Below are 144,179 nucleotides of genomic sequence, written 5' to 3'. Positions count from 1 at the left end.
CCGGATTACTTCTGTTAATGTCGGCCCACGCGAGCCTGTTACTGACAAACGCCGCAACACCGCTGCAGGATTTTGTCGTTGGAACGGCAATTTCTTCATATCCCGGAAGTGTGGGTGTGTCGGTGTTGGTCTCTTGAATGAGTGTGATGTCCGGCTTGTCTGTAGTGTGTCTGATGTGTTGTTTCAGGACCGATTTGTTGTTGTCGAACCCGCGACAATTCCACTGCCAGATTATTAGCTTCCCTTGATTGCTAATTTGCGCTTGGTGCCTTTCGGCTGGTTCTCGCTTATTTTCCTTCACCATTTTTGCTTTCTACTTTGGTTGCGGACTTTACCGCCGTTTTGGGTGTAACAATATCGCTTGTTGCCATGGGGTAGGCGGGGGGGGGGGGGTTGACCGGTGCCGTGGAGTGAGTAAAGACAGTTCTCTCGAGAGCCCTGATCCTGGCGCCGAAGCACTTCTACATCACTTCTACCCTGGTCGTTAGGCCGTCAAGCGCCTCTACTAGTCTGTCGTGTCCCTTCTTGAGCGACTCGACATTGAATTGGAGTTGACCTAGGGTACTAAGGATCTTGTCCAATTTACCGTCTATGTCCTTGGCAGGCGTGTCGCCTTCTGTGGTCTTGGCCTTGCGTTTCTTGGCGGCTGGTGTGTCGACGGGTGGGGTTTGACTAGCCGTTTCCGATTCCGCTACGCTGGGGGGAGTCGGACTAGGTGAAGTGTCCATGTGCATGTCCTGTGTCTGTGCGCTGGGTTTGCTGGTTTGCGTTTTAAGCAATCTATTCTCGTTAGCCAGTTGTGTCATTGTGCGTCTGAGTTGAGCGTTCTCGTGCTCGAGTGCTTTGATTCTTTGTAAGATGTCTTTGTGTCTTTGTGTACATTATTATCTGGCGGCGCTTGCAAGCTCACCTGAGATTGGTCCCTCAGCGGCTCGCAGTTTGTGGGCAGCGTCCCCGCCGTTGCGGAGGCCTGGCATCCCGTTGTCGCCTTGACTCGCTGGGCCCAGCTGTTGGCTCAGGCCGGGTGTGCGAAGCGCACTCCAGAGGTAGAGCGGCCTCGGCTCCCGGGTGTGCGGGAGCGGCTCCTGCGACCACTGCTGGCCGATCGGGATCCCGAGCTCCCTCTGCATCGGGAGCGTCCTCTGTGCTCGCGCTGTCCGTCTGGCAACTGCACCGCATCTGCGCTGTTGTGCCTTAAGAGACTCGTCCTTTTATATAGAATTTTCTTGGCCGCAATGACTGCCTGCTTGTTCTCGATTCTTCGCTTGCGTATCACGTACGGAACCTGGTATCTGTTCTTGCATTCCTTGCTGGCCGTGGGGTGTTTCTCGCCGCACAACGCGCGAGACCTCTTCGCAAACGTGATCTGCTCCGGAGTCTGCAATGCCGCAGCCCCTGCAAGTCTGCTTCTCAGGTGTGGGGCATACGTCTGCTCAGTGCCCCAGTTTTCCACAAGCCTGACATATGGCGATCTGCTTCCTGTAGAGCGAGCCCTCTACCCATGCACATCCGTATGTCACGTGGTTGGGAACTTTGTGTCCTTCGAAGACCACGATCACCGTCCCGGTTTCCTTTATGCGCTTCGCCGCCAGTGCGAGTGGGTTTCTCGGGTTGACGACAGACCTGGTTATCGTTTCTTGCGTGTGGTGGAGCGGAATGTTGCGAATGACTGCCTTGCACGTGTCGTCCGGTGCAGTCTGGTAGGAGGATGCCTCGTACGTCTGTCCGGCGATGGTGACGCTCTGAATTTTCAAATATCCGTGGACATTTTCGGGTAGCGGGGAACTCACGACCATGATGTTCTGTTTGAGGTTGGGGCAAATCGTGTCCCTATCGCACTGCGTCCTTTTGAGTCCGGCTGCTTTGAATGGCCTGCAAAATTTCCACGTGTCCGGTTTTGGCGATGTTCAGTCCACCGCTAATGAGAATTACTACTTTGGTCTCGTTTTGTGGGAGTAAGGGCATTCTACTTGCCTTGATGATTTCTTTACGGGCCGACACGGGCTTGGATGCTTTCGTTCTGGCGTAGGCTGCCACGTTGGCGGCGACGTTGAGGTTAGGCTTGGTGGTTCTTCGTGGGGCGATGTCGCACCGCCCGTTGCTGACGGAAACCTCTGATGGGACGATTTCTCAGCCGGTGAGTTCGCAAGGCATAGCAGTGCGGTTGGCAAGACTTGTATAGATGTCTCTGGGCTGGCGGGAGCCCCGCCGCCCGTCCAAGCGGCGAACTCGTCGGCGGGTATGGCGTTAGGGTTAGCGGGGCCCTACTCGACGTTAGGGTTAGCCAACGTGACGCCCGCCTCAGGCACAAAAGTTCTCGCGGAAGTGCACAAAATGAACTCACCAGGTCGAAAATGGTCTTGAAATAAAGCATATATCTTCATAAACGTGATGCCGCGGTGCGGTGGCACTGGTTTCGCAAAAGTCGCACTATATTTGAGCAAAAAGCGGGAACTCGACATGACGCGTCCGACCAGCTTAGCGCCATCCGCGGAGCAATGGCGTCACCTCACGTTGCCTAGTAACCGCCGTCGCAGGTGTGCGCTCGCTTCGCCCACCACAGACACGGCTCCGCCGAGCTCTCGCCAGCTGCGCGCTACTGCGCATGCGCCGCGAGTCAGACGTGACGTGACGGCAAACTGTGCATGCGCTCCTTCGTTCGTGTGCGGAAGCGGCGCGCCAGGCATAGACATGGGGAGACCAAGAAAGGTTCGCACTGCCTAGGAAGAAGCCGCTTAACAAGAATCGCGGCGCGCTGCAAAGCGAGACTGCCAGCGTCGACGCCAATTGAACCCACCACGGTTAGACGAAGAAGCCGCTGCAAAACGACTACGGCGAGCTACCGAGCCACGCCTTGTCTGGATAATTTGCAGGTACCGCCTCGCCAGGCCTGTGAGCGGTCCGAAGAGCTGGTCGAAGTCTACAATAGCGAGTAGGGCTTTCCGAAGACTTGCCTGCCCCGCGTGGCGGGTACAACGAGGATGATGAGAGAGACGACTGTGGAGACGATTCCTACTATTAGCTTGTACATATGTGGCGGTGGCATCGACACGACTGTGTGATTGCTGTGGCATCAGACTTTGCAGGTGCCCAGCATCGCTTTGAATCACTACGTAAAACTTGCCATTATGTCTTATAACTTAGCATCACTTTGTAAATCTTACCATAACTTGGCATTACTTCGTATAACTTAGCGTCACTTCGCATTATTTTGTATAACTTAGCATCACTTCATATAGCACAATTCTCTCGGACGTCCTCGGCTGAGGCACGGAATGGTCTTTGCACGGCGATGTAGTGGCTGTATTTGGAAGACACATCTACTGATGCACAACTCGACGGCCTTGAGCTTCTTCGAAACGCCGGTATTATGATATATTCGATGCTGGTGAAGTTCCTGTAAACGAGAAGGTTAAAGGTGTCGTCTGCTATGCCCTTCAGCACATGGTTCACATTTTCTTCTTCCGGCATTCGCTCGTCCACCTTGCGGAAAAAGGCAAGGACGTCATGAATATACGTCACGTGTAATTTGCGTGACGTCGAATGCGAGTCGCAAGTTCCTTCTTTGCGGCTCGTTGTCGTCCAACTATGTCTGTACACAATCCCGCCTTTCAAGAAGGTCACGTTGGCTGGTCTGATCCTACCTGTTGTTTTCGCTGACGCGCTCGTAGATTAGCAGACAATAATCTTCGACGTCAAAGTCGCCGGTACCCGTACACGTGCCAGGATCACGGGGCTGAGACAAGGTGAAGATTGGCATGGTGGTCACCGTCATAGTCGCCGTTTCTGCGACCTCTTCGTCAGTCGACATGGTGGTAGCGGCCCGGCTACTTTCGCTTCGGGGCTGTCGTGCATTAGATGTACTCAGCAGCTCCACCGAGATGTGGCACAAGGATAAAAAAAAACAGGGAAATCTATTAGAAGGTTGTGCACGAAATACTGAAAGAGCCGGCAAATTCTTAACGTTGTTTTCAGCCCCAAGCTCGAGCTCTCCTTCTTCAGTCTTGCGTTCAGCGTTGTAACAATAGCTTCCTCCTCACCATCGGGAGTAGGGCCATGTACTGCAATTCGGGACCTTCGCAGGTTTAATTAAATTTAACTTTATTTCAGGCTGGAGATTCCTGACGGCGTCTTTAGCCCGCCTCCGCCTCCGTTCGAAACAAACGCAATTAAAGAACCCACAAAAATAATGTTAAAACAGTCTCACATTATGAAATATGAGAAGTGATATCACCATATATATCTTCCCAATTTAAAAGGGGCTCACTTGTTATCAACTAACAGAAATAAGCAACATTTTTCGAAAAATTTCGAAATGGATGTGCAACCAACACAATATATACCATTCTCATCATTGCAGCAAATGAAATCATATTAATTTGTTTCAAATACAACATATTCAAAAACAAATGAAAGCAAGAAAAGCAAAAGATAGGTGACATATTTATAATAATATCAGAATACAGCAGTATTTCACACAATCTTCTAAAAATGACTCGAAACAATACAGAGATGGTCATAGTCCAATGTCGGATGTTATAAGATACATCCTGAACATAATGTATAATTTTACTGCTGACAAACACCAGCTCACTATTCTTCGGAATAATTCAAAATATGTGTGATTTGATATTCTAAAGCGAGTTTTCTTTTTTGTCCTTATAACTACAGCCACGACAGCGCTCGTTAATCGACATTATGATGTGAAACTTGTTCAGTTCAGTTGGCATAGGGGCCCGCGAGAGGGCCGTCAGGTTTGACCTGATGGCCGTCTGCAGCAACTGTAGCAACTGCCAGAGGACGTCGACCTAGCACGCCTCCACCTACCTTCCTCCTGCGCGACGCTTCGCCTCGTTTCTCCTTCCTCCCCCTCGCTCATCGCCACCTACTCTAGGTGGCGATGTTTTCGCGCGCGCTTGAGTGAAGTCGAAGGGAACGGACGTGCTGAGTGGAGTCGCCTTCTCAGCAGTGTTGCCAGGTCCGACGAGGCGGCGTAGCCAAAAGCCAGAGAAGTTGTAGCCCAAATGTAGCCAAACAGAAAAAAAGAGTGCAAAATATTTCGTAGCCAAATATAGCCATTGTTATTAGCAATTTTATTTGTGTATACCTTTTCACATTCGACTACGGCAGTCCTTTTTCGCACAACCCATCGTAACAAAATGTCGGTGCCGCCGTAACGGTCGGCTCTTTACATCAACAAGAGCGACATCATTCTCGCACAGAACACTTTTTGGTTGGCCCTGCTAGCTCTTAAGTTCCAGTGAATCACTGCAGAGGGCGAAATCAGTCCTCTTATTTTATGACACTGCACATAGTACTAAGTTATTATTTTTAGTTATTTACAGTAATATTAACTACGAACTCTGCATTTTAGCTGTCGTGAACACAAAATAATGCTCAGCGTCATCGATCTCTCACGTTATCTCTGCCTACGGCGTAGAAGTTCAACTGTCCAGCGATCTGCGACGGCGACGTGCTCACGGCTTCTTTTTTGATGAGCTAAAACAACCCAGCTAGCACAAAAGCGATAGAAAACTGCTTTCACCCAGCTAGCACAAAAGAGATATAATCGTTCTTATTCATGGATATATCGCTTTGACCGTCAAAAATCTAGACTGAAGAAGGCAACATCGAGAAGGATTCAATTGGGATGGAAAAATCTTGCTATAAGGCGGATTTTAGAAGACGTTTGAAATCGCTTGTTCTAGCAGCCTGCAATTTTGATTTTTTTGTTGTTGTTTTCTTTGTGCTGCTTTTTGGCGGAAAAAAACGGACGTTGTTTTTTGTTTGTGCTTCGCCCTGTTAGAAGAGAGTGCAATCAACCCAGGCGCGGGTGTTTGCATTGTGCTGAGGGAGCACTGAAGGGGCAGCCGCTTGCTCTTTATGCTCATAATGAAGTCCACAATAAAGAAGAAAAGTTACGCTGACCTTTCAGACCGTCAGAAGAGGCGGAGAGTTAAGGACGAACTGATATCTGCCAGTCCTGTTGCCACGAGTACCGTCCAATAAGTATCATGGTAGGTTAATGAAAGTAGTAATCATGCTTCTAGTGAAGTATCCTCGCCACATGAGCATGCTCAATCCAAGGACAGTTTTCACGAAAGTGACCTTGCCTTGAAAGGGGAAAATGTAGAAGCACATACGCAAGACATTTCTAGAGAATATTTTGTTCCACAAAACGACCCTCCTATGAGCGCGGGCATCAAAAATGGAGGTTCTTCGGACTATGCATCATCATCTGCAGAAAATCAGGCAAGTGTTTGTCCACGTAAATGTGTTGAATTTCAAGGATGGCTTGCATCATGGGTTACAAGTCACCAAATTCCGCTTGTCGCAGTTTCTGAACTTCTCCGGAAACTAAGCACCAACTTCGACGTTGATTTTGTCATCGACGCGAGGACATTGTTGAACAGTCCTCGATACACTTCAACGCGATCTGTCCCTCCTGGCGAATATTGCCATTTTTCTTTGAAGGAAAATTTAGAACGCATGATTGCTGTGTTCCTGAGTGGCTGTCGAGGGTAGATCCCTTGACAACGCTCAGAGATTTTTAAATGACAATGTCAGCCAAGTTGAACTGACGGTTCAAACTGTAAAACGTTTTGATATTGTTTGTCGCAGTTTTCGTTTTGTCTGTTTGGTTAACCTGTTTTACTTTGACCGAAAGAAAGAAAAAGACACCGTAGTCTAGTTGCTAGAGAACCGGCTGCTGTGCCCCACGGCAGAGGTTCGATTCGATTATAGGTTGCACATCACTTTTTTGTATTATAAAGCGAGTTAGGAACCTACCTACCTACCGCAAAGTGCCAAGAATGAGGCATTAAAAAGTTCGACATTTGTTATTTCAAATTATCTTTGTATTGTGGCGCTTGCATTATGGTAGCAGCCACATTTTTTTATTTTCTTAGATAAATTAGCTAGCATTTCTGTGCTTCAGGTACCGAGTACGAAGCCACACTGAGTATTTTTCTGCATTGCAGCAGTATGTGTCGCAAGAGGATGCAGCGCCGCGACGTATCATAGCGGCTACCTGACAAAGCGAGGAGTGGCGCGACGGCTCATCGGCGTCATCGATTCGCTTGCGCCGACGCAGTCTGAGCAGCCGAGCGGACTGCGCTCTCCGCACAGCTTCCCTCCAGATTGCGTAACTTTTGAACCCGCCGTTACATTCACCATTATTTTTGTCAGGACCAGCCGTTAAGATCCTGACGCGTATTCGTTCATGAACTGCGGAGCGCCAGACTGCCTTCCACATCTTCTTTGCTCACGTAAGTAGTCACTGCCACTTTGACACCTGTCGTGTTTAATTATTTACGGTTTTCAGGCGGAAGTTTTAGGTGGAAGTTTTAGGCGGTAATGAAGTTTTGCAATGAAAGCGCCTTGATTTTAACTGGAATCTCTAATGTTGTTTAAGAGGCATGTTTACGTCTGCGTACTTTTCTTTTATTGTGTGCGTATTCAGGTTTGCCAAAGCTGTCCAACATTACCTCTGTGACGTTTCGTTGACCATTGATCGTTAGGATGACGATGACATTCCCGTTTGGCGCAGAATGATGAGACGTGCTACGATCTTCGCGTAGCCACAGCATTCTTCCGTCAACGCTCTTGTGCGAGATCACTCGTGTTTTTCCGAGCGTGAAAGATGCCCGCGAATACACGCTATACTGCCGAACGACTGGCCGCTCGAGGCAGTTTGCGTATTGGCAGGCATCTTTCACACTTGGAAAAACACTTTATGTAGCTCATATTGAGAAACAGAAAGCGGTATCAAGGGTTTCTCATGTTGCCTTACAATCTTCTCATTGACACTTTTCATCTAGCTATAGTAATTGAGAAGTTAATTAATTAGAACTAATTATCTAACTAGGCGGAACGCAAAACATAATCTGAGTATCTCCAACATTACCTTGGTTCTGTCCTGGTACGTGGCACTTGCATATTTTTAAAGTTTGGCTAAAGTTAAATGAAACACCCTGCATGTAGTACACTGTTGCCTTGTTTTTTGTAACATAATTCGACAGTGTAGCTATTTACAGCATCTTTTTTTTCGGATACCTAACAATTTTTGGCTTCAGTCATGCAACAAATAAATTTTGAGGTCGCACTGGCGTTTTCTTTTTGCAAGTCTGTGCAGTAACAAAATTCTGTTAAAAAAAGAAAAATTCCAATATACAGTTGTAATAGGCACTGCTGTTACATTATAAACATAGATACTCCGAGTTTATCAGCATAACAATAAAGAGTTTTTTTGTAACTTACTATGCAGGCACTTACCTACGTGCAAGAGAGAAGGCGCGTGAGGGTGAAGACACTGATCATGTACCGTCTACAGGTGCCGAAAGGGGCAGACAAAAACGCCGCCGCCCAAAGGCCACCACGAAACTCCTGAACTCCAAGAACCCAGGTAACTGTTATTTCATATTAAAGTCCTGCAAATTAAATTTTCAGCGTGACACAGTCGTATCTCGATAATTCGAACTCGAAGGAGCCCGAAAGATTGTTCGAATTAAAGGAAGGACTTATTTCTGAAGTATTCGTGCACCACAGCACGACGTACGAATGGAGTCGTTATAATGGAGTCGGCGCGCAAGCAGATGGCGAGTAGGGGCCACGAGACTGCCTACGTCGGCCAACGCTCGCAGAAAACGATGCTGTAGGGAGCGGGCGGCGCCAGCACGGCGGCGCCGGGCGCGCGCGGACACGTCGAAGGTGAGGGAGGAGGGCGTCAGCGAAGCGGATTTGGCTTCAGCAGAGGTGACCCCGTCGCTTCGGTGGCTCCCCTCACTCTCCCTCTCAACTCCCTCGTAGCTCCCCCACCTTCGACTGTCTCCGTGCGCGCCCGCCGCCGGCCCGGCGCCAGCTTAACCCTTTCTGCCGTTGAAGCGAGCGTTGGCCGGTTGTGAGCAGTTTCGTTGGCCGGACTGGGCCTCCGTCGTTGCTTCCCTCTGCGTCGCAGCCGCAGCGTTGAGACATCGACTAGAACACGCGTGTTACGGTGCGACGACGTAACGGCGAGCTTGCCATTTGAGAGGGAGAAGTTTACGCCGCATTCTTTTTCTTTTATTGCGATAGAAATTATATGGGCACTCCAAGCGCATTTTTGCCGCCGTCGTCGTCGCCGTGATATTCCATATAAAGTGCAACGGCGATGAAATCGTCGCCGCGCGTCATGTGTAAGTTTTAGTGTGTGGGCTCATTTCGGTGTAAGCAATAAATTGCATATGCAAGCACTCTAGATCATAATTGATTTATAAACTGCACGAGCTTAACCTTTAACCCATTGCGTAACTATAAATGTCACCAAGGTCAAAGTTAGTGAAACTGGGTGGAAAATTACGGCGTATGTTCCCACCTTGTGTGTGGACGACTCACTGTTTTTGTAAAAAAATTCTTTACAAGTGCTTGGCAATGTTATTGTGTGGAGGTTTTCAAACAGGCAAGTCATAGGCGTGCAACATTTTAATGGTTTAATTACAAGCAACTGAAGTTCTTACTGTATATGCTTGAAGCAGCCGTGCTGCAAATAGTCGCTGTTACTCAAGGTTGCACTCGTCTGCTGACTTTTATTTTTTAAGGAATCGCAATATATTTGCTCAATTTGAAGTATGCGAGTTGTTTGATAGACTGGTGTTTAGGTATATGCTCAAGCCTGCGCCATTTCTGAATTGGCTATGTGATCTGTGGCAAATAAAATTGGGGTGGTGTAACAATCCTGTCACACTGAAGCTGTGCCTTTGCAGAGCCGCACTTACCTCTTTTCTCGAACAACAATATCAGGAATGCATTATCTATTCCTTTCTTTGAATGCTAATTGGCACCTACTTCGCACATGTTTAGGAGGCTGCTGTCATCTACCAGTCGCCAACTAGTCAAGACAACAGCTTCCTGAAAGCTAGCAAAATAGCCGACACTTACACTGGTTGGCGATTGTACATGCAACACCTTCAGTTAGATGTAAAGTATGCCTTCAAGGCAACAGAAGGGAATTTCTCTTGTGATCGGTTAATGTTGGAACCATGTTAATAAAGGTGGAATGCTCGAAAACTGTGTGCTTGGACCAATATATTGTTGTGCTGCCCATTGCCAAGATATATTGCAGTGCTTATTGCCAATGCATTGAAAAACTATACGTTCACTAAGAAAAGTGTGCTTCAATTAACATACGTTTTACACATGCCTAATGTTTTTGCAGTAAGAAGACCTGCTGAATTAAGGAGCTACAGCCCAGCAGCCTGTTCGAAACCAGGTTTATCAAGGTCGATACCTGTAATGGACGTTATTCGGAGGCACTCATATTTAATGTTGATTTGTTAATGCTAGCTTGTCTAGTCGTGTTTACTTTATGCAATAAAAGAATGATGTTGCTGTATGTGTTTCGTGTATTGCACAAGCGCAAACCTGAATGCCGCCGGCCGGCGAAACGCCGCAGGGGCATGGGGAGAGGGAAGGAAAGGGAGACGAGGGGGGCGCTAGAGGGGAGGGTGAAAAAAAAACGGATGTCAAAATCCTGATTGTAGCAGGATTCAATCTGTATTTTTAAATGCTTCTAATGGTCTTACAAAATCCCATTTCAAGACAGGATTTTTCCAAACTACTTTAAGCAGGATTCTAGAACTTCTTGCAATATTCGTATCCGCCGGACATTAGCAAAGATATACGACCGTTTATCACCTTCTAAACGGAGTGCACGGATTTTTTGTGCGTCTTTCAGACGTTCATTTAGTCTTGGCGAATTGGTATGGAAGCAGTTTCTATCGCTTTTGTGCTAGCTGGGTGCACACCGATTCGCCAAGACTAAATGAACGTCTGAAAGACGTTCATTTAGTCTTAAATTTTCCTTAAAAGAAAAATGGCAATATTCGCCAGGAGGGACATATCGCGTTGAAGTGTTTCGAGGACTGTTCAACAATGTCCTCGCGTCGATGACAAAATCAAAGTCGAAAGTGGTGCTTAGTTTTCGGAGAAGTTCAGAAACTGCGACAAGCGGAATTCGGTGACTTCTACCCATGATGCAAGCCATCCTTGAAATTCCACACATTTACGTGGACAAAGACTTGCCTGATTTTCTGTAGATGATGATGCATAGTCCGAAGAACCTCCATTTTCGATGCTCGCGCTCATAGGAGGGTCGTTTTGTGGAACAAAATATTCTCTAGAAATGTCTTGCGTATGTGCTTTTCTCCTTTCAAGTACATTTTCTCCTTTCAAGGCAAGGTCACTTTCGTGAAAACTGTCCTTGGATTGAGCATGCTCATGTGGCGAGGATACTTCACTAGAAGCATGATTACTACTTTCATTAACCTACCATGATACTTATTGGACGGTACTCGTGGCAACAGGACTGGCAGATATCAGTTCGTCATTAACTCTACGCCTCTTCTGACGGTCTGAAAGGTCAGCGTAACTTTTCTTTATTGTGGACTTCATTATGAGCATAAAGAGCGAGCGGCTTCCCCTTCAGTGCTCACTCACCACAATGCAAACACCCGCGCCTGGGTTGATTGCACTGTCTTCTAACAGGGCGAAGCAAAAACAAAAACCAACGTTCGTTTTTCCCGCCAAAAAGCAGAACAAAGAAAACAACAACAAAAAAATATGTAATTGTAGGCTGCTAGAACAAGCGATTTTAAACGTCTTCTAAAATCCACCTTATAGCAAGATTTTTACATCCCAATTGAATCCTTCTCGATGTTGACTTCTTCAATCTAGATTTTTGACGGTCAAAGCGAAATATCCATGAATAAGAATGATTATATCTCTTTTGTGCTAGCTGGGAAGTCTTTCGCGCTATGATATCTCGCGTTATTTGTCTCATCGTCCCATCTTGTTTTCTCATTTTCTTGTTTTCGTTTCTCAATCTGCTTGGCCCGGATTAGCTGGGACACACACTACCTATATAGTGTCAATTTACATCAACCTGGCCGCCATCTTAGGTCTGTAGCACGCCAAAAACATGCGTTAAGAAAAGGGACAGGCAACAGATGCCACTCACTGTCTGAATCGGTGTAAGCGGAGCTTTAAAAGGTTACTGCACAAACCGGCACACTAGTGTAAGAAGCGCGCAGCCGTTTTCGGCGATGAGCACGTCCCGAACTAACTCGCTCGAAATGGTAAAAGCCGCGACGGCGTACATAGAGCAATGGTAAACAACAAATTGATAGCATAGGTAATGCTGTGAAAGGCGGTTACTGTTGAAAAGCAAACCATGTTGATGGCTAATAAAATTTTAGAATAGGGACCCCTAAAGTTTGGGGCCCCAAAGAGCTTTGCCGGTGTTAGCGTTGGGGCATGCAGGAATGAAGAGTTTTGGAATAGGCGTTTTGCGTTGGCGGATAGCGTGTTGCGTTTGCAGCGCCACTACGGTGTCAAAGAAACGCTGTTATATTTAAATAAAATGTACAATTTTATGATAAGAAAAGTAATTGAAGATTTTGTGTTTTCGCCTTTAATTACAATTTAGAACTTATTCTATTAGCAACATGCAACTTGTTGCGCTTAGTCTTCAGTAACCAACTTTACGCACCTTCACCCAGCCAAGTCAATCCAGGATAGGCCTACGAGCCGTGAAATCGACAATTGAATTCGCAATCAGCGGTGTATAATGAATCAATCTTCATTACAAATGTTAGTTGAGAGAAATCGATAAACGCAATCACTTCTTCTAGCTTACGAACTTGACGCATTGCCATGAATCGAGCCCAGTTTTGTGCTAAATTAGAGCCGTCGCTTCGATGGGCGCCGAAAGCTTTTGACGAAAGCTTTTGGGGCAGCTTTTGGGGCTCCGGCTAAATCGATTGAATAGCCAATGCCTCCTTTACTCGATGCCCGTCGCGTTGCTCGCTTTCCCATTGGGAGGGCGGTTCCCTTAGTTCAGCATAAATTCCGTGAGGCGGCGCTCGTTGCCTTTTCAACTTCCGGCGGCGGCTGCAGCGGCGGTCGAAGACTTCCGCCGGCGCTTCGATAGCGCCTGCCGACTCCGAGACGGTAACAGATGCTACAGTAATCTCAGAGGCCGCAGCACGTGATCTAAGTTGCAGACGTGCGCCACAAGCGGCGCTCGTTGCCTTTTCGCGGATTAAACCAAGCAGGCAAGGTGACTATTTGTCGCCGCCCCGTTTCAAAGGGGATGCCAATAAATCATCATCATCATCATCATCGGAGAAGAGAAATGGGAGAGGGCACGGAGCCGGGGTTACCGGACCACATAGAGTTTCATATTACTATAACTAGAGGGCAATGTGGCGCTGCGATCGTTCAACTATCATGGGAATGATGGGAAGTACAGGCTACGGATTGGTATTCTGTTGACTGGCGAACTAGTCTACAGGTATTTTTTGTCAGTTTTGGTTTCGCTAGTTTTGCTCCAAGCGCAGTTGCTACAATCCGTAGAACACAAACTTACTTGTGGTAGGAAAGGTTGCTGCTTCCTGGCTGTAGTCTGCTGTCGCAAAACGGGTAAGCGCAAAGCCACGACATAACAGTTGCTGGCGCGCACTTCAGAAGAAGCGGTACGTCAACATAAAATATAGTGAAGCATGCTCGTAAGAGGCCACAAGCGTCCAAGATAGCACTGCAGCAGATGTGTTTAAAAGTACTCGAAGACGTTCATCAATCGTGACTGCCGATGCAGCCTTTCGAAAGAGCGAGAAAGTTCGCAAGTGCGTCTGGGCAGACGCAAGTGCGTCTGCGAGAAAAGTCCACTTTCCCCGCGTTCGCAGCGAGCAGGCGTCGTAGCCGACGACACTTGTAACATTTCTCTCAAAGGCGCAACACTTTTCTCATAATACAAAATTTTTATTCCCACAAATATTTGATGAGTATTTTTATATAAGCACATGCACGGTTGTTATTGCTGTTGTGAAAGTAAATAAATAATTATTCAATGGCGCTAAATCAGGCAGAATGATGCATACCCTGGTGGTAAACCATGCTTCAATCTCAAAGTCATACAAACTTTATTCAATGTAATATGCATTATATAAAACACAACATAAATAAGATTAATTTTTGCACGAAAATGTTTTAATACAGCTTCGTTTACTGCGCCGCATGCAAACGCCACCAGTTTCAAGACAGAAGTCAGTCCGAAGCCTGTACTTTCCCATCATTCCCATGTAGGTTGAGGCGACGTTCAGGAGAACCCCCGTAGACACTAGCGCCACTTTTCCCTCTAGGTTTTTTATTTAGAAACTCTATGCCGGACCACGCGACAGGCATCTAGTAAAGGAGGCATTGGAATAGCGTGCCCGACGCAAAACCCAAACACAGTTTCCGCCTTGCGCAAGCGCAGTGGCTTCGACGCTATTTCTTTGGGGCTCCAATACGTCTGAGGATTCTATTCTAAAACTCTAATAATTGCTAGGGTTTTAGGTGCCAAAACCACGATACGATTGGGAGGAATGACGCAGTGGGGGACTCCGGATTAATTTAGGCCACCTCAGGTTCTTTATCAGACACCTCAGTACACGAGTGTTCCTGCATTTCGCCTTGGTCTAAATGCGGCCGCCGTGGACGGGAATGAAACCCGCGTAGTAGAGGTTTAGGGTGGGAAAAGATGCGTATTTCTGCAGCCCTTATAGGGAGCACGGCTCAGCATCTGAGGGGAGGGGTATGGGGGGGAGAAAGAGGGAAATAGTGGGAGTAGGGGGAAGGGAAATCGAGCCAGCAGCGCGACACCTCACAAGCTAAGCTAACACGGTGGGTGAAGTTCATGTGACGTGGTGCACTGATGTCATCGCGGCAAACATGTTTCGATATTGCCAGAATGAATATCTGCATCCGTGACGTTACGGGCAAACCATCTAGAAGTAAAAGCACCACTATGCTCACTATGCTCCTCCAGGTTTGCTTACCATTTTATTGCGATAGCAATTATATGGACACTCAAAAGCAGATTTCTGCCGTCGGCGTCGCCGTCGCCGTCGCCGTGAGGTTCCGTATGACGTCAATGGAGATGAAATCGTGGCCGCGCGCCGCCGAACGCTGTATGTGCGAGTGAAAGGGCGCGAGGGACGCGCTCTTTCACGGGGAGTGAACGCACGGCGGAGAACAAACGCGCGTTCTGCGCCGTGCTTCCTTAAGGGCGGCAGAAGTAGGCGTCTCTTTCCTCCTTTACAATCACCATATATGTAGAGCAAACGCGCCTTCTTCCGATGTGCGAGAGGCCGTGGGGGAGGGGGGGAAGGGGGAGGGAAGGGAGGCGACGTTTAGCTGCGGCACCAAGTGCCTATTTATATCAGAGGCTCCGGCAACAGTCACCAACTCCGCACGCATTTTGAGCGAACGCGGGCAAAATGCCGACGGCGTCGACAACAGTTCGGCGCGTTGCCGGTGCTGCTGCATGTCCAAGTTTATACAGCTGATAAAGCTAATATCATTACTCCGTATATCTCTCTACAAATTTGCTATCGCAATTGATGCTTCACCTTTCAGGTGAAACTGCGACAACTTTTTTATTGCGATAGCAATTATATGGACACTCCAAAGCAGATTTCTGCCGTCGCCGTCGCCGTGAGGTTCCGTGTGACGTCAACGGCGATGAAATCCTCGCCGCGCTCCGGACGCCGTATGTGCGAGTGAAAAGGCGCGAGGGACGCGCGATTTCACGGGGAGCGAACGCACGTCGGAGAGCAAACGCGCGTTCTGCACCGTGCTCTCTGAAGGGCTGCAGAATTAAGCGTCTCTTTCCTCCCTTCCACATATAGAGAGCAAACGCGAAAGGCTGTGGGGGGACGGGAGGGAGGGAGGGGAGGCGACGTTTAGCTGCGGCACCAAATACGTATTTATATAAAAACGCCGCGCGCGTTTGGTGCAAACGCGGGCAAAACGCCGACGGCGTCAACAACAGTTCTGCGCGTTGCTGGTGCTGCTGCATGTCCAAGTTTATGCAGCTGATAAAACTACTATCCTTATTCCGTATAGCTCTACACTAATTAGCTATCGCAATTGATGCGTCACCTTTCGGGTGAAACTGCGACATTTTTTTCAAACTCAAAATGCTTCCCTACAATAACGTAGCTGCATTAAAAATACACCTTTGGCTCGGGGTCTTGCTCCCATTCTTTTTTATACGTTCTCGCATACTTGGCCCACTTCCCCATGTTTGGATTCTCCTCTCTGAGGAGGATCCGATCTTACGTCCAACCTATGGAAATGAATCTCGAATCTAAGCACGAAGAAAAATTCCTCTAGCAGGAAAAGGAAAATGGCAGTAAAGCTTCGTGCCAGAAGCATGGAGCAGGTCGAAAGCTGTGCCCGGCGCGATGCTTCATCCGGAAGACATGGCCATGAACACACTGGAGCGTGTCATCCACCCATGCTTCCCTTCTTTCATGTCGGCGCCATGTTCGCCCGACGGCCGCGACCCTATGTTACTGCTCTCCCTTCCTGAACACAGCCATGTTAGTAAAATATACTGTGAAAAACTCACTACTCCCAGGTTCATCCCGATGACCGGGGATCGGGCGCCGAAAGGTCAAGCAGGGTGTAAGTTTAAGTGCATCAAAGAATGAAGCCATGCTCAGACAATGGCGCAGAGATGGAAGGAAAGGCGAGAGAGGGGGGGGGGTCATTTCGCGCACGCACACACGCACAGCCACGCGGCCGGCTCAACTATACATAACAAAGCCTTCGAGATTTGCTTCTACCCGATCAGAGCCACCTGTGGAGCGTGGATTAGGGCGCCACTTATAGTCCAAACACAGCCAAGTCACAGATTTTCAGTAGCCCAAATATAGCCACATAGCCAACTCGTCCAAATCGACGCCAAAAAATATCCCCGTAGCCCAATTTGGCTATATATAGCCAAACCTGGCAACACTGCTTCTCAGCCCAGCAGGAGCAGAGTGCCAAAGCGATAAGTTTTTCAAGCGAAGCTTTATAGGCTCACCAGTTTCAGCGGTGGTGGTGGTGGCGTTGTCACACTGAAAAGTGGGCCAATCCTGGCGATAGTGAAGACAGGGTCCAAGCTCATTGGCACATACCAGGGACGAAAAGGAAAGAGAGAAAGAGAGAGACAAAGAAAGAAACAAAGAGGGAAAGAAATAAATGAAGAGAGAAAAAAAGACCGAGAGAAAGAGAGAGCCAGAAAGGAAGATAGAAAATCACCACGAAGGTCAGAGAAAGGGAGAAAGGAAGGGATATAGAAAGAGAAATAAATAAAGAGAGAGAGAAAGGAAGATAGAGAGAGATAGATAGATAGAGACAGAGAAAGAGAGAAATTCACCACGCAGGTCAAATACACACACGACAAGCTTCGCTTACACCCATTTTCACGACAGGGGAAGGGCAGATGATTTTTTATTTGATAATTCACTTATTTGTTTCTTAGGAGTGTTAGGTTAGCCGAGCAATCTTTATATAAATTATTTTTCATGCTATTCAGTCTCTTGGTCTTTCTTGCTTAGAAAAAGTAGGTTACGTATAATTGTATTTTTCTTACACAATAGGGTTACTTTGTACGACGTCCTGCTAGTACAAGATGATTGTTGCTACTGAGAGGAACCCACGAGTGGATTCCTCCGAGTGCGAGCGTTCTTACGCGTTGGAAGAAACGCCGTTTGAATCTGTACGGGAACCGAATGGTGCAGATGTTATCTGTACGATGTGTGTGCTAGGGTGATAGGCGTATCTACCGCCTGGAGTCCCGACCAAGATCACTCGAATCTAGAGAGAGCCGCTTCATGCCCCGATAATGGGGGTCTGGCCTCTCCACCAGCTGTACTAGGAGTCGCGGCCACATTGGTTCTTCAGCAGGGCGCCCATCGTCTGTATTTATATTATAGCACCCAGGGTCTACTCGGCTCCAGCTGGTTAATTTCTTCACCTCTACACTTTCAAAGCTTGATATAGGCATTGATTCGGGCGACTTGGTCTGTCATTCTAGTAACCTCAATAGTGGAATTAGGTTCCCAGTATTTTCCAGACTGTTTTCGTTTATTTGGCCGCGAAAGATGTTCCCGCGGTGAAACTTGAGGCAACACGAAGCATTCGCTTCTCGCTGCCAGCGCTCTTCATCACGCCAGTGCTGAGACAGCGAGTGCTCGAGGTCATCAAGTGAGTTGTGTGTATATTTACCTGTCCGTGCGAGACATCACACGTGTCATAGGCGCATCTACTGGTGGGCTGTAGAAGCATCCCCCCCCCCCTTTAGTCAGAAGTGAAAGATGAAAGCAGGCCGTTTGCGGCCCCTCCCCCCTTACACACACACGCGCGCGCACTTGTGAAAGCGGGCACTGTCGACCGCACAATAAACAACAGCTGATACCAAGTTTTCTCGCCAAGTTGCGCCCACACAAGCACGGTTTCTTTATTACGTATACCCTGCTTGGGCAGCTAGGATTGCCTTTCGGGCGTCGCTGCCACGTGCTGTAGCAGATGAAGCTCGGCCGGCCGAGACGCCAACGGGGTGTGCTTTGCGACCCTGCATTGCAGATAAAGATGTCGCTAGGCAGTCCAAAACAAGGTTATTCGACCATTCCTTGTATCACCCCGTGTACGAGTGTATGTTGGGGCCATCTGACCTAACCATCTTGGAAAACACCAAAGCATCAGACTTGCTGTTTATAATTTACCGGCATTGAATGAGTATTTCCATTTTATCGATTCTGACGCTAGCTATAGTGAAGTTATTATCTGTTTACGGCAAACTTTCTATTTAGCAGTCAGCGACATTGTTTTGTGACTTCAATGAACGATTGGCGATATTTTAACAACTTGTAAGTGATAAAGGTTGCTTGCAAAATTACCATCTAGAACGCAGTTTAATAATCTAAAGCTGCACTTGAGTGGACGAAACTCGCTGCACGACGTCTAGTGTCCATAGCCATGATGACTCAATGGTTTCCTTCACATTGTGGTTGTGCTTCATAGCACAGTGGTCATCACAGCCATCATAGTATTAAAGTTTCTTTTTTATAAGACCTATCTGAATGCGTTTAATTAAACGCTGCAGGTTCAGCGGTGTCACTAAATCCATTTGATTGGTAGACGTGCGCAAGCGTGTCAGAAAGCTAATTTACGAAATCCAAATGGAATAAATTTTGTGTTCATATCTAGAACACAACAGGCGAATAAGACATATTGACTGCGTAAAAAAGGCGTAAATATCGAAACTGCTGAGCTCGTTCACGCGCATCTAAACAAATCGCTTCCGTTTCACGGCTTTTGGGCCAATCGGCACTTCACAGTGGCTTTCATATAGATCCAGGGCGAAAATTGATCTTTACAAAGCTAGTGTAATTGTGATAGCCGGCTCAACAACATTCGGCGACGTGCGTCCCGCATGATCTGGTTCTGCTACCACCAACATCGGGAAGCACAAACAATTTACGGATAATACTAAGTGAATTTTTATATTAGGCACACTAAGTTGCTTGCGTTTTGTTCAATCGGGTTGTATTTATAACCTTGGAATCTGAAGGCGATTAAAATTTTAAGCTGTCATAATCCGTTATGTAAACATTAGAGGCAGGCGATTGAATATCACATTTTTCAAATACGAATCGGATATCATATCGACAAGCGCAGGCGCTCATATTTACAGCAGGAATATTTATATTAGTATAATTAGGAAAACGTTTGTACTGAATAGCCAGTCAACCATCACGGACAACTAGCATCGTTTTAAACCCAAGATCACTACAACCGTATTAAAACGAACTACACGAATACCCACCTTTAGAACCTGGTGGAAAACAATCCTTTCCAAGAATGAAAGGCAAAACGCTAAATAAATAGTTGAAAAATATCAGAAGTTATGCAAAAGAAACAGAAAAATCAGTAGCCAGGCGCAACCAAGCGCCTTTTACAAGGAAAACATCCCTGAATGTAACCTAAGAGATAAAAATGCGACGTCAATAGGCTGCAAGAAAGACTGATTGGCAGGCCAGAAGCAAAAATAGCTGGCGTTCATTTATTAGACGAAAATAAGAGGAACCGAGGGGCCCAGTTTTGTAAGGGCACCGTTTTTGTAAGAACACTAGCACATGTTTGCTAGGTAGAACCATATGAAACCAACAGACAATGTAGAGGAAAGCATTTGTGGTTTTTAATTCAAATGTAAAAATGAGAAGCTACTGGCAAATGGAGCAAAAAAGCTTGCTGACAATGAGAGCCGAACCAACAACCTCCTCATTGCGCCCGCGTTCCACCGCCAATTTTGCTACGGCAATGGCAACTCCCACGTCCATGCATTCTTGGGTATTCATGCACGTGTACCAGATCTAACCCAAGGAGTGTTAGTCAGCGCCACACTTCCACCGCAAAACCCGAAACAATGCTGCGTTACCAATCTTGTTGCTGCATTGCTTCAAAAGCTTGGTCGCTGTTTTACTTCTGACCCTTATAATAATTTGCAATTATTTGTTCGTTCAGTAGGCGGAGAACAGCAACACAATTTTAGCAGTCGGTTGGTGCGAAATACTTGGTGCTAATAAAATATTACACACCAACTATTCGTTTTCTAACCTTCGAATATTCGCCCATCGTATAGTAAATACATTTGTCAAGCTAAAGCCCTGTATGTCCTGCTGAAAAATTCACTATTTTCCTTCAGCTGCAAGGACATTAGACGAAACGAAACGCTTGGGTAATTCATTCACTTGACGTTAGTTTATATTAGACTTATATAAAGGGTGTCCCAGTTATCACGCCGCACGATTAAAAAAAAAGAGTAACGGCGTTACGCGAGGCAAACCTAGTGCGTATTGTTTCCGGTACAGTGGAGTAGCCGTCAGTAATTTTTTCGGTACTGAGATTTAATTAGGTAATTGCAATTAATTACGTAACTTGAGAAGTACGGTCCTAATTATCAAAGTGGCAATGAGAAGATTATAGAGCAACACGAAAAACTCCCGATACAGCTTTCTGTTGCTCAATACTTGCTACATAAATGTGTTTTTCCGGGCGTGAAAGAAGCGCGCGAATACACGCAGAATTGCCGCGCGACTGGCCGCTCGAGGCATTTTGCGTGTATTCGCAGGATTCTTTCACGCTCGGAACAACACATTTATGTAGCTTTTTTAGACAGGCCCCAGGCAATCAAAAGGCAAGGTTAAGTATTCGATGTAGTGACTCACCAGTAAATGGCAGAATCAGACCACAAGGAGTTAGGAAAAGACGCGCAAAGTATAAGAATATAGAAGGTAAAATTTGTTACATAAATATGCAGGGCTAGCAGGAAAAATGCTGGAAATTCAAGCGCAAGCAGGAAATATGGCTGGAAATTCAAACGCAGCTGAATGATGAAGCGATAAGCGTGTAGTACGCCTTGAGGGAAGCTCACACGAGATTTGGAGCAGCCGCCTGTTATTGACAATTTTGTATGGGAAGGGTGCAACAGAATGACCCGGTCAAGGAAAGGCGGAGGCGTACTAATTAGGCAAGGTGTGAAGTGGCAAAGGGTAGAATAGAGATGTAAGGAGCATTTACGGATTAGCGGCACATGGCAAGGCAAAAAGACGTGGCTGGGAGTAGCTTACCTATGGACAGGCAGTGATAGCAGTGAAAAAATAAGTAATTGGTTGATTGCATTAAAAGCGATATTAATGAGTTTAGTAAATTGGGCCAGGTGATATTATTGGAAGATATGAGTGCGCACATGGACGATTTAGATGGATATAGTGATTACAAAGGTTCTCTAGTGCTGGATCTGTGTGATGAACAGAACCTTATAGTAGTTAACAGGGAGAATAAGTGTCATGGAGAGGTAACGTGACAATGCGGAAACAGGCAGCTGTGTATCGACTACGCCTTAGTCTCAGAAATGGTCTACGAACAACTAGACCAAATGATAATATACGAAAATGGAAAAAATAGCCTGGGTAGTGATTAAAGACGTTTAACATTAAAGTTTGAGAGAGATGCTAACGCAAAACAATAGCATCAACATTTTTAAACATCATTGAAGAGCAGATAAGAGAGATCGCAAGAAACATAGAGAGGCAAATGGAGGCTTTTCCTACAGCAGTCTAGGAATATAAGAAACTGGTACAGGTTATGCAGCAGGAAGGCACGCGCGGCAAAAAAAAATTGTGTCACTGGAAAGAGGAAACCACGCAAGTGGTGGAACAATGAAACAAAGCAAGCTATAGAAGAGCGTAAGCAGGCGTCTAGGGATCATCGAGAAGCCAAAACGTTGGAAAAACAGGAAGAAGAGGCGCTCCTTAGACGGAACAAATATAGAAAAAATAAAAGGGTGGCGAGTGAGCTAGTTAGTGCAAAAGGAAATTAAATGCGCAAGTAATAGTTGGGTGCATAACATTCGCAAAAGTGACAAAGGCGCCCCCCCCCCCCCAATTCTGGATCCATGTAAAAGAAATCGAAGCTCCAAATAAAAACTCGCAAACGGCTATAAGGGATGAAGCTGGTAACATCTACGAAGTAAACGATGCGCTGCGGTACATCACAACAATTATTAGGGATAATTTCTGCACAAAAGAAAGAGTAGTTCAGACAACAGATCCAGCAACCACATAGAAACCTTAGACATCAAAATTTACCATAGAAAACTTTTATTAGAAAAAAGCATCAGAAAATGTCCCTAATAACATGGCAGCAGGACCCGATGAAATCACAGTGCAGCTAATCAAAAACTTAGGTTCAAAGATCAAGGCACTGCTGACTAATGTCATAGAGCAAGAGATTACAAAAAAGAAAAGTGCAGGTGAATGGCGCTAAATCAAGATGAACCTCATCTACATAGGCAAATGAGATTGGTAATCCGAGCTCGTACAGGCCAATTACAGCAACATCGGTGATATACAGAATGGCACTGCAAGCCATAAAATTAGAACTGCCGAAGTGGGTGGAAGAAAGTTATGTACTGGGGGAACTGCAGAATGAGTTTAGGCCAGGCAGACGCTTAGAGGATAATATCCTTGTACCAATTCAGTGCATAAAGATTTCAGTAGCTCACAATAGATCTTTATCGACAGCATTTCTAGATATTAAAAGAGCGTATGACAGGATAGACAGGGAATTGTTATGGCGCATTCTGAAGCACGAAGGCATAGATGACAATTTTGTGGAGCTGCTGATGGAGATATACAGAGACAACCGAGTACAAGTTGTATGGGAAGATGAAAATGGTAATGAAGTGGTGGGAATGCACCAAGGATTGAAGCAAGGATGTCATCTGTCTTGCTTTATGTTAAGGGCATAGAAAGACGACTGGATAACAGCGAATTAGGATTTCATTTACCCTACCTACGTAATTGACAAATGGTGCAGCAGAAGGTCCCTGGACTGATGTATGGGGACAACATAATGCTACTAGCGGACAATCCAAGACATTTAAAGACACTTTCGAGTATCTGTGGCAACGCAGCGACAAATCTAGGCCTTAAGTTTAGCACAAAGAAATCACGAAATATAATCTTTAATGAAGAGACGAGTAATGACGTGGTGTCAATTCAAAAACAAGTCATACCCACAGTCAAGCAATATCAGTAACTCGGCGTATACATAAACGAAGGCAATACTCAAACACCCACCCAGGTAATCTGAAAATAAAGGGGAAGCGGAATGCAGCAATAATGAAACACAGGGCATGCACTGTGGGGCCAGAATAAGTATGAGGTGGTGCGTGGAATCTGGAAAGGAGTACTGGTGCCAGCACTTACGTTCACAAATGACATTCTATGCTTAAAATCGGACATCGTGTCAAGGTTGGACATTAATCAAAATAGGTCGGTTGGCTTTGGGAGCCCACGGTAAAACCATAAATGAGGCAGTGCAAGGTGACATGGGTTGGGCCTGTTTTGAAGTCCGAGATGCATGGAGGAAAATTAGCTTTGAAGAAATCTGAAAAGCGGGGATACAGAATGAAGGAAGAGGTCAAGAAAGTTGGCAACCAAGTACAGGATATTGCGAACTGTAGGTAGACAACCAGGAGTCATCAGAAAGAAGGTGAGAGAAATTCAGCCAGTCAACTGCGTGCAAAGAATGGCAACAAAAAGGACAGTACATATTTACGATAATAAGAGGAAAAAATTAGAAGGAAAAATATGTAAGAAAACACAAAACGTAGTGTCTTGCTATTTGACGCTCGAGCCGGTTTCCTAAGGACGAAAAGATAGCGGAGCAAATATTCGCAATTAAATGAGGCATGTGTCAAATCCGGAGACCATTCAGCACATCCTAATGGAATGCGGAGGGATTCATCCTGTGCGACCCGTAAGTAAGGTACACCGTCCAGAAGCGCTTGGCTTTAAAGTGGACGGAAGCATCAACCGGTCAGCAGTCGAGTTAAGCAAGAGACATTTAGAGTATTGGAGGAAAAAAGCAGGGAAGTGATTGGTACAACCTGATTTGATCTCTTACAGTCATAGGTAGCGGTACAAGGTATACTTTCGCGCCATCCAATTGAGTAAAAAAGAGAGTAATGAAATGTATACAAAAATGTTAGATAAAGAACATGTATAGCATACCTGATTAAAGCAAGCATGCTACGTGACTATTTGTCCCAGCCCCGTTTCAAAGGGGATGCCATGAAATCATCCTCATCTTCATCATCATCTCAGCGAGCTCCTTCGTACTTTCCCCAGCGGGCGATTCTCTTCACCTCCAGGCGCCTTCCGCTTCTGTTTCCTTTGCGGCTTCGAACAGACATTAGCTGATTCCGCTACCTGGCCAGTGACGCTTGTGCGTAAAAGTCATTATTTAATAACGCATGGCTTGTGTGCACAGATGGCGCCACTGTTGCGTCACGTGTGACTCAATTTGAAGTAAATTTAACCTCTCTCTCTCGTCGTTGAGAGTGGTCTAGCTCGATAGCTCATTTGTTCGATTCGAACGGGAGTGGCCGCGTTTGCGAGAACTCATTCAGCTATAGTAAGTATATTCCGTTAAAGTCTAGCATGTTCCCATCAGAAGGTATAGGGCCTACAAGTCCAAATTTCAGGTTTGCTCGGCTATGCGCCTCCACGTTTAACAGAGAGCGTGTAGAAATGGCTAGAAGAGAATCCGGCAGCCAGACAGAGGGGTGCCAATTCGCAACCACAACATTCGACTCCGGCGGCCCTTCTACAAATAGTGAGCGAGCACGAATTCAAGAGTAGAACGTAAGACCCTCACTAGATATGTCATAAGTGAAGCATGTAAGCTATCTAATGCCTGAATAAATCTCATTTCTCTATTTGGCTACACTGCCATTTCTATATGCTAGTGTCTACACTCTCATAGCACGCAAAAGACGTTTCACGTAGCCTACCTGATTTTTATTGACTATTTGGCCGAGAACCAATTCTACGATAAGATAGCTTGCTTGCATCTACCACTGTATTTAAAACAAGCACGCTCACGACGTCCTTCCACGGGGTGGTCACCAATTGCTCGCCCTAGACTACCTGTGCCGCAAGCCATCCAGAAGCTTGTCTACACCCACCGACACTGCGAATCTGAATGTTTGAAACACACTAATTTAACACATGATTTACTGACTAAACATAGCAATCGTCCAGAGGGCTGTGAGGAGGGTGCTACTTCCGCAGAAACTTTAGAAAAAGTTGGTCGCGCTTCAGGTGCAGCACATTAGGAACGTACGGGGCCAGGAGACATGAGCCTCAAGAAGGCCCGAACTTGGACCTTACTTCCTATAGAACTAATAAGTGTTATTTGTGTCTGTCAGTCTCCCTTGAACTCTCCGCCCCGTTCACTCGTGCTCCTTTCTTCCCCTGGCTAACGTGTAGGCCATCGAAACAACTCCTCTCCCGTTACACTAGCCGATACAGTGTGTTGCGCCCGCTGACTGGCGTAACCTACGAGGTAGCCCCACTGTATTCTCCAGCACCGTCATCCGCATATTCCGGTGACGTCATTCACAGATCTCAGCTCGAAAAGTATGCCAGTGTCCCACTGACGTAAAACTTGAGCTCCACTGTGTCTTTGTTGACATGTTAGTGCTACGAGACAGCCGAAGGCAACTGCAGAAATGTGACCGTGGATTCAAGACTACGAAGGCCTTTCGGCTGAGCTACAGTCAATCTGGCTCATCCGTCCATCTCTTTGTTATATACAGTCTGTATACAGTGCGTACCAGCTGAAGCTATGGACGCCATTCAACGCGAAAAAAAAAAGATTCAAAAATTACAATGTGAGATATAACTATTATAACTACTGTGTTCGGTCGTCAGCGTTCTGACAACCGAACATTGTAGGTATTAAAATCGTATGTAGCACATCGTTTATGAATAATATTTTTTTGGGTTGAACAGCTTGGCTAAGGTTAGCTGGGTCTCGTGATATACCTCCCGGACTAGGTTTCTCCCGCGTAACATTATTACGCGCCGTTTGGAAAATACGCTTGAGATTCTTTAAACATAGACAAGACAAGCTCATCGGCGATATCCTCGATTATTTTATACACAGAGCCCTACATGTCAAACTGACTCGAGGTAGCAATTAGAACAGCACTTTGGAAAACTATAATAAATAATTTTTAAACCGTATAATTCTTATGCAGGAAATAAAGCCTAGATCCAAATGCTTCTAAACTGATCTAATATATACAAAATTGCGGACGTTTCTGATTTCTGCAGCACAAATAATTCCGGTGAATTTCATCCAGACATTGAAGCTCAGATGTCGTACAGCGCAACTTTACTCATACGCCTCTGTTAAAGCGTGACAGTTTAGCCCTTCGGTATTTAAGATTCGGGTATGCGGTTGAAATTGGCCAGAATTAATTACGCTCTCCAGAAACTGGATGCGCCACTCTTCAGATTTAGACTCTTCGCGATCATTCAATTCTTCAACGCACCACCTCATGGTCAATCGTGATTGGAAAGTGCGCCAGTGCGAATCTTTTGAGGCAGTGCGATGTAGCGCGTGGGTGAAGCGGACTCGCGCGCGTTACTGGCTAAACGCCGGAGAAGTTGAAATCGCTCGCCTCCTGCTGCGCTCACTGCTGGCGGAGACAAGAGGCGCGCGTGGGGCCACAGCAAGTGAGTCACTGCGTATCACGCCTCTTTTTTCCCGCGTGTGTCGTGCGCTTGTCCTTGCTACTTCATTATGGTGATCCTGCCTATTAGGATACCTAAAATTACCCATGAGACGATGGTTGCATCTGCTGAGTTTGGGGAGAATTGCGTGTTACGTCCAATTGCGTGTTACGTCCAAATGCTTCTAAACTGATCCATTACATACAAAAATGTCGACGTTTCTGATTGTTGTCTTTCATTACAGTATGGCCTTTAGCAAGTGAAGGGAATTACAGTGAAATTCAAATCAGTCTTTGAATATTCGAATCAGTGGATTCAACCGGACTTTTTCATTGTTGGCATGTCTATGAGCGGCTCATGGACTCCCCTAATAACAGGCTTGTTGTCTTTGATTACAATATGGCCTTTAGCCACTTCGGTTAAAAAAAGGTTAGTAGTCATTTGCACCATTGAATATTACCTCGAGTGATAGCTTTCATTTATTATCGAATCCTCCCTCTATTAAAGTAACCTTGAACGCCTTATTAGAGCATCCTGTATAAAATGAACCACCCGTTTTACGGCGCAGGGCAAATCAAATAAAAATGTAGGCATACAACATGTTGCTCCATCGGCGTATATATCTTATGTAATACGTTAAGTGCTTCTTTCCAATACTCTCAGTTTCTTTGGTCAGTGCGCATAGCTTGTTGACGCCGTCGGGATATGTCATCAAAATATATACGTATCGTGAAGACGTCATATTATTTCTTGGGATTCACAGGAGCATTCTTGCTAGCAGACGTAGAAGAATGAACCCTAAATGCCAAGAGACAAAGGCCAATTAAGTACACAAACATGACATCAAGTGCTAATTAGACGTAGATTGTCGAACTCTTTAAAAAGGTCCTTGCTGGCAGATAAAGTTCAGTTTGTGTTCGAAATGACTACTCGTCACTTGATGAAAGCTCTGTCGCCAGCGCGCAGCAAATACAGGGGGTCTTCGATTCTTTTGCTGTTGACCACCACGCTAACTTACGCACAGACAAGCCTAGGACACTTAGGGAATTATACTAATCCTGAAGAAAGAATATTTTTAGAGAAATACCAAAACGCCTGGGAGGTAAGTAGTCTTAACATCTTTTGGACATAACTCAGTATGTTTTTCTTTATTTTTTATTTACCACGCTTTGACTTTTGACAAAGGAAGGAACGCTTTTATGCGCTGCCTCAACAGAGATGGCTTTGTAGCTTCGGGACGGTTCATGCTCGTACATGTTCTCTTGTACCGAACTCATTCGTCGTGGTATATTTGAAATATTTGTTGGAAACAAACCCTAACTTTATAAGGCTGTCACAGTTTATTTTGTCTGAAGATTTACAAAATAACGTGGCGACCTACAAGTCATGTGTGCATCACGGTGCACTTGACGGCATTCCTCCTAGGTGTCTTCGAGAACCTCGATCGATACAATAAAGCTCGAACTCATTTACAGAAAATATGTTAAGGGGTGTTCAACAAAACATTTCTTGCGGTAATGGCGAAAGCTGACGAAGGTGAGCTTGTGGCGGCGTTGTAGTTATAAATTGTCAAAGAACACATAGCAACGTTGCCTGCGTGCTTGCCCCAAATTTGGTTTGGAGACTACTTGTCAGTGGTTATATTATGAAACTTACGGACCAAAAAAATCTGCTTGTATATATAACTTTCTTGTATGGTTTATTTAGAAGTAATTCATTCTGAGTTTTTCTCACGACGCGTTTCATCAGCTCAAGGTTGGCGGTAAGCTAGAAGGAGCCAAAATCGACAGAGATATTTTGTGTATCGTGTCTGGCCTCTTTCACTAGGGCAATTCACGTAACTGTGGCTGTTTGATGTTTTTTATGGCGTAAAGAATAAGCTTTCTTAAGGCGAACACTTTTTTCGAACACCCAAAATTTTCTTGCCCTCTAAGTAACGTCAATTAGAAGCCACCGTTCTTTGCGAACGCTCCCAGACTTTGCTGACCATATAAGTAACGTCTCTTAGCTTTTTGTCGAACGCTCGCGGGCTTCGCTCACCCTGTAGGTAACGTTTTTTTGTTTTTTGTTTTTTTGCGGGCCATGTTTCTTTGCGAATGCTTGTGGACTTTGCTCACTGCTTGAGTGACGTTTTTTCTGGCGCAATTTTCTTTGCGAGCGCACGCGGACTTTGCTCACCATATAAGTAACGTTTTCTGAGGTGAAGCTTACTTTGCGATCGCTGCCGTACTTCGCTGAGCTTGTAACATTTTTAAGATGAAGTTTTCTTTGCGAACGCTTCCGATTTATCTCACCGTATAAGTAACGTTTTCTAAGGTAAAGCTTACTTTGCGATCGCTCCCGTACTTCGCTGACCTTATAAGTAACATTTTAAGACGAAGTTTTCTTTGCGAACGCACCCGGACACCACTGGCCGTATAAGTAACGTTTTACTGAGAAGCTCTTAAGGCCGACCCACACGGAGTGAACTTTCGTGACGAACTTTCGGCGGCGAGCGCCGGCGCAGCGACACGGCGACGTGCCGGCGTCGTGCTGCACACACACGCAACGAAATAGCGGTTACGCGGCGGCGCGGAAGGCGGCCTCATCGCGACCCGAAACGGCTATTGGAATGAGCCCATAACAGCTTACGCTGTAAAACAGGCGGCCTCCGCCAGGCCGCAGCCGCCATGATTTCCACCTTAAGTCAGAGGCAGTCGAGCCCTGATTGCTCTGAGCTGCCCGCGTGCGTTCGCCGCTTCCGCCGGACTGCTTGGCACCGGCTGAATATCAAGCCCGGCTTGATCGGCGGCAACAGGTGCGTTTTGGCCGGCATATGGGCGTACGCCACTTTTTCGCCGGAAATTCGCCGCTTGTGGGGGAAACTTCAGCCTCTTGTTGGCCGGGATTTTTCGTGGCGTGCTCAACCAACGGCAGCAGGTAAAGTTTCCGCATAACAGCATTATGTTTTCCCATATAATGAAATTACAATTCGATGATATCGACCCGTATACATGTTTATCTTTCACCGGTGGCCGCTTTCCACCGGCTAACAAATGTTAAACGTTATCGCTCGGCGCAGGACGCGCCTGTATCGGAAGTTTCTAGAACGTTATCGATGCTTCTTTCGGTTGCCTGTTTTCACCGACGATTATGTTATCTGATTGTATGACCGGCGCGAATTATCTAGAACTTTTTGGAAGACACTGCGGGTACCAGGGATTAATCTGGAACATTCGATGACTCATGTATAAAAGCCGGCGCGTTTCACCGCACATCATATTTCGACGACCGCCGACTGTGTTCGCCGCTTTCGTTGTGCTTCGAGTGTAGCTTGCTTTTGTGGGCACAGGTTCGCCCAAGAAAGAATTAGTTTCGTCATACACAGTTTGACGACTGTTTACTTCGGCGTCACTACTACGTGACAATATCATGTCTGTAAGTTGTGTGTAAGTCGTACTTTACACGAAACTACAGACACATATTACTTTGAGAAATTCAATTAGTTCAATAATGTACATGTGCCACACGGAGGGCCGAAAAACAAACTGTAGCTGAAAAGATTTGTGTTAACCCGGATTTAGCTAACATTATGAGTAATGCTTTCTTTTTCGCGACGATCCGAAGCACGGCAGCTGACCGTAGCAGACGACAAAAGAGCACCGGCCACAGCGCTCACTGCACCTGCGGCACACTGGTTGCGGCCGCCGGCCGGCGGTGGCACCGAGCAGAAAGAGGTTCACGCTCGGGAATCCGGCGTCTGCAGCGAACGGAATTCTCGCGTCGCTGAAATTCGCGCCGTTCACACTGCTTGCCCACCGCGCCGCTGGATGGATGGATGGATGGATGGATGGATGGATGAGGCTGAACCCTTTAGACCGGGCGGTGGCATACGCCGCCTAGCCATGACTATTAACATATTTTGTACTTAATGGTGGGTGAAATTTCACCCCTGCCTTGATTTTATCCACCAATCAGATAACCTCTGTTTGGTTATTTCTACCCGTTTAAAGTCTATTTTGCCTTCACTGTCCCTAAACCCCAATGCTTTGAAAAAATCAGCCCCGTTGATTTGCACTATAACGGTTAAGCCCTTTACAGAAAAGTATGAGGTGTTCAGCCCGTTTCCTCTTCTTCTCCACACGCACAGCACAATGTGTCTATACCTTGGTACTTGACTCGGTACATCTTAGTCCGCAATACTCCCGTCCTGGCTTCAAACAACAAAGAGCTTCCCCTAGAATTATCGTAGATATTTTCTTTGGCAATTTCTTCCTTGAAAGTTCGGTATGTTCCCAGTGCTGATTTCGTCTGCATCCCTGTTTTCCACAGACCCCTCTCCGTTTCCTTAACCTTATTCTTAACCGCTGTTTCCTGGTTTGCACCCCTCCTGCAATCCAAATATTTGATTGACAGTTTTCTGGTCAGCTTCCTTCATTTTGTATCAACATTTCTCATGTACAAATAACTGAAAACTCTCCTTGCCCACCGCTTTTCTGCCGTTTCTCTCAATTGCTCCTCAAATTCTATCTTGCTGCTGGCTTCCCTGCCCTCGAATGACGTCCATCCCATGTCACCCTGTACCCCCTGATTTGGTGTATTTCCGTGTGCTCCCAGAGCCAGTCTACATACCCCTCGCTGCTTAACTTCCAAGCTTGCTCGAACCTCTGATCTCATGCACAGGACCGCATTGCCGAAGGTCAAACTAGGGACCATCGCCCCTTTCCAAATCCCTCTCACCACTTCGTACCTATTGTAATTCCACAGTGCCCTATTTTTCATCACAGCTGCATTTCTGCTTCCTTTAGCCGTCACATATTTTTCATGTTCCGTTAGGTACTCAGCCCCATTGTTTATCCACACTCCAAGATATTTGTACTTATCCACCACCTCCAGCGTAACCTCCTATATCCTATGCTCGCTGCCCTGATTATCATTAAAAGTCATGACTGCCGATTTTTCTTTACTAAACTTCAAAGCTAAGCTATCTCCCTCTTTACCAGAGATATCCATTAATCTCTGCAAGTCTTCCTTGCTGTCAGCCATAAGTACAATATCATCCGCATACATCAGTCCTGGTAATGACTGCTTAATCCATTCTCCTTGCTTGAAATAGGAAAGGTAGAAGCCAAGCCCGCTCCTCGCAAATTTTTTTCTTTAATCCTTGTAAATACAGCATGAACAACAGAGGTGACAGAGGGCACCCCTGCCTAAGCCCCTGATGTATCTCTATAGGCCCAGATACCTTGTTTTACCATTTTATAAGCACCGTGTTACTTTTATAGATATCTTTTAAAAGATTTCTTACTCCATCTTCCACATCTAGAGTGCCCAGTATGTCCCACAAATCCTTTTGGATTACATTGTCATAGGCTCCCTTCATATCCAGAAATGCAAGCCATAGGGGCCTGTGTTCCTTTTCTGCTATTTCAATACACTGTGTCAATCAGAACAGATTATCTTCTAACCTTCTTTGTTTCCGGAACCCATTTTGTAGTTCCCCCAGCACCTCCTCGCTCTCCACCCATGCCTGCAGTCTGTCCTTTATAATCTGCATCACCACCCTGTAAACCACTGACGTCACTGTTATGGAACGGTAGTTGTTTATGTCGGCTTTGTCCCCCTTTCCCTTATATATCATGCTCATCCTGCTCAGTCTCCACCCGTCGGGGGCTTTACCGTCCATTATCATTTTGCTCACTGCCTCTCCTAATGCTTTCTTAGATTTTGGGCCTAATGTCTTTATCAACATAATTGGGTGGGCATCAGGACCTGTCGATGATGATGATAAGTGGTTCTTGAGGGAAAGGGAAAGGTTGGCGCTATCTTCTGCAGCCCTTGAGGGAGCACGGCTCAGCGCCAAATTGGACCTGTCGACGTGCTACTAGGAACCCTCTTCTCTGCCCTTTCCCACTCGCTTTGTGCCAGTGGAGCCACTGCACTGACTAGTCCATCCTCACCTGATTGAGCACATGCTATGTATCGTTCTTTAAATTTTTCTGTCATCATTGTTCTTATATGTTCCATTGCCTCATCTCCCTCTAGTCGAACACCTTGAGCTGTAACTACAAACCTCTGCTCTAGGCTAGTCTTATTACTCAAGGAGTTGAGATGTTCCCAAAGTTTCTTCGCTGCTTTTCTATCCTTCTTGTTTACTTCTGACAACCATTGGCTCCCCTTTCTTCTGATCTTCTCATTGATCAAATGGGATGCTTCCCTTCTACAGTTTAAAAAGTTATTCCATTTTCTGCCTACATCAGCTTCTGGTTCACCCCTCTGCTTTGAATATCTGTGTTCCCTGGATGCTTCCTGACGTTTCTCTATGGCCTTCTTAACCTCCTCATCCCACCAGCTCTTGGGTTTACGTCTTCTGTTCCCTTTTGTCCTGACTCGTACCTTAGTAAGCTCTAGCTCAAATAGCTCTGTTAAATTTGCATATGTCCATTCTGTTTTTGTATCCTCTGAAATTACTTCCTCAATTTGCTGGGTTGCTATTTCAAGCTGCTTTTCCGAGTAAAATATCCCACCTGGTTGTTCATCTTGCCTCCTACCTACTTTCATTTCCCTTCTAAAACTCACCTTAATACGTTTGTGATCACTACCTAGACTTCTGGAGCCATATTCATCTATGCTCATTAAATTTATCCTATCGTGCATCCTGTGTGGCATTAGTGCATAATCTATCGTCGACTGCAGGCTCCCTACCTCCCATGTTATGTGCCCTTCACACTTCTCAGTACTGTTGCATACAACTAAGTCATGCATTTCACACATACCCAGCATCATGTTGCCTGTTGAGTCTGTGTACCCGTCCATGTCTTCTATGTGTGCGTTCATATCTCCCAGTATAATAATTTCGCACCCTTCTCCTAGCTCATTAATGTCACTTGATATGCATTCCAGCATTTTTTTTGTTTTCCTCTTTGGCATTTGCTCCTGTCCACAGGTATACAAAGCCAAGGAGTGTCTGCTCTCCTGCAACTTTCCCTTTTAGCAATAAATGCTCCTTGCATTCCTGTTTGACCCTTTGCCAATTCATACTTTTATGAATGAATGCACCAATTCCACCCACTTTTCTGCTGCCCTCTGTTCTATTGCAATATTCCCATGCATAGTCAGGATTACTGGGAGGTTGCTCCATGTCCCTAAGATGTGTCTCCACAAACCCGTATACCATCAGCTTTTCCTGCCTTAGTTGCTCGTCTATCTCCTCCCACTTCAGCCTATTCCTGCCACCTTGCATGTTAATGTACCCTATGTCAGAATGACCTTGCCCCTGGTGCTTACGTCTATTTCTTCTCGTACCGATTCTACGTTTCTTGAATCTTGGGGCCTCTCTGGGTCCGTCTTCGTCTACAGTGGCGGTTTTAGGGCTCTGGGTCCCCCCAAAAAAGCCGTAGATTGGCGCCCTATCCTACTCCCTACCCTCCCGCCCGTGGCACCACTGTAGTGAATGCCATCCTGTGCAAAAGGAGCCAGACTCGTACACTTCCCGGTTTACCTCCATTATGCCGTACCCAAGTGGTCGGCTCAGACCCCTAATGACCCGGTTAGCCTCAAGCACCCTCCATTCCATCCCGCTAGCCTGGCCCCGCACCTGTGGGATTGTGCATATGGTCACATGCAGATTCGCAGAGGTTTCTCTGAGTTTACGCAACCCAACCTCTAACTGCCTGTTTAGGTTCTGGCTCCTTCCCTTCAGCACATCGTTGAGACCAGCATGGATAACGACCAGATGTTCATGCTCCAGGTTGTCCGATACCACCTTCTGAGCTTTTGCCATTGCGTCAACCATGCACTTCCCTGACTGGGCCTCCACCCTCACCCGCCCGTCTGCCTTCACTGTTGTAAGGACGCCCTCCTCAACCCTAGCTACGTTGGAGTCCCCGACCACTAGGACCCTTCGCTCTACACGTTTGCCTCCCGCCTGTGATTGTCGTCCTCCAGTTCGCGCTAGCTGGTTCTCCACCCGCCGTGCGCCACTGACACGTGACGATGTGCTCCCTGCCGTTCGTCCCTTCCCACCCGAAGCCTGCCGCACTACCTCGCTGTAGAGTTGTGGAACCGCCGTGTTGCCGCCGGCTCTCGCCTGCTGTTCAACGGCCCCTAGGCGTCCCTCCCTGCTCTCATGGCACGCCTCTGCCTGAGTCTCCGCGCTGTCCCCGCCGCTCGTCTGAGCTGACCCGGGATTACGCGCCGCCTGTGCCATTAGCGCCTCCACCCGCTCTTCCAGCATGGCCCGCTTTTCCCGTTCTTCTTGTAGCTCGCCAGCTATTCATTTTACCAGGACGGCCTCGGCCCCCTCCCTGTGAAGCAACTCGCCGATCCGAGTTTCGAGCTCAATTCGCCGCTCTCGCTCCACCTTCAGCTCCCCTTTGAGTTCTTCCACGTCGCTGCCCATTCCCCTTCCATCCGCCGCACAGCCCCCTTAAATCCTTCACACGACCTGCAGGCGAAGCTAGCCTCCTCAGCGTCGGCTAAACTGGCGAAGTGCGTCTCGTCAAAATAACACCAACGTTTGCACTCCTCGCACTGCACCAGCTCGTCATCACCCCTGTCCTTCCTAGCCTACCGCACCATTGTCCACCCGACCACCTAACTAGAAAGCCCACCAAAATACCTGAACAAAGATCCACGGTAAGCCGTACGGCAAACTCGCTATCCGGCTACCTCCGCTAGCTTCCCTAATGCGGCTTAAAACTGCCACTTTACACTGCTTTCACCATGGAACACGTGCGCCACAACCCGCTTACAAAAAAAAAACAATAGAACTATTCGCTACCTACTAACGTCCTACCAAACTAACCAAGAAACTAAAAAAGCATGAAAAAGAAAAAGTTGTCGCAGTTTCACCTAAAAGGCGAAGCATCAATTGCGATAGCCAATTTATAGAGAGCTATGCAGAGTAATTATATTAGCTTTATCAGCTGTATAAACTTGGACATGCAGCAGCACCGGCAAACACGCAGAACTGCTGTCGACGTCATCGGCGTTTTGCCCGCGTTCGCTCAAAATGCGTGCGGCGTTGGTGACTGTTGCCGGAGCCTCTTATATAAATCGGCACTTGGTGCCGCAGTTAAACGTCGCCTCCCTTCCCTCCCCCTCTCCCCCACGGCCTCTCGCGCGTCGGAAGAAGGCGCGTTTGCTCTACATATATGGTGATTGTAAAGGAGGAAAGAGACGCTTAATTCTGCAGCCCTTAGGGAGCACGGTGCAGAACGCGCGTTTGTTCTCCGCCGTGCCTTCACTCCCCGTGAAAGCGCGCGCCCCTCGCGCCCTTTCACTCGCACATACAGCGTTCGGCGCCAACCTTTCCCTTTCCCTCAAGAACCACTTACCACCACCGCGGCGACGCTTTCATCTCCATTGACGTCATACGGAGCCTCACGGCGACGCCGACGGCAGAAATCTGCTTTTGAGTGTCCATATAATTGCTATCGCAATAATATATATAGATAGCTCGGGTACCCTAACACTTCTATCAACCAAATAAAAATAAACAAAAATTCAACTTATTCATTGGTATGCTGCTCCTGCTGCGCTGAGCTCCACTCGGCCACGACCGTCCTGTTCGGCTTCACTCGAGAGAGTGAGCGATTACCGTGAGTGAGTGACCGATGAGTGAGCGAGAGTGAGCGATGAGAGTGAGAGAGTGACCGCCGGAACGCGATATAGCGCCATCTGCGGTGTAAAGCGCTAACCTCCAAACAAGCGCGGGATATACCGGATGGGCCCGCAGCGTCGAAACTGCGCAGTTATCCCCGCTAGCGTTGAGTTCGCCTGGTTTTATTTTTCGCCTCATCGCTGCAAGCAACGACAATGAACACTGACCAAGAAGAGGCAGTACTGCTAGGCTTGTTGGCAAGCACTTTTCTGGCGATGCATGAAGCGGAGAAGCATTCGCAGAAGAGACGACGCCAGCGGCGGTGGTGGGTTCGTCCAGCTTTGCAAGAGCGCCAAAAGCTTGGTCACGCCACCAAACTACTACCCCTTCTGCGAGATCGCGACGTGGAGTACTACCGACAGTAAGTTGAGATGTAGTGTTATTCGTGAAAACAATAAATTACTGGAAATCGGATACCTCGATGTGGTGTTGGCTGTACGTAATGTATTTTGTATTCGTAGGTACCTAAGGATGCCTCCACGTACTTTCGACACGCTCGTGCAGCTTGTCGGACCCCACATTCGGAAGAAAGACACTAATTTCCGGAAAGCAATCAGCCCCGAGCACCAGCTTGCGCAAACTGTCAGGTAAGATGTCCAAAACATACGTGCATGTCACTGTCGAGGACGTCTCGTGTTCTCTGTGAAATGAAACATAAGAAGCGTTCGTTTCAGATTTGCCCGTGGTATCAGTGACCCTACCGCCGTGTCTTCTTGGAAATGCGTTAATTAACGAAAATTTGTCTAGCGCAGTGAACGGCTTTTAAGGGTGACAGGTAATATTATACCTGTCGTTTAAGTTGAGCAGGTAATGTTAAAAGTACGGTTCTCAGAAGCAGTGTTTCTTTAGCATAGGAACCTCTATTGTTGTTTTATAGCATCAGAGGACGAATGTTTATGTCGCTACGTTCCTATTGTTTGTAGCGTTGAGAAACTGGGCCTGTTTATCATTATACATTACATACTCATGTATGCTCCTTTGCTTTCATTGGTTTTGAGCAACATGCTACCTATGTCGGAGCCACATAATTTGCCAGACAATTTGCAATGCAACGTCCTTGTAAAGTTGTTATTGACTTCCTTTAAGCATGCATATTTTCCCATTTAGTTAATTTTGCACCCCCACGGAAATGTGTACACTCTCTGAATTTGTTTATGTATTTATTTCGTACAAGTTCTTGGCTGCAGGGGAAACTCTCCGCTCATCTTGTTTCAGTTTCCTAAATGGACGCTCGACAGCGTGTGGCATTGTGTCGTCGGTGTGCCAGGTGCTTTGGGATGTCCTTGGACCTTTATATGTTGCCTGTCCATCAAGTGCAGATGAGCGGCCACAGGTAAATACCATATAATAAACACGTTTTTGATACATATATTTTTATTGTGATTGCGCATACATTACTTACATGTCACCTCTGCAATGGTCGTTTTCATCAATGTGCCTATTGCTCACAGGACAGCGATATGCATTAATTCTCATGTCATCTATGCTCATCTTTCAGATTGCAAGCGACTTTGAGGAACGGTGGAACATGCCCCACTGTGTGGGCGCAATTGATGGAAAACATGTTGCTATCGAATGCCCCTCAAAATCAGGAAGTGAGGACTACGACTACAAAAACTGTTTCAGTAAATCACTGCTTGCTATCAGCGACGCCTGCTACAGGTACATACTCATAATCGATGCATTACTGGTGGTAACATTAATCATGGACAGCAGCATGCAGTACAGTTATGTTCAGTTTGAGGTACTAATCAACAGTGTACTGATAATTGTTCTTCAGTAAAAGGCATTTATGCTTAGATGTATGTTAAAGAGCCCCAGCTAGGTCAGCATTAATCCGGAGTTCCCCATTATGGCATACCTTGTAATCATATTGTGGTTTTGGCACGTAAAACCCCTGAAATTTTAATGAATTATTTGGGTAAAAGGTAGGTAGGGGAGGCTCTTCGCATTTCGAATTACTGCAAATGTGTAAAGCGTTTTGACAAAAAAAAGGACAGCTTACTGTAATGTAGGCTTTTAAGTTGCATCCTTGAAGCTTGTTTATATAGATTTTTTTGTAAGCCACTACTTTGGAGTCAACGTAACAGGTAGATGGATTGTTTACAGAGAAGTGTTCTTGTTATCTTCAGATTTCTGTACGTGGAAAAAGGACACCATGGGAGCGACTCAGATGGTGGAGTCTTCAGCCGAAGTAGGCTACAAGAGGCCATTCTTTGAAGCAAGCAAGGATTTCCCCCCGATGCACCGCTTGGCAACGTTGGCAATATTCCCTTCTACTTGGGGGGAGATGTAGCGTTTTCCTTAAAGGACCTGCATGATGCGGCCATATCTCCGGAAAAGCAAGTTTAACCTTTACGTTTCTTTGCCTACAGGGCTGCATTGTTTTAATGTTACTCATTTAAAGCTGTTTAATGACCGCATTCGCAGAAAAACGAACTGCTCAGAACAGATTGTTATTGGGTTAGTGCTTATTGAATGGTAATTCGTCAAAAAGGGCATTCAGTTTCAGATGATCACATAACTCTTGGAGATGCAATTTCGTCAACATATTTGTCCTGCTAGAATGACATTACCCCTTAGTGGACATGGATTACACTACCCGGGCACATATCGGTCTAGAAATTTACAACCTACTTGGCGGTTGCTAGCATAATCGTAATTTTTTCGTTATAGGCACCCGAATAACTTTGTTGACATATATGTAAAGTTTTGTTTGGAAGTGTGCTTCTTTGTTTCTTTCCTGAGAAAGCATTTTCTTGATACACTAGCAAGACAATGGTACAGAAGCTAGGCACGATGTACTATCAGCGTCAAATGAAAGCCGAACAGCGGAGCGCGTGCCACAAGCACTGTTAACATTATAGTGCGCGCCGTGCTGTCATCAACACTGAACGGCGAGCGCATCCGGTGTGGCAGCACTGCGCGATCCCCCTATAGTGCGTTATCTTCACTTCTGTTCCAGATTTCGTATGGTGGTAGCGGTGGCTGGCGTGAGCGTTCGAAGCGCTTTTCGTCGTATCGCTCGCAGTTCTTCGCTTTTACTCCAGTGCTGCATTGTAATCAGCGTCGCGGCACGATAAAAAGAAAAGATACATCTAATCGCTTTGTGGTTGTGTTTGTGATTTCAAGCTATCGTTTCTTTTTTGTTCAGCACAACCTTTTCCAACCACAAGCGATCAGCACGCCCATGCCGGCAACCGTAGCAGCTGCGAGCGATATACCGCGATGCGCAGGTTTGCCGATCGAATGCACGAATGTTGCAGAATTTTCGCTTCTGTTTTCTTTTTTTTTCTTCCTTTCAAAAATACTAGTGGGAACACAGGCAAAAAAAATCGCACTTCAGTGGGGTGGCGCTGTACAAACCGGATGTGTGGGCCTGTCTGCGCTGATGACTGGATGGCGCGCACTATGTTGTTTCTAATGCTTGTGGCACGCGCTCCGCTGTTCGGCTTTCATTTGACGCTGATAGTACATACTGCTCTTGCACATTATCTTGTCACTTGGGCATTGTCACAGCTGTTACAGGAAAAGCCTGCGGCTAAAAATGTGCATAACTTGTCGTGCCCATTTTTGGCTGCTAGCGCGGAGAAGGAGCAATTACAAGGTGACCAAGGCAATTCTGCATTGACAAGCCACTTCGCTGAGCCCCACTGCAAAAGGATATTTAACTATCGTCTGAGCAGAGCCCGTCTGGTCATAGAGACTGCCTTCGGCATAATGGCACAAAAGTGGCGCATCCTGCGCCGCCCGTTCAAAGCTAAAGATGACAAAGTGAGAAGAATTATCTCTGCTTGTGTCCTTCTGCACAACTTCCTGCTCAAGAAGTTCTCCACTTCCCAGTCTGCATACTGCCCTCATGGAACAGCTGACCACCTAGACTGGCTAGGAAACATCACTGAAGGCAGCTGGAGGGCCGAGGAGAGCAGCAACACTGCACTGCTACCACTGCGTAGCACAGGCTATCACTCAACCAGGTAATGAAGTTTTAATGTGGTAGGTTTATTAGATTAAAGTGTCCTTAGACGTATTTAACACCTGTTAGAATTTGTCAAAATTATGTAATTTGCATTCATCCTTTGTTAATGATTAGCCATACAAAGGCCAATAATAATGGCTCTTGCGACACATGTGTAAGTGGGGGTCTGTTGAAATGTTCATACAATATTTGTATAAATAGAATCTGCCTATATGAACTGTGAATTGTAAGTTTTTATGAGTGCATCAGCAGACATACGAAGTGGTAGTCTCATTCCAATCAACAATGCCACATCACACCACAACACAGTGCATCTTGTAATCACTGTAAACGTGTTGCAACTCAGTAGCAATTTTCGCTGTCTGTATTGTACTGGCTGAAAGTTCCTTGCAACGGCTATTAAGAAGACGCGCTTCACGTAGAGTTGTACAGTGTAGTGGTGGTACAATGTACGTATTCCAAGTGCACACTTAGTACTTTGCTGCAAGGCTTGATATCAATAGCATTATTTTAAAAAGGCAAACTATTGAATATTGAAAACCAAAATAGGGGATTTTACTTCGTTCTGCTTACCCTATTAGGCGAGAGAAGCAAGATAAAAAAAAAACTTGACAGAAAACATGTAAACTCATTCCTGTGCGCAGGGCACTTTCTTGATTTTACTCCTGCATATTTACAGTTGTGTGAAATCTTTTTCTAGAGCTGCCTACAGAGTGCGAGACCTCCTTGCCAAGTACTTCGTCACTGATGGCGAGATCCCTTGGCAAGAGTACATGATCAAGAACACAACACTGTGCAGTGGTGAGTAAAAGGTTTATTGTCACAGTCAGGGTGCATTTACATCTCGTAATGGTTCATGGCAGCTCAAACGTGCCGAATGTACATACAAAGCCTGTCTCTCCGAAAGGCGCTCAACCATGCTCTTAGAAAAATAGATGCTTCGTCTTTGGCGCTAACTTGAAATTGTTCCTACATGAGAAGAATCGCGCCAGCTGAGGGATATGACACCTTCAAACGAAACACATCACCTGCCCTTTTGAATATCTGTTTTCGCTAAAGTACAGTCGAACACGGATATATCCAAATTGAAGGGTATCGGGAAATATTTCGAAATATGGATAATTCAAAGTATAACATGCTTCTATCTAAAACATATTTGAAAACCCCGCATGTCTGGGACACTCTTCTGAGAGTGTGAAAAACGGCAGTTTACCGATCCTATGCTCCCTCCATGAAAATATCACGTGCCATTCATTTCTTCCAAGCACGAATGCTGAACCAGGAAGCCTATTGATATTCATGAAGCACCGATTCTCTTTCCAGCACTGAATGGCAGCTTGCTGTTTGCTTCACTGCATGCCAGTTAGTCCTTCCTGAGTATAGCACGCTTCATCACTACATTACACAAGTGTGATGTTGTGAAGGTTAATAAAGCAAGCTCACCATAAAGGAGCACAAATACGACCCTTGTACGAGCGCCCTCCAAATTTTCAGACGAGCACCTTTCTTATTACTCCTGCATGGCTTGCACAACCTGTCATATTGAATGCCTTGATAGCATCTGCTAAAATAGTGTTGTTTCATCAACACGTACATTTCTGATGACATGACAGATCAGAGTCTTGTAGGGAGCAGCATTTCATAAATAAAGCGTGTTGGCAAAAATAAATTACAGTAAGATTTTACGTACCAAGACCACTATGTCCTCCTGAGACCTGAACACAATGATAGGACTTAAACACTCTTCAAGGTGGAGTTTATTGTCTACTGTTATGTTTTAAATCTGAAAAACAATTTTGGAAAATTTGAATTTCGCGGTTTCATGCCAAACGCTACATCTCCGTTGTGCGAGAAAAAAATAACCACCTTTATCATCTCCTCATGTTTGCTATGGTAAAAATGACATTTCATAGCTTAAACGCTGAGATGAAGATGTAACTACGCATAGTATATTGCCATGTTGCTGCTGCGCCAGGTATTTTCACGCAATCTCAGTGACTTTGAAAGCCACCTTGAGGTTGCTTTCAGCCGTCTGGGACGACACAGAAGTCTAGACAAATTAATTGTCAAATTTCTCGAAAGCGGATGACAAAAACATAAGCGAAGTGCTTCTTTATAGCTACATATGCTCCGTACTTTATACCCAGAGTGAATATTTTCCCAGTGAATTGCGAATTCCCAGTGAATTGCGAAAAAAAGTAGAATGCAATGTATTGTACAAGGGGTCTTAGGAGGATATGATAATGAGGCGTATCGTAATGGTGGACTCCAGATTAATTTTGACCACCTGGGGTTCTTTAACATGCACCTGAATTTGAATACATGGTTGTTTTTGTTGCAGCCACCATGATAAACATTCGAACTCACGCCCTAGTGCTTAACAGCGCAATGCCATAGCCGCTATGCTGCCACCGAGTGTGACAGTGTATGGGTGCTTGATATGCGTATGCGTATGCGATATGCCATACTTTTGCAATGGTTTCCCAAGGGGATGTTACAAATGGTCGACACCAACAATTGGGTATAATCAGGTTCGATTGTAAATAGTGCTCAATAGTTTTAAGACACTTCTTGTATGTGTGGAAGTTGAGCCAGGAAGCAAATTTTCAGTTGTTTGACACTGCATATTTTGCTTCATTAGGTTTCTCATGCATCACTTGTTGCAGTGCTGTAATTGCATCTATTTGCTGATGGGTATTCAGTAAACGTAACTGTTGCGCAAGCGACATGCAGAAAAAGTATGGAAGGTCGTGACATTCTCTAGTACACTGCGATGTCCTGACAGTGCGCAATTGGCTGAGGCACTCTGTTGCGATGTCCACATGTGAGACCGGCGGTGCAGAGCTGCAAAGAAACATGGTATATACTTTAGACATGTGACGGTCACAATATGTGCGCTCCTATCTTACTTAAAATCACTGGCGGACATCCTAGGGATCTTCCGCGGCCTGTTCATCCGAAGGAGAAAATTGAAGTATGCAGTGTCAAAAACAGGTTCCATTGCAAACTTGCGTAATATGTGTGAATAGCATGGATGCATCAAAACTTTCACAGTAATCCTACTGCAACTACTTGCCTTTCACCATAAAACACTGCATCTTGGTCAGTCTCTGTGCTGTCTACTGACATGCAGAATAAATTGCTGTCACCACATATATATTGGACTGAAGCTCAACATATAGAGTGAAAAGTAACATTTAATTTCGGGGACTTTCAGGTTAACGTTGTTGAAAAGATTGATCTCACCTGTCTGTTTCGATAGTTGCAGGCATTACAGGGAGTGGTGATGCCCCAGCTCCTGAATGCTCATCCTGGGAACTTGCGTCATTAGTGGCATCCTCCAGCTGCGGTGTCTCTGCAACCTCCGTGCTGCCCTCTGTGTTCGTACTTGGTCGATCCATGTATGTTGTTCTGTGTTATGTGTCATTGACAAAAACAATCTCGCGAAACAATTTTGAGCTTCCTCACTGCTTTGTTGAATAGCGTTTGTATCAAATGACCACTGGTGGTTGCTTTCAAGCAGTGCATAATTACTTAGTGGAACTGAAGAAAACGATAATTTCAGAGGGAATTTTTCCAATATGTGTCATGCAGTGACGAAAATATGTACTAAAGCCACAATAGACTGTACTGTGTTCAGTGCAATTTGAGTGCAGTTTTTGGTTCTTTTGACGTACTACTCCATTTACACTTCAAGGATGGAAAACGACCTGAACTCATCAAGCGCATATTTTGTAAAAAACGACAAATGACGAGAATAGCTCGTCCAGCACTTCTTTGTTTTCCACGCAGGCCTGAAGAAGATTTAGCTCCTGTGAATTTAGTTCCTGTGAATTTAGCTCCTGTGAATTTAGCTCCTCTTCTAGTAGGTGCGCAAGCATTTTCTGCTTCTATATAACGTCACATATGCAAGATGTTTGAGTAATGTTCAGAGTGCAGACCCTGTTCCGTTCCTTTCTATATATTTGAAAATGGGATCCTTTGTGGTGCAAGTGCACGCTTCAGGTAGTGCTGAAATCGAAATAAAATGTGATGAGTCTGAGTTTGGCCTCTTCAAGTGAGAGTGATTATGAACTGGCCTCGGGCAACAATCGTCAGCTGGCTTGTGCGCAGTGAAGGCCTCGAAGGCCTCCCTTGTTAGACTTTCTTTATAGCAGGCTAGATCTTGCTGACAAAGTAATCATGCTGAAAAGTAAACGTGGTGATTGTTAGAGCTCATCCGCTTCAAGTGTTCAAGTGCAGGTGAATTTGAAGTGACATTAGGCGATATTGGTAAGCAGTAAAACCCCCATTTGCTTCAGTAGAAAATTTTTTTTCAAGTAAGGCCTTCGGACCAAACTTTTTGCATATTGTCCCTTTATCTGATCATTAGATTTGTTTGCATGCATAGAAAACGTGGCTTTTTTGCAAGTTGTCTGAATATTATTTCCATCCTTAAGCTGTCAACTTACACCCTTTTACTGCCAAAATTTATTCCAAGCTCTGTGAGAGCTCTCTTGCTACTCACCGTTCAGGACTCATGAAGTCAATGTTTGTGCAGATGCTGAAAAGATGACATAAACACATGTTAATTATGCTTCACCGTGCCATAGGTTAGCCAAACCCTTTCATGCCTAACCTCTCATCCATCAGATCTATAGCACTTTGCTAAGCTTTAGTGATTTTTCTGCCTCTCTAGTTCATCAGAGCAGTTGCTCATTAAGTGTTATGTTTAGTTATGCAATAGCTGATGATGTTGCCAACATATAAATACTTATGAAATATTTAGCTTGGGCATTACATTGAGTGCGTTTTACTTTGGAGATCTGAAATTGTCACTGCATGACAATTGAGATGCGTTCAGATTAACGGTTATTTATATGTTATTTATCAACCGTTTGCATAGTTATTTATAATCATTTCTTCAGTGTACATGGTCACAATGTTTACTCTCTGTCAACACTATGCAGCACCATTTGTAGACTGCTATTGTATTGTGGTATCTAGTTATTCATTTTTTTCCTACATTGCAGTGCGTTCAATATAAATTTTGATTTCAAATTAGTTTGCCAACATTGCGTATGTAATATAGGGAGCGCTTCTTGTATACAGGATGCATGCGTGCGTTTGTTTTTCTTTGTGGTTGTTAGTATTTTGTTCATTTCTTGCATGTAATTGACTGAAATTGAAGTAATAAAGATAACCAAGAAAAGTCATGCTGAGCTCACATTGGTTCTTTCAAGACTGGACCCATCAGAGACATCATTGACTTGAAGTGTGCCCACTTCACGGTTGGTACATCAGCTGCACCTGCTCCGCTTCTCATCGAGTCTTTGATTTTATTGCGGTGCTTGTTGAAAGTGTCCTTCAGGTTCTTGAATTTGTTTTGAGCAGCTATTCCTGCAAACATTTGATTTATTTATACACGCATGCGTGCAGCGGCTGAGCTGTGGTTTAAAATATAGTTAGCTATTCACAGGTGAAAGAGACTCTTTATAAGAAAAAACAGATTTTTACCGGCACGTGTATAACCGCTGGCATGTATACTCTGTAAAGGGATGGGGAATGGGAATAAAACATTCCAATGGATAGTGGAAAAAAATGAGAACAAAAATAAATGTGAAATGCGCAAGCAGACCTGATACTATAATAATTACAGGTGAGATGAATTTAGGCTTTTCTATATGAAATAGTATACTTCTTTGTACTGGTATAATATTTGCTGCACTGTTCATATCTGCATTTATTCAGTGCCAATAAAATAATGTAGCTGTGGAATACTATTTGTTGAATATCTAATTACACTTTCACCTTAAAGTATTTTACATGCAGAATAAATGAAAACAAATTGTACAGATAACGGAACACAGGGCAATAGTGCACAATATGTTCATGTTTCCGTATGACTCGCCTGCAAAACGTGTATATTCGTAGTGCGCCGCTACACATCAAGTTGCTGTCTCAAATTGTGCTCCTCGCCACCATAGAGCATGCAGCGCAACTGATGGACACGCAGGATAGTGAACGGACATGCTCAGTGTTCGAAATAGCATTCTGGATGTGCGTGGTTTTTCCACCATGTCCCACCTGGCTGCGCTGTTTACATTCAGAGAATGCAGAACCTGCTTGTACACTGGGCTGGCCGGCTGTCAAACAAAAACAAACGTGCTCGCCAGCGTGTTTGGGCACATGTGTTGCGATCTTTTATGGGCATGACTTCAGAACCAATTCTGCTTTTCTGACAGCCTAGCGCAAGGCTGTATTAGCGCAAGGCTGCAGCATCGCAAGCCTCAGCTGGAGCTTGCAATATGAGCACCAAATTAGGAAGATCATAGAACACGCACTTACCCCTCAATCCAAGTTCACTGCCGATCTTATTCCACAGCTCATCTTTTAGCACGTTTTCCTTGTGCTTGACGTGGCGCTTGTCGAAGAGTACAGGGTAGTTGCAGACCAATTCTATCAACATTTCCGACGTCGCCACAGACTTCGACGACTGCGGCATGACGCGCGCGTGCGACTCGGCCGCCATCTTAGAAATTCTACTCGCGCTACGATTGGTCCGTGGCGAGGGAATCCGCCGGCAGCTGCCGCAGAAATCGGTCCGAGACCGATCGGCGCGGAAAGGGCTATTCCGGCGGATCTCGCGGCCACCGAACTCGGTTCCGCGCCGCTCCAGACGCCGAATGTCTCAGTGTGAACGCGCCGAATCGTCCACCGCCACTACTGCCTGAAGTGTACTTGATTCCCTCGTAGCGCCGTGTTTATATCAGTATCATGGGTCGTGTCGCTTATTTTTCCAGGAAGGTGGCGCTGCAGGAGTCGTCACGGGAAACCATTTACGATAACTCAAACGGAAGCTCTATACTTTTCGAAGTGAGCTCAGGGTGCCTTAGAACATGCACTTAAGAAGCGAGCTACAATAAAAAAGAAGCATGTGCTTGCTACGGTAAAGCTAGGGACACGGTGGAGCATGCTATATTAGAATGGGAAGATACCTGCCCGGCGGTCGATTTAGGCACCTTTGGCCTCCTTGGAGCTCTTGGATTCAGCGAGAGCAGGGGAAAGTAAACATGTGCACAACAGACATTAGTAAGAGGCGATATGAAGATTGGTGGAAGTAGGGAAACGACAAACAACGTACAAAAACCAAGTTCACCAGAAAGTTTGGTGATGGAAATTCTTCGTGCTTCTACAGCGAACCTGTTAAGGGCTCACTCTTTGATGGTCGCGTCCGGTAATAGAAAAAAACTCTCTTTGGCGGTATGCTGTATGTGCGAGTGAAAGCGCGCGAGGGTGAGGGACGCGCGCTTTCATGGGGAGCGAACGCACAGCGGAAAGCAAACGTGACTTATGTGCGAGTGAAAGCGCGGGAGAGTGAGGAACGTGCGCTTGCACTAGGAGCTAATGCACGGCGGAGAGCAATGGCGACTTATGTGCACGTGAAAGCGCGCCAGCGAACGCATGGCGGAGAGCAAACGCGGCTTCCCAGTGGAAGGGTGGAGCATGTTATATTAGAATGGGAAGATACCTGCCCAGCGGTGGATTTAGGCACCTTTGGCTTTTGGTGGGCGAGGAGGGCATCCAGTCACCCTAGAGTATGCGTGCCCGCTCTCCCATTGCGGCGCATGCGCGCAGCCCTGCCGGCCTCTGCCGTATCTGCCGCCGACTCTCTCTGTGCTCTCGCCCGCCTCTCCCCTAATAGTGTCGACAACGGCCTTTAGCCATTCCGTCACGTAGCCAGCGTTTTGACAGCGGTTGTGTGTGCCGTCGACAACGCGCACAACTGTTGTCGACGGCGGCCGCGATTTGTATGCGTTTGCAACGAACGCGCGCGTAGAACGTGCCAACCTTTTCCGTACACCCTATGGCGGTGTACCGTAGCGGCCATAAGGCCATGGTCCCTGTGGTCAATAAATAGATGAAAACCACAGGATCATATATATTTCTCATTGTTTAATACTTCAAATAACTAATTACAGCATTACATTTTATTAGTCATAATCGGAAATACATAAATACATAATCGGAAATACATAAACCATAGTACCGCTTCGCTGGTCTTCCATCTCCACCCCAGTGCAAGGGCTGACAGTTCTTTTTTGTTTTGTTTTGGTGACAGATTGGACATTAGGCAATATAACGACGAGCTTGGTGGCGCTATATCCACCTTCCAAAGGTGGGTATACTTCCAAAGGGGACCGTCCGTCCGTCCGTCCGTCCGTCCGTCCGTTCGCCCGTCCGTCCATCCATCCGGGATGCGTGGGTGGCGGCTGATTTCTGCAGATTCGGAGCATAGGCAAGATCTTTTTGGGGCGCCTTTGTCTGATTTACGAATGTTATGCACCCAACGTTGACTTGCGCATTTAATTTTCGCTTGCAGGGGCAACTGTTCGTGTAATCCCAACTTCTTGGCTTCTCGATGATAACTTGACGCTTGCTCACGCTCTTGTATAGCTTGTTTTATATCCTTGTTCCACCACTTACCTGGTTCCCGCTTTCAAAGCTTTTTTTTTGTTTTTTTTTACCGTGTCTGTCTTATCTCCTGCTACATAACGTCTACAACTTCCTTTTATCCCCAGAATGTTGTAGGAAACGCCTCCATTTCCCTCTCAGATTTTTTTTTGCGATCTCTGCTATTTGCATTCATTTTTAGAATTTCAGATGCTATTGGTTCATTTTTGCGTTAGTATCCCTCCCACATTTTTAGGTTACATTTTTATGCTGGCTGCACTGAATACTTTTTCCCATTTTCGTCTATCATCATTTCGCTTAGGCGTTCGTACACCATTTTTGAGACTAAGCCGTAGTCGATACATGACTGTCTGTTTCCGCATTGCCACGTTACCTGTCCATGGCACTTATTCTTCCGGCTAAGTAATGTAAGGTTCTGTTCATCGCAAAGGTCGAGCACTAGAGAACCGTTGCATAATCTGTCTGAATGCTCCGTGTGCGTATTTACACGTCCCACTAAAGCCAACTCGCCCGATTTTCTGAAATCATTATTACTGTTTCTAATGCAAACAATCAATTCTTTATTTTTATCTCTCCTATCACTTCCGGTCCATAGGCAAATTCTGAGCCACGTCTTCTTGCCTCCTCATGCACCGCTAATTCATAAAGCTTCCTTACACTTATGTACCTTTTGCCACATCATAGCTCGCCTAGTTAGCGTTTCTAAGCCTCTGCCATTCCTTGACCCAGTCACTGTGCTGCACCTTTATCGTACAAAATTGTCAGCTGCTGCTTCATATCTCGTAGATTCGTTTAGGTCAAGGCGTACACGCTAATACCTTCGTCATTTAGCTGCGTTTCAATTTCCAGTCATTTTTCCTGCTTGTGGCCACCATTGATGTTTATGTAACACATTTTACCGTCTATATTTATGTTTTGTGCGCCTTTTCTTCAGTCTTCTTCGCCGAATTCTGCTCCTTGCTTGTGTGTCGCGACGTTCATTACTTATTATTCCCTCCTGAATGCAACAATACGGCCACCTGTGGCAGCTACGGCACTGACATGCTGCATCGAATACGCGTACTCCCACCGCAACTTGATGATGAAACCGATGCCGTTACGGTCGAGGCTAAACTTGTGTCTGAGTTATTTGTGGCTCGTAGTTTACACCACGTAGTTTACAGAAGACCAACAGTCGATGCTGGGGTAGAGCCCATGATATTGAGCCAGAACCTTCGACAAAAGGCCAGGGTCGTGGGGCGAAATCCAGTGCCAAACGTGGGAGCCGGTACGGAATGATGTAGTGGCCAAGTCATTGTGTGTGTAGATTCTGTTAAGTAGTTTGATCTACTGTTGTCAAAGTACGAGCAAGTTGTCGGCACACTCTCAGTTTTCTATCTCTGTAGAGAAAGATAGCTCTATATAATGCAGTCAAATAAACGTTGTAGAAAAAATAACATTAGCAACAATTTATTGAAAGAATGTAGTTCACGACATTAGTGCGGAAGGTAAAGAGGCCAGGAAGAGCTTAAAACACTCGAGACCAATTGTATTGTGATCGGTTGAGTGGTTCCAGCAATGCTGCACTGCACCACATGTAAGCGCCCATCAGTTTTTAATTGACGGCGTCCTGGTAACTCGCTGAGAAAAAATTCATGCGCGACATGCTAGTGAGTATCACTAACGTGCCTTTGCTCAACCACTATAAAAGGGGTCGAAAAAGCATAACGTCAATATGTGTGCCAGTATACAGGACTATATGGTGTTTAAATTATCATTGCTGAAAATTGCCTGTACGAAACAAATTATTTTCTATGTGCTAACGATTTTTTATACACTTCTCTTCAGTTTATGGCACAATTTACTCCGATGCATTTGCTTAAAAGAAACTTCAACACGGATCCCCTGAATCGCAACGTCACAGCCTGTGTTTCCGCTATAACAACATTTGTTAATAATGACACTTTTGAAGTTCAACAGAACATATCATATTTCAATACATCACACTGCTCTTGGTAAGTTGAAAATTATGTCGTGACTCCAATTTACTTATGCGAACATTGGAGACTGTTCTTATTTCCTTAGTGCTTCGTGATAAAACAAGCGTATATGACACAGCACTACTCGGTGTCAATTGTGTCATCACATTCTCGAGGAACAGGAACATTGTGTGGCTGAGATTGATGGGAAGCTGAAATCTTCATCGCGATCTACGAACGTACCAGCCGTCACAACAGGTGGGACGCTGCGTTATTGTTGTGAGACATCATTTCTGGGTACGACGTAAAACATGCGTCTGGTGCGAGAAGTATGAAGATTACCTCACCAGTAGCGATGTGTGCTAACTCGAAGCTCAGTGGCTTGTCCGGAAAGCTTGGTCGTCAATTGACTGCAAAACGAAAACATGCACATGCATGCAGTGCTTAGACATCAGCAAAATAGCATGTTTCCTACTGCCGTAACTATACTGTTGCCCACATTCTCAATGTCATTAGTTACGAGGCGTATACCTTCCAGCTATTTGAGAGCTGTGGAACAGGTGATGATATTCTGAAAATTGTCCTGTCTAGTCTTGTCCCTCGTTATTACTGCGCTATGTTAATGTTATCACGATGAATAACCAACACGCCTAAAACTATTCCCTTCTGGAAATACATTGGTGTTCTTGCAAGCGAAGAGGCACCATACTCCACAGAAGTTTTGCAGACTGCACAACACTGCCCCAACGTCATTGTCTGATGACATGATGCCGCCAAATCAGCCTATGATAAAGGATAATGTGCCGCTCATTGCCAATCATCAAATTGAAGCAATGTTCCCAGCCACCGTTCTTGCACACGTAATGACTTAATTTATTTAGTAGACTAATTTCAAAAAGTAAGTGGGCCTAATATAGATCCCTGAGGTGTACCAGCTTTAATGAACGTTATATATATATATTACTCCGGTGCTGTCCTATGGAGAATAGTAGTGTTCTGTCGTCTAAAAAGTGAGTCAGCAGTCGTAGCAGAGGCCCGCTAAATTCAGTGAGACTGGACTGGAAAAACTTTATTTTGGTCCTGCAGTGTACGCTTAGCGTTTCCCACGTAGGGACCGACAGGGAATACCTGTCGACCACTTCGTGGGCCTTCAGGACGACCCACTGCTGGTCGACGAGAAGCGACCTTCAGAGGGACTTCTCCCTCTTGTCCGAGGTAGATTCGGGGTGAGCGCTTCTACACTACCAGAGCATGTGTGCGAGTGTCACCGTGTATCCGCAAGAGGGGCAGGTGTCGCTGGGGTTTAGATAATAAAAGACTATGGCATACACTGCCGAAAGCTTTGCTAACATCTAGAAAGAGAGCCCAGACAACCTGGTTAGCTTCGAAAGCTGAATTTATAAGGCCTCAAATATGCATGTCTTATGCACAATAAACCAACACCTCACCATAGTGTCTGAGTTGGCAATAGGCTAAAGAGCCGAAATTTTCTAACCGTCACAACTTGGCCCAGTCCGACATTTCACAAGACGCCGCCGTTGAAATTCCGACGTGACGCAGGCGTCGGCCTCTATGGCTGTCGCTTGACCGCGCTGGTTCCCGCAGTGCCGGCAATTCATCCGTGACCCATGGGACACAAGGCGTAGTCGTAGTCAGTAGTGTGCCTGGTCGCTGACGTGGCCAGGCGGGTGCCTACGTGGCCGTGGACGGCGGCAGGTCACCACTACACGGAGCTGGACCGAGGCCATGGAACACTGACACTGCATTGTAGCCGGGGCCCAGCAGCTGGAGATGTCGCCGGGTAACTCGCAAATGTCCCCTTTCCGGTCCGCGTCCCCGATGAATCCTGATCACGTCACCAGAGCACAGCTGGCGATGCGTCTCCAGCTATCCATGCCCACGTCAGCAATTCCAGCTCATCTCACTCATCATTTTAGAGAGCAGTTCTCATGCGCCTTTTTATTGTGATAGCAATTATATGGACACTCCAAAGCAGATTTCTGCCGTCGGCGTCGCCATCGGCAGAAACCCTCGTCATCGTCTTCTTCCACAGCCGGCTCCAATGTCGCTCATCAAGCAAGCGTTCCCACACTGCCCCTACCTCTGCGAAGGGCTAACCGCAATGATGCACTGCTAGACGGTGCGGTGATTTTGGTCTCACATTCCATGATTCAATATATTGCGAAATAAAAACACGTATACAACTGCGCAGAAATTTCGCATTAGGAGTGTCGTGTACGTGGTGATCTTCATTCACAGCTGCTTCCGATGACGCTCATCATGCCAGCGTTTATATACTTCCCCTCGAGCTCCTGCCACGGCTCGCGCCTTCATCGTCGTTATCGTCCACAGCTGGCTTCGATGCCGGTCATCATGACAGCGTTTCCATACTGTCCCTCCCTCTGCGAAGGCGCTGATGGTAATGGCCTACTGCCAGTCGGTGCGATGATGTGGGTCTCAAATTCCTTGCTTCAATATATTGCGAAATGAAAACACGTATACAAATGCGCTGAAATTTCGCATTAGGAGTATCGTGTACGTGGTCGTCTTCTTTCACAGCTGCTTCCGATACCGCTCATCATGCCAGCGTTCATATACTTCCCCTCGCGCTCCTGCCACGGCTCGCGCCTTCATCGTCGTTATCGTCCACAGCTGGCTTCGATGCCGGTCATCATGACAGCGTTTCCATACTGTCCCTCCCTCTGCGAAGGCGCTGATGGCACTGGCCTACTGCCAGTCGGTGCGATGATGTGGGTCTCAAATTCGTTGCTTCAATATATTGCGAAATGAAAACACGTATACAACTGCGCTGAAATTTCGCATTAGGAGTATCGTGTACGTGGTCGTCTTCTTTCACAGCTGCTTCCGATGACGCTCATCATGCCAGCGTTTATATACTTCCCCTCGAGCTCCTGCCACGGCTCGCGCCTTCATCGTCGTTATCGTCCACAGCTGGCTTCGATGCCGTTCATCATAACAGCGTGTCCATACTGTTCCTCCCTCTGCGAAGGCGCTGATGGTAATGGCCTACTGCCAGTCGGTGCGATGATGTGGGTCTCAAAGTCCTTGCTTCAAAATATTGCGAAATGAAAACACGTATACAGCTGCGCTGAAATTTCGCATTAGGGAGTATCGTGTACCTGGTCGTCTTCTTTCACAGCTGCTTCCGATGACGCTCATCATGCCAGCGTTTATATACTTCCCCTCGAGCTCCTGCCACGGCTCGCGCCTTCATCCTCGTTATCGTCCATAGCTGGCTTCGATGCCGGTCATCATGGCAGCGTTTCCATACTGTCCCTCCCTCTGTGAAGGCGCTGATGGTACTGGCCTACTGCCAGTCGGTGCGATGATGTGGGTCTCAAACTCCTTACTTCAAAATATTGCGAAATGAAAACACGTATACAGCTGCGCTGAAATTTCGCATTAGGGAGTATCGTGTACGTGGTCGTCTTCTCTCACAGCTGCTTCCGATGACGCTCATCATGCCAGCGTTTATATACTTCCTCTCGAGCTCCTGCCACGGCTCGCGCCTTCATCGTCGTTATCGTCCACAGCTGGCTTCGATGCCGTTCATCATGACAGCGTTTCCATACTGTCCCTCCCTCTGCGAAGGCGCTGATGGCACTGGCCTACTGCCAGTCGGTGCGATGATGTGGGTCTCAAACTCCTTGCTTCAAAATATTGCGAAATGAAAACACGTACACAACTGCGCTGAAATTTCGCCTGAGGCAGTATCGTATTCGTCTGATATTCTTTCTTTTATTGCGATAGCAATTATATGGACACTTCAACCGGATTTCTGCCATCGCCGTCATCGTCGTCGTCGCCGTCGCCGTGAGGTTCCCTATAGATAAAAGCTTCGCCGCGCGCCGTATGCCCGAGCGGAAGCGTGCGGGGACGCGCGCTATCATGGAGAGCGAACGCACTCAATCACCCACGCGCAAGCAAGGAAGCGGGAAGCCAGCGCCGAAAGAAGAGCGGGGGGGGGGGGGCGCACTTCTACTCTGCCAACAACCGCGCTCGTCGCTCGCCGGCACCGTCTCTTATCTCCACACGGCTCTGACCTTTATGCGCCGTGCATTCGCCGCTCAGTTTCCGTTGAAGCGATAGACCACACGTACCTTCGCCCGCTGCGGAGTATGGGCTCGCTGCCAGCGTTTTGACAGTCGCTGTCTGCAGTCATTCAGTGTGATCTATTCATGTTTGTTTGTGCGCGCTCACACCACAGTTAGTAATAGTCGGGCCACATATTCCAACGCACGCTAAACATGCAATGCTGCCCGGATCGGCAGTGCAGCACTACAGGTGTGTCCCTTAGCACGCGCTGCCCACGGGAAGCGCTTCTCATCAACACCACCGTTTCACACGCGCCTTCTCGTGGTCATTGAGTCTCTCTTCATGTCGGTCTACTTACGCCACAGCACACCTGCTTACTTAATCAGCTCGTATTTAGTACAATTCATATTGCTACCAAAGCCGCTCACCTTACTTCGTATGACATTGCTGTGTTGCGATCGCATTCATTGCTTCGCCCTTAGGGCGAAACTGTGACATTTTTCGCATATTTCCTCGCGCTTCACGTGCCTTCTATTGTCTTTTGAATTCATAGATTCGTTCTTTTTGCCGACTGGCGTCATGATCTTCTTAACACCAGCAGCACGTGGCTCGCTATTCACTCATGACATGGTAAGAAAAATAAAATTTAAATACAAGTCCGTAAGGAGCGGAACAACCTGGACGCCTATCGACCCCACCGGTGTGCGTGCGTCTGGAATCCTTATCCCCTTACAGGGACTCGGGCCCATAACGCCCATCACACCTCCCATCGCCATGCCAGCTAAGATAAATAAACATTTTGATAATAAGGATAAATATCTCGGCAAATAAAATACTCAAAATTTCCTTTTTAAGTAGTGGTTTCAAGAACAATGCCATTTTTGTGCACAAATTATTCAGATGCCGAATTCTAGTAGCTGTTAGCCATATTGTTTTTTTTTGTATGTTCGAACAAAGCATTTATAGGTTTGTCGAGGGGCTGTTCATAGTGCTACAAACTATTTGAAGAGGATGTTGACACTTAGATGTAGTGGGACCTATACCGATAACCAGTCTCAGGCTGATCTGAAGACGACGACGTACCCTGTTTGATGTCGGCTGGCTTTCATGTTGGCCAGTGCTTGATACCCCTTGTAAATACACCGTGTGAATAGTTCACCTACTGTGCTTGCACGTAACATTTATTTGGTAGAGTTGCGGGGTACTTCTGACGACGGAGCTTCGAAGCGGACTCCACCTCGAATCTACCTACCACCATGCGGCCAGGTGATGACACGTCGCCGCCAGCTACGCCTGCGACCCCTACCTAGTTTACCGCCCTCTCACAGCCCCGCGATCCCGAGACCTTTTTCGGGGCAAACAGCGTTGACGTGGATGAGTGGCTAAGTATGTACGAGCGTGTCAGTAAACAGAATGAATGATATTCAACTATAAAGCTGGCCAACGTGATATTTTACCTCGCCGGAACCCCTCTCGACTGGTTTCGGAGCCACGAAGATGATCTTACCACCTAGGACACGTCCAAGCAACAGCTCCGTGACCTTTCCGGCAACCCCTTTGGTTTACAACTTGCCGCCAAGAAACAACTGGCAGTACGTACTCAGACGTCCACTTAAACTTACTTGTCGTACATACAGGACGTGCGGGCCTTGTGTTTACAAGCTGACCAGAAGACGTCTGAGGCTGACAAGATCGCCCACATTTTGAAGGGTATTGCAGACGGCGCGTTCAATCTCCTCGTCTTCACCAACGTGACCACAGTGGAGAATGTCCTCAAAGAGTGCCATCGTCTAGAGCAAGCAAAATGGCGACGCATCTCGCCTCTGGTCGAGCGTCTGCCAAATACCGCGCTGCAACGTCGTCCTGCAAGGCAACTCCTTGTCCGCAATCCCCATCAGTCAACGTGACGCGCATCATCCGCCGAGGACTTGAGGCCGTATATCCGGCTTCATATAAACCCACGCTATCTAGGACTTCCACGCCGGCTGTCTCATTGATCCGGGCTGTTATCCATCAGGAATTTGCGAACCTTGGCCTCATCTCTACTGTCTGCGCCATGACCACCCCTGACGCCGCCCTAGTCTCTGCGGACAGGCCTCGTCAAAGACCGTGCGCCTTTCATCGTTCCAGGAACGCGTCTGAGCGGAAAACAGCTGACGATGAGCCGATATGTTTCCGCAGCAGCCAGTTGCTCTCTCAGCCCTCTAGCCCATTTCCGCTTATTCTGGTCCATCCGCACCGCACCGAATACTCTGCACCGAACGTCCCTGAGGAAGGCACCCGCTAAGCCCAGTCTCCCCTGCCGCATCCCTCCATCTCGTTCACCGACTCGCCGTTGCTCTCCGTCGCCGTCCTTTAGCCGTCGCTTCTCGCCGGAAAACTAGACTGCGCAGCTTCTGAAGGTGAAGCTGCCCTGTCGACCTTGACCCAAAATCCTGTGTTGACCTTGACCCAATGATCGTGCCAATCCGATCATTCTTGAAGTCTACGTCGACGGCGTCTATGTCAGAGCTTTGGTTGATACTGGGGCGCACGTCTCTGCCATGAGTGTCAGTTTTTGTTGCCGCAAGAAGATCATTACCCCTCCGTCGACCCGAGTCGTGCGTTCTCGCCGACGGTACAACGGCCGCTGTTGGAACGTGCACAGCTCGGGTTACTGTTGCTGGTCACCACGTCGTTGTTATTTTTACCATCCTTGCGCAGTGCCCGACGATTTCATACTTGGACTTGATTTTCTTCCGGCCAGTCCGTTCTGATTGATTGCTGCACCATTGTCCTCCGCCTTGAACTGTCTTGCCTCTGTGAACCCAGTGACCAACCTCCTCTGTCTCACTTACATTGCAGAAATTTTGTTCGCCTACCATCTAAAACCGTGACGTATGTCAAATTGTCATATCCGCCGGCTGTCCCAGATGGCGACTACTACGTGACGCCTCCTACTGACGTCCTGCTCACGCACGGCGTCGCTGCACCCTACACGGTCGTCAGCATTACGGCTAACAGAACCTGCCTTCCACTTGTGAATTTTGGCTTCATCAAGCAAGTCCTCCAACCGGGGCTTTCCGGAGCCCACCTTTGCCCCCTGTAGGACTTTCACCTGTAAGGATTTTGCGCTGGATGCCACATGTCTTCCGACGGGCACTGCGATGGCGACAACTTGTGGCAGCGGTGAAATTCACAGCATGATTGCCAATTACCTTCCGCCTTAGCATACTGAAGCCCTTAGACGTATTCTCCAGTCGTCCCGCGATATTTTCGACTTCGGTAATCACCCTTTGGGCCGCTGTCCACTGTCGCGAATCGCATATATACAGGAGATGCCAGCCCTGTTTACCGGTGCCCGCATCGAGTATCTGCGACTGAGCTAAGCGTTATACAGCAGGAAGTCAACAAGAAGCTTGCCAAGGACATTATCGAGCCATCCTATGGTCCCTTGGCATCCCCTGTGGTTTTAGTTAAAAAATGGATGGCTCGTGGTGCTTTTGCGTGCACTATCACCGCCTCAACATTACGAAGAAAGACGCTTACCCGTTACCATGAACTGGTGATGCCTTTGATTGTCTGTGTGGGTGCGCTTACTTCTCTTCTATCGACCTTTGATCTGGCTATTAGTAGATTGCTGTAGACCCAGTGGACCGAGAGGAAACCGCTTTCTTAAATCCCGATGGGCTTTACCAGTTCAAGGTCATACCTTTCGGTCTGTGTAATGCCCCAGCCACATTTCAGCAAATGATGGACTCTTTGCTCCATGGGTTCAAGCGCTATACATGCTTGTGTTATTTAGACGCCGTGATTGTGTTTTCGCCTACGTTCGATACACACCTCGAACGCCTCTCAGCGATTCTTCTCGGAGTTCAGCTCAATTCAGAAAAGTGCTGTTTTGGCCGTTGCCAGATTACGGTACTTGGCTATATTGTACAAACATGTATTGCACAATACATGTTTGTCGTTTACAGGTGGCCGCTTTTCACCGGCTAACAAATGTTAAAAAGTCGACGAGAGGGACCGGGAAAAAACTGCCTTTATAACATCAGACGGACTGTTCGAGTTCAAGGTCGTGCTGTTTGGCCTTTGCTCGGCACCTGCGACTCTCCAACACGTCATGGATACAGTACTGACAGGCTTGAAGGGGCAGACTTGCCTCGTCTGCTTGGACGACGTCGTTGTGTTTGTCTCAAAATTCGAAGAACACCTCCGGCACCTTGAAACAGTTCTTCAAGCAATCAAGACCTTCAGACTCACGTTGAAGTCAGAAAAGTGCCGCTTCGCATATGAGGAACTTTTCTTTTTGGGCCACGTAATCAACAAGTCTGGAGTGTGCCCTAACCCACAGAAAACTGCGGCCATCACTGACTTTCCTCCGCCCGCCCACAAGAAGGCGTAGATCTTCAAGTCCAAGAAATCTACGCCCACAGTGCGTAGATTTCTTGGACTGTGTGCCGATTACAGGCGCTTCGGCAAGGACTTTTCACGGATCGCTGAGCCATTGACGTACGTCACGATCGAAGGCCGACGTCGATTTCAAGTGGGAGACGCCGCAAGTGGAAGCATTTGAAGAACTGAAGCGACGCCTGCAGTCGCCGCCAATACTTGCGCAGTTCGACGAAAACATCGATACCGGAGTCGACACCGAGGCAACCAGCGTAGCACTCGGCGCCATGCTTGTCCACAGGACTGACGGACTACAAGGGGCTGTAAGTTACGCTAGGCGGTCGCTGTCGAAGGCGGAAGCAAGTTATTCCACAACAGAAAAGGAGTGCCTCGCCATCATCTGGGCTGCATCAAAGTTTCGCCCCTATCTCTATGGCAGGCCTTCAAAGTTGTGAGCGACCACCACGCCTTGTGTTGGCTAGATAACTTAAAGGATCCATCAGGTCGCCTCGTACGATGGAGTCTGAGACTTCAAGCATTCGAAATCACTGTCCTTTACAAGTCTGAACCAAAGCACTCTGACGCCGGCTGCTTGTCTTGAGCCCCCGTCGAACCCCCGCCACAGGACGACCAGGATGAAGACACTTTCTTGGGACCCATGAGTTCCGACGAATTCGACGAACAACAACGAGCCGACCCGGAACTAAGGAGCCTTGTAGACTACCTGGAAGGCAAGACAGTCGTTGTGCCGAAAGTGTTCAGGCGAGTATTGGCGTCGCTTTTCTTGCAAAACGACATTCTCCCAAAGAACTTCTCGCCACTCCGATCCAGCTACCTCCTCGTGGTACCTTCAGCATTGGTAGAACGCCCGCCTCGGCTGCGGGAGGCTGTGGGTTCGATTCCCACCGCCGCCGGGTACCCACTGGTTCAAAAGGGTACAAGCGTACCCCGGCCTGGCGTTCGGCTTCCTTCAGGGGTGATACGCTTGGGAAAGGAGCCTGCGCCCTGAATTCCCGTCGAAACCAACGTGAGCACGGAAAAAAGTGATGTCTGGGCCGCTCCCATGGCGGTCATTTCCCATGTGGCGCCCCAAGCACCTATTGAGGTGGGGGCACCTTCGGGTTGAGGTCAAACACCCCTTTCCAAGCGTTGAGATCCCATAATGGCCGAGCACCAGGCCGCGAGCGCGCTTGTACCTATTTTACCGGTAGGTACCCGGCGGCAGCACTTGCCTCCCACAGCCGCGGCGGATGCTCGTCTACAAGGCCGTCTGTGGTAGGACAAGAGGCGCCCAGAGACAACAGCTGAAATCTCTATTGGGCCCTCTTTCGAGATGTGGTGGTAGGTACCACGCCCAAAGGTTCGGCAAGCTCTCCATATGATCACCCAACGGCTGGACACCTCGGTTTTTCCCGCACGCTCGCGAGGATACACGAAAAATACTACTGTCCTCGCCTCACCGCCGACGTCCCCCATTACGTAAAGACACGCCGAGACTGTCAGCGACGGCAAACAGAGCCGACAAGGCCAGCCGTACTTCTACAGCCGATCGAACTACCTCACCGACCGTTCCAGCAGATCGGATGGACGTCCGGGAATAAATGGATCATCTTAGCTACGGAGTGCCTCACCCGCTTCCCCGTAACAAAATCCTTGTCCAAAAACCGTGCCGCCGAGGAAGCCAGATTCTTCGTTGAGAACATCCTCCTGCGTCATGGTGCCCCAGAAGTCCTCATCACCGACAGAGGTGACATCACCGACGATCTGCCTTTGCGGCAGATCTAACTCAAGCCATCCTGCAATACTGCCAGACAAGCCATCGACGGACCACCACCTACCACCCGCAGACGAATGGCCTCACCGCATAAGACCATCGCCAGCATGCTGGCAATGGACATCAACGTCGAACACATGAAGTGGGGTACCATTCTTCCGTACGTGACCTTCGCATACAACACGGTCATGCAAGAAACGCCGCACATGGCGCCGTTCAACCTGGTCAACCGAAGGAACCCGACAACGACGCTTGACCGCATGCTACCGCACGTCACCGATGAAGACAATCTCGACGTTGCCACCTATTTACAGCGTGCCGAAGAAGGTCGACAGCTCGCCCGTCTGCGCATCACGAACCAGCAGAGGACCGACAGTCGGAACTACAATCTTCAACGACGCTTCGTCGAGTACCAGCCCGGCGACCGTGTTTGGGTCTGGACTCCGATACGCCGACGAGGACTTAACGAGAAACTGTTACGTCGCTATTTCGGATCCTATAAGATAATCCGACGTATTGGCGCACTGGACTATGAGGTCGTGCCTGACGGCATTTCGCAATCGCAGTGGTGCCCCGCACGACCTGAAGTTATTCACGAGGTGCGTCTTAAGCCTTTCTACGCCCGCTGACGAACTTAGGTACTTTGTTGCTTTGTTGTTTTTCTTTTTCTTTATTACGCATGGTTTTGTTTTCGCTTACGTGTTTGTAGCATCGGGACGATGCTTTTTAAGGGGAGTATATTGACACGTGTACGTGTTTATTTCACCGGTGACCGCTTTTCACCGGCTAACAAATGTTAAACGTTATGCTAGGCACAGGAGCCACCTGCATGTATCAGAAGTTTCTCGAACGTTATTGATGCTTCTATCCGTTGTGTGTTGTCACCGAAGCTTACGTTATCTGATTGTGTGACCGACGCGAATTGTCTAGAACTTTCTGGAAGACACGCGGGCATGAGGGATTACTCTGGAACCTTCGATGACTCATGTATAAAAGCAAACGCGTTTCGCCGCTGATCAGATTTTCGACGATCGCCGACTGTGTCCGCCGCTATCGTTGTGCTTCGAGTGCAACTTGCTTTTGTGGACACAGGTTCACCCAATAAAGTCCGTTTCGTCATTCACAGTGTTGCGACTCCTTTCTTCACCGTCACTACTACGTGACAATATTGCGGGCGCTGCCAGCGTAAACCATGACCCAGAGAAAATTCGAACCGTGAAGGACTTCCCTGTGCCAAAGTCGGCCATAGCTGTTAGCAGCTTTGTGGGTCTCTGCTCCTATTTTGCCTGTTCTTGAAAATTTTTGCAGTGTTACCAACCCGCTCACAGATCTTCTAAAGCAAGATGCCTCTTTTACCTGGGGTCCTGTATAAGCCACGCCTTTCTTAAAATTAACCACACTCCTCACAACGGCTCCCGTTTTGGCCTACTTCAACCCATCCGCTTCGCACTGATGCGAGTGGTTACGGGACAGGCGCTGTCGTTGCCCAACATCGACATGGAGCGAACTGCGTCATCGCTTACGCTAGCAGGCTGCTGTCCGCATCGGAGTGAACTTACTCAATTGCAGAACGTGAGTGCCTCGCTCTTGTATGGGCAGTTGCAAAATTTCGCCCTTATCTATTTGGCGTACCGTTCACAGTACTTTCCGAGCACCATGCCCTCTGTTGGCTCACCTCTTTGAAAGATCCTACTTGCTCACTCGCTCGATGGGTCCTGCGTCTGGAAGAGTCCACCTACACGGTGGTGTATAAGACAGGGAGCCTGCACAAAGATGACGATTGTCCCGCTACACTGTGGCCGACATTGACTTTACGCGCATGAATCCCTCGACTGCGTCTTATCCGTGAGCCATTTGCTTAACTTTGCCGACGAACAGCGTCAGCATTTATTTTTTATTATTTTTTATTTCTTCATACATGCTTCAATCCTAAGAGGATTATCGCAGGAGTGGGGTACAAAAACACAATGGTGCCACGCACGCAGCAAGGAGGAAAAAGTATAAAAGTTTCCACGTGCACAGCAAAGCGCAAGTGCAAGGAATATGCTTAAAAATTATATCAATGCATGCATACATACATGTATGCGTTATATACATACACTGTTATATACATATACAGCAGGCGCGTAGCCAGGGGGGGGGCTGATGGGGCTTCAGCCCCCCCCGAAATTTTTTCGTGCTGGCATGCACCGCCGACCAAAACTACCACTGACGCCGGTAATCATTCTGGATTTTGTCTACAATGTCTTTTTCATGCTCTAAAAGACATTTCGGCACGAACATTGCTAACCCGGGCTGGATTTCGTGGCAATGCCCTTGCACCTGGAGTCACGTAACGCATGGAGCCCCAACCGAGCACAAACGTTCAAGGGTTTTTCGATAGTGAGCGGGCGCGTTGCGGCCTCTCTCAGCGGCCGCAGAATCTACGGAGCGCAGGGATTTAAATTACGAAACTTTATGGGTGTAAGTTCTCATAAACTTTTGATGCGAAAGGTGCACTGACATTACCAAAGGCGTGCTTTAAAAGATTTTCCATTCTGGAACTTTATGGGGTTAATGTTCTTATAAACTTGGGCCAACATGCGCGCACTGGAGCCCTCGTGTCCAAGCCGTTCCAGAAATGGAAGCACGCGCTCGCAATCTTCTACACACAAGAAAATACTAAATATCACCGTGACTGTCAGCTAGCAGCTGATAATTTTCTCCAAAGATTTTCAGGAAGCGTGCCCAATATGATCGATCAGCTGGACCAGGGCAGGCAAAGTAAAATATGGGAAAACAGAAGAAAGTAAACGGCCTACTATTGAGAATTTTTTTTTGCGTGCTACAAGGTCTGGCTCTCCGTGGCCACAGGAGCAGTGGCCCTATGGATTTAAGCATAGCCCCCCCCCCCCTGAAAATACAGGTATTTCCAAAGCGCTTCTTCGCATGCGAGCTGATTGTGGAGATACATATCTGAAGAACCATTTGGAAAGTTGCCCCAGTAATGCCTGGTATTTAAGCCCAGATCCGCAAAACCTAATTATACAAATTTGAGGTGAAATTATCAAAGAAAGCCTATAGATGCAAAAGCAGGCTGCTTCTCCATACTTCCTGACGAAACGACGGACATGGCTGGAATCGAACAGCCTACTGCTTGTGCAAGGTACGTAAACAAGGATGCCAACGACATCGAGGGAGTGTTTTAGGTTTTAACACCGGAATAAATGCCCAGCTCTCATTGACACTGCAGGTTCTATGTAAATGTGTAAATAATACTGCAGATTCTAGTCACCCTTCCAGTGACCACTGCCAGCGCAGAGAGAATATTTTTTAACAAGGGTTTACTAAAAAACTACTTGAGCTCTATAATGTCTGTGGAACCCATGATTAGGCTGGCGCTTCTATACACCCACAGAAATGTCGGCATCAACGTGTCCGAAGTCATTGACCGCTTCACTCAACTTCCCCGCCGAGAGAAGTTTGTCCTGTAGATAGCGAAGCAGCAAAAATCAATGCAAGTAAAAAGCTATGTTCCTTCAGGTCCATAAGCTTTTAATTATGAAAACGTATGACTGTTCATTAGCTTTTAAAACTGCAGAAATTTTCGCCGTTTATTCTCGCAGTTAGCATCATGATCAAAATTATCAAGCGAATACAAAAATTACGAGGACATCAATAACCAATTTTGACTGACCTTGCTCATTGAAACCCCGGCCCACGCGGCGTTTGCCAAAAACACACTCGGATATTGGATAGTTCAACTTGCCGCATCATCCGTGGCTTTTGTTTGTCCTTTTCTTTCCTTTTTAGCTACCTGCTTTTATTTCTTTTTTGAAACGAAGCAAAACCCTCCTTTAGTTTTGGGTGCAGAATAATTGTTGGCGCGGTGCAGGCAGTTAAATTTAACATTTTCGAACGGATTTCTGTAATATTCCTCTATTACTCTACCCATATGGCGCTGTCGCGACCGCCGCATGGCCCGAGTACATATCACGATTTCTGCGATCATAGTTTTGTTCTTGCCTGGATCATCTGTCTTTCTGTGCGCAAAGTTTGCTATCTGTGACTGCGCAACATGTTTATTTGTCTTGTTTGACGCATTATATGCAGTGACGTTTGCCTGAATACGTAGATTTATTGCAGACTTATACGTGTCTTTAAATATCTTGTTGCGAGGTTTTGTGTATACAAGCAGAGAACTTTGTTTCCAGCGACTCTTTTTTGCCCCTTAGCGAGTTGTATCTTCGCATTTATTTTTTCCATTCTATCTTCGCATTTCTAATGTATATTCTTCAGAACTCCTCCATTTTATTTGTACTCACTTTTGCGAGTATAATCTCGGTGTAATTGTAATACGCGACCGGTTACAGCTGCTCCTGCGCAATCTATTGCACCGAAGGACAGCGTCATTGAGGTTCTTCCTGGCCGTTGCATATGTACAAAAATGTAAACAAGGTTCTTGAATGACAAAGATTCATCAAAATATTTCTCCTCAACTTATTCATTTCTTGGCCTTTACGTTTTTCATATCAGCTGCACACACTGCTTTGCTCGTTTCGAACTGATATAGTTCTAAAGTTCGTGTGATATTTTCTTTACTTATTAAATAGACAAAAGAAAACGCGGACACATTGATATCAGTTACTTCTGCCACAATTTTTGGGACATACGAATATATCCTTTTATGAACCCCCCCCCCCCTTTAATGTACGCGCGAGGCGGCAGCATGCAACGCTCGCGCGAGGCCAGGCCTCTCTCTGCTGACCTGCTCAAACAGGGGGCTTTGTTTGTCACTGCAGCAAAAAACACCGCATATCCACGGGGTGAATGATGATGAGTGGGCGAAGCTCCGGAGGGAATCATCGGTAAACCGAGAATCTTCCGTGTAATTCGCCCAGTCTCGCCGCACTAAATCGAACGATTGACTTCCACCAATGACACGCGCCATATGTGACGTCATTCCTATTTTATAACAGCGCCCTTCATTATAATTGCACCATCTCCCGCTTAAGGGGACGCTAGCACAAACGCGTTAGAAACGTGCAGTACTCTCTAGTAAGGGGGAGAGGCCACAGCGTCTTACGCAGCCGTTTACACATGCCGGAACGTGCACCGCGTTTGCCGACGCCATCACATGACTGCTGAGAGAGTATAACCCCCGTATTCATAAACGCTCCTCGACTTGAACTTGACTTGCCACCGCCTTCAACGCGTTTCGAACGCGCTGCCCAAGGCGGTGGCAAGTCAAGTTGAAGTCGAGGAGCGTTTATGAATATGGGGGTAAGGCGGAGAGGCCACAGCGTCTTACACCAGCTTCTTACACGGGCCGTAACGCGCTAGCACAAACGCGTTATAAACGCGCAGTCTTTCGTTAATGTTGGGTATTTATTGTCATCGTGGTGCGTGTGTCCATGTGCGCTTCGTGGCGTAGTGGTTAGCGCCGCGCGTTCGGAAGCGAGGGGTCCCTGGTTCGATTCCGCGCTGCGAACACAACTTCCGGAATTTTTTTTTCTTCATAAAAGTAGACGCGGCTACCTACTACGACGACGACGACTACTACTACTACATACTACAGAGGAGGGACAGACCCACACCCTAAGGAGCTTCGCCCCTAAAATACATATTTTACTTGACAGTGCATAGCATTCAATAATTCGTTTGCAGCATCTAATATACAATGGCATTGGCAATGCAGCTATTGTATATGCATTTGATCCCTCGACAAATTCTCTAAGGAGGAGGCCGCGACGCAACCTGAGCCCCCCCCGAACGAAATTTCTGGCTACGCCACTGATATACAGTGTGTAAAGAGGTTTATTGGGCGAGTCCAACAAAAAGGCGGTAGCTCGGAACAGTACGCAGGGAGAACAAGATGGTGGTGTCCGAACGCCGATCTCGTGCCTATTTCTCGTGATGATGATCACTCAGTCCGGGATGTCGTTCCCTTCATTACATTTGCCCCCGTCGAGAAAGGTGGAGCCATCCTGGCGATCTAACAGGTGGGGACAAGAGGGTCGAAGTACTGCTTGAGGCGGTCTACGTAAACAACATCACGTCCACGTCGACGACGGTCACCGGGCGGCGTAAGAGGTTCAATGACGTAGTTTACGGGGGAGGTACGCTCGACGACGAAGTAGGGACCATGATAATTGGCAAGCAGTTTGGATGACAAGCCGGGAGCGCAGGGCGGTACATGAAGCCCGACAAATGCTCCAGGAGCGAATGTTGTGGCAGGAGGGTGGTCGTCATCGCCGGCGTTTTTCTGGCGTTGTTGGTCGGCCGTAGTAAAGCGCTTGGCTAGTTGGCGGCAGTCTTCAGCGCAACGGGCGGCTTCCGACACGGGCGTGTACTCTGAGGCATCTGGTGCGTATGACAGCAACGTGTCGATAGTGTGCGATGGCTGGCGACCGTACAGAAGGAAGAAGGGGGAATACCGGGTTGTGACTTGCGTAGCGGTGTTATACGCGTATGTCGCAAATGGAAGAACCAGGTCCCAGTTTGTTTGATCAGATGCAACATGTGTCGCAAGCATGTCGCCCAGTGTCCGATTAAACCGTTCAGTCAGACCGTTCGTCTGAGGGTGGTAGGCAGTACACGTCCGATGTACAATATTGCGCTGGTGGAGAAGTGCTTAAATTACATCGGAAAGAAATACGCGGCCACCGTCACTGAGGAGTTCACGAGGAGGACCGTGTCGCAGCACAAGGCGATTGAGGATGAACGAGGCGACGTCCTATGCTGTCGCCGTGGGAAGAGCAGCGGTTTCTGCGTATCGTGTAAGGTGGTCGACAGCAACGATAGCCCATCGGTTTCCCGCTGTGGTCAAAGGTAAAGGTCCATATAGGTCAATTCCAACGCGGTCGAATGGGCCGTCTGGGCACGGAAGAGGCTGTAATGAGCCTGCGGCCGGCTGCGGTGGTTTTGTTCGTCGCTGACACTCGTGGCAGCCGCGAATGAACTTGCGGACAAAGCGAAACATTGCGCGCCAATAGTACGTTTTGCGTAATCGTTCATAGGTCTTGAAGTCACCGACGTGAGCACACTGAGGGTCGGAGTGAAAGGACGCGCAGATTGCAGAGTACAGCGTTCGGGGGATCACTAAGAGCCACTTCCTACCATCTGGTGAGTAGTTCCGCCGGTACAAGAGGCCATCACGAATGCTGAAGTGCGAAGCTTGGCGTCGCAGTGTTCGAGTAGGCGAAAGGGTTGGTGCCTCGGATAAAACGTCAAGAAGTGAAGCGATCCATGGATCGTGGCGCTGTGCAGAGGACACGGTGGCGACGCCAAGAGCTGACAGTGGGTGGTCTATAGTGGATATGGACGCAGTTTCGGTGGATAGGGGTGACCGCGACAGTGCATCAGAATCGGCATGCTTGCGTCCGGAACGATATATAGCGTGGATATCAAACTCTTGAAGTCGAAGAGCCCAGCGGTCAAGGCGACCTGACGGATCCTTCAGCGAAGACAACTGAACACTGATCCGTAACTACATCGAACGTGCGGCCATATAAGTATGGCCGGAACTTGACAAGCGCCCAGACTATTGCCAAGCATTCTTTCTCGGTGACGCTATAGTTTGACTCTGCCTTTGTGAGCGCTCTGCTGGCGTATGCGACGACATACTCTGCGAACCCAGGCTTTCGTTGTGCAAGAACAGCACCCAGGCCGACACCGCTGGCGTCTGTGTGAACCTCAGTTGCGGCCTTAGAATCGTAGTGGCGCAGTATATGTGGTGTCGTCAGGAGACGGCGGAGGGTGGAGAAGGCTTGGCCACAATCAGAAGACCAGGGCGAGAGACGGGTGGCGCTGCTTAAAAGTTGTGTCAAGGCGCAATTATAGAGGCGAAGTTGCGCACAAACCGGCGAAAGTATGAGCATAACCCTACGAAGCTTCTTAACTGCTTTAGAGTCGTCGGTTTGGGAAAGTGGGTGACGGCACGTAGTTTAGCCGGGTCCGGAAGTACACCGTCCTTTGATACGACGTGAGCGAGAATTGTAAGTTTTCGCGCCGCAAAACTGCACTTCTTGAGATTGAGTTGGAGCTGAGTGTTTTTCAGACAAGTCAGGACATGGTTGAGGCGTTCGAGATGGGTTGCAAAATCTGGCGTAAAGACAACAATGTCGTCGAGGTAGCAGAGACATATGTGCCACTTCAAACCTCGCAGAACCGAGTCCATCATGCGCTCGAAGGTGGCAGGCGCATTGCAAAGGCCGAAGGGCATGAGATGAAATTCATATAGACCGTCAGGCATGACGAAGGCTGTCTTTGAATGGTCGGCCTCTGCTAAAGGCACCTGCCAATACCCGGAACGCAAATCTAACGATGAAAAAAACTCGGCACCTTGTAAGCAATCAAGGGCATCGTCAATTCTGGGTAGAGGGTACATGTCTTTCCGAGTGACCTCGTTTAGGCGCTGGTAATCCACGCAGAAGCCAATCGAGCCATTTTTTTAACGAGAACCACAGGGGATGCCCACGGACTTTGTGAAGGGAGAATAACGTCGTGTTTAAGCATATCGTCAACCTGGTCGGTAATAACTTTACGTTCCGCGGTGGAGACACGGTACGGACGTTGTCGCACTGGCGAGATGGAGTCGGTGTCGATGTAGTGAACAATGGTAAAAGTTCGGCCACCGGAACGTTGGGCAACATCGAAAGACTCGCGGAACTGGTAGAGCAGCTGGAGAAGAGCAGAGCGTTCAAATGGCGATAGTCCGTCTGCGATCGACGAATTGAATAGGTCGGCAGCATACATCAGAAGGGTTAAGAGCACTGACGGCGTCGAGGTCGCGTCGAGCGGAATCTTGTTGCACGCATCCAAGGCATTCACCTTTAAGCAGTTGGATGGGATACCGAAGAGGATTTGTGAGGCAGAGAGCGCTTGTTCCATTAGAAATAGAAAGGGTCCAATAAGGCAGAAGAAGTGGCTTCCGACTTAGAAGCAGGCGTGATGGTTCAAAGAATGCAGCTTCGTCACATATGCTGTTGCAGAACACTGGGAGCAAAACAGATGATGTCGGCGGAATTTCTGTGTCCTCTATTATGCTAAGTTCTTGGGCGGCTTGATGAGTGTGGTTGTAGGACGGGTCATGGCATAATGGCATGATTACACGATAGAAAGTCCCAGTCAAGTATGATGTCATGCGATCGGGATGACAGGATGATAAACTCAACAATATAGAGTTCTTTAGCGATGATAAGTCGAGCAGTGCAGGCGGCTATAGGCCGGACAGGGTCTCCATTCGCTGTACGTAAGGGCATCATCTAAAGAGGCGTAGTCACTTTTCGAAGCTTGCGGCAAAGTTTGGCATCTATAACAGAAATGGCAGCACCGGTATCGACAAGAGCATACGCATGGATGCCTTCAACGAAAACTTCGACAATATTCGACGGCAAAGTTCGAGGTCTTGAGCATTACGACAGCGCAGTTCTTGCTTCTTGAAATGCGGGGGCTAGTTTCCCTAATTTTCAGGGCCTGGTCAACGACGCATGGGCGACAAGGAGCGGCGACGGGGTGGAGGTGAGCGACGAGACGTGGATTGCGGATAGTCACGTGATGACGTGCTTGTTTGGGGATCCGGACTTTCATAACGAGAGCGGGGACGATTCATGTAGTTCGGTGAACGGGCGTATGGGTATCCTGGGGCACGACGACGGCATTGTCGGGCGATATGACCAGGGCCACCGCATGCAAAACATATCGGCCGGTTGTCGCGCGTTCGCCAGGGATTTGCAGGGAAGGGAGCAGCCCATGTCACGGACGGCTGAGTCGGGGCTGCAGCATACGACACACCATGGAACGGCGAGCGCTGTTGTAGCTGCTGCCGCTTTAAGAGGCGCGGTGACAGGGTACTGCTGAATGGGCACCGGCGTGGCCTCAGAAATCTGTTCCTGAATGACGTGATGAATCACGGGAGCCAACAGGATTGGTTGCTGCAGTTGCTGCGGCTGTGGGAGCTCCTGACGCTGAGCAAACGGCAGGAGAGACAACTGACGGGCCACCTCCTCACGCACAAAGTCTTTCATTTGTGCGAGAAGGTATGACTGGTCAGGCACGACGCCCAGTGCAGCGAGTGGTTGGTTGTACGTCTGAGACGAACGTCGAGTGAGAGCTCGATGCCTTCTCAATTCGTCATAGGTGTCACACAGGGTTACCACTTCAGACACAGTGCCAGGAGACTTCGCAAGAAGCACTTGAAAGACATCGTCAGTGACACCCTCCATAATATGCTGTATTTTGGCACTTTCGCTCATTGAGGCAAATGACGCGCCTGCCGAGATCGATTATCTCCTCAATATAGGCGGTAAAAGTTTCATTAGGTTCCTGTGCCCGTGTGCGCAGCCGTTGTTCGGCGCGTAACTTCCGCACGGCAGGGCGACCGAAAACGGCAGATATTGCCTCCCTGAAAGCGGACGAGTTCTCAAATTCAGATTCGTGGTTCGTATACCACAGCTTCGCACGCCAGCTAGGTAAAAGTTCGCGGTGCTCAACTTAGCAGCACCATCACACTTGTTGGGTCCACTAACTTTTTCGTAGGACGACAGCCAATCCTCGACGTCCTGGTCTTCCGTACCCGAAAATACCGGGGGGTCTCGCTGGCGAACCGGGCCGGGGCAAACGGCGGCCGGGTGAGGTGGCGGCGGTTGGGTAGCGTGAGCTGGCATGGTCGAGTACAACGTGCGGGATCGGAGTTCCAGGGTGCCGGCGATGTGCGTACCCAGCACAATCCACCAAATGCAAAGACGTTTATTGAGCGAGTCCAACAAACAGGCGGTAGCTCGGAACAGTACGCATGGAGAACAAGATGGTGGTGTTCGAACGCCGATCTCGTGCCTTTTTCTCGTGATGATGATCGCTCAGCCCGGGATGTCATTCTCTTCATTATAAGTTTATATAACAAGGTCCAAGGAATCTCAATGTATTCATCGGTGATTGCCTTAACGAAACAGTCGATTAGCAAATTTCGAATGTTAGGGTGAAGCTGGTTCCACATTTCGAGGGATCGGGGAAGAAAAAAAATTGGCCGCATATCTGATTGCTTCGCTGCAAATGACGGCGAAAGACAATAGCCTTCTGCCGCGCTGGATGCGTAACACCCTCTGTTCTCTCCCCTCCCTCTCCTCAAGTTCTACCCCTCCCCTCTCACTCCTCCCATGATGGACGCAATCAAGGTTTTGCTCAATTCAATTCAAATTTCCCGCGTTTGCTCTGCTCTCGCGCCATCTGTTGGGATCTTTTATTTCTGTTGGCCTAAATTCGCCTACAGAGCCCCTGATTACGTCGGCTTGTTTTTAATGCGTAGCGTCTCTTCGACACCATTTCTAACTCGTTGGTTTTTTTATTTTTAGCTTATCATTTTTTTTCATTTCTGTCTCTTTCTCTCTGTATCTCTGTTTCTTTCTTTCTCTCCTTCTTTAATTGTCTCTCTCCCTATCACTTTCATTTTCTCCTTTTCTCGCCTATAGCAAGTTCTGTTGAGTCATTGGTACAACGCAATCATGTGGTTCCCATAAATGCATGTTCTATAAGCGTGGGTGTATGACGTAATGGTTGTGACGCTCGCCTTCGGACCATGGGTACCGGGGCTCGAATCCCGCCTCGCCAAGAAGATTTATTTATTTATTACTCTCGCTGTCTGTCAGTCTCTCTTTCAATCTTTCTCTGCACCTCCTCTCCTCATGGTTGGTTTTGGCCGTGCGGATGAATCGAGTGACAAACAGACAAAAGTATCTCGCGTTTGGGTAGCCCAAGAAAGACTATCGTCTTTAGAAAACTATATTATGAATCTGTCAGTCCTGGCGCACAGAGGTGTTACATTCAGAGGGTGAAAATTCCTGGTGTTAGACGGTTTAGCAAATTCAGTGTATTCCAAAGGTGAGAAACGCTTAGGGTTAACAGTGGTGTAAAACAGTTTAAGGCTTTCTACGAGGGAAGACAGTTTCAAGGAAGGAAGGAAGGTCAGAATAGGGGGAGAAGTCCTTGTCCTAACGCCAGTATATTAATCGAATAGCTTTTTTTTCGACAGATTCGAGTTTTTTATGTCAGATTTTAAATATGGATTCCAAATGGCACAGCCGTAATCTAAGATCGCACTAGAGTTTTATAAGTGAGCAATTATGTTTCTTTAGGGACTGAGCGCAGAGAACACTTCAGGTATTCTAGACGTGCTAGGGCTTTAGAATGAGTTGCTTCAATATGTTTGGACCATGATAAATCGTATGTGAAGAGAATGCCAGGGCACTTATATTGAGAAATGTTTTCCAGAAGAATACCATTGAAACAATAAGGAAGGCACAATAATGGAGGCAACAATCTTCGTAAGTGGTCACGCTCAACATGGCTAGCGAGACGGAACAGCGCCCCACCCCCTCCCCCCTCGCCTCCGGCAGTCGTAACACCGGGCAACTGTTTGACCCCACCAGCTCCAAGATATACTAATGCTCTCACCTCATCAAGCCCAGTAAATGAGCTGACTACTTAAAAACGCGCACGTCTTCTCTCAAGTCCAAAATATCTAGACTTCCGGTGATGACAATTACACGGGAGGCGTGCTCCGCTGCGGAAATTGTTCACAGAATGCTGAGCGGCATCGACTAACTTCGGCCGGCAACGTTCGGTTCACACGTCAACAGTCACTCATCTGACTCAAACAGCCAAAGCTGCCGGGCGAATTTGGTAGCAGGCTTCGTAGCGCACTTTTTTGATTCCAGTCACTTTTCCCGCAAACATGCACGGTGGTTGAGCAAAAACCCCACCCAGATTATTTACTAGACAGCGACTATTAGTGGTTCAAATTACTCACGAAACGCTATCGACGGCTTAGACAAACAGTCTGCGTCTGGCCTTGCAACTGCACAAAGCTAATGAAACTACTGGCACCTTGGTGTTGTGTATATGTGTGTCCCATTTATAACGTATGCTTGTTTTAAGTGCTCGAAATACAAACATTATGTGTTTAATGGCAACGGTAACGCGTGCCTCAGTAGGTACAAGCGTGATCCAGCACTTTTGGTGCTTCCCAGTCACGAGAGCTCGTGCGATAAAGCGAAATGCATTTTAAAACACGAATCTCGCCACTACGGCTCGTGATTATATACCGAAAGTATTCGATAACCATATTTTTGTTTGTTTCCACCCCCAAAGCTTTTTTTTTTCCTGAGGAACTAAGAGAGCAAGTTTTTATTTTATTTAGAAAACACCTTACAGGCCCTGTCGGGCATTGCGTGAGGGGGACAATGTAATAATCAACTGTTGAGTACAATGGAAACCACTCGAGAATAAATGTAACACAACTGTACAGTGTCTGAACTAAAAAAAAAAAATCACCAGCCCTTCCCTTGTCGAGAAAATTGGGGTAAGCGAAGCGTGACGTGTGCGTATCTTACCTCCGCTGTGATTTTCTTTCTTTCTCTCTCTCTTTATAGCTTTCTCTCTCTCTCTCTATATATATATATATATATACATATATATACACATATATCTTCCTTCCTTTCTCTCTCTTTCTCTCTGACCTTCGTGTTGATTATCTTTCTTTATCTCTCTCTTCGTTTCTTTCTCTTTGTGTATTCTTGCGATAGCAATTATATGGACACTCCAAGCGCATTCCGGCCGTCGTCGTCGCAATGAGGTTCCGTGTAAAGTCCAACGGCGATAAATTCGTCGCCGCGTGCCGTATGCTGTATGTGCGATTGAAAGCGCGCGAGGGACACGCACTTTCACGGAGAGCGAACGTACGGCGGCGAGGAAACACGTACGACGTCTCCGGTTGTGCGAAAGGCCGTGGGGGGAAATGAGGGAGGGAGGGGAGGGAGGCGACGTTTAGCTGCGGCAATAAATGCGTATCTTGCGACAGTGCGCAAGGAGAACTGGCGACTCAATCTCCCACGCGAAAAGAGGAAAGCGCAAAGGCAGGGCGGGAGGAAGGGTGCGCGGCTTCTACTCTGCCAGGAACTTCGTATTTTGCGCGGCTGAGGGCTGTCGCGCGCACCGTTTCTTAAAAGCGGTCTCCACACGGCTGTCACCTTTGTATGCGCTGTGCTTTCGCCGCCAAGGTTCCGTTGAAGCGATAGACAACACGAACCTTCGGTCACTGCTCATGTCGCGCTTGCTGACGCCAGCGTTTTGACAGTGCTTGTCTGCGCTCATCGAGTGTGATCTAGTCATGTTTGCTTGAGCGCGCTGACACGATGCTTGTTAATTAAATTAGTGAGCGAATGCGTCAAGTTTACACAGCCCATAAAACTACTCTACTTACTCCGTAAATTAAAGTGACAAAACGTTTAGGTGGCCATAAGGTGACAAAACGTTTCTAAGCCAAGAAAGGGTTAGCGAGTCGATACCTAAATGAGACGACAATGCGCAACTGGATCGAATACCTTTGAGAACTCCAGGAAAATGGCATCTATTTCTTCACTGTTGTTCATACTGAAGTGTAGATCGGTGGTGAACTCCTGTAACTGTGTTTCGCAAGATAGCCCTTTCCTGAAGCCATGCTGTTTCTGAAAGAAAAATTTACTTTTTTCGAGGTGCCAGTAAATGTGCGAGGCGAGTATGTGTTGAAGTAGTTTGCATGACACAAATGTTAGCGATATTGGACGATAATTTGCAGGCCCATGTTTATCGCCAGTTTTAAAAATGGGGATAACCGTCGCAATGGTGTAGTCAACGGGCAATACACCAGATGATAGGGACTGCTCGAAGATATGGTTCAGAGCGACGCTTCACATAGATAGTGTTTTTAATCATCATCATCATCATCAGCCCATATATATATATATATATATATATATATATATATATTGTTACGTGTGGAAAGACACACACGAAAGAAGCTATTTACAATATATTTACACTGGAACCAAAACCGCCAGGCCGACACCTTGCTCGCGCCAAAAACCCAGACACACTTCATCGTCTTTCTCGCGGCGGCTCGTCTCTTTAGCATCTCTAGATGGTATCGTAATACTACCCCCTCCCCCCCCCCCCCCGGCGGCGAAAGCACCGTCACGGTGCTGTTAAATATCCAAGGCGCTTGGAGAGGTGTAGGGTTTGAGTCGGGCGACGTGGACAATATCACTGGTTGTCCCAGCGGAGGACGTAGTGGACGTGGCTAGAACGAGTTCATATGTGACATCGGTCACTTGGCGGAGCACGCGATATGGGCCTGTGTAACAGGAGAGCAGTTTTTCACAAAGGCCCACTTTACGCGATGGTGACCAAAGCAACACGAGGGTGCCGGGCGCAAAACGCACATCACGGTGACGGAGGTCGTAGCGTTGCTTCTGGTTGTCTTGGGACACTTCCAGACGAGCACGCGCAAGTTGACGAGCATGGTCAGCACGGGCGATTGCATCACGGGCATAATCGATAGTTGAAGCTGTGGTGGACGGAAGCACAGTGTCTAGTGGTAGCGTCGGTTCTCGGCCATACAAGAGATAAAACGGGGAAAATCCAGCAGTTTCAAGACGAGAAGAGTTGTACGCAAAGGTAATGTGAGGTAGAGCCAGGTCCCAGTCACGGTGGTCGGCTGAAACGTATTTGGATAGCATGTCTGTAAGGGTGCGGTTCAAACGTTCAGTGAGGCCGTTTGTTTGTGGGTGATAGGAGGTGGTAATTTTGTGCTGTATTGAGCAGGCACGCATGATGTCGTCAATGACTTTGGACAAAAACGTACGGCCACGGTCGGTGAGCATTTGACGCGGAGCACCATGCATCAAAATGATATCGTGTAGGAGGAAGTCCGCAAAATCAGTAGCGCAACTGGTCGGAAGAGCGCGTGTGATGGCGTAGCGGGTCGCGTAGTCCGAAGCGACGGCAACCCATTTGTTTCCTGATGTAGATTCCGGAAATGGGCCGAGAAGGTCTAAGCCGACACGATGGAAGGGTTCGGCAGGGATGTCGAGCGGCTGCAGGTAACCAGCGGGGAGCTGGGAAGGCTTCTTGCGTCGTTGGCAAAGCTCACAAGCGGCGACGTAACGCCGTACGGAACGTGCAAGGCCCGGCAAGAAAAAACGGCGACGTACTCGGTCATAGGTTCGAGATACGCCAAGGTGTCCTGCCATTGGAGCGTCGTGAAGCTCTTCTAGAACGGTTGAGCGGAGGTGTTTCGGTACTACAAGTAGTAACTCAGAGCCGTCCGGATGAAGGTTACGACGGTATAGAGTACCGTCGCGGAGGACGAAGAGGCGTAGAGTAGCATCGGCCGGAGCGTGTTCAAAACGGTCGATGAGTGCTCTGGTGTAGGCATCACGACGTTGCTCGTCGGCGAAATTAAGGAGCTTGGATAATGAGAAAATGCAAGCAGCAGCACTGTCAACATTAGAGCAGTCAGAGTCGTCAACAGGGTAACGCGACAAGCTGTCAGCGTCTTGGTGCAGGCGGCCAGACTTGTACACCACGGAATATGAGAACTCTTGTAGCCTCAAAGCCCATCGACCAAGCCGGCCTGTAGGATCTTTTAGTGATGAGAGCCAGCAGAGGGCATGATGGTCAGTGACTACGCAGAAAGGACGACCGTAAATGTAAGGCCGGAACTTCGCAACTGCCCAGACTACAGCAAGGCATTCCCTTTCCGTAATGGAATAGTTGCGCTCCGCTGGTGCTAGGAGGCGGCTTGCATAAGCAATAATGCGATCCTGGCCACGCTGACACTGGGCTAAGACGGCACCTACGCCATGACCGCTGGCATCTGTACGCAATTCTGTAGGGGCATCAGGGTCGAAGTGGGCGAGAATCAGGCGCGTAGCCAGGGGGGGGGGGGGGGCTGATGGGGCTTCAGCCCCCCCGAAATTTTTTCGTGCTGGCATGCACCGCCGACCAAAACTACCACCGACGCTGGCAATCATTCTGGATTTTGTCTACAATGTCCTTTTCACGCTCGCAAAGACATTTCGGCACGAACATTGCGAACTCGGGCTGGATTTCGTGACAACGCCCTTGCACCTGGAGTCACGTAACCCAAGGAGCCCCATCCGAGCACAAACTTTCAACGGCTTTTCGATAGCGAGCGGGCGCGTTGCGGCATCTCGCAGCGGCCGCGGAATATACGGAGTACATGGATTTCAATTACGAAACTTTATGGGTATAAAGTTCTCATAAGCTTTTGACGCGAAAGGTGCGCTGACATTTCCAAAGGCATGCTTTAAAAGATTTTCAATTCTAGAACTTTATGGGGTTAATGTTCTTATAAACTTGGGCCAACAAGCGCGCACTGGAACGCTCGTGTCCAAGCCGTTCCATAAATGGAAGCGCGCGCTCACAATCTCCCACACACACGAAAATACTAAATATCACCGTGACTGTAAGCTAGCAGCTGATAATTTTCTCCAAACATTTTCAGGAAGCGTGCCCAATGTGATTGATCAGCTGGACCGCGGCAGGCAAAGTAAAATATGAGAAAACAGAAGAAAGTGAACGGCCTGTTATTGAGTATTTTTTTTTTTTTGCGGGCGACAAGGTCTGGCTGTCCGGGGCCACAGGGACAGGGGCCCTATGGATTTAAGCAATGCCCCTGCTGAAAATACAGGCATTTTCAGAGTGCTTCTTCGCATGCGAGCTGATTGTGCAGATACATATCTGAAGAACCATTTGGAAAGTTGCCCCAGTATTGCCTCGTATTTCAGCCCAGACGCACAAAACCAAATTATAGAGATTTGTGGTGACATTATCAAAGAAAGCTTAGATTCAAAAGCAGGCTGCTTCTCCATACTTCCTGACGAAACGACGGACATCGCTGGAATCGAACAGCCTACTGTTCCTGCAAGGTACCTAAACAAGTATGCCAACGACATCAAGGGAGTGTTTTAGGTTTTAGCACCGGAATAGATGCCCATCTCTCACTGCCACAGCAGGGTCTATGTAAATGTGTAAATACTGCTGCATCTTCTAGTCACCCTTCCAGTGACCACTGCCAGCGCAGAGAGAACATTTTTTTAACAAGAGTTTACTAAAAAACTACTTGCGCTCTACAATGTCTGTGGAACGCATGGTTAGGCTGGCGCTTCTATACACCCACAGAGACGTCGGCATCAACGTGACCGTTTCGCTCAACTTTCCCGCCGAGAGAAGTTTGTCCTTTAGATAGCGAAGCAGCAAAAATCAATGCAAGTAAAAAGCACTGTTCCTTCAGGTGCATAAGTTCTTAATTAACTTTTAAAACCGCAGAAAATTTCGCCGTTTATTCTAGCAGTTAGCATCATGATCACAATTATCACGCGAATACAAAAATTACGAGGATACCAATAACCAATTTTGACCGACATTGCTCATTGAAAGCCCGGCCCACGCGGCGTTCGCCAAAAACACTCGGATATTGAGTAGTTCAACTTACCGCATCATCTGTGGTCTTCGTTTGTCCTTTTCTTTCCTTTTCAGCTACCTGCTTTTATTTCTTTTTTTGAAACGAAGGAATACCCTCCTTTAATTTTGGGTGCAGAATAATTGTTGGCGTTGTGCACGCAGTTAAATTACACAATTTCGTACTGATTTATGCATTATTCCTCTATTATTCTACCCACATGGCACTCTCGCGACCGCTGCATAGCCCAAGTACATATCACGATTTCTGCGATCATAGTTATGTTTTTGCCAGAATCATCTGTCTTTTTGTGCTCAAAGTTTACTATCTGTGACTGAGCAACATGTTTATTTGTCGTATTTGACGCATTATATACACTGACGTTTGCTTAAATAAGTAGATTTATTGGAGACTCATACGTATTTTTAAATATCTTTCTGCGAGGTTTTGTGTATACAAGCAGTGAACTTTGTTTCCAGCGACTCTTTTTTTGCCCTTTAGCGAGTTGTATCTTCGCATTTGTATATTCCATTCTATCTCCGCATTTCTAATATATACTTTGCAGAACTCCCACTTTTTATTTGTACTCACTGCTGCGAGTATTATCTCGGTGTAATTACAATACACGACGAATTACAGCTGCTCCTGCGCAATCGATTGCAACGAGGGATAGCGTCATTGAGGTTTCTTCCTGGCCGTTGAACATGTAGAAAAATGTAAACAAGGTTCTTGAATGACAAAGATTCATCAAAATATTTGTCCTCAACTTATTCATTTCATGGCCTTTACGTTTTTCATATAAGCTGCATGCACTGCTTGGCTGGTTTCGAACTGATATTGACCCTTTTCGCGGCGATCCCGTGGGCGCTGCCATATTTGATCACGTGGTGACGCATCCATTGCTTGCCTCAACTGCCTCCGTTGCCTCCTTGTTTACAATGGAAGTGTATGACGCCGGCGCAGCTTAGAAAACCTCTGTTTTCGGAGATATCGTAGACGGTGACTAGGTGGACGACACAAAGCTTTGATCACAGCTTGAGAGAACATACAAAAGCTCTTTCGGAGCTGATTGAGCTATGTCCAAACGGCGCAGGCAGTTTATATGGTGCTTCTTCTAAAAGCGGGGCTAAATATGCATTCCAAGCTTTGCGATTATGAATTCAGTCAGGATTAGTGTGTTTTGCTCTTTGTTCTTTATTCGGCAAATATTTTGAAGCAGTGGCTTGTCAGTTTCTGACTCAGTGAAGTTCCTCGGTGCGGCCACTATCTGATTATTTTCTGCCTAATCGCTCGCGGGTGTGCTCAGTTCCGAATCCGATAGATTTGTTCTTGCTGCGCACAAGGCTTGAAACGTAGCTATTTTGTACATTGTAATACCTTGTAGCAAATATATATTACAGCTAGTAACTTGCTTACTCTTGTGGACCGTCACGAAACATTCAGCTTCGACCATTGGTGCGCCGTAGGTGTAGTCCGTCATTTATTGTGTGTATACAGTGCGCATATATTCAAGTGTGCGTCCGTTCACTTATTCTTGATACGTCGGCGATAGATTGGGCGTAAGTTTTCCTGCCATTTGGACAGATGTGTATAGATAACGTGCGCGAATCTTACTATGACAGGAAGCGGCGCTACTCCCTTTGTCATTGTTTAACGAGTGGTACTCACTGTTGCCGACGTTCTGGGGATGAAGCCCTTTCTTTAAAGGTTAGCGATACAAGGCTGGTGGATGAGGAAATTTCTGTATCCTCGAGGAAAGCCGTACATCACGAAGTGCCAGTAACACGTTCGGACAGTTGCAGCAGCGGTCCGCGAACTTCGCCACACAGATTCATTCTATTCCTTAACATAACAGTCACTATTTTTGCAGCCAACTACTGCACGCGTCTTCAATCCACATTATTCAATCTAGCATAATTGGAGCACAGTGTGTTAGCGAAAACTCAGTTGCATTTCCTACAGCTGGTCGCACAGAAGCAAGGTAGAGTCGGTAATGGTTTCGTATTCGTGCGCGGTTGCTGAGGAGAGGTATGGCGCGCCGCCGTGAGCGCCATCTCGTTTCTTTAAAACAAACTGCTCCGCGAAAAGGGTCAATAGTTCTAAAGTTCATGAGATGTTTTCTTTACTTATTAATTAGACAAAAAAACACGGAAGCATTGATATCTGTTATTTCTGCCACAATTTTTGGGGCAAACGAATATATTATGTTATGAAAACATACATATTTTAATGGACAGTGCATAGCGTTCAATACTTCGTTTGCAGCATCTAATATACAATGAAATTGGCAATGCAGTTATTATTCATGCTTTTGATCCCTCGACAAATTCTATAAGCAGGAGGCCGCGCTGCCACCTGAGCCCCCCCCCCCCCCCCCCGCGAACAAAATTTCTGGCTACACCACTGGCGAGAATGGGTGGTGAGGTGAGAAGAGTGACGAGACGAGAGAAGGCGGTGGCTTCCGAAGTACCCCACGAAAATTGTACGCCTTTCTTCAACAGATTAGTGAGGGGTCTAGCAATTGCCGCAAAATCTTGAACAAAACGACGAAAGTACGAGCACAGCCCAACAAAACTGCGAACGTCTGCGGCTGTCTTCGGAACCGGGAAGTCTCGGACAGCACGAGTTTTGTCGGGATCAGGCTGTACTCCGGAAGCGTCGACGAGATGGCCCAGAACCGTAATTTGGCGGCGGCAAAAACGACATTTGGACGAGTTCAGTTGCAGCTTCGCCTTTCGAAATACATCAAGTACAGTTGTTAGACGCTCAAGGTGAGTGTCGAACGTTGGCGAGACGACGAGGACGTCGTCGAGGTAACAAAGACACGTGGACCATTTAAAACCCTGGAGCACGGAGTCCATCATACGCTCAAATGTGGCAGGGGCATTGCATAATCCAAACGGCATTACTTTAAACTGGTATAGGCCATCAGGTGTTATGAACGCGGTTTTTCTCTGTCCATATCGTCAACAGCAATCTGCCAGTATCCACAGCGAAGATCAATAGAAGAGAAATAGCTGGAATAGATAGAAGGGCGTCGTCGATACGTGGGAGCGGGTAGACGTGCTTCTTAGTAATTTTGTTCAAATGACGGTAGTCTACACAGAAGCGCCACGTGCCGTCCTTCTTCTTAACCAACAGCACAGGTGACGCTCAGGGACTCGAAGAAGGCTCAATGATGTCTTTGTCTAGCATTTTGTTTACTTCATTTTGAATTACTCGGCGTTCCGACGCAGAAACTCGATACGGTCGTCGGTGAATAGGCGTAGCATCGCCAGTAGGAATCCGATGCTTGACCGCGAGTGTCTGGCCTAAAGGGCGATCGTCAAAGTCGAAAATATCTCGGTACGACGATAACCCTTGGCAAAGGTCTTCAGCCTGCGTAGAGGACAGGTCTGCCGCAACCATTTTCTTTATGTTGGGATCGGCGCTCGAGGCTGGCGCAAGGTGCCCGCCATGTTCGGAAGAACCATCGGCTGATAAAGCTGCCACTTGATGGTCGGCGAGACAATCAACGTGGGCAAGGCAAATACCTTGCGGGAGAATTTGCTTTGCCAATCCAAAGTTAAAGATAGGCATGCGAGTGCAGTTATCAGTAATAGTAAGAATACTGTGCGGCACGGTGACGTCATACTGCAGTGGAATGTCGGGCAGAGGAGTGACGAGGTACTCGCCATCAGGAACAGGTGGGGAAGACATCCGTTCAATATAGGCTAATGATTTTGGTGGCAGGCGAATAAAGCCGGTGGGGCGTAAGCGGCACTGGGGTACATCAGGAGGTTCTGCGAGAAGCGGCAACTCAAGGCGAAGGGCACTGGCAGAGCAGTCAATAAGAGCAGAATGCGCAGAGAGAAAATCGAGTCCGAGAATTAGGTCGTGGGGGCAATGAGCAGGCACGGTGAAGAGGACAGGAGTGTGGCGGCCGGCCATGCTGACACGTGCCGTACACATGCCGACGATAGGGACAGTACCTCAATCAGCAACGCGGACGACACGGGCCGACGCTGGCGTGAGGAGCTTTCTGAGTCGTCGTCGGAAGGCAGCACTCATAATAGAAATATGGGCTCCTGTATCGATCAGCGCAGTGAGAGGATAGCCGTCAACGTAAACGTCAAGAAGGTTTTGATTCGTAGGCAACGTGAGCAGAGGATTTGAGGGCAGGGTCCACAACGCAGCTTCACCTCCAGAAGCTGCAGTGGTTAGTTTTCCGGCTGGATCCGGGAGGTGATGGGCGGCGAAGAAAAGCGGGGGGGGGGGGGGGGTTGGGGCGAACGAGACTGATGGCGTCGAGGTGAGGGCGAGCGGCTGTAGCGAAGGTTCGGAGATGGGGCGTCAGCGGCAGCGGGTTCGTGGCGGGTAGCATAGGGAACAGTAGGTCGAAAGGTACGGGAATAAGTGTTGGCGTACGTCCGAGTAGGTGGTGGCCATCGGTTGCGGCAGTGACGAGCGACGTGGCCGATGCGACAGCAGTGGAAGCAGATCGGCCTGTCATCAGGGGTATGCCATTCGGACGGGTTGCGGTATGGAGCAGAAAAGGACGACCGGGGACGAGGAGGGCCGCTAGAGAACCGATGAACGCTGGGTTGAGCCGTTGAACACACGGAGTTCAAACCCATGTGCTCAAATTCCTGCCTGATGACGGCCTGAATCATGGCAATCGTGGTTGCAGGCGGATCGGGAGGCGTCGCGGAGAAGGCTGGCGAACTGGTGGCCTCGAGCTCGCGGCGAACAATACGGGTTACGTCGTCACAGGTGGTCGTCTGACGCAGTCGGCCCTCACATGTCGACGTCGCAGCAGTGTTTGGTAGCCGCGTGATGTGGTGTGTGATACGGCGGCTCTTAGCCTGTTCAAGGCGACGGCATTCTTTTATAATGCCGTCGATAGTCGACACGTTGCCGAAAACAAGCAAATTGAAAGCGTCGTCGGCGATGCCCTTTAGCACATGTGCCACTTTATCTGCTTCAGACATGGTGTCGTCAGTTTTGCGGCATAGAACCAAAACGTCGAGGATGTAGGAAACGTAGGGCTCCGTAGATGTCTGAACACGAGACGCAAGAGCCTTTCTCGCGGCAACCTTGCGCCCAATGGGGTCGCCGAACAGTTCCCGTAGCCTTTCTTTGAAAATGTCCCAACTGGTTAACTCATCTTCATGCGTTTGGTGCCACACGCGTGGGGTGCCGCCGAGGTAAAAGATGGCGTTGGCGATCATAATCGTTGGATCCCACCTGTTATTAGCACTGGCGTATTCATATAGCTTGATCCATTCGTCAACGTCCTTTCACTCCAGGCCAGAGAAAACACCAGGGTCGCGATGTTGGGCAACCGTGACGATTGGAGCAGGCGGACGAGCCGAAGCCGTTGCAGATGCGGTCTCGTCACCGGGAGGCATGGTGACAAGCTCGATGTACCGACCACTTCGGAGTTCCGTGGCGAGGACGGGGATCGCAATCCTCCACCAGAATGTTACGTGTGGAAAGACACACACGAAAGAAGCTATTTACAATATATTTACACTGGAACCAAAACCGCCAGGCCGACGCCTTGCTCGCGCCAAAAGCCGTGACACACTTCATCGTCTTTCTCGCGGAGGCATCTCTAGATGGTATCGTAATAATATATATATTGTCACGTAGTAGTGACGCTGAAGAAAACAGTCTTAAAACTGTGTACGACGAAACTGGTTGTTTATTGGGCGAACCTGTGCCCACAAAATCAAGGTACACTCAAAGCACAACGATAGCGGCGAACACAGTCGGCGATCGTCGAAAATCTGATCAGCGGCGAAACGCGTCGGCTTTTATACCTGAGTCATCGAAGGTTCTAGATTAATCCCTGATGCCCGCGTGTCTTCCAGAAAGTTCTAGACAATTCGCGTCAGTCATGCAATCAGATAACAGAAGCGTCGGTGAAAACAGGCAATGGAAAGAAGCATCGATAACGTTCTAGAAACTTCCGATACAGGCGCGTCCTGCGCCGAGCGATAACGTTTAACATTTGTTAGCCGGTGGAAGGCGGCCACCGGTGAAAGATAAACATGTATACGTGTCAATACCCTCCCCTTAAAAAGCATCGTCCCGATGCTACAAACAAATGTGAAAGCGTAAACAAAACCACGCGTAATAAAGAAAGAAAAGAAAAAAAAATAAAGTAACAAAGTACCTAAGTTCGTCAGCGGGCGTAGAAAGGCTTAAGACGCACCACATGGATGACTTCGGGTCGTGCGCGGCGCCGCTGTGATTGCGAAATGCCGTCTGGCACGACCTCATAGTCCAGTGCGCCAATACGTCGGATGATCTTATATGGTCCGAAATAGCGACGTAAGAGTTTCTCGCTAAGTCCTCGTCGGCGTATCGGAGTCCAGACCCAAACACGGTCTCCGGGCTGGTACTCGACGTAGCGTCGTCGAAGATTGTAGTGTCGGCTGTCGGTTCTCTGCTGGTTCTTGATGCGCAGGCGGGCGAGCTGTCGACCTTCTTCGGCACGCTGCAAATAGGTGGCAACGTCGAGATTTTCTTCGTCAGCGACGTCCGGTAGCATAGCGTCAAGCGTCGTTGCCGGGTTCCTTCCGTAGACCAGGTTGAACGGCGCCATGTGCGTCGTTTCTTGCACGGCCGTGTTGTATGCGAAGGTCACGTACGGAAGGATGGCATCCCACGTCTTGTGTTCGACGTCGACGTACATAGCCAGCATGTCGGCGATGGTCTTATTTAGGCGCTCGGTGAGGCCATTCGTCTGCGGGTGGTAGGCGGTGGTGCGGCGATGGCTTGTCTGGCTGTATCGCAGGATGGCTTGAGTTAGTTCAGCCGTGAAGGCCGTACCTCTGTCGGTGATGAGGACTTCCGGGGCACCGTGACGCAGGAGGATGTTCTCAACGAAGAATCGGGCTACCTCGTCGGCACTGCCTTTGGGCAAGGCTTTTATTTCGGCGTAGCGGGTGAGGTAGTCCGTAGCTACGATGATCCATTTATTCCCGGACGTCGACGTCGGAAAAGGCCCCAGTAAGTCCATCCCGATCTGCTGGAACGGTCGGCGAGGTGGCTCGATCGGCTGTAGAAGCCCGGCTGGTCTTGTCGGCGGTGTTTTGCGTCGCTGACAGTCTCGGCATGTCCTTACGTAATGGGCGACGTCAGCAGAGAGGCAAGGCCAGTAGTATTTTTCTTGTATCCTCGCGAGAGTGCGGGAAAAACCGAGATGTCCAGCCGTTGGGTCGTCATGGAGAGCTTGCAGAACCTCTGGACGCAATGCTGAGGGTACCACGAGGAGGTAGTTGGCTCGGAGAGGCGAGAAGTTCTTCTTTAGGAGAATGTCGTTTTGCAAGAAGAACGACGCCAATCCTCGCCTGAACGCCTTCGGCACAATGACGGTCTTGCCTTCCAGGTAGTCTACAAGGCTCCTTAGTTCCGGGTCGGCTCGCTGTTGTTCGGCGAATTCGTCGGCACTGATGGGTCCCAAGAAAGTGTCGTCATCCTGGTCGTCTTGTGGCGGCGGTTCGACGGGGGCGCGAGACAAACAATCGGCGTCAGCGTGCTTTCGCCCGGATTTGTAAACGACGGTGATGTCGAATGCTTGAAGTCTCAGGCTCCATCGTGCGAGGCGACCTGAAGGATCCTTCAAGTTAGCTAGCCAACACAAGGCGTGGTGGTCGCTTACAACTTTAAAGGGCCTGCCATAGAGGTAGGGGCGAAACTTTGACGTAGCCCAGATGATGGCGAGGCACTCCTTTTCTGTTGTGGAATAATTTGCTTCCGCCTTCGATAGCGACCGGCTAGCGTAACTTACAACCCTTTCTAGTCCTTCAGTCCTCTGCACAAGCACGGCGCCGAGTCCTACGCTGCTTGCGTCGGTGTGGACTTCGGTATCGGCATTTTCGTCGAAATGCGCAAGTATTGGCGGCGATTTCAGGCGTCGCTTCAGTTCTTCAAATGCTTCGACTTGCGGCGTCTCCCACTTGAACTCGACGTCGGCCTTCGTGAGATACGTCAGTGGCTCAGCGATTCGTGAAAAATTCTTGACGAAGCGCCTGTAATAGGCGCACAGTCCAAGAAATCTACGCACTGCCTTCTTGTCAGCGGGCGGAGGAAAGTTGGAGATGGCCGCAGTTTTCTGAGGGTCGGGGCGCACTCCAGAGTTGTTGATGACGTGGCCCAAAAACAAGAGCTCCTCATATGCGAAGCGGCACTTTTCTGGCTTCAACGTGAGTCCGGAGGTCTTGATTGCTTGAAGAACTGTTTCAAGGCGCCGGAGGTGTTCCTCGAAGCTTGAGGCAAACACAACGACGTCGTCCAAATAGACGAGGCAAGTCTGCCACTTCAAGTCCGCCAGTACTGTATCCATGACACGTTGGAAAGTGGCAGGCGCCGAGCAAAGACCAAACGGCATGACCTTGAACTCGAACAATCCGTCTGGTGTTATAAACGCAGTCTTCTCCCGGTCCCTCTCGTCGACTTCGATTTGCCAGTAGCCGGTTTTGAGGTCCATCGACGAAAAATACTTTGCGTTGTAGAGTCGATCCAAGGCGTCGACAATCCGTGGGAGGGGGTATACGTCCTTCTTCGTGATTTTGTTGAGGCGACGATAATCGACGCAGAAACGTAGGGTTCCATCCTTCTTCTTCACTAACACCACGGGGGACGCCCACGGACTCTTGGACGGCTGGATAATGTCGTCGCGTAGCATTTCGTCGACTTGTTGCCTTATGGCCTCGCGTTCGCGCGCCGAAACTCGGTACGGGCTCTGACGGAGTGGCCGGACATTTTCGTCGGTGATGATGCGGTGCTTGGCGACAGGGGTTTGTCGAACTTTTGACGACGACGAGAAGCAGTCCTCGTATTGCAGGAGCAGAGCCTTTAGTTGTTCTTTCTTGTGCCTGGGAAGGTTCTGATTGACGTCGAAAGTTGGTTCAGGTACTGTAGTCGTCGTTGCAGGTGCACTGGAATCCGTGAAGGCGAACGCACTGCTGGCTTGTACTATTTCGTCGATGTAGGCGACCGTGGTGCCTTTGTTAATGTGCTTGTATTCGGGGCTGAAGTTCGTGAGCATCACCCTTGCTTTCCCTGCACGTAGCTCAGCTATGCCTCTAGCGACGCAAATTTCACGGTCGAGCAGTAAGTGATGATCGCCCTCGATGACGCCCTCCATGTCTGCAGGCACTACGGTACCGACGGAAATCATTACGCTGGAGCGAGGCGGAACGGTGACTTGTTCTTCAAGCACATTCAAGGCATGGTAACTTATGCTTGTATCCGGTGGTATCGCGTTGTGCGTTGAAAGCATTATCGACTTGGACCTTAAGTCGATGACTGCACCGTGTTGATTTAGAAAGTCCATGCCTAGGATGACATCCCTGGAGCAGTGCTGCAGGATTACGAAGCTCGCCGGGTAAGTGCGGTTGTTTACCGTGACTCGCGCTGTGCAGATTCCAGTCGGCGTTATTAGGTGGCCTCCCGCTGTCCGGATACCGGGTCCTTGCCAGGCTGTTTTCACCTTCTTCAACTTGGCGGCGAACGGGCCACTGAAGACGGAATAGTCAGCTCCAGTGTCGACGAGAGCGGTGACGTTATGGCCATCGATGAGCACGTCTAGATCGGTAGACCGGCGTCTGGCGTTGCGGTTAATTCGTGGCGTCGGATCACGGCTGCGTCGGCTTGCTCTGCTGCTGCTACGTCGCGTCGGCAGGTCTTCTTTCTGCGGCGAAGTGCTGTCAAGACTGTTGCTAGGCGGCATGCTGATATCTCGTCGTGATGATTCGCGAATCGTCGTCGTCGTCGGCGGCGGAGGATCTTCGGCATTGCGTCGTACAGCAACCGCACCTCCATCGGTTGCTGCCTTTAGTTTCCCGGGTAAGGGCTCGGAGATCGGCCCCGGGTGGGACCGGTGTACTGACGGCGATGCGGCGAGATGTAGCGGCCCGGTGAGGGCGAGCGTGTGGGTCGTCGTGGTTGCCACTGGGCTCCGGCGAGGTAGTCGGCGATGTCACGTGGTCTCTCGCCAAGCTGTGGACGCGGCGCGTTGACGGCGAACCCTCGTAGGCCCATCTCGCGGTATGGGCATCGGCGGTAGACATGGCCGGCTTCCCCACAGTGATAGCAGAGCGGGCGGTGGTCGGGGGCGCGCCAAATGTCCGTCTTCCTCTGGTAGCTGCGCTGGGCGACGGGCGGGCGTGCTGGCGGCGGCGGCGGTGGACGACGGAACTGCGGCGTTAAGGCCGTTTCACATGGTGCGATTTTGCACTGCGATTATCGCACCGGAAGTGCGATTTCCGTCGCATGCGACGAAAATCGCAGTCGCAGGGCCGTTTCTGCGATTTTCGGCTGCGACCAACCGGTTGGTCGCAGCGTCGCAACGTCGCAGCAATCGCTGCGATTTTTCCGTCGAAATTGCGCCGAGAGGTATTTCGCGGTCTGTTTTGGAAAATGGCGGCGGTCGCTCAACGCAACGTTTATAGATACTTTTTTGTCTATAAATATTGGATCAACGAGCCTCGAACAGTGCAACTAATTGAGTGAAGCCTTGGATTACGCAATCGGTACGTAACATCAGCACCGACACGCGAACAGTGCAGATAAAAACTCGTAGGTCAGATTCGGTTCTGTTATTTCTACGAGTTTGTTGACAAGCTACGTTGCTAATCTGGCGACGCTGTTTTTTAGGTTGGCTTCGGGTGCTGATAGTACGTACTTTTGCGTGATTTTCCGTTATTCACACGCGCTGCGAGTGTGTAAATACTACGAGGTGTCCCTCACGGGAAGGCATGGCCTTCGGATGTCGTCCCAATTTTCTGGTTCTGGAGACAACTCGCGATATACGAAAACGCCACAGTTTTATCGCCGTATGCTTTTACGGACGGAACAATTTAAAGAATATGCAACTACGGACAAATGCTGTGGTCAATAGGTCACGCTATACGCGCGACCATTTAGTTGCAGTCGGTTGGTTAGGGCTTTCATGCGCATTTTCCCCAATGAATTATCTCATTTCAAGGTTCTGTTACTACCGCTGCGAGACGCAAAGCGAACGTGCAAACTGGATATCGTAATGAATGTTCTACAATAGCATATTTCACGCTTTGACTGGGAATAAGCAGTATTGCCAATTTATTTTCGAAGCAATATTAAACAGTTTCTTTTTCTCACTTTCTGATGCATCATTTGTCTCCTGAATAAAAAAACCAATAAACCTTCAGTGTGTTGCAGACTTTGTATCCTTACTGCATCTGTATTAACCCTCACATTAAAAGGTAATTGCACATTTCGCTTACTTCAGTGCATCGAATTACTTTTGTTTATGCTGGTTGTAACATATTGCAGTACTCTAAGAAACTACATAGCCATAAACATCCTTGCCTTTTCTTGCTTCTCTGTCTCTACTTCCTGTAAAACACATGCAATAATGCGAAAAGCAGGCGAACACCTTGTTTTTATAAGCAGTAGATAACTCATTAAACAAAAGCAGATCAAAATTGTGCACTGAAGTCAGCTGGTTGCATTTCTTCGTATGAATGATAGTATCTTTTCAAGTGTGGGTGGGTCTTGCATGTCCACAGCTCATAAAGTGTGCAGACTCATCATGAGGCGTAGGTATAGCCCATCAAGATGGAGGCAATGTTGCTAATGAGTCTGCACTTACATGTATTACTGCATAAACTCGTATAACCATGTCCCATCATTACTCAATCGAGCTTGCTCAGTCATATTCACCAAATTCTACTTATCCGAGCTTGCTCTGACTCATATTCACCAAAATTGTACTTGGCCGAGCTTGATCTGACTAATATTCACAAAGATTCTACTCAGGCAAGCTTGCACCGAGTCATATTCACCAAATATCTACTTAGCCAAGCTTGCTCCGACTTATATTCATCAAAATTCTACTCAGGTGAGCTTGCACTGAGTCATATTCACCAAAAATCTACTTGCCGAGCTTGCTTTGACTCATATTCACTAAAATTATACTTGGATCAGCTTTCCCCGACTACCACATGACAATATTCACTAAAAGTTTACTCAACTGAGCTTGCTCTTACTCGTATTCACCAAAATTCTACTCAGTCAGGCTGAAACGAACTCAGACTCACGGTTAGTTCGAAGTCTTAGTGAGCCGACGTTTGAGTGAGTTCACCGTGCTATGTATACATTACATTGTGTGACCTGTGCGGTGAATAAGCAAACATTGTCTATGAGTACGTGTTGCATCGGGTGAAATAAGGACAACTGTAAACACTGCAGTTAGTTTTCTAGAGTTCAACTGACCGTTGCGTGAAAGCTTCGCCTCATGTCGATTCAAGCAAGTGCATTGGATCTGCATCATATATTTTGCCAATCCTGCTGTCTGTCCTAACCATTACTGGGTGGCCACATTTTGTACATTTCAACACAAAGTTTAATAAATGACTGTAGTGCAATATATTAAAAAAAAAGTTGCTTGCATCACTGCACGTATAACAATCAGAACATGACACAAACACATGCACATAAGATGCACACAAATGATAAATACATAAACAGATGGAATCAGCTAGCCACCACCTATTGAAAAAAAAAGAAAAAGCCCAGGACTACGTATAACCATTCCGCTTGCCAGGTACATGGGCTATAGGAGAAACACACGTGCAACCTAGCAGTTACCTCGAGGTAGCAGCTATGGATGCTTTTGCATTCGCAGCTGGCCACTCAACCACTCAAGTGTGTTCAGTGTGCACTTGTACTTAGGCACCCTTTTTATTGTCTGTATCTCAAAAATTTCATGTGGCTCCTCAAAATTTTGAGAATGTTTGGATTCTGAGGCTTGCAAAGGTAAATATTTTTATTCCATTTTCGTTCAAGGTGAAGGCTCATACAAAAGATTAGAGATATTGTCAGTGCCCCTCACTTTCTCTCAGAACATAAGTGGTCTGTTATTGAGATTCTAGCAGCTTTTCAACAGCAAGAAAGGGAATCAGCTTCCCCTGTTTTCAGCATTGGGTTAATGCAGGCAATTCAGGGAGGCATAAAGTTTTGCTAATACAATAGGTTCGGGAATACCAGATTAGACTGTACCTTGAAACTTTCCTTGCACTTTCTTATTTTGGTGAAATAACCCAGTTTTAAATGGCTCCAGTTAGCATACTCTAACATTGGTCTAATATAGGTTAAGTACATGACTAGCTTAACAGACTGGGATGCTGGCTTTCATTTCCAGGAGAGGAATCATAGCACCTGCTCCAGTTGCATATGTTTTTGGTTATCAGGGGTATTCAGCCTCACTTTAAGGATAACGTGCTGAAGCAGGTAGAAGCACACGCATTCCATTAGCGGATAGTTTCGATAGCTTCATACCTTACACTTGCCACCATGAATACAAAATTTTAGCGTTCGATTTTGTTATTAAACAAACAAACGTACTCCTAACAAGGTATTTTAATGTTAGCCGTGTGGCTACGCGGCTGCGCTAAGTACTGCAGCATATTAACTTAAGCTTCTTTATACAGATTCACAGCACACTAACAGCGCAAGAAACAGGACGAGAAAATAAACGACGCCCATGTCTGCCAGAATGATACGATACTACGTACAGAAGTGACTGCAGCTCCTAAAAAAAAAAATGTGGTGTCGGCTTTTACGCCTTTCGAAATATTCAGAGAGCACTTGTATGAATAATTTCAGCACAGGCGCCGAGACGGACGAGCCAGGCTGGCGCTAAGATAAACGTTCACAACACAAATTCAATTGCACGTTCAGTAATTACACACAGATCATTTGCGGCTTTGTTCAGGGGCAGACGTGAGCTTTTGGGTTGGTGCTTGCTGCTAAGTTTGGTGCAAGAATATTGCTAGGAGCAGGAACCACTAATTCGCAATCACGAGCAATACACACACATCCGTTTTTCAGAAGCTGACGTTAATCACGGGTAGCGCGAGGGTCTCTGCGTTGACATGACGACTCCGCCGAATCCCGAATATTGCATATGCGATGACAACAGCTATAAGGGCTTGTTGATAGGTCCTCTTGTAATTTGTTTAACCGCAGGTAGAAAGACACAGGCATAAACACACACAGAGACAGCACACAACGCTGAACGACCACCTGCGAACAGCTGTTTACGTCCGCCATTTCTCCTCGTATTGAACTTCACAAACCGCTGTTGCGCACTCCAAAACAAACTAAACTTTGAAGCGCTTTTAAATTACAAAAAGCACGTATTATTTGGTCCTAATAAAGAGAGGTCAATTATATTATAACGCGCACGTCTTTTTCATTACATTAAACGAATTTATGCGGCATGTGCGACAAAATCTGGCAGCAAGCAACCCTGGGCGTCGCATAATCGCATTGGTGACCTCGCACCATGTGAAATGGCCGTTGCGAATTTCGCATCTGCGAAAATCGCAGCTGCGAAAATCGCAGTGCAAAATCGCACCATGTGAAACAGCCTTTACGGGGCCCTGGCGCGAGCGCGGAGGGGGGCCTTGACGACGGGCGACGGCGGCGTAGGTCAGCGCTTCCGGCTGGGGTTGCGGCGATTGTGGCTGCACATCGGGAACTCCAAGTGAGCGCTGAACTTCGTCTTTGACGACGTCGGCGATAGATGCCACGTGAGGCTGCGACCTAGGAAAGAGCTTATGCAGCTCCTCGCGAACGACCGCTCTGATGGTCTCGCGCAGGTCGTCGGCGCCTAGCGCTTGAGCGTCGGCGTAGTTGGTCAGGGCACGGCGGTTGTATTGCCTGACGCGCATTTCAAGCGTCTTCTCGATCGTTGTAGCCTCGGAAAGAAATTCGGCGACAGTCTTGGGCGGGTTGCGCATCAATCCGGCGAATAGTTGGTCTTTGACACCCCGCATCAAGAACCGAACTTTCTTTTCTTCAGACATGTCGGGGTCGGCGTGGCGGAAGAGGCGAGTCATTTCCTCCGTGAAGATCGCGATGTTCTCGTTCGGCAATTGCACTCTGGTTTCTAAGAGAACCTCTGCCCTCTCCTTTCGTACGACACTCGTGAAGGTCCTCACGAAGTTTTCACGAAAGAGGTCCCACGTAGCCAGGGTGGTCTCTCTGTTCTCAAACCAGGTCCGAGCAGCGTCATCCAACGAAAAATAGACATGGCGTAGCTTGTCGTCGTCGCTCCATTTGTTGAACGTCGCGGTCCGCTCGTATGTCTCCAGCCATGTTTCAGGGTCTTCAGCCGATGATCCACGGAAGGTCGGGGGCTCCCGAGGTTGTTGCAGCAGGATGGGGGACGCTGGGGCTGCCATTGAGGTCGTTGACTTGGCCTTGATCGCTGTGGTCTTCTCGGGAAGAAGTCCGTACTCCGGTAGAAGTCCTTGCTGCCTACGGCTAGCTCGCTGGTCCTTGGTGACGTTGGCGTTGTCCTCCGGTTTCGGGCTTGGATCGCGGCTTTGCGGGGGCGTTCGCTGCATGAACGCACTAGCACCTCCACCAGATGTCACGTAGTAGTGACGCTGAAGAAAACAGTCTTAAAACTGTGTACGACGAAACTGGTTGTTTATTGGGCGAACCTGTGCCCACAAAATCAAGGTACACTCAAAGCACAACGATAGCGGCGAACACAGTCGGCGATCGTCGAAAATCTGATCAGCGGCGAAACGCGTCGGCTTTTATACCTGAGTCATCGAAGGTTCTAGATTAATCCCTGATGCCCGCGTGTCTTCCAGAAAGTTCTAGACAATTCGCGTCAGTCATGCAATCAGATAACAGAAGCGTCGGTGAAAACAGGCAATGGAAAGAAGCATCGATAACGTTCTAGAAACTTCCGATACAGGCGCGTCCTGCGCCGAGCGATAACGTTTAACATTTGTTAGCCGGTGGAAGGCGGCCACCGGTGAAAGATAAACATGTATACGTGTCAATATATATATATATATATATATATATATATATATATATATGTCCACTTCAGGACGAAGGCCTCTCCCTCTGATCTCCAATTACCCCTGTCTTGTGCTAGCTAATTCCAACTTTCGCCTGCAAATTTCTTAGCTTAATCATCCCACCTAGGTTTCTGCCGTCTCGACTGCGCTTCCCTTCTCTTCGTATTCATTCTGTAACGCTAATAGTCCAACGGTTATCCATCCTACGCATTACATGGCCTGCACAGCTCCATTTCTTACGCTTAATGTCAACTAGAATATCGGCTATCCCCGTTTGTTCTCTGATCCACACCGCTCTCTTCCCGTCATTCAACGTTAGGCCTAATTTTATTGCGATAGCAATTATATGGACACTTCCACCGGATTTCTGCCGTCGGGGTCGCCATCGCCGTCGCCGTGAGGTTCCGTATAGATAAAATCTTCGCCGCGCGCCGTATGCCCGAGTGGAAGCGTGCGGGGACGCACGCTGTCACGGAGAGCGAACGCACTCAATCTTCCACGCGCAAGCAAGGAAGCGGGAAGCGAGCGCCGGAGGAAGGGGGGGGGAGGGGGGGGGCGCATTTCTACTCTGCCAACAACCGCGCTCGTCGCTCGCTCGCACCGTCTCTTATCTCCACACGGCTCTGACCTTTATGCGCTGTGCATTCGCCGCTCAGTTTCCGTTGAAGCGATAGACCGCACGTACCTTCGCCCGCTGCGGCGTATATGCGCTTGCTGCCAGCGTTTCGACAGTCGTTCTCTACAGTCATTCAGTGTGATCTATTCATGTTTGTTTGTGCGCGCTCACACCACAGTTAGTAATAGTCGGGCCACATTTTTCAACGCACGCTACACATGCAATGCTGCCTGGATCGGCAGTGCAGCGCTACAGGTGTGTCCCTTCGCACGCGCTGCCCACGCGAAGCGCTTCTCATCAACACCACCGTTTCACACGCGCCTTCTCGTGGTCATCGAGTCTCTCTTCATGTCGGTCTACTTACGCCGCAGCACACCTGCTTACTTAATCAGCTCATGTTTACTACAATTCATATTGCTACCAAAGCCGGTCACCTTACTTCGTATGACATTGCTGTGTTGCTATCTCATTCATTGCCTCGCCCTTAGGGCGAAACTGTGACATTTTTTTTTCTTCCATCACTCTTTCTGCGGTCTTTAACTTGTTCGCGAGCTTCTTTGTTAACCTCCAAGTTTCTGCGCCATATGTTAGCACCGGTAGAATGCAATGATTGTACACTTTTCTGTTCAACGACAGTGGTAAGCTCCTAGTCAGGGTATGCCTGCCGTATGCACTCGAACCAAATTTTATTCTTCTGTAAATTTTTCTCTCGTGATCAGGGTCCCGTGTGAGTAATCGACCTATGTAAACGTACACCTTTACAGAGTCTAGAGGCTGACGGGCGATCCTGAATTCTTGTTCCCTTGCCAGGCTATTGAACATTATGTTTGTCTTCTGCATAATAATCTTCAACCAAACTCTTATACTTTCTCGGCTAAGGTTCTTAATCATTTGTTGTAATTCGTCCCCATTGTTGCTGAACAGGTCATCTGCAAACCGAAGGTTGCTGAGATATTCGTCGTTTATCCTCACTCCTAAGCCTTCGCAGTCTAAAATCTTGCATACTTGTAAGCATACAGTGAATAGCATTGGAGAGATTGTGTCCTTGTCTGACCCCTCTCTTGATAGGTAACTTTGCAGTTTTGTTGTGAAGGACCAATGTAGCTGTGGAGTTTTTGTAGATATTTTCCAAGTTAGTCATGTATGCCTCCTGAAATCCTTGATTACGCAATGTCCCAACGACTGCTGGTATCTCTACTGAACCAAATGCCTATTCATAATGTATCAAAACCATATAGACAGGTTTATTGTACTCCGCAGATTTCTACATTACTTGATTGATGACACGGATGTGATTCATATTAGAATATCCCTTTCTGAAGCCAGCCTGTTCCCTTCGTTGATTGATGTCAAGTGTTGCCCTGATTCTAGCGGAAATTATCTTGGTGAATAGTTTATACGGCGCTCAATGCAAGCTCATGGACCTACAATTTGTCAATTATCTAACGTCTCCCTTCTTAGGTATTAGTATAATGTTGGCATGCTTCCAGTTCTCTGGTACACTTGAAGTCGTGAGGCATTGCGTATAAAGGTCCGCAAGCTTTTCAAACACGCTGTCTCCTCTATCTTTGATTGAATCGACTGTTATTGCATCTTCTCCTGCCACTTTTACTCGGGTCATGTCTTGCAATGCCCTTCCAACTTCATGTTTAGTTAAAGAAGGAGCCTCTCTATCCTGTTCATCACTTCTTCGAATGAAGGTAGCGTGGCTGGACTGCATACTGTAAAGGTCGACATAAAATTCCTTCGATGCTTTAACGATATCATCGAAATTGGTGATGATATTGCCCTGCTTATGTTTCAGTGCATACATTTTGCCTTGTCCTATGGGAATTTTTCTTCTCGCTGATTTAATGCTTCGCTCTCATTTTACGGCTTCCTCGATCTTTTCCACGTTGTAATTTCGAATATCCGTTACTTTCTTCTGTTGCTCAGCTTTGACAGTTCAGGGAATTCTGTCAGATCTCTTGAGTTTTACACTTTGATGCTTTCTCATTTCTTTGTTAGGTCCTTTGTTTATTGGGAGAGCTTACCCACTGGTTATCTTGGCGCCTTACGTCTCTATTCAATTGCTGCTTCTGAGATCATCATAGTTACGGTTTCATTCATTAACCTGTTTTCTTCATCTTTATGTTCTAAAGCTGTATCTTTGTTTGCGAGCACTAGCCTGAATCGGTCTGCTTTTACGCTCTCTGCATCTAGGTTGGTCTGTTGCTTATTGACAAATTTTATTTTCTCTCTTCAAATTGCGAGAAATCGTATGCCTCACTAACGCATGGTCACTGCACTTTACCTTACCTAACTCTTCTACATCCTGCACTATGCTGGGATCAGCCGAGAGTATGAAATCTTTTTGAGTTCTTCTGTCTCTATTAGAGCTTTTCCAGGTCCACTTTCTGTTGCTACGCTTCCCGAAGAAGGTATTCTTTATTCGGAACCTTTTCTTTTTCGGAGCCTGAACAGATCCGGCAACTCCTCCAGGATGATGCTGTCATGAAGGGTCACATCAGTGACGCGCGTTTTCGAAGAGTCTGTTCAAATCGTGGCACACTCCACTCATCTAACATGACGCATTCACATCGCCAACCTCACCAAACACTTCTTGCCCAGCATCGTTGAACACGTCGAAAACGACCCAGTGTGCTTTTACAAGGTCGATGGTAGTGCAGCACCGCCCTTCTACCTCAATTTCTCTACGGTTAACCAGTTGATGTATCGCTTCTGGGATACGCAGCTTAAGCATCCTCGCATTTGGCGCATCCCAATGCCACTCACTATTTTGATCCAGAGAAACCACGGGGAAGGCGGGATATGGAAATTGAAGACAATGAGCAAAATGAAAACAAGGTGAAAGCAGAAGCCAAAGTTTCGACTAATGAACTTGACTTTTTCAAGACAAGTCCACTTGAAAAAGACAAGCCTACTTGTCGAATCATTAGCACCTGCATTCACCTTGTACTCCTTTTGCTCATCACTATTTTGATGACACACAGCTCTCCAAACAATGTTCGCAAATGCTCCATCGAGTAGCGTTTTCCTCCAATGTTGTAATGCAGGAAGACGCAACGGCAACGTGGGGACACCAGACTTGTAGCCTGCAAGCAGGTTGCAACCCTGTACACGGCGGCCAGAAGCAGCCGTCGAAACTCCTTTGTTAGGGCAAGCCATTATGCGCTCAGGCAGCACTCATCTACGATGACTATCTTACAGTCGATATGAATGAGGCGTGTGCTGCAGTCGAATTCCTCTCTAGCGTTTTCCTCGGCAAACGCTGCGTTATCTAGTGGCGGCGCCGTGGAGTAGCCAGCAGCCTTGTGGCCGAAGTTTGTGTAAAAGAGGTTCATTGAAGAGCAGCACACAGCCTGTCCCACATACCAAGTTTCCCCTGGGGCACATATCCAGTGACATGTACCCAGTGACACATTGCCAAATTCGCGTCAAAGAGGTTCATTGATGCGACCTACCTACTCAGTGCCAGTGGGAATGGTCCACATTTTTATACTGCACTACTTTCGGGATCAGCCAATTCCTTTAGGCTGCACTTTATTCGGGATTGGCTTATATTCTTCGTTAGATAGATAGATTGCCCGAAAAAACTGGCCTGACAATGGCTACCGTAGTATTCGCATTGAAATACTTCCCATTTGCTACAACACATTCGTTCCTCTTCTGTACCTGTAGAAGCACCCTCGGAGGTCCTCTTGTGTTGAGCGCATCAGAAGCTGCGTCGCTGCTTTCCGAATTCTCATCACATTCCCAAAAATGCAGGCCATAGGAACTCCTCTTTGCATTTTGGGAAACAAAAAGATCTTGAAGGGTGTAAATAAGGCGTGTAGAGTAGCGCAGTGATGTGTACCTGCATGCCAAACACTCACGCACTATTTCGGCAGATTGCAGAGGGACCGTACCATCGAGCAGAATCCAGCGCCTTTTATTTGACAAACAAGGTCGCACACGGCATACATGATCTTTCAGACGCTCCAGGACGTCCACGTAAAAAGCTGCATTCACAGTTTTATCTTTAGGAACAAATTCGTGGTGCGCAATTTCATGGCAGTCAACCATCACCACCACAAACACGATCACAGTGATTGATTCTTGCCATTCTTTCTCGTTTGTATTCAATTCGGCTTATTTTCCTTTCACTCCTTGCTCTGCGACTTCCCCTTGATGTGGTATTCTCAAATCCAAGCTTCGTCACCGGGGACAACCTTCGGCAATTGCTGTTCGCTGTTCTCTAAAGTTCTCCAATTTCTTTGCGCTGCCACTTTGGTCAAGAGTCAATGGTTTCAGCATCATCTTGGTGGAAACCTTTCTTATTTGCTAATTTTCAGTTAAAGTCTGATAAATGGACTACTTTCCCAAACGAATTGCTTAAGAATCATTCTAGCATTGATTCGGCGGTGGCTGAGCCTAAGAAAATGCACGCGATAGATGTTTTCATCTTCGCCCAACGTAGAAAGGCGTCCTGATTTTGCATCGTCCTTGGGATCGCCACAGCATTCCTAAATATGGTGGACTCACCTAAGCACAGTTCTTTCCCCTAGTGCATCCTTTTCATAGGCCTTTTACAACATTTGATTAATTTCTGCGCAATGTTTGCCGAATTTCACAAGGAATTTGATATTCTTTGTTCCGTCTGTTGGTTGAATTCCATTTAGAGAAGTACTAAAAATGGGTTCCTGAAAGAGAGCATGTATAAAGTCCTGTCTCGTCATACAGCAGTCTGGCTCGTACTAGAGGAGAACCGGGTCCTTTCGAATCAAAAGAGCGAAAGCGCGCCGCCCCAACTATTTTGCTTACTCATTCCATGGACGTCTAAGACAAACCGGGTACAAGTACGTAACTCGTGTAAAAATGAAAAAGGAACCGATGCGTACAACTCCACACCCTAAGTTCTATGTTGCTTTAAACAGCATGTCTTATTTTTGCTTTGTTTTTATACTGTACTTCACATTGAAAATATTGCGATCCCTCCTCAGCTCGCTTTCTTTATGCTCAGTCTGTTAACGAAATTTTTATATTGGCGTTTAAATATGAAGGTATTAAACATAGCCAGTAATCATAACAATTTCCGCTTTGGAATGTAAGTAGACAGCAGTTGTTCCTAATGTTAGAGGTCCTTCCCTGCTTTACTGGGTCAAAGATTAGTCGCGGATATAATTGCAGAAGGATTAGAATGTAACTATTCTCCTACTTTACCGGGCCTCCACAATATTGTGCAGTTCTCTTTCTTTCTGATATGTAAAACAAAAAGTATACCACGCTTTGAAGAACGTGCAAAATTTAAGAAGCCTGTGCACTGTTTTTCAAAAACTGCAATTAAATTTTGCCGTTTTGGCTGCAAGATTGCGCGACCATTTACTAAAGCTTTACTAGAAAATTGCTATCGCTTATGTTTCTTCTGAAGAAGCAGATCATTTTATGTGGCGCAATAAACGCTCTTGTTTTCTTTTTGTACGTGCAGGTTCAGCTTCTGGAAGAACTTCACTGCCTCCATGTCACGTGAGAATGGAACAGTTCGTAACAAATTCCTCTCCACTGACAAAAGTAATAAGTCAATTTTTTTACCTAGAAGTTATTGCCGCAACACGTAGTCGCTGATAATTCTTCTGTTTGCAACCTTTTCAGGTTCTTCTAATGACACCTTGGTGTACCCAGTTATATTTGCAGATGAAGACTGCCTTATAACACGTCTAACCCACAGGAGCAATGGTAAATCAGCAGCGAAGCATCATGCATTGTTATTTACAATGTTTACCGTTCACGATTATTGAATAAGAGCGTGTATATAGCAGAAGTAAACTTTGCTATCGCTGCACAAAACGGCGCGGATGAGCCTAGAGTGAGGAATGAGCCCCTACCTGAACAATTTTCTTTTTGATTGTTTTGAGAGAAGCGCAAAACTGCTTTGGTTCCGTAGAAGTATTCGGGTATTTTCTTGTGCATCTGGTGCCTTACAACATGCCTACGTTTTAATGCGATTAGAATTCTTAGCATACTTCGCCCACTTTCCTGCCGGTGTGTCTAATCGTTTGCGCAACCTGGAATTTTTTAAAAATGCGTATTTCTCTGGTGCTGCGTTCGAAAGAGCGTCGAGCGGGTTCCTCAAGTGCAGCTGAAACACACATTAGCGCGGCGTCACGAATGCCACACGCGCAAACAAATCGAATAAATGTTCTAGGCGCACTACTCTTGTTTATTACGAGGCGCACGCACGTGCTTTCTTATAGAGAGCCCTAATTCGGACCACACATCCAACCCAAGTTGCGCACGCTTGCTCTCATGAATATATAGTGAGCTCCGGTAAACTGTGGCATTTGAATAAATATAATTGGAGAAGGCTTAAGCTTCGCATTGAAGAGTAGAACGCGATAGCGTTATCAGGACCCGCTCACATCGCATCGTTCGCATACGGCAAGGAGGCTTCTTTCACTAGAACACACAACGTGGGAAAGCCAGCTTACAAAGACCAAGCTTACACCGATCCCCTTGAAATCGGCTTCACTTTCAAACAGAAATGCATTGCTGGAAAGACGTTTTTCCAGGGGCAATATAAGTGGGCTTTTATTAAAATGTGAAGGCCCTAGCACCTTTTTCATTATTTTAATAATTGTTTGCTATTGCCCCGACGAGCGCGCTTGTCCAAAACGAATTAGCAGGCGAAGTCCCAATTTGACCAGCTTAGAATGCGAGTGCCATCTGCATATTTTCGCAAGTACCCGAACACGCGGCTGTAGGTCTGGTAGAAATGTGCATTCAAATTACAATCCGACGCCGATTGGTAAACAATCCGACGGCGAATCCGACGCCGAATGGTAAAGTCGTACTTCACCATTTTTCTGACGGATTTTACTATGTGAAATTAAATTTTTGTTCACCAAAACCTTGCACCACGTACGTGGAGGACCTGCTCGGTCGAAATAGCGTCGTAACAGTTTCTCGCTTAGTCCTCGTCAGGGTATCGGAATCCAGATGTAAACACGGTCGCAGGGCTGGTATTCCACGTAGCGTCGTCGAAGATTGTAAAGCCGGCTGTCGGTCCTCTCTGCTGGTTCTTGATGCGCAGGTGGGCTAGCTGTCGACCTTCTTCGGCGCGCTGGAGATAGGCAGCGACGTCGAGATTCTCTTCATGGGTGACGTGCTGCAGCAGGGCGTCGAGAGTCGTCGTCTAGTTTCTCCTGTAAACCAGGTTGAACGGCGTGATCTGTGTTGTTTCCTGCACTGCGGTGTTGTAAGCAAAGGTTACATACGGAAGGACGCCATCCCCTGGCACATCTTGTGTTCGGCGTCTACGCGCATAGCTAACACATCGGCGAGCGTCTTTTTCAGACGTTCTGTTAGGCCGTTCGTCTGCCGGTTGTAGGCAGTTGTACTCCGGTGACTTTTCTGGCTATACTGCAGGAAGGCTTGAGTAAGCTCAGCTGTAAAAGCCGTTCCTCTGTCAGCATCAGTACTTTTGGCGCACCATGTCACAGCAGGATGTTCTCGACGGAAAATTTTGCTACTACCACTGCACTACCTTTGGGGAGAGCTTTGGGTAGCGAGTATGGTAATTGGTGGCCACGCGGTTCTACTTGTTTTCAAATGTTAACGTCACAAAGGGCTTTAACAAATCCATCCCGGTCTACTGAAATGGTCCACAACGAGGCTCGATGGGCTGAAGTAATCCTGCAGGCCTTGTCGGTGGTGTCTTGCGTCGCTGGAAGTCTCTGCATGTCTTACTGTAACGGGTAACGTTGGCGGTCTGGCGCGGCCAATAATACTTTTCTTATATTCTTGCGAGCGTACGAGAAACCCCAGTGTGACCGGCCGTCTTATCATGATGCAGGGCGTGCAGGACTTCTGACCGAAGTGCTGCGTATATAACCAGAAGGTAGTTTGCGCGAGCTGGCGAAAAGTTCTTTACCAGGACGTGGTTTCGCAAGAAAAACGAAGACAATATCCGGACAAAGTCGGTATTCGCTTCCAAGTACTCAGTAATTGCGAACAAAGACTACCGCGCACCTTCACCAGATGTCACGTGGTAGTGACGGTCAAGAACACAGTAGCAAAACTGTGAATGTGGAAACTCTTTATTGGGCGAACCTGTGCCCAGAAAAACAGGGTACACTCAAAGCAGAACGATAGCGGCGAACACAGTCAGCGATCGTCGAAAATCTGATCAGCGGGTCAAGCGCGTCAGCTTTTATACGTGAGTCATCGAAGGTTCCAGCATAGAGAAGAAAATTCAGCAAGAGCGGACATCCCATAGAACCCAGCAGCCGAACTGACTGCAGTGCACCAAGTCGTCGGCATTAATACCCGAGCCACACTGCCGATTTTGGTTTTGGGCACGCGCGTTTTCAACGCTTCCTGGCTCGCGTTACGCCGGCTGCGCCGCTCGACGCCGCATTTTCTTGCTTAAACTGCTCAACCGCGCGCTGTCTTGGTGCGGAATCGTTTTACTATTAGTAAAAAAAATTAGCGCAGCTTGCACTATTGGCGCTAGGCTAAAGACACAGCGGAGCTAATCGGCACCTAACTGGTCCTGGCCTTACTGGTGTTACTTTTCAGGAATTTATTGATTATTGATTGATTATCGATTACCTATTGATTGGCTATCGCAAGGTATTGGCCACGTATTTGGGCAAGGCTAAGCACTACCAAGTCATCCCCAGCATTTTCCGGTATTTCTTTATTATTGATCAATTATTGATTAGCTATTGATCGGCTATCGATTGGCTATCGCAAGGTATTGACCACGCAATTGGGCTAGGCTAAGCACTGCTGCAAATAAAGAAGAAGGAGGTTGCTACCAGATGACGAACCGGTCAGACGTCCGGGTCTAATATCCGTCGTTGGTTTGCTACATTACAAGTTGGGGCCGAAACCCGCTCTGTCGGATGGCCCTCACGTTCCGACAATGGAGCAACTCTGCACCTAGCGCAGCTTCGTCCGTAGGGGCATCACCAAGGCCATTTCTATGATCGACGCCCTTTTGTCAGATGAGCCACCCCAGTGTGGATGCTGCACCAGCACCTCGAGCATGTCTTGGCGAAGCAGGCGGAGCTCGTCGAGTTCGGCCGCGCAATACAAGATACGCTCACGGATGCAGACGTGGAGGCAGACCTGACCAGAGCTTTCGAATATGAACAGCTTCATATGAACGAATATGAACGGTCAGCTTCACCAAGACAAGCGTGCCCCTCGCCACCGAGCCGCGTCCACCGATCCTTGCTGGTCCTACCGCGCAACGTGCGTCGCTACCGTAGTACCCAGCTGCCCCTTGCGCCGTGCCCGGAGTGTTGGCCGCAGCGTCTTTCTCTCGCGTTGCCCTCCAAAAGCTGCACATTCCGAGCTATTCTGGGGAGCCACGCGAATGGAAAGGCTTTTGGGACAACTACCAGGCAAGCATTCACAACAATTACTCTCTCTCGAAGATCGACAAGTTTAAATATCTGCTGACGTACCTGCCCGGGTCAGCTAAAAAAGTGGTCGCAGCTTCACCTGAAAGGCGAAGCATCAATTGCGAGAGCAAATTTGTAGAGAGCTATACGGAGTAAATGATAGTAGCTTTATCAGCTGTATAAACTTGGACATGCAGCTGCACCGGCAACATGCAGAACTAATGTCGACGGCGTAGGCATTTTGCCCGCGTTCGCACAAAATGCGTGCGGCGTTGCTGACTGTTGCCGGAGCCTCTGATATAAATAGGCACTCGGTGCCGCAGCTAAAAGTCACCTCCCTTCCCTCCCCCCCCCCCCCCACCGCCTTTAGCGCGTCGGAGGAAGGCGCGTTTGCTCTTCATATATGGTGATTGTAAAGGAGGAAAGAGACGCCTACTCCTGCAGCCCTTAAGGAAGCACGGCACAGAACGCGCGTTTGTTTTCCGCCGTGGGTTCACTTCCCGTGAAAGAGCGCGTCCCTCGCGCCCTTTCACTCGCACATACAGCGTTCGGCGGCGCGCGGCGACGATGTCATCTCCATTGACGTCATACGGAACCTCACGGCGACGACGACGGCGACGCCGACGGCAGAAATCTGCTTTGGAGTGTCCATATAATTGCTATCGCAATAAAAGGAATTGAGGGTATCCGCCTCGCCGAAGCAAACAGCGATGTCGCCATCAAGGTGCTGTCTGGCCTGTTCGGCCGTGGCGACATGCTGATCGATGACCATCCGGACTAACAAGGCCAAATCACTGCATTACAGCATCTGGACCACCTACTTGCAATTTCACCCATTCGCAGTTCAACAGATCTCGTCAAGCTTCGAAATCTTTCTGACGAGATAACTTACCGCACAAGCGCACTGGAGGCCTTGACTTTTCACAAGATGAGTATTCTGCTTTTCTGCGACGCATCATTATGACGGCCTTACCACCTGTCCTCTGTATCCTGTATCGGCAGCGGCTGAAGGAGGCTTCTTCGTCGATCCACGATGACATGGCAGCGGTTACAGGAGAAAAGTCCGAACAAGTAAAACATTTGATGACCTTCCTAGGAATTCAAGTCAAGGCGAGGGACCAAGCCAGCTCATTTGCAAGCTAGCCGTCTGCAGCGGCTCTATTAACTGAAGTGAGGTCGCCGTACATGCGTCCCTGCCTCCTGTACAACGCGTCGGACCACACAGTTCAGGAATGCTCCACGTCACTCACTTCAGAAGAAAAACGCAGGAAGCTTCAGCCGCGCAGGCGTTGCTTCCTCTGCGCCAAGTGCAACCACGTGGCCAGTGAATGCCGAAGCGCCAGGAATTTGCAATGCGCCCACTGCGCTGGACAACACTTGACGTCACTGTGCAACGTATCTACTCCAAGTCAAGAGCTATAAAAGCGTATGAGCAACGCGTCCGCGCCGTCCGTGAAACGCGCAAGCAGGCCGGAATCCATCGGCAGACCACCGCGAGCAACATTCGTTTCTACGAGTACTACCGGACTCATGTCCTTATTCCTACAGACTGGCGGAGCTTGGGCTGTCGCACCAGCAAGGTCAATTTTGCAGCGGTTCCTGCTAGACATGGGCAGTCAGCGCACTTTCATTCGGCGGGACGTTGCTCGAGAACTTAATTGCCCGGTTCAAGGCGTTGAGCGCCTCACCTTATTCACCTTCGGGAAAACGCATCGCCCTGTCACCCTGACATTTCACCGAGTGTCGGTTACACTCCGCACCCTGCACAGTACCAACGAGCTCACTATAGATGCCATCGAAGTGCCGGAAATCTCTGCGGTAACCAGCCCACCAGCGGATGGCGCGATCATCACCTTGAGGACACACTACAGTCTTGTTCCCGCTCATGCACGCTCTGAGGCAACGACTTTTCGGGAGGACAAGATCAGCATCCTGATAGGCTCCGACCTTTACTGGGAGGTTGTAACCGGACAGATAACTCGACTATCACCACAGGTTACGGCAGTGGAGGCTCTTTTTGGGTGTACCATCCAGGGGACACTCCATGATTTATTCAAAGGATCCGCTGTACAAACCACATCACTCTTTCTTGCTGTTGGAGAGCCTGCGGCAAACGACGCCTCAATAGACGTGGACATCTCTTCTTTGTGGCGGATCGACACCCTTTAGGTGCAAGATTATCCTGACGGTAAAAATGACGCCGAGATGGATCTGGAGGAGTTCGAATGTCGCGTTTCGTAGAAAGGAGGACGCTACGAGGTTGCTCTCCTTATTCGGGAGCCAGGTCACGACACCGGTCACAACAACATCGCCCTAGCTAGGCAGAGGCTCTTGATGCAGCTCCGACGCTTCAAGTAACAACCAGATCTTCTCGCCCAGTATGAAAAGATGATCCCGATTTTTTTTTACAAATGTCATGCCGAATTAGTTCCCTTCTAACCGAACACGTACTAGATGCCGCATCATGGAGTGATGCGACGTGACGCAGTGACTACCAAACTCAGAATTGTTTTCGACACATCCTCTCATGCTCCCGGTCAACCAGCCCTTAACAGCGTGCTTATCACAGGACCAAAAGGATGCTGATTTATTGAAACTGCTGATCCACTTCAGGTTTCATCCAATCGTTGTGGTGGCTGATGTAAAAACATGTGGTTGATCCCTCTTATATAGGAATCGGTATAGAACACGAAAGTGAAACGTGTCTTCACAGAAGTAGTGTAATGTTTATTGCACATTGATATATAATGTCTATTGGTGTTTTGTGGCTAAAGCGCCCTTAGGCGTTGATGCACCCACGCTGACGCCTGGTGGCACGTCTCCTCCATCACGACTACCAACGTCGATGACCATGAGCAACCGTCGTGCATATGGAAGCTGCACTACGCTGCACACGCTAGCACAACGCGAAAGACGAAGCACGTAACTGACACACTAATACAACGCGCAAGACAAAGCACGTAACTGAATCGTCACCAAGTCAAATCAGCGCGTACAGCGCGTCGTAATTGCAGCCTCCGCGATCAACTTCAGAAACATTTTCAGAGCTAATTGCGGAGGCCACGCTCCGCTGTGCTGAGTACGGTGAACGCCACCTAGGTGGCGTTGGTAGTGCTTCTTGATGCCAGCGTCCCTTCGAATGCTGGCATCGAGGCGTCGTAGTGCTGAGACCACCGAAGCGTTCACTGTCGGTGCGCGTTAGTGTCATAATGCAGTACTTCTCTTTTCTGCTCGTAGGCGGCGGCACCGCCCCGAGCAAGAGCGCGGGTACACGGAGGAGTGTTAGATATATAAGGCGCGTCTGTGTAGCTCTCTGCAAATGCGTTTGTGGCGCAATGGGTTAAACGATCGGCGATCTATCGTCGCGGACCGAGAGGTCGTGGGTTCGATTTCAAAATTTTGCATGTTTGTGGAACTTTTTCTTCTGGTTTCTTTCTTTGTATTATGTTCTATGACGTATTTCCGTGACGGAAATACGTCAGTGAAGTCTTGGTGGACCCCGGCATAAAACACTTTCGTGTTAAAAAGGCGTACCTGCAGATGGTCATTCGGCCCGAGGACAGAGATGTACCCCGTTTCATGTGGATCGCTCATCTCCCGACGCGTCATCAACCATTGCCGACAATTGTTCAGTGGCAGATGACCCGCGTTCCATTCGGTGCCACGTCCAGCCCGTTTCTGTTAGCGGCAAAGCCGCATCATCACTTTTCTGTCCCTGAAAGCCAATTTTCTGACACAGTGTCATGCCTCAGAGAATCCTTTTATGTACACGATTTGGTAGTCCGTGCGAACAGCGTTCTGAAAGCGTTCCAAATTTATGCGGATGCAAGGACTATTCTAGCGGACGCCGACATAGAGATTCGTAAATCGGCATCAAATCACTCAGCACTGCAAGAACTGATTTTGGCAACAGTGGCAGCGCGAGCAACATACGTCTGACATTCTCCTACTTGTGTTCCCAGGCACTGAAGAAAAGAGATAAGCGCAGTGTGGCCACAACCCAAGTGGGTACAGCTGCACCGTCCGGTCATCAGCTGCTTCTTCTGGACCTTGCTGGGTCACGTGGACCTTGTCACTACTCAGCTTGGGATAAAAGAACGCCGGCATCGACAGCACATCATTGGCAACACAGGCAGCGCAAGGAACATAAGTCTGACATTTTCCTACTTGACTTCCCAGGTTTTCAACTTTATTTCATAGTGCAAGTTTTTCCAATTGTTTGCCTACTGCCTGTGTTGCGAAACCACTGTTACATTTCCTTTCTTTAGCGCAGTGAATCTTGTCAAACTGACTGCTTTTCATTATGTCTATACTTAACTATCAAATTTGGGGCGCGATCTGCGCAACGAAATAAGAGAGCTCAAAGGTAGTTTTGAGTTCATTAACGAAGCATTCGAAACACTGAGGCAGGTGTCCTCCGAGGTGAAAACGGAAAACGTGGCTCTCAAAGCATCACAACAGGTGCTTACGCAAGAAGTCTAAACACTAAAAAACCAACTGGATGAAACGTCTCTCAAGGTCACTGCTCAAGACCAATATTCTAGAAACAAAAATGTTGAAATTAAAGGAATTCCGCATGAGCAGACTGAAAACTTTATTAATGTGTTAGGCAAAGTCGGCGATGGACTGGGTGAACCGATCAAGAAGCAAGACATCGAGATTTGCCATCGCGTCGCTACGCGAAAACCCGACACAGAGGAGAGGATTCTGGTTGTTTTCAACCAACGTGCAAAGCGTGACGAAGTTATTGAAAAGGCACGGAAGGCTAGAATCAATTCCAAAAACTTAGGTTTTGACAAGAGGCAAGCAATATTTCTAAATGAGCATCTCTGTCGGCAGCTAGAGAAACTTCTTGGTGTAACCATTGCTAAGAAGAGGGAACTAAACTGGCGTTTCGTTTGGGGGAAGGGCGGTAAAATATTTCCTCGGAAAACGGAAATATATCATGTAATCCGGATTTGCTGGGAGGCAGATGTCGAAAAGATATGCGAGTAGGTTCGTTCACGTAAGGAAGTTTGATCAGACCCCTGATCTTATTTGCACCATGGTAATGATTGAACCAAGAGACGTCACCTTACCGAGTTCACATGATTATCTTTCATTTTTTCATTGTCCCGCGCAGTCGGCTAGGCATAAACACGACGAGTTGACTGCCCTTTTTGGCGATTTCCCGTTTCAGTTTGACAATGTCATCATTACGGAAACGTGGTATATAACAAACGAGGAAGTATTTCGAATGCCCGGTTTTCAAGTTTTCTTGTTGAATCGTTCTGATAAGTGTGGTGGGGGTGTATTACAGCTTGTATCTGAGAGAATTTCTTGTGGCATGCAGGGTTGTTGTGCTTTGTGTGCACTTGTCATCGGCGGTGTTTTCAATATTAACCTAACTGCGCACCACAGCCGAGCTGGTTCTTGCTAACTGTACGTAATAGCACCCCGCGCGGCCAGCGTGCCTGAAAAGTACCCATATAAGTTACAGTACGGCTGGGCCCATGGAAAGCGACGTAAACATGTCCCAGCACGATTCATTAACTCAAATTAACGGCGCCAGGACGGCCGACCTGTTTTTCGCCAATGCGCCACAAGTCTCAGCTCCGTGCCACCTAAGCCTAAATGCGTCGCAGAGTGTCAAACAATATTTCTCACCTCTCGGTAGTCCAATAGTGCATGGCGCAGTGTCGAAGTGCAGAAGGAACGCAAGAATACGCCGAGAGCCCAAGAAACCAGGCTACATTCATAGGCCTTAAAAAAAAGTACACTGACGGGTCGCTGAACAGGCGAGCGCTCACATGCGCAGGCGGCCTCGTTCGCTTAGGTAAGCGGGTCTGGCGCATGATGCATGCATATGGCGCGTCATTGGCCTGTCGGTAGGTAACGCAAGAAAAATAAGTCGGAAAGTATAAGTTCATTTTTATATCGCAAAGCTTCTAAGTTTTAGCGGCATAGAATAAAAAAATTTGAAATGTCTAATAACCTAATTTCTCATTCTTTTGTTTCGATGCTCGCACAGCTAACGCATTAATACTATAGCGTGAGGCGTTTCCTGTTGTTGGTTTTTGCCGAATGTCCCCTCTTGTTGAATTTCTTTCTCAATGATTCCAAAGTAATCGCTGGTGCCCGCGTGTCTTCCAGAAATAACTATGCAATTCGCGTCGCACATAGAATAAGTTTATACAAGGTTCGGTGTCAACAGAAACCGGATATAACCACCGATACCATTCGAGACACTTCCGATATATGCAGGCGCGTCCTGCGATGAGACGGTGAAAAGCGGTCACCCGAGTAAGATAAGTACACGTGTCAATATGAATTGCGAAAAATCACTATTTTCAGATAAACTAGAACATTTGATGAGAGTTCATCCGGGGCTAGTTATGACGACATCGTTCGAATTACTGCGCTTGAAAATCACAAAAGCGACAATGACAATGTTCGCCCGTGTCCTTGTGCAAAATTCTAGCGCCGTAATCCGAAAGAAAAAAATTTTAGCAGAACAATTCATCTCACGATGGATGTCGATGTGAATGTGATTTACATTGAAGCAATGTAGCGATACACTGTAATGCCAACGCTGAAATGCCGCCGGGATTCTTTCTTGCGTTTCCTACTGCAGTCACTGTGTCATATAGTGGTGCCGACGTAAAAACCCCATGTGGCACTCGTTCGATTTCACAGAGAATCGTAGAAATTGAAATGATCATTTTTGTCATTCTAGAGTGGCACACCCTGTGGCACATGCCTAGTTACTCAAGTCGGTGTCCGAAAGGCACATTGAAGAGTTGTATACATATCCATTGCCACATACCCAGTGCCACATCACCAGAGACCAATGTAAGCGACCAGAAGGCGTGTTGCAGAGTGGCGCATAGGTACAGTGCCACATAACCAGGGACACGGAGTTTGTCCGACGGTTGGGTCAAACCATGTTTCTTCAGCACAGAAGCGCAGTGCGCTACCTATTTGAGCATGAACTATCCTTGACACGTGACAGGAAGACGGCATAGATAGACAATTAGCCCTCGAAAAGCTCACGATGTGCACAAATGATCACAGTCGCATTAAAATTAGAACTATATACCTTCTATATTGAGATTAGCATTCTTTATCTCCTTTGAGAATATTGAGCCAGTCTATCTATTCTCTTATCTATCAATCAATCAATCAATCAATCTTTCTATCTATGTAGAAAGGCTAGATAGATATCTAGCCTACTTCGCCCACCCAGTGACCGAAGTTGTCTACTCACTTGGGGCACTAAGTATGTCCTCGCGGTCGTTATGCTGTCGTAGTCTTTGCATCAATGTCATTCTTGCTTCTTCCGACTCTCGCCAGGCCGTCATCGTCACGCCATAACCTCTTACGCCGACAAAGTGGCCCAAGATGTCTGTTAGCTTGGGCTACTGCCTATATCCTTTTCGTCGTAATGTCGTCGTGGTCCTTGCGTCATCATTGCGGTTTCAGCATACCACTGTCGTCGTCACGCCATCGTCATCATACAGTCGTCGTCATCCTAATGTCGCCATACCGTCATTGTCACGCTGTAGTCGTACCATCGCACCAATTCAGAAAATTGCAACTGTCACGCCATCGTCGTCACACCTCCGTCTTCGTTTCTTCATCGTCATTCCTGCTTATTGAATACATCGTAATCTTGCTGCCGTCATTCGATTGTGATCGTGCCGACGTTGTCGTGCCACCTTCGTCATTGCGTTAGCGTCACACATTCATCGTGATGCCGTCGTGATTGTTTCGCCGCCGTCATCCTCTGATTAGCGTTGATCCGTCGTCGTCACGCCGTCGTCATACGCCAACGTTCCCATACACTGGTCTTCATCACATTATCGTCAGTCGTTGTCACGCTGTCATCGTACGTCGTTGCAAGGCCATCATCATTGTACGCGCTCGTCGCCATTCCATTGTCTTCATGTGGTTATCGCCATCGTTATACAGTCATCACCATTTGGGAATTGTAAGCTCAATGTCACCGTGTCGCCGTCGTAACACCGCGCCTTTGTCCTTCCGTCGACACCATTCCTTCTTCGTCATTCCATCGTCCTCAATGCGTCCTTATGCCGTCACCTTGTCAAGCGAGCGCCAAAGAGCAAAGTGGGCCAATGCCGGGGACAGTTCATGACGCTTATGACCGCTTTACGGAAGCGTATAGGCGCCGTCATCTTGGGCTGTTAACGCTGCTGTTTTCTCTATTTAACTAAATGTACGTTACTATATAGTCGATTTTCAAGCATAAAAACAGTTGTATAAATGCGTTAAGCGTTTCATGACCATATTACATCACTTCACTTCTCATAAAACGTAGAAATTGTTTGTGTAACAGCCCAAGATGGCGTCGTTCATGAATTGAATATAAAACGTTCTATAGCCGCAGCAACGGGAACTCAGAATGACCTGTACAGACTGCACTTAAAGATGTGTCCAGCAATAAGGGGAGTCGCATTGCTTCGATAGCTCCTTCTCCTCATTCGCAAGTGCGCACCACTGCACTGCACATTTGCCCAACTAAAGGGGGCACCAGTACGCAAACACCAAGTGCACAACGCATGCTGGTGCTTGTCTCTTGCGCATGGTTTCATCGCAAGAATCACGTCCACATTTTGCATGTCATATTACAGGCGAGCTGTGCTTGCTGTTCACAAAAATTACTGCACCGCCATTAGTTGCGCAAGCTGGGTGGCAGGAAAGCTAGCTGTGCAATTATGAAAAGCGTCTATGTTAGTTGCATTAACATTGACAGTCATTTTGATCTGGGTCCTTGAGGAATCTTTCGTACCTTACGTATGCAAACAAAATTAAGGTTCACAACCAAACAGGAACTTGACGCTATCAAAAGTTGCTGAAAACGGGCAGGGGTCAACATTCTCGCAGACACGTCTTCATCAAGGCAACAACTACCTTCACTGGCAGCGTTAAATCAACTTACACTCCACAATCTAGAGTTTGGGTGAAAAATAGGCGTGTACGTAGAGAAGAATGATGGTAGTCCTAATGTTGCAAAGCATGGGAGGCGGCGGATTTCTGATAGCGAGGGGCCGGCTGGGTGCGAGGGGGTGCGTCACCATCATCATCATCATCAGCCTATATTTATGTCCACTGCAGGACGAACGCCTCGCTCTGCGAACTCCAATAACCCCTGTCTCGCGCTAGCTGATTCCAACTTGCACCTGCAAATTTCCTAACCTCATCACCCCACCTAGTTTTCTGCCTTCCTCGATTGCGCTTCCCATCTCTTGGGATCCATTCTGTAACTGTAATGGTCCACAGGTTATCTATCCTACGCATTACATGACCTGCCCAGCTTTATTTTTTCTCTTAATGTATATCAGGATATCGGCTATCCCCGTTTGCTCTCTGATCCACACCTCTCTCTCTCCCTGTATCTTGACGTTATGCCTAACATGTCTAGTTCCATCGCTCTTTGTGCGGTCTTTAACTTGTCCTCGAGCTTCTTTGTTAACCTCAAAGTTTTTGCCTCATATGCCTCATAGCACCAGTGGAATGCAATGATTATACACTTCTCAACGACAGTGGTAAGCTCCCAGTCAGGATTTGGGAATGCCTGCCGTATGCACTCGAACTCAATTTTATTCTTCTGTAAATTTCCTTCTCATTATCAGGATAGCATATTCTAAAAAGCTGGGGTGACAAAAAAAGGTCAACTTGAGGTTGAGGCAGCTTTGGTCAATCTGGGGGGTTAGGTTTACCAGAAAACTGGAAGTGATTAAGGTAGGCTTTGGACAGTTCATAAGCTAGCAAACATTTTTTTATGAAAGGGTAAAAAAATTGAGTTCTGTCAAGCGCTGTCTCGTTGTGATTAAAAAGTGCAAATGGGAAATGAAATGTATGAGTAGAAATACATCTCTTACCGAAAGCCGATAGAAGGAGAGATCAGCCACATGCAAACTGACACAATATATGGAGAAACGAAGTTCAAATTCGACGCAGCATGGTTATAAATTATTTTATTCATACAGAATGGTGTGGAAAAATTGTATTTGGGGAAGATGATATGATCATCTCTGATCTAAAAAAGTTCACCGATGATTACGATACTCCCTAATGCGAAATTTGAGTGCCACTCTATACAAGTTCTTTTCATTGGCTGGCGCGAACAATCTCTCTCGTGCGGCACGTTGCAAACAGAGCGAAGTGTGGCGCAACTGCCTCGCTAATTGGGCGATCGAGAGAGGCAGCGCGTGGGTGACGCATGTGTGCGATTCACAGCCGTCGCCGCAGACAGACCTCCACTTATGCAGCGCTTTGTATCCATATATGGTATCGGTGGCGTCATCGATGAACAGATGACATGCACTACTCTGGCACCATCTCGTAGCAATCGTCGCCGCGGAGCCCGTCTTGCGCGGCACGGTGCTTTTCTTCCCGCGCTTTCGACGTACCATCCTCCGTTTTCCTCCTCGCGCTCTTTTCGCTATCGCCGTCTTTCATCCCCCGCTGCGCTACGCGTTTGCCCTTTCATACTTCGCAATGCTCGTTCGCTCGCTTACGAGGGATGCCGACGTTCTGCTCAGGAGCGGACGCCTAACAGCTGCGCCCTAAAAGATGCATGACGCTAAAATGTTCATACTGTATCCGCATAAGCTAACATTCATTGGCTGTCCTGTTACACAGATCCATCGGTTGTCATTCAGTAACTGCGAATTGTGCTAGTGCAGGTAAAACTAGAATTAATTTTGTGCACATATGCACTTCTAGTAGTTTAGGTTAGTTGAAGGTGGTTGCAGGGCTTACAGCTTGGGCACGAACAGGTTGTTACTTTGACGATACACTGAGGCTTCACTTTTGCGTGCACTACATACTTAGTGTTAAGTGACCATTGCTACACAAGGCAACACAGTTTTAAGGCGATGAATGCTGGATATTATTGAGTAGCACTTCCGTAGGACTTTCTATATGTTTCGTAATTTTATGGATAACTTTTTATAAATACTAGTGGTGCTTAGAGTGCATTTTTGGTTGTTATTAACCTAATATCCAAGTTCTTTCTAAATTAGAGGCATTCTCGTAGATCTAGTTGAATGTGGTTTTATTGCAATAGGAATTATACAGCGACCGTGACAGTGCGATATCGGACTGACATAGTATTGATGCGCGTGCACTGCTCACGCGTGGATGATTAGCAGGTCTCCAGAGATGATGAGTGCGTTTGGCTGCAAAACCTAGAAAGCCAATTGCACGTACCGCCATGCCCTGGTAAATCGGCTACGCTGGAGCCATGGCCACGTTCTGGCTTCCGCTGCATACATGAGCGTCGCGCGCTTACACCTTTGCGTTCCTGCTGAGGAGCAGTCTGCATACCAGAATGGGTAGTACATGTCACGGTAAATCCAACTAACCCTTTTATTGGGTGCTCACGAGTGCCTCGCCTCACGCAGCATTAAGGAGCGACGCCGAGAGCACCGCTTCAGAAAGTGTTGTGACATGCCTGGTATCTGCCAGGGCACTGTTCCTGGTGCATAGCAGCAGCTGTCTTGCGTGCTGCACTGCGCCATGACGTCTGGGCGTATTACAATACGAGTTTTTTTTTTGTGGTACTGTTCTAACATCCCCAATGAGCGGACGCCGGGAAAGAAGCTGCTTTCTGTAGTTTCAGAAACTCCCCGCGCCCGTAGGTCACACGTAATTGGGACAGAAGCACTGTGCAAAAAAAAAAGAGAGAACAGCAATATGAACGATTGTTTACGACAATCCTTATTGAAAATTCACTCAAGCTGATTTACTTTCATCGGTCAAAAACACAATGCTACTATCAGAAGGCCAGTAATGCAAGCATTTGTGTAAATAAATAAAAAAATAAATAAACATTTACTGCACTGATAAGCTAGAACAGAGCACAGAAATAATTCCTAAACATTTTAAAACATGTAAATGTGGTTAATCAGCATGCCCTTTGGGATTTGTTCAACAGAAATGCTATTTGCATTAGGAATATTGAGGAGGTAAACATATGGTAAAAATAGGTAAAACATATGATGTACACCGTTGGCGACATGTAGTGCGACAAAAAGATTGGCACCGTTGGACAGAATGTCGGGTATCTCAAGTGAGTATGAAACAGTTTAGGTTGAAGAAGAGCAACAGTCTGTCATTATTACTTAGAACTGCGGTTTTGTACATGCTCAATAGACAGCTCGATGCTTTTGAGGATGTGAGAAGCAGTGAATGTACGGGTTAGTGTATTTGTACCATGGTGCATTCGCGATTAGACATATTGCTTGCCTTTGTGCAACAATATTTTTTTTTGTTCATTTTGTTTTGTCATCTTGACTTATAAAAGTAAAACAGTACAAAATAATTGGTAGTATACAGGCTTTCTCCGTCAAACTATCTGCCTGTTGAGGAAGTACGTGTCTATGGCCATTTACTATACCGATTATTGTGTTTATCCTTAACCTTACAGTATCGACAAGCGCATCCCAACTAAGCGATTCATTACCCATTGTTAGAAGACCGTGCGGTGAGCTATAAGGCAATGTGTAACTTGCTATAACTGAAGGGTTATTCTGCACAGTATGTAGTAGTTCTCACCAATGCAAGGTAAACGATACAAATGATATACTGTGGCTTCCTTTAGGACAACTTTTCTAAGCAGTCTCTTGCGCTGTTTAGAAGGCTTAGCAGCAGGCGTTTTTGTATGTCCATTACGCTCCATTTCAAGGTGTTATTTACATCTCACTTTGTTGTACAAGTGTATGTGAAATCATCCAACCACATCCACCATGCAGGCCCTGCATGTGGTACAAGGTTTCGGTGAACAAAAATTGAATTTCTCGGAGTGAAATCCGTCAGAAAACTTTACCATCCGACGTCGGATTCGCCGTCGGATTGTTTACCAATCGGCGTCGGATTGTTATTTGAATGTACGAGAAAACCTATTTCTGCTACGAGGAAACTCAAACACAAGTCCTTTTTCCAGCATGTCTACCAGACCTGCGCGCGTCGGGGCAATAGCAAAGAATTATTAAAGTTATAAAAACAGGTGCTAGGGCCTTCACATTTTAATATAAGACCACTTGTATTGCCCCTGGAAAAATACCTTTCCAGCAATGCATTTCATTTTAAAAGTGAAGCCGACTTTAAGGGGATCGGTGTAGGCTTGGTGTTTGTAACCTGGCTTTCCCACGTTCAGTGTTGCAGTGAATGAAGGCTACTTGCCGTATGCAAACGATGCGATGCGAACGGGTCCCGATAAAGCTATCGCGTTCTACTCTTAAAGGTGAAGCTTAAGCGTCCTCCAATTTTTTTACTAATTCAAGGAATGAGATACGATACCGCAATAAAGCCTGTTATAAGGTACATATTTTGGTGGCATCTGTACGCAAAAGGCTACTATCATCAGCATTGGCTCGTTGGCGCCGCTGGGTTCGCGCTTGTTCTCGGCACGCGCTCGTGCTACTGCTCCAGCGTTCGTCGTCGTTGTCTGCTTCCACGGCTGGCTGCGTTGCCGCTAATGATTCCAGCATATAATTTCACTTCTCTTCTGTCGTCGTAATGGGGAGGCCGCGTTTATGGGGGTATGAACCATTGATTAAGAGGGTATGAGCCATTCATTGTCTCATTTACCGGACAGATTTAATTTTGAAGGAATTTTATGGAAATCCATCTAGAATGAACGCGCTCGGGAAGGGGCTCGTTGTCGATGTGCCAATTCTAGCGTGAGGGCTTCCGAAGCCCAGGCGAAACGTCGGCAAAGAGCCGCTGACCCCGAGTTGCAGGAGCCCGATGTTGAGGCCAAACGTCAGCGTCGTCTTGCGCTCCAGGAACCCGACAACGGCGGTGCACGCCTCGGCAACGCTAGCGCCAACTTCCCCGGTGCGACGGCCACGTTAAACGCGATTTTCTCAGCCGGAACTTCAGAGCCAGCTGCAGTGCGTGTGACTGGTTATGGTTCGAGCACAACGTGGCACTCTTCAGTGCAATTCGTTCGGAGGAAATCCAAAGAAACACATGACAAGCTTCGCTCACACCCCATTTCCTCGATAGGGGATGGAGTACTGATTTTTAACGCGACAGCGTTAAGCGCCTTTTTGCGTTAAGGGCCCCGTGTCGCAGAAAATCTGGCGTTGGTGTCGGCGCCGCCGTCGGCGTAAGCATCGGCATCCGTGGCAGCCGTGGCCGAGCAATTCATCCCTAACCACCCCCACCACGGGCCCTCCGCGTTGGGCAGGGGTTTAGTGAAAAAAAATGCATTTCTCAAAGTAAAATTCGTCAGAACATTCGTAAAGTACGACTTAACTACAAACTACAGACATGATAGCGTCGGATTGTAATTTGATTAAACGAGAAAAAAGCCCAATAAGCAGATAGGGATCTTTGAATACTATCGCATTCCACTCATAAAGGCGACGCTTAAAGGTCCTCAATTCTGATTGTGGGTGGCTCAAACAGGCAACGCTCCCGCAATTTTTAATAACGGAGCTGTTTAGGCCGGCCGCAAGTCATTGATGCGTCGAAAAAATGAGGGCCGATCCTGGCGGTAGTGCGGAAAGGGTCCAAGCGCAATGGCACATACTCCTGTGAACTAGCGAGGCTGAGCGTGGCTAAGCGTGGTTGGGACTACTTAAGCTTAGTCAGTCATCCATAGCCAATCAATAGCTAATCGATAATCGATTCATAATGAATAAATTCCGGAAAATGCTGGCGATGACTTGGTAGTGCTTAGTCTCGCTCAAAAGCCAGGACTAGCTAGGTGCCCATGAGCTCCGCTGTCTCTTTAGCATTGCGCCTCCAGTGCAAGCTACACTAATTGCTTTAATTTATGTTACAAGGAGTTACCCAGCAGACAATAACGGCATCCTCAAATACAATTTGTTCTTCTGTTGGTGCAATAATGTATCAGCAACACTGCATAATGAAAAAGTCGACAAATTAAATTGCATGCATTGTCAATAAAGTGAACAGAGAGCTGCGCGGTTATTTATAATGTTACTCGGGCATCAGCTCATACTTACCTGAGCATTACAAAACAGGCTCAGGCACTGAAAATTGGGTCCAAATTTACGTCCAACTAACTTTCGTGCTGATTGCAAAACTGCCCACATTAGCAATAAATGCGAATTCAGTGTTGTGAGTCAAGTCCTTCCCTAGCAAGCAAAGGACTTTCTCGGTCCACAGAGATGCAGGGTGGGATCTGACGTAAGTGGTACCTACGTAAAGCACCAACAGTTGTATACAGCTTTCGGTTCATGCAGGCCTTGGCTAATGAAATGGCAAGGTGTTTTTTTTTTCGCTTGGGTTTCCATGTGGCATAACATCGTAATGGAGCTAAATATAAGCATGTAGACCCGTTTCATAGAGATACTGGAACTGTGACTTATGAAATGCGTTGTCGGTAATCCATCTTTAATAATCTTCAATTTGATCACTGTTCAATTTCACGCCTTTGTGTCCTTTCGCGAATTGTCTTTTTCCCAGGGCACGCCCAAAGTAGATGGCGGCCATCTACTGCAGACGCAGAAGCAGATGCCCCGCATATGCAAGATGAATAGCACATGCACTTTATTGGCAGCGAAAAATATGGTTGTTTAGTGCACAATCACTTGAATGAATTATCAGCACCTAAAAAAGAGTTTACGGCGGGTAAAAACGTGCCACGAATTCAGTTGTTTATCGTGTCGTGAAACATTAACTCAGACTTGTATCGCCTCGTGAGCAAACTAAATTCATGAAACTGTTAAGGCATTTTGCTGGAAATTGAACCAGTCATCTACACCTATTTTGGAGTTGGCATTGGAGGAAAAATATATTGACGCGAGATAGGCTGGCACCTGCGGCCACCGGCCGCTGCAACGAGAACGACGAAGTGTGTAGTGGAACGCGCGCTCCCCGTGTGTCAGCATAGATTAAAAAGAACACCGTTTTGCCAAGACCTCGATTGCTAACTTCGTGACATTTTCTGGTGGAGTTGCTGGGTAAATGATACGATCGCCCAAGACGCGGCGTACTCCTGACTCGTCGCCACTGTGTAGTCCGACAGAGCTCACCCCGGTACACGTCCGTACCAGCCGTCGTCTTCAGGGGCTCCAGCGACAGCACGGTCTGCTACCTGATCCTATCAGGATGATGCACCAACCTTCTACTGCTGCGCTTGCCACGCCAACGCAGATCCGTTTACATCAGCCGCAAACACCCAATGTGTTCCACGGAGGTACGTGCTCTTGAAGACGTCGAAGACTGGTTTGACCACTTCGAAAGGGTAGCCGAATTCAACGATTGGTCCCAAGAGCGCAAGCTGCGTAAGGTATACTTCACTCTCGGCGATTCCGCAAAGACGTGGTTCGAGCCACGAGGCGACACTGACATCGTGGGACGAATTTCGTCGGCAGTTAGTTGCCGCCCACACCAGCGCCGACAGAAGGGAGAGAGCGGAGTTGGCGATGCACGCAAGAATTCAAGCCCCTAATGAGAGCGTCATGACGTATATTGAAGATGTGGCTCGGCTCTTCAGACGTGCAGACGCTTCAACGCCCGAAGACAAAAAAGTTCGACACCTAATGCGAGGCGTAAATCAGGAAATCTTTGCCGGCCTTATCCGCAACCCACCGACTACACTTGCGGCCTTTCTCACTGAAGCCACTGCAATGAAAGGGGCACTACAACAGCGCGCCGGGCAGTACAATGGAAGCGTGACTGCAATTTCGAGGGGCATCCCTAACGTGACACTGGGAAGCGACGTCAGCGACCTGAGAGAGTTAATAAGAGGGGTCATAAGAGAAGAACTCCAAAAATACAGGTGATTGAGCCTCCGGTCGCGCGACTTTTTGTGGCGGATATGGTGCGATACGAGATCAGGCAAGCCATCCAAGTTCCTGAACGCTTCGGGGCACCACAGACACAGCAGCAAGTTAGGATGTGGTAGCCGTACGACGTCCATCCCTGTACAATACCTCAAACGATGTGCGCACCACGGAACAGACAGAAGTCGGGTTCAGCCGTCGTAATACGCCGTTTATCAGCGAGTCCAGGTCAAGAAAAAGTGATGTCTGGCGCGCTCCTGACCACCGTCCACTCGGTTTTCATTATGGCGAGGCTGGCCACATCTACAGAACGTGTCCCTACTGACGCGTGGGTCTCTGTGGGTTCTCTCCGAATGCGCCGCGTCCACGACCTGGTGAGCGTCCGGTGGAGATCGAGAGCTTCCTGGCGAGTCGTCCCAATTTCTTCGAACAGCCAAGGCATGAGACTCGCTCTTCGTCACCGGCTCCGTCACGATACCGGTTGCCAAGTCCTGCCTTCCGTCGAGACGCCCCTAGGTGCCGTTCGCCCAGCCATGCGAACCGGGAAAATTGAGTTCAGCGACCTCCGGAGGTGAGGCCGCTGACGCCGAGTGTACCGAATATCCTCCATTACGACGCAAGTGACGACAGCGACGACAACAGACCGACGTTCAAACGCACTCAGGTAATCCAAGGCACGTCGTAACATCGGAAATACCAGTTAGCATAGACGACGAAGAAGTCACAGGTTTAGTCGACACTGGCGCGGACACCTCTGTTATGAGCCGAGAACTTGCCGCTAAACTGAAAAAAGTTTACAGTAAGTGGGCTGGTCGCAGGTCCGTACTGCCGGAGGACACCTCTTAAATCCCGTGGGGAGGTGTACGGTATACGAGTGAATATTGGCGGCTTTTCGTACGTCGGAGATTACATTATCCTGCCGAGTTGTTCGAGAGAGTTGATCCTTGGAATGGACTTCCTGCAGGCTAATGGAGCCGTCATTCATTTCCATAAGTCACGGGTAACGTTTTCGACGGCGCATGCCATAACAAGCAGCAAGTACGACAGTCATGACAACGCCTTGCGCATCATCGACGACGATGTTACGTTACAGCCGAGGAGTAGCGTATTAGCCCTTCTAACCTGCGACGCGTTCGAAGACAATGAGGGCATTGCCGAGGCAAACATTCCGTTGCTGCTCGAACGGTATATCTGCATTGCTCGAGGCCTTGTTCAGTTGCAGAGCAAACGATCGCTAGTTCTTCTGACGAACTTCAGCAACGAGTTTCAGCACGTCCCTCAAGGCACGGCTGTCGCCTTCCTCAACGAAATGGCAGACTTCCATGACATCGGCACTTTAGAGGTGACTTCACCGGACGTGACAGATGCTACCACGCTTAGCAGCTGCATTCATATTAATGCCGGTTTGTCGAAACAACAGAAGTAACGACTCGTGAGCGAATTCTCTAGCTGCTTCTCTACAGAATCTAAAGTTCAGCTCACCTCCGTTTCGAAACACCATATTTTCACAGAGGAATCGGCGCGCCCAGTTCGTCAGCCTCCATATCGCGTGTGTCGCCAATGGAAAGGGAGGCGATTAAACGCCAGGTTATAGAAATGCTCAACGATGGCGTGATTCAACCTTCGACAAGCCCTTGGCCGTCCCCCGTCGTTCTGGTAAAAAAGAAGGACAATACACTACGCTTCTGTGTCGACTACAGGCGGCTTAACAAAGTCACCAAGCGCGATGTTTACCCCCTGCCAAGGATTGACGATGCCTTGGACCGTCTACGTTATGCCCAGTTCTTTACCTCGTTAGATCTTAAGTCACGGTACTGGCAGATCGAAGTCGACGAGCACGAGAAAACTGCAACGGGCTATATGAATTTAAAGTGCTCCGATTCGGCCTGTGTTCCGCTCCCGCCACATTCCAGCGAATGATGGGCACTGTACTCACTGAACTGATTGACAGACGTGCCTTGTCTACCTGGAGGACGTCGTTGTGTTTTCAAGCATGTTCGATGAACACCTGGCACACCTGAAGAGCGTTCTTGATGCTATCGGCAAGGCAAACCTCATTATCAAGCCTGAAAAATGCACATTGGTTTTCAGGAACTCAAGTTTCTGGGACACGTGGTCAGCCCCCAGGGCGTTCGGCCAGATCCTGAGAAGTTGGCTGCCGTTACTGAGTTCCCTCGTCCTACAGATAAGAAGGCTGTTCAGAGGTTTTTCGGACTCTGCGCCTACTACATTCGTTTCGTTGAAGGTTTATCAAAAATCGCTGAGCCTTTGACGAAATTGAAACGCCACGAAGTGCGCTTTTTTGGACGGAAAAACAAGAATAGGCGTTCACAGAGTTACGCAAACGACTGCAAATAGCTCCGGTGCTCGCGAACTTTTACGATGGTGCTGAAACTGAAATCCGCATGGACGCCAGCAACATTGCTCTCGGAGCCTTTGTTGTTCAGTGGCAAGACGGTACGGAACGTGTAATCGCTTATGCGAGCCGTAGTCTCAAGGCAGAGGCTAACTACTCGACCACTGAAAAGGAGTGTTTAGCAGTCGTTCGGGCCATCAGTAAGTTTCCACCCTACATGTATGGCCGGCTATTTCGAGCGGTCAGCGACCACCATTCACTTTGTTGGATGGCCAATCTCAGGGATCCCTCAGGCCGCCTCGCTCGTTGGAGTCTCCGCCTACAGGAGTATGACATAACTGTCGTCTACCGATGTGGACGAAAGCACAGCGACGCTGACTGCCTGTCACGTGCTCCGATTCCACTAACATCACCAGATTTGGAGCAAGATTTACCGTTTCTTGGTGTCATTGACAGGGTGCGAATGGCTGACCTACAACGTGCGGACACAGACTTGCTTGCTGCTATCCAGTATTTTCAAGGAGCTCACGTTAATGTTCCACGCCCGCTGTCACGGGGACTGACATCGTACTGCCTGCGGAGCAATTTACTTTACAAGAAAAACTTTGAAAACAGTCAGGAAACGTTCCTTCTCGTCGTCCCTACGGCATTGCGCCAAGAAGTTTTGCAGGCATGTCATGACGACCCCTGTGCCGGACACTTAGGCTTCACCAGAACACTAGCGCGCATACGCCAGCGATATTACTGGCCACGGCTACTTTCGTCTGTTCAGCGATATGTGAAAACCTGTCGTGACTGCCAGAGGCGTAAAGTACCACCCGTCAATCCTGCCGGTCCGCTCCAACCTCTGGACCCACCTCCAGCGCCGTTCCAACAAGTGGGCATGGATATCCTAGGTCCGTTCTCTACGTCATCTTCGGAAAACAAATGGATAATCCTCGTAACCGACTACCTAACCCGTTATGCTGAGACCAAAGCTGTACCCCGGGCAACCGCTGCTGAAGTCGCCAAGTTTTTCGTCCTCAACATTGTATTGCGCCATGGTGCACCCGCAGTCCTCATTACTGATCGCAGTGCAGCATTTACTGTTCATTTAATACAAGAAGCGGCCACGTTGACGCACTGCAACCATCGGCAAACCACGGCTTATCACCCCCAAACTAACGGATTGACAGAGCGCCTTAACAGAACACTGGCCAATATGCTCTCGATGTATGTTGATGTAGAGCACAAGACATGGGACGACATTTTGCGAAACGTGACATTTGCCTATAAAACAGCTCTGCAGAAGACCACCCAGTTCACCCCATTGGAACTTGTCTATGGACGTCGCGTCACAACACCTTTAGACGCCATGCTTCCAGTAGGCGACGGCACCACGACAAGCGAGGGCGCTGATGAATTTATCCAGAAAGCAGAGGAAGCTCGCCAGCTTGCTCGGAACCGCATCCGCAGCCAGCAGAGTACCGACGCCCGTCGTTACAACCAGAGCCTACGGAATGTCCAGTACAACCCCGGCGACCACGTGTGGGTGTAGACACCTGTCCGTCACCGTGGGCTCTCGGAGAAATTGTTGTGACGATACTTCGGACCATACGAGGTTGTGCGCCGGCTTAGCGATGTGAATTACGAGATCCTGCCCCAAAGCGTTGATCCTCGCTTGAGCCGACGACGTCCCCGCCCCGAAGTTGTACACGTAGTACGGATGAAGCCGTACTACACCCGCGAGTGAAGTGCACCTTTCAAACCCTTCGCCGTCCTACGCAGTGTTGTGGTTATCCTTAGCTTTTGTGACCACATTTGCCATTAGAGTTGTCCTGCCACCTTATGCACTTTATTTTACCCAGCCGACCGGGACGTCGCTTTTGAAAGGGGAGAAATGACGCGAGATAGGCTGGCACCTGCGGCCGCCGGCCGCTACAACGAGAACGACGAAGTGTGTAGTGGAACGCGCGCTCCCCGACTGTCAGCCTATGGTATGGTATGGAGAACTTTATTGAGTCCTGAAGGTCAACCCTGGGTTGACGCGGGCCGCTCCCACGTTGGGACTGTCAGGCCGAGCCCTTCAGCCACATCGCGGGCCTTCTGGACTGCCCGTAATTGGTCAGAGAGTGATTCACTTCGTAGCATTTGCCGCCACCATTCTTGTTCCTTGTCACAGTCTGCGAAGACCGCAGGGCACTGCCAAAGCATCTGGTCAAGAGTAATGATGTCATTGCACTTATTACAATTGGTTTGAATTTCCCTCTCCGGATAGATCCTGTTAATAAAATATGGACTTGGGTATGTCCTTGTCTGTAGCAAACGTAATGTGACCGCTTGGGCTCTGCAAAGTTTACCGTGTGGCAATGGGTATTCCCGTCTGCTTAAATAATAATGTTTCGTGATTTCGTTATATGTTAATAATCGATCCCTGTGTTCCCCATGTGAAGTGTAAGCTGCTCGGTCTTGAAGAGCACGGCTAGAAAGTCCTCGTGCTGCTTCATTTGCCACCTCATTGAGGCTTCTCCGAGTTCCGTCCACCACCCCCAGATGTGCAGGAAACCAGCGAATTTCGATCCTCTCACTGTTGACCTTGTCTAGTAACTTGGTTGCTATCCGTGTCACATATCCGTTAGTAAAGTTGCGTATGGCTGTTCTAGAGTCACTGTAAATATGTGTCCACCGATTTTCCCGGATGGCTAAGGCGATGGCTACTTGTTCTGCTACTGTTGGGTCCTTTGTATAGACGGTGATGGCATCCCGTATGTTACCTTGAGTGTCTACAACAACGGAGGTATATGCATCCTTATTTTTAACCCAGGCAGCGTCAACGAATACCGCCTGCTGCTTATGTTGATCTATGTCTTGAAGGAGTGCCTTGGCTCTTGCCTTCCGTCTCTCGAGGTTATGTTTCGGGTGCATGTTCCTAGGGAACGGGGTGGTCTTAATTTTTTCTCGTAGTCCCGCTTGCAATTCTGTTAATAATTCTCCTTTGTTGGTTTGGTTGTTACTTTCTACGCCAATTTCTTCAAGTAGCGCCCTTCCAGGTCGTGTCCTCATTAGTCTCTCTTGGTGGGCCACCTGTTGAGCCTCAGCTATCTCTTCTAGTGTGTTATGCAGCCCTAGGCGCAATAATCTATCATTGGCAGTGCTGATGGGAAGTCCTAGTGTAGCCTTTATAAGTCGTCTGATTAAAGCGTTTAGCTTGTTCTTATCAGCCTGTGTCCATTGTAGCATGCCTGCCACGTACGAGAAGTGGCAAAATGCGAATGCATGTGCCAATCTTATGGCACTGTCTTCTCCTAGCCCATTATGCTTATTTGTAATTCTACGCAGAAGTCTAATGACTTCTTCAGACTTCTTAGAGATATGTTGTATCATCCTGCGATTAGATCCATTCGCTTCCAGGAGGAGGCCTAGCACCCTAATAGTCTCCACCTGCCTGATTGGCTCTCCATTCTTGGCGTATATGTCAATGCGGGGTTCTTCCTCTGGGATATATTCTTTCGGCTTGCGCCCACGCTTACTGCTCCGCAGTACCAATAGTTCTGATTTTTTAGCAGAGCAGTTCAGTCCCATACCCTCAAGTATGGTTTCCACCACATAAATGCTTTCCTGTAGTTTGGTCTCTGTTTGTCCCATATTACCTTCAGCACTCCAGATTGTTACATCATCTGCATATATTGCAAAATGGATACCTTCAATCTGCGCGAGACCTCGATCCACTTTTGACATTGCCAAATTAAATAACATGGGAGATAGGACAGACCCTTGTGGTGTCCCACGATTCCCAAGTTCCAGGGTTGTCGATTGGAGTTCGCCTAACCTGAGACAAGCAGAACGGCAACCGAGAAAGGCTTTGACTATATTGTGCAATCGCTTACCCAATCACATCTCCGAGAGGATATCCAATATGGCCTTGTGTTTGATGCGATCAAAGGCTTTTTCTACATCTAGGCCTAGTAGAGCTCTCGTATGTAGCGGGCTAGCAAGAATAAGGTGATGTTTGATAAAAAGCATTGCATCTTGAGTCGAAAGTCCAGGACGGAAACCGATCAGGTTATGCGGAAGAACATTTCTGTTCTCTACATACTTAGTCTATTAAGTATGACATGCTCCATGGTTTTGCCCAGACATGATGTTAACGATATGGGCCTTAGGTTATCTAGATTGAGTTGCTTGCCTGGTTTGGGAATAAGAATTGTGTTAGCAATTCGCCATTCCTTCGGATAATCACCGTTTTTCCAGAGTTCATTAAAATACTCAGTTAAATACCTTATAGAATCATCGTCCAGATTTTTCAAAAGCCTATTAGAAATGCCATCTGGACCAGCAGCGGATCTACTGTTGAGGTCGTACAGGGCTGCGCGAACTTCGCTTTCTGTGAACTCTTGATCCATAAGCTCACAGTCTTCCCATGTATATTCAGGCTGGTCTGTACTCTCATTGCTATCCTTAAGTGGTAAATACTTAGCTGCGAGCCGATCAAGAATGGCCTCGTCCGTTGTGTCCTGACTCTCACGATGGACGAGTCGTGCTACTGCTGTTCTCCTATTAGATTTCGTGTCGTTCTCATGAAGCAAATGTCTAAGTAAGTTCCAATTTCCACCTCGTTTAATTCGACCATCTATGGTATTACAAAGCTCATCCCATTGTTGTTGCTGTAAATATCTGGCGTGTTCCTCAATCTCCCTATTCAACAATGCTATACGCTTCCTGAGTCTCCTGTTCAGCCGTTGCGTTTTCCATCTTTTTAACATAGATTGTTTGGCTTCAATCAAGTGTGCCAGCCTACTGTCCATGATTTCGATATCCTCCTCAGTAGTAATAGCCTTCGTTGCCGCCTTTACATCTTCCCTGAGCTGAGTGGTCCAAGTTTGGACTGTTTTCTTTTGTCCTGTCTCTGTCTAAGCTCTGCTTTTCCTTGCTTTCCGAAAAAGATCCCAGTCAATGTAGTTAAAGTGCTTTATCTCATTACTGGGTGTCTCCAATACTATTTGTAATATGCAATGGTCACTACCCAGATCAATATTGGAATTATTCCAGCCAGCGTTCGCTAAATTTGATACAAAAGTAAGGTCTGGGGTGGAGTCCCTGCACGTAGAAGTACCACACCTAGTGGGATAAGCTGGGTCAGTGATGAGGGAGAGATTAAGATCTGTAGCTAGATGCCAGAGTCCATCCCCTTTCTTAGTATTCCAGCGATATCCCCAGGTTTGATGTGGGGCGTTGAAATCCCCTCCAATAATGAGTGGAGCGTGCTTAGCAACAGCCATAGTCTTATTAAGAAGTGCCCTGAAACTTTGTTTCATGTCGCTAGGGCTGCTGTAAACATTGAGACAAAAGAGGCTTTGCGGTTTGCCTCTATTCCTTTTCAAAATGATTTCCACAAGTAAGTATTCTAATTTGTTTAGTCCAAGGCGCAAATCATGTTCTATGAATGGTATTTTCTTATCTACGAGCGTGGCTAGCCCCCTACCCGGCTCTTTGCCCCTGCATGTCGCTTTGTATCCGGATAGGCTGATCTCATCCGCCAAGGTTTCCTGCAGCATAATTATTTTTGGTTTATCTGGAGATGTTTTTCTCAACTGCATGAGAGGTGCTTTTTTATGATGAAATCCTCGGCAATTCCATTGCCACACGGTAAAGCTCCCCCTGCTAGCCATTGCTTATAGAAACCGCCTTACTGCTACCCGCTAGAGTACGCTTCGTATAACTCCCCGACGCACCAGGGAGCGATCTGACGCTCTCTGCTTCTGAGGGTAGGTATTCATCGTCCTCGCCTTGCGCTTCTACTTTTGAAAGCCTCTTTTCTGTCGTCACTCTCCATTTCCATAATTTATCAACTTTGAAGGTAGTTCTATCTGTGGCATCTCTAAGTTGTTTAATCGCCTCCTTAATCTCTTCCAAAGCAGAAGCTCCAAAGAAGCGGGCTTATTGCCCGCTTCTTTGGAGCTGGTGAATTTTCTTCTTCCTGACTGTTGTCATTATTCACCGGTTTGGCTATTGCTACTTTTGTGGAGCTAGACTGCGAGTTCTTGCGAAGTTCTACAACCTGCTTAGTAAGTTCTTCATTTGCCTTTCTCAGCTGTTCTATCCTGGCATCATTATCTCCGACCTGCTGCCCCGCACCGCTCTCTGCAGCCCTCACAGTACCTTTCACTTTGTCGGCCCAGGCTGTTCCAGATATCGTCTTGTCGCCAGGCTTCTGCTTTCCTCCTTCAAAGCGCACCTGCACTTCACGTGATCTGGAGCGGCTTCTGCCCTTCGACGGCGAGCGGCGTCTTGACCGTGTGGGGCTTTTTGAGCGTGAGCGCTCCTTGGCGCCCGTTTGGGCATCCCATTTCCGCTCAGCTGATGTCGCCCTCGAAGCAGATCTGTTGCGTTCACGTCGTCGAATTCGCACCACGTATGGAATTTGGTACCGCTCTTGGCAGGTCTTGTCTCCAGTTGGGTGGTCCCCTCCACAGAATTTGCAGTTAGGCACACACGTGTGATTGTCCTCCGGGTTTTGAGTGCCACATCCTCTGCACTGAACCACGTCCGGTGTTGGACATACATCTGATCTATGTCCAATCTTCCCGCAAGCATAGCAGACATCAAACTCCTTCCTATACAGGTAACACCTCACAAGGGTCGACCCATATCTGACATAATTGGGTACATTGAGCTCATCAAACAAAACAATGACCGAGCCAGTCGATTTAATACGTTTGGCTGCCAATGCCAGTGGGTTAAAGTCATGCACAATGTTCTTCGTTATCGTGGCCTGATTGTCTCTGAGGTCAACTCTCCGAATCACACCTTTACACGTGGTATGCGGAGCTGTGTCGTAGGCGTTAACTTCATATTCGGTTTCCACTATAATGATTGACTTGATTCATACATACCTGGCAGCATGACTGGAATAAAAAAAACACCGTTTGGCCAAGGCCTCGATTGCTAACTTCATGACAATATTTAGAAGCTGTAGCTATTTCAGCAGCAATTGTATCAGCGCTTATGCTATTATAGGTAAAGCTAATAGTTATAGTAAGCTAAGCTTTTACATTAAATTTCCGTAGGACAACAAATTGTCGTAAATAACACAACTTGCACAGTACCACGTGAGATAGGAACCGGTGGTCCAATATGCTTTTCCCATAAGACGATATCGAAAATATCGAAAATAAAAGGGGAACTAAATCTATTGGAGCCAAACCCGGAACATTCACCCCTCTAGCCACGGCCTCTGGATCATCGAAAAGATACTGCTAACTAAAAAAGAACTCAGAAGACGTTTAAGTTCCGCCTTTAAGAGTGGAACGCGATATCATTCAAATATCCCTCACTGCTTCTCACGCTTCTCGGCAACTGCAGCTTATGTAACCGTAATGTTTATCGGGAAACACTGGTGGCGAAAGGTATGCACGAACGCGAGCTTCCTGGTAGAAACGCGGCCTCTTGTTTGGACCGATTCTGGAGGTACTGCACAGCCACTCCAGAAAAAAATGAAACCTTTAAAGGTTTCTCTTAGTCTTTCGAATTTTTAATATTTAAGTATGAGAAGATTTAACATAAAAGGCACGCGCTGTCGGTGTTTGAGCAACTTCGTATGAAGAACGTTAGGGATAGAACGGTATGACAATATAACCCGCATATCCCGCATGTCATATAGCATATATCTAAATATATATGGAAATTTTCGATCACGGACAATGAGCCGACGCCGACACCGGATTTTCTGCGACATGTGGGGCTTTCGCGTTTAAATCTCCGACAGTTGCGACACTACCTATTGCGTAATTTGAACGCAGCTCTATATGTGTTTTCCGTTCGCGATGTGTCGAGGCAAATAATTTGAGATAGACATGTATGTACAGCTCGGTCCCCTCTTAGAGGGAACACGCGAGCGCGTGGCCAGCGGTCCGCGGAGCGCTAACTGCTGGCGAGATTTCAAAACATGGAGCATGCGCATTCATTCGGGTGGTGCGTGCCCTGCGTCGTCTGCTACTTCTCCGCCCCAGCGCTAGCAAGCGCTGGCCCATCCAGATTTATTTTTTTTTCGCACTGTGAAGCAATGATACTGCTGATACCAACCCTGCCTCCCGCTTGTTGAATAGGCGGACATTATATGGTTGGATGGGCAAACTTGGTATGCTTGCTGCATCTGGCTTCAATTGTTTTCTCTCTTATAAAAAGTGGCCAGTTGCTGCGAGCAGTACCTGAGAAACATACGACTAGCTTATCGGTTTGCATTGACCCAAGGTTGCGGAAGTGACAGGCTTCGTTATCACTTTTGCAGAATTCCACAGTTACGGGTTGCTCCACAACCATTATTCGGGTAAATTTTCTCAGCTGTGAGCAGCGCTTGGTCCTATTTCCCTTGCACACATGTGCGTTTTTTTTTTGCGTTTGGACTTGTGCCAACACACTACCAGATTTGCATCCTTTTAAAGTCGTGTGACTAGTTCTGTCTCCATATACCCTCTGTCGCAAAAATATAATCAACAAATTTTCTCCTCCACGTTTAATTTCATGAGTCGTTCTATGCACACCTTACGTCATTGCGGGAACGTGTGGGTGTAACAGAATCATTTTCATAAAACTGCATGCCCAATCGATATGACAAATATCCTAATTATGGAGTTTCTGCGGACATTCCTTTAACGAACAAGAACCCAGTCTAGTTAAAACTCGCGAGAGACTGCAGCGACAAACAAAACTTTCTTTTTTTTCTGCTTGCTGATCACCCGATGAGCATCAAGCAGAGTGGCGGCTAGATAAATCCCACCGCGGAAAAACGGATGCGCTCTCCAGCGCTTGTCGAGCGCAGGGGCGGAGAAGTAGCGGACGAAGCGGGGCACGCACCGCCCTTACGACTCCATGTGCATGCGCCGCGTTTACAAATCTCGCCGCCAGCTAGCGCCGTGCGGGCCGCAGGCCACGCGCTCGCGTGTTCCCTCTAAGAGTGGACCGAGCTGTACGTAGACTTGCAGATCACTCAGGGCCTTCGCAGAGGGAGGGGCAGTATGAGAATGCTTGCATGATGAGCGACATTGGAGCCAGCTGTTGAAGAAGACGACGTACGCGTGAGCAGTGGCACAAGGGTGCTCGCGCAGTTACGCCGAGGTACGCCGACGTTCAATGCAGGAACGGGTGCCTGAGAGCTGGGGCACTGTGACGTAAAATGATTCCTAACTCCGACGTCAAATTTACGTAACCAGCGACGCAAGCATCGGGCGGTGACCCGCAGCATTGTCTGAACAAACCAATCAAACACGTTCCTCCTTTATAGGAGGTCGCCTTTGTCCGCTGTCAAAACCAATAACATTGACTACACACTCAGCGGTTTTTCTTATCTAATTGACTGACAAGAGGTGAGGAGCACGCTCTAGTGGAGAGGGTTTCGATGGGGCCGAGCCAGCACAGTGAAAATAGATAACCGCATGAAGAGGGTGGTGCCGGCTTCTCCGATTGGTGTGCTTCGCCTTACTCAGCTTGCGGTGGCTGGTCGAAAATCGCGGTGGCATTCAACGAAATGATAAGAATGCCGCTAAAACGGATCCTCAGCAAGGAAGAGTTGGCAGAGCGATGTCGTATGCATGCCGAAAGGGTTAGATACCATTTTACTGCCACGCAAAAAGGTTTATTATGCGCAAATAAACACATGCTCACCGGCAGGTGCGAGTAGCGAGGGCCTGAGCGATCGGCGGGCAGCCATCTTCTATTCCTTTCGGAACGGGGCAGTCTATGGCTATTCAGAAAAAATTTCAGTTTTGTTCGGCATAATATTGCATTTTTGTCGCGTACATGTCACTTTGACGTGGTGAGTTTTCGCGGTTTTGTGTGGTCGGGTGACAGACAGGCGAAGTGGGCGTAGCCAGAAAGCATTGTACCAATACTAGAGGGCTAATGGTGAATAGGCGTTGAATCAGGAATGAATATTTTTCTTATGTGCGGTTATCTCATGCATAGTCAGTATGTACGCGTTATATCACATGGGGAGCTATCGCGGTTTTCGTGACGTCGCGTGACAGACAGGTGAAGTTGGGAGTGGCCCGGAAGCGTATTTCTATTTCAGCCCCCGTACAGCGCTCGACCGCTGGCGCCGCGCTGCGACGCTCGCGCGTACCATGTTTCTAGCCGCCGCCGTTGGAACGGAGGAGGCGTTGACGGAGAACACGCTGGGTTGGGGCTGACTAGCCTGCTGTTAGGGGATCGGTGGTATTCCTAAATAAACGCATCACTGTTTTGATGATCCAAATATAATCTCACTATCAGGGAGTGAGCAGTCTACCTGACTGGAGCAGTATTTTTTTTATTTGGGGTGTTGCTACGCTGCGCTCCGCAACACCCCAACGACCGCCGCTTCGCGTCGGCGCCCGGCACCACGGCTTCCGCCGTGGCGCCGGGGTTCAAACGACCGCGCTGGCAAACAGAGGAAAACAAAAGGAGCGTGATAGAATAAAAAAAAGAGAAAAAAAAAAAAGATCGAGCCAGGGCGGGAATCGAACCCGCGTACGCATTATCCAGAAGCGAGCGCTCTAACGACTCAGCCATACAGCCACTTTTTTTTTCTTTATTGCATAAAAATATTAGTAGTTATATGCGACAATTAGTTGTGTTACATATATACATACATGACAAAACAAATTCACACACGCTAGGCAGTCGAATGCAGCTGCACTTGCAAGGTTTGCAAGCATGCGAACCATATGATTGCGTGCGAGCGCCCTCGGCGAAAGCAACCACCTAGAAACGCGGTACGCACGAGCGGCGCAGCGTGTTGCCTGCGGTCGAGCGCTGTACGGGGGCGCAAATAGAAATACGCGGCCCGGAAATGTTTTGACCAAATGTGGAGGTTGATTGCAGAAATTGGAATCAAAACAGTTTGACATCATTTTACATTATAGCGCCCCTGCATTAAAGGAGTGTTGATGCAGATCCTTAATATTATTGGCACATGCCCACTCTGGGGGATTGACCAAGAATTCGGTGGGCCAAAGTAAAGTAAGAGATAAGAAGAAAATATTTTAGGACAGGTAGGTAAAAATAAGAGATATAGATTGGAGGGAGTGATTGCTTATCGAAACTAACGGAACCTTGTACCCCTTGCAAATAAAATTGACACACTAACATCTTTACGTGCCTACGAAAGCTTGGCATCCTACACGCAGCTCGGTTTCAACCATGTAATAGGTTGCACTACAGAGTACCAGAAATTGGATATCATACTGAAGCAATGAATGGTCATGTTTTGCTTTTGCTGAAATACAGCTAGGGGCAAATTATGGGAATAAATGAATTCCTGTTTGATTCTCTCATTATGTTTTTTTTCCAGATACCTACAAGGCCTGTGAACTGTGGGTTCGAGACAGCTACTTCGAGAGAAACACATCGTTCCATACTTGCTGCGACTTCATCTTCGACTTTTTCTGCTCGCCTGCAACACAGGTGCTCTATAATCGAACGCAATGTGAAGAACTAAGGAATGATAACTTCGGCATGATAAATATGAATTAAACCGTGTTCTGTTTCAAACTGTTCAACCTAATTCTGCACTCCTACATATGGTAGGCAGTCGTAGTTCGCACTGCAGGCGAATCATTGATTGCGACAGCAATTTATTAAACAGCTATATGAAGTAAGCCTTGTCGTTTTAACAGTTGTATAAAGAGCTTTAAACACTATTATCAACTAAATTAACAAGCTCGTCGTCACGCGCGCACACGCATGTGAAAACACATCTTACTCGATCAGCGCGGACACTCACTGTGAGAACGCGTTCGTGATGAAAAGCGGCAGCAAAGGCGAGTGAATTCCCCTCCGCGCGGCCTCTCGCTTCAACGCGAACTAGGAGCGCGAGAACACAGCGCACACGAAGCCATCAGCTATCTCTGGTAACTAGCCTTTTAAGCCATCGCAGATTTCCTCCAAGGTAGGACGTGCGTGCCGCACTCAGCCGCTTCAGCTGGAGTAGAAGAGGAGATGCAAAGTAACCTGTCCCCTTCCCCCTCCTAGTCACGCATATCTCCCCGCTTCATCCCCCCCCCCCCCCGTTGCGCACGTGCGAAGACGGCACGCACGCTCCTCGCTGTACTCTTTGGCGAGCACGAGAAGATCAAGCAACCATTCTTCTCACCTTACCCTCGCAAGCATTTGCTTGCACCTACAACATACGGCGTGCGACGGCGATGGTATCGCACTTGGACTTCGTACTGAACATCACGGCGATTCTGACGGCCGCAATTCGCCTGGAGTGTCATTATAACTGTTACCCCCCAAAAAAACAGCTCTCACAGTAATGCTGTAGGACGAAGCGTAGGACTGCTTTAACCAAGGCGATTGGTACAGAATTACTCGCGATTTTCGCAATGTGCGCTGTGTTTGTGAAAAATGTTTCTTGAGTATAAATAAATACGAGGAGAAGAATTTTCCTACACATCATTCTGCTTGAAGCAACATAAGAGAGAGGGAACAAAAATATTTACAAGATGGCTGAGAGGTCAGCCGGAGGTATAGTTTGCTCTGCACTGCTAGTTTACATTGGGAAAAAGGGTGATAGAGAAAAAGGGCTGAATAATCATGATGCCCATATGGGAGGAGGTGCGTATATTGAGTCCACAACGTTCTGGAATCTCTAAAGCCATGCGTCTATTTCAGTGGCTTGTAGAAAGGCAATAGTGGCAATCGTCTGATAGGGGCCCCTTAGCGACATTTGCGATCGAAGAGAACACCAGACTGTCGTTCTTGCGCGCACGCGGTACAAATGCAAAATATGTTAAAAAGTGTTTCTTGCACCTGATAGTGTTCGCAATTTGGGTTAGTGTCATTGCAGCCTGTTAGCAGTCTACAACACCTGGTGGATGCGACAGCCAGGCGAATCCAGTGCTTGTTTGGCTTTCGATCTTGTGAGGGCTTAGCAAATTGAATTTCTGAGTCCCACTTATGCACTCGCCCATGTCGTCGATCTCTCTGGATCCAGTGGAACAACATAAAGCTGCGTATAACGCAACGAAGCAAGGTGTCTGTGTTCGCGATAACGTAATGCGTATATCAGTAACATTGTGTAAAACAGTTTTTGCTTGAGCATGAGCCTGTCAATTCCCGATCACGCCGCAGTGTGTAGGTATCCAGTGAATGGTGATATTGTGGCCTTCGTCCTGTAGTGGACACAAATCTAGGCTGATGATAATGACTACGATGATGATAATGCTCTGTGATTTCTAAAGCTGATGAATAATACGGCCCCAATCTCAGGACGCAGTCAAAGGTTCAAAGAGCTGACTTAGAATCGCAAAATATTGTCCATGCGTGAGGAAACTCCACGGAGTGAACTCGAAGTGTCTTCCGCATTCCAACGAGCTCTGCGGCAGTTGATACTGACCTATGGTCTAGTTTAAACCGCCGGGCGATGATCTTATCTGGGATGACGGAGGCTGCAGTGAAATTATATTTTATGATAGGCCCATCGACATACACTAGAAAAGTGTATCCGTACTCTGCATAAATGTGAAACATGGTAAGCTGCTTGAGACCAATTGATGGAACGGATGGCACTTTTTCTAAATTCAAGATTCTGCAATGTAACGAAAGGTGTAGGCAGGACCCACGTAGGTGTTCTCGGAATGCAGGCTGTAGGAAATCAAACCTCCGGTTCCACAGGAAAAGGGTTTATTATGAATAAACCGAGAAACGACTCCGTGTTTATAGCTGCTGTTGCGCGTGGGCCCAAGCACGCGCTTCGTCCTCTTCTTTGTCGTGCTTGTTCCAACAAAGCGCCCCACGCGCAGAAGTTCACAAAAAGTTTGATTCCAGCGGGTACAGGTGTTGAACGACCCGTTTAACGGTAGATCCGCTCGGTAGTCTCAAGGTACAGGTTCTTGTCTTGCCATCCCTTCCTTTATGGAGCTCCTCTATTCGAACAATGCTCCATAGTTGCCGGGGCTGGTTGGGCTCTTGTAGAAGGACGAGGTCACCTTTCTTAATTCTGTCGAGTGGTGTCGTTGACTTGGAGCTTGACATTGTTCTTAACTCCGAGAGGTATTCTTTGGACCAACGTTCCCAGAAAGTACGACTTTTTTCTCGTTGTTCCCACATAGGTAGTATATGGCGGCCATCGGCTGTGATCTCGCCGCGTGTTAGGTCGGGAAGTGCAGATATTCGCTTTCCAATGAGAAAGTGAGCCGGGGAGAGGGGTTCCAGATCACGATAGTCGCTATAAACGTACGTGATTGGCCGGGAATGGATCACAGCTTCTACTTCAGTTAAAGTTGTTTGTAGCTGTTTCTGCGTAAGATGTCCCTTGTCGATGCACTTCTTCAACGTCAGCGTGACCGACCTGATAAGTGTCTCGTAAAAACCGCCCCACCACAGTGCATGATCGGCGATAAATTTCCATTTTATGTGATGATTCGCGATGAAGTTACAAACTTCTTCGTTTCTCAATGACTACCACAATCTCGAAAGCTCTCTCTTGCTCTGCTTGAATGCTAAGGCGTTGTCGGAATATATAACAGAAGGAAGTCCCCGCCGCGACACAAAGCGTCGGAAAGCATTGAGAAAGCTTGTAGCGGTCATGTCTTCTACTAGTTCGAGGTGAACAGCTCTAATCACGGCGCAGGTGAACAGGCAAATATACACTTTGGCGTAGTTATTTGGATGTTTAACGTAGAGCGGACCGGCGAAATCTGGTCCTGTTACTTGAAAGGGTTCCGAAGCGGTTACTCTTTCAGGTGGTAACGGTGCAGTCACTTCGGAGAAAGCTTTGACGTTGTAGCGTTGGTACACGATGCAACCTCTGATGACCTTCTTGACTAGCTGCCGTCCTCGTAATATCCAAAATCTTTCCCTTATTTGTACAAGTGTATCCCGAACTCCTGCATGAAGAAGTTGCCGATAGTGCTGCATGACGAGCAGCTCGTAGTAATAGTGGTCCTTTGGTAAGACAATTGGATTTTTTTTTCATCGTATGATTTCTTACTGTATTGTAGGCGTCCTGCGACTCGAAGAACTCCATTATCGAGGAAGCATGTCACGTCCCGCAGTATAGAATCCTTTATATGTTGAGCTCCTTTGGAGGCGCGGTCAATTTCAGGAGAAAAGGCTGAGCTTTGAACCTTCTTTATCCAGTATAGTTCGCCGGCTTGCACTTCTGCATTCAGGGCTCCCCGGGACACACTTTTTCGCTTCAACTACGAGGTAAATCGCAGTATCGAAGCTGTAACACGGTGTAGTCGAGTAAGAGAGCTGTAGTTGTGAATGTCCATAATAGGTGGCTCGGTTTGCATGGTGACTTGCAAGCATGGTACCCGATGAGTACGCTCCTCCGTGATACTCGGTGGAATATCGGTTGAGTTTGGTCTACGGCGTGGTGGCCATTCATTCTCTTCACAAGTAAGCCAATGGGGTCCTGTCCACCAGACTGAGTTTGTTGTCAATTAACGGGCCGAAACTCCTCTTGTCAAAAAATCAGCAGGATTTTGCTTTCCAGGGCAGTGTCTCCACAATGTGATGTCCGTTTTACTCTGAATCTCCGTTACCCTATGGCGAATGAAGTTAAACGGGTCGTTCAACACCTGTACCCGCCGGAATCAAACCTTTTGTGAACTTCTGCGCGCGCGGGAAGTTTGTTGGAACAAGCACGACAAAGAAGAGGACGAAGCGCGTGCTTGAGCCCACGCGCAACAGCAGCCATATCCACGGAGTCGTTTCTCGGTTTATTCATAATAAACTCTTTTTCTATGGAACGGGAGGCTTGATTCCTTCACAGGCAGGAGAAAATCTTGACAGTAGCTTCTTCTGATGGCGCGATAGTCCTTGAAAAGCTACCACCTGGGCGGGTGGCAGGCTATGATGACTAGGGATGGTGTCTGTGTCGGGTGAACACGCGAAGGTACACTCGAAGAGGCTCGAAAAGCAAGTATTCACCCATAGGACTAGCACGAGACTCTGGTCTACTTCCATTGGTACGTCCATGGTAGGCCCAAACACGCGAGAAATGCTTGAGTGCCCAGGCATGCTCCAGCATATATACCCTACCAATAGTGCTTGGCAGGATTGGAGTAATGACGACTCTTGTTACTGCAACGACGCGAATGACGTGAACGAAACTCCTTTGACTTCAATGCGGTGACGTGTCTTGACCAAGATAGTCCTCTGCCTATTACTACACCAAAGAGTCCGCTGTGCGTTACTGCGGGCATCACTGCTCTGTTAACGAGTGTGGGATGCACTGTCATTCGCTTCTGGGTGAATGCGATCCCGGAACATTTTTCTGCTGAGAGCTGGAGGTCCTCACTTAAAAGATACTTAGCTGTGATTGTCATTGCACATTGTATCCCAGTACACATTTCGGGACGAGTGGCTTCAGATGCCCAGGTGCATATGTGATCCGCATACGGGCTAATCTGCACCGTTGAGATGCAAGGCCAATTAATGTAACACTGAAAAGTGTTGGACTGAGCACTCCCCCTTGCGGAACACCTCGGTGAATATTCTACTGGCCGGCGTTAGAAAAATTAAATTATGGGGTTTTACGTGCTAAAACCACGATCTTATTATGAGGCATGCCGTGGTGGGTACTCCGGAAATTTCGACCACCTGGGGTTCTTTAACGTGCGCCTAAATCTAAGTACACGGGTGTTTTCGCATTTCGCCCCCATCGAAATGCGGCCGCCGTGGTACTGGCCGGTGTTGCCATCAGTTGTTGACAGATACACGGTTCGGCCACTGAGATATATATATCCACCCTTACTATGCAGGAAAACAGCTTCAACTAACCGTCGGTGACTTCTTTCCTGTTCAACAGCGCAGCCCAAGACGATAACACTGTCAATAGAAAACCCGCGTTATGTGGATGCATTCCTAAAATCGGGAAAGCAACTATTACTTTTGGGAGCCACCCTATCCTGGACAAAAACCTTTGTTTCCATTACCTTGCTGGCGCTGCTTGCAAAGGCGATCAGCCCGTAGAAGGAAAGCTCGGTAGGGCACTTCCCCGGTTTAAGCAACGCTACAATGTAACTGCATTTTCAACCATCTGGAACATTTTTTGATTCCCAAGTGGTACTATAGAATGATGACAGTTGTAGCGTCGGTGGACGCTACAACAGCATGCTTAATTCGTCTGTCTGTGCCAAGACGGCAGCGTGCAGCGTACGTGATTCCGTCAGACGCTGTCGCCGATTAGCGTTCGCAAAGTATTTTGCAGTGGCACATTCTTGCATCGTAAATTGCATTTCGAGTCGATCATCAGATGACGGGGGTGTGATACCGACAAGAGACTGCACTGCATTAGACGCATTGTAAACGCCACAATGCGTTTACAGTAGTCCTCTGCTACCTCCGAATCGGTCCGGCCTTGATGTTGAGCCACGGCACGGAATGGGTGTCTTTGATGTAGATTTGCCTGGAGACTTCGTATGACTCGCCAGCTCTTAGATAGAGGTTATCTTGGGTCTATAGATCCATAGAATGTCCTCCAACGCTTTATCTCAAGCTTGGCGAGATGTCGAAGAACAAGTCGTTGAGCTCGGCGACTGTGCGAAAGTTGTGACGGCGATTTTGTTCTGTATTGCCCCTCCGTGCGACGGCGGATTGTAAAGAGACATTATATTGTGCGTCGACCGATGTTAAATGCGTTCGCTTGTCTTGGTTTGTCACGCAGGGTAGAAGCAATGATGTCCTATATTTTGGATGTAGAGGTCACGTGCTGACAGCTGGCATGGAGAGAAGCCTGTAAAAAAATCAAGTCTGTTTGACGGATGCAACTAGAGGCTGAGCGGCGGAACCAGTTAAACTGAACGTCCAGCATACTGAAGGCGCGAAGTTCTTGGTAGAAACGTTAGGTCAAGACAGCTGCTGTAGGACGTGTCAAAAATAAGTGCAGGAGACCCATCATTGATCACATCTAGTCCCTGAATACACATAAAATCGGGAACATCTTTGCCACGACAATTCATCACTGTGCTACCCCAAGGAGATGGTGTGCGTTAAAGTCACCAAGCACAACAAGCATACGTTGTGACCCTTCCAGCACAGACATCAGGAGCGTGTAAACTATCCTCACTTTTGTCTAGACGTATCCTCCAATCAATCAGAACGCGCATCATTTGTGCTTTATGGTCAGACATACGTGATCCTTAGTAGAATGTGATGGGTAAATATGTTCGAAGTATGTCAGATTCTGACGAATACAAACTAACACTCTGCTTTAGGTTTGGTCGTTACGAGACCATATCTGCACATATCCATAAATAAGGAAAAAATAACCCAAATTAGGCTTACAGATAACGATGACTGGAAACTGGTACTTAAATACCCGCTGTCAGAAATTGACAAAGGAACACGCAGACCTCGAGCATTCCTTTAAATAATAAAGGATTGGCGCATCTTAACTTCAAACATCATCGCCATACTCGCTTACTGAAGAATCACTAGAAGCAGCTCGAACACTTAATGAAGCCTTAGCATGCTAGCTGGGGTATTTCTGCCGGAATATCATCAGTCTTCTTATTCTCTTTATTACGTGTAGGAGCGGTAATATGGGCGTACCCGCTGCCCTTGATAGTAACGACAGCCACTAAGCCTCCGATGTGTCGGGAGCCGATGACGAATCGCCGATGACGATTTTCGCAGAGTATAAAGGCTTTCAGACATGATTTATTCCTGGTAGGCCAAAACCGACGAGAAAGTGGTGGAGGCTGGACTTGCGCCGTCGTTCCTTCTAAGCGAGCAGCGTTGCCGTCCCGTTGGCGTCGGTGTCGTGAGCGGCGTCTGCGGCGGCCGATATCCTTTGCCGCTTTCCTGTGTGTGGAATGGTCTCCAACCATTTTAACAGCGGATCTGTTTAATCCGACCGTCAGTCCTTGTGTCGCGAACAAACAAAAAAACTCGCTGAACGATGACGTCACCTGCGTTGCCTAGCAACCACCTGCACAGCTGCGCCTCGCTTCTCCTAGCTCCGGCAACGCTCCTTCGCCGCCGCACAAGTGATGACGTCAGTGCGCGTTGCATAGTGCCGTTTGCAACAGCGACACCGCGTTTCACCGAGTGTAAATGCCGACACCGCGTTCCAGAAGACCCGCTTCGTCAATGCGGTCGCCTAGCTTCTCCTAGCTCACTTCTGCCACTTAGCCAGCTTCGCCCAGCCATGTCATTCCTTCGCACCGCAATTCTTACTTTGCTTAGTCATGACAACACTTTGTGAAGCTTGGCCATGACGCCGCACTGATTATAAATATCATGTCACAGCGACAGCAACACACATAACTCTCGTAGACTTCACACTGAGTAAATGTTACATGGGGTGGCCGAAGCAGTACAAGACTCTGGAAGAAGAAGGCGTTCAGCTGGAAGCTCGTCGTGCCGCCGGCCGAGAATGAATGCAGCGATTTCGTGCTCATCCGGAGTATCATCCGAAGCCTAGCAAAATTTTGCCGAGCCTAGCGAAACGGGAAGAAGCTAGGTGAACACCAGCTCTGCTGTTTCTCCAGCCTTGCACAACTTCGTGCAAGCTGCACAATTTTTTTTTCGTTTTTGGACATTCCTTTGACGTTGCGTCGTGGGCACCCAAGCAATATGGGCAGTTTGCAGCAGTGCTGCAATTCCTGTCTTCATGAGGTCCACCACATGCTTTGCATATTATGGCGCCCTTGAATACCGCACTGACGCGCCGAAGTTTAATAGACTTATGCAGTTGTAAAAGCCTCCGCGCGTAAGGACGTACCTTGACGTGTGTTAGCCAAGTTTCTGACTGAAACACGGATTTCAC

The 144,179-nt window shown here is 47.7% G+C and overlaps 1 protein-coding gene and 1 long non-coding RNA gene across 7 annotated transcripts in view; one reads left to right on the top strand and one right to left on the bottom strand.

The window, feature by feature from the left end:
• The window catches only part of LOC119441349 (uncharacterized), a 17,547-nt gene extending 12,591 nt beyond the window's left edge, over positions 1-4,956 (bottom strand). Inside the window, exon 1 of the long non-coding RNA XR_007465420.1 lies at positions 4,828-4,956. This is a non-coding gene — a long non-coding RNA (uncharacterized LOC119441349). The remainder of the gene's footprint in view (positions 1-4,827) is intronic.
• Positions 4,957-27,827: 22,871 nt separating this feature from the next.
• On the top strand, positions 27,828-135,936 carry LOC119441345 (uncharacterized). Of its 6 annotated transcripts, none has more exons than XM_037705961.2 (5): positions 27,828-28,041; positions 50,843-51,009; positions 101,395-101,477; positions 101,559-101,642; positions 135,747-135,936. In XM_037705961.2, the coding sequence occupies exons 1-5, from the start codon at positions 27,862-27,864 to the stop codon at positions 135,926-135,928; spliced, it is 696 nt and encodes a 231-aa protein (XP_037561889.1). In that variant the 5' UTR covers positions 27,828-27,861; the 3' UTR covers positions 135,929-135,936. The 6 variants fall into 6 exon arrangements, with proteins under 6 accessions (XP_037561889.1, XP_049517137.1, XP_049517135.1 ...); XM_049661180.1 differs by lacking the exons at positions 27,828-28,041; positions 50,843-51,009 and adding exons at positions 36,384-40,559; positions 41,262-41,362; XM_049661178.1 differs by lacking the exons at positions 27,828-28,041; positions 50,843-51,009; positions 101,395-101,477; positions 101,559-101,642; positions 135,747-135,936 and adding exons at positions 36,384-37,915; positions 38,081-40,559; positions 41,262-41,362; positions 43,824-45,706.
• Positions 135,937-144,179: the final 8,243 nt, after the last annotated feature.

The sequence above is a fragment of the Dermacentor silvarum genome, chromosome 2 (assembly GCF_013339745.2).
Source record: "Dermacentor silvarum isolate Dsil-2018 chromosome 2, BIME_Dsil_1.4, whole genome shotgun sequence".
Taxonomy (NCBI): Eukaryota; Metazoa; Arthropoda; class Arachnida; order Ixodida; family Ixodidae; genus Dermacentor; species Dermacentor silvarum.
This window is presented reverse-complemented; position numbering and strand designations above follow the sequence as displayed.

What these genes read in the sequence shown, in the direction of transcription:
- LOC119441345 (XM_049661178.1), top strand. Translation starts at nt 39,811, where the DNA reads ATGCGCAGGTTTGCCGATCGAATGCACGAATGTTGCAGAATTTTCGCT. An exon ending in ACAGGCTATCACTCAACCAG is followed by an intron (nt 40,560 to 41,261) that starts GTAATGAAGTTT and finishes ATCTTTTTCTAG; the next exon opens with AGCTGCCTACAGAGTGCGAG. An exon ending in GAACACAACACTGTGCAGTG is followed by an intron (nt 41,363 to 43,823) that starts GTGAGTAAAAGG and finishes CTGTTTCGATAG; the next exon opens with TTGCAGGCATTACAGGGAGT.